The sequence below is a fragment of the Rhamphochromis sp. 'chilingali' genome (genome assembly GCF_963969265.1).
Source record: "Rhamphochromis sp. 'chilingali' genome assembly, chromosome: 13".
Taxonomy (NCBI): Eukaryota; Metazoa; Chordata; class Actinopteri; order Cichliformes; family Cichlidae; genus Rhamphochromis; species Rhamphochromis sp. 'chilingali'.
In genome coordinates, this window is record NC_137940.1 from 5,593,450 (window position 1) to 5,737,628 (window position 144,179).

The 144,179-nt window shown below is 38.5% G+C and overlaps 8 protein-coding genes across 11 annotated transcripts in view; 3 read left to right on the plus strand and 5 right to left on the minus strand.

Annotated features, from left to right (window-relative positions):
• Positions 1 to 3,061: 3,061 nt before the first annotated feature.
• On the plus strand, positions 3,062 to 19,923 carry pitx2 (paired-like homeodomain 2). Of its 2 annotated transcripts, XM_080901739.1 has the most exons (5): positions 3,062 to 3,507; positions 5,908 to 5,977; positions 10,226 to 10,425; positions 11,271 to 14,343; positions 19,078 to 19,923. In XM_080901739.1, exons 2-4 carry the CDS (start codon positions 5,932 to 5,934, stop codon positions 11,826 to 11,828), a joined length of 804 nt encoding a protein of 267 aa, XP_080757865.1. In that variant the 5' UTR covers positions 3,062 to 3,507; positions 5,908 to 5,931; the 3' UTR covers positions 11,829 to 14,343; positions 19,078 to 19,923. The 2 variants fall into 2 exon arrangements, with proteins under 2 accessions (XP_080757865.1, XP_080757864.1); XM_080901738.1 differs by lacking the exons at positions 3,062 to 3,507; positions 5,908 to 5,977 and adding an exon at positions 8,973 to 9,765.
• Positions 19,924 to 36,711: 16,788 nt separating this feature from the next.
• On the plus strand, positions 36,712 to 58,240 carry elovl6 (ELOVL fatty acid elongase 6). The gene is made up of 4 exons (XM_080901251.1): positions 36,712 to 36,959; positions 54,025 to 54,156; positions 54,389 to 54,540; positions 56,550 to 58,240. The coding sequence occupies exons 1-4, from the start codon at positions 36,877 to 36,879 to the stop codon at positions 56,990 to 56,992; spliced, it is 810 nt and encodes a 269-aa protein (XP_080757377.1). The 5' UTR covers positions 36,712 to 36,876; the 3' UTR covers positions 56,993 to 58,240.
• A 4,778-nt stretch (positions 58,241 to 63,018) lies between these two features.
• egf (epidermal growth factor) lies at positions 63,019 to 84,252 on the minus strand. Of its 2 annotated transcripts, none has more exons than XM_080900429.1 (23): positions 83,706 to 84,252; positions 81,175 to 81,374; positions 80,185 to 80,366; positions 79,429 to 79,656; positions 79,091 to 79,293; positions 78,881 to 78,994; positions 78,004 to 78,126; positions 76,105 to 76,227; positions 75,287 to 75,412; positions 74,982 to 75,118; positions 74,569 to 74,717; positions 74,235 to 74,339; positions 72,280 to 72,503; positions 71,749 to 71,886; positions 71,436 to 71,585; positions 71,230 to 71,355; positions 71,026 to 71,142; positions 70,346 to 70,468; positions 70,000 to 70,162; positions 68,047 to 68,211; positions 66,580 to 66,682; positions 65,424 to 65,520; positions 63,019 to 65,296 (listed from the first exon to the last, which is right to left on the minus strand). In XM_080900429.1, the coding sequence occupies exons 1-23, from the start codon at positions 83,830 to 83,832 to the stop codon at positions 65,070 to 65,072; spliced, it is 3,450 nt and encodes a 1,149-aa protein (XP_080756555.1). In that variant the 5' UTR covers positions 83,833 to 84,252; the 3' UTR covers positions 63,019 to 65,069. The 2 variants fall into 2 exon arrangements, with proteins under 2 accessions (XP_080756555.1, XP_080756554.1); XM_080900428.1 differs by having other exon boundaries at positions 71,749 to 71,916.
• A 5,635-nt stretch (positions 84,253 to 89,887) lies between these two features.
• Positions 89,888 to 95,105, minus strand: lrit3a (info leucine-rich repeat, immunoglobulin-like and transmembrane domains 3a; the record flags this gene model as incomplete). Its single annotated transcript, XM_080901220.1, has 4 exons — positions 89,888 to 90,909; positions 91,046 to 91,351; positions 93,225 to 93,691; positions 94,990 to 95,105. 4 exons carry the CDS (start codon positions 95,103 to 95,105, stop codon positions 89,888 to 89,890), a joined length of 1,911 nt encoding a protein of 636 aa, XP_080757346.1.
• Positions 95,106 to 97,357: 2,252 nt separating this feature from the next.
• gpm6aa (glycoprotein M6Aa) lies at positions 97,358 to 118,287 on the minus strand. The gene is made up of 7 exons (XM_080901248.1): positions 117,910 to 118,287; positions 106,757 to 106,949; positions 106,283 to 106,439; positions 104,943 to 105,096; positions 101,096 to 101,172; positions 100,366 to 100,431; positions 97,358 to 99,352 (listed from the first exon to the last, which is right to left on the minus strand). Exons 1-7 carry the CDS (start codon positions 117,944 to 117,946, stop codon positions 99,200 to 99,202), a joined length of 837 nt encoding a protein of 278 aa, XP_080757374.1. The 5' UTR covers positions 117,947 to 118,287; the 3' UTR covers positions 97,358 to 99,199.
• An 8,819-nt stretch (positions 118,288 to 127,106) lies between these two features.
• spata4 (spermatogenesis associated 4) lies at positions 127,107 to 132,571 on the minus strand. The gene is given in 7 exon segments (XM_080901409.1): positions 127,107 to 128,640; positions 129,036 to 129,113; positions 129,116 to 129,145; positions 129,430 to 129,650; positions 129,871 to 129,989; positions 130,836 to 130,965; positions 132,347 to 132,571. Coding segments are annotated over 7 exon segments (789 nt in total). The 5' UTR covers positions 132,463 to 132,571; the 3' UTR covers positions 127,107 to 128,545.
• Positions 132,572 to 133,127: 556 nt separating this feature from the next.
• asb5a (ankyrin repeat and SOCS box containing 5a) lies at positions 133,128 to 140,261 on the minus strand. Of its 2 annotated transcripts, none has more exons than XM_080900992.1 (7): positions 139,883 to 140,261; positions 138,441 to 138,520; positions 135,616 to 135,723; positions 135,223 to 135,373; positions 134,591 to 134,725; positions 133,810 to 134,001; positions 133,128 to 133,675 (listed from the first exon to the last, which is right to left on the minus strand). In XM_080900992.1, the coding sequence occupies exons 1-7, from the start codon at positions 140,085 to 140,087 to the stop codon at positions 133,548 to 133,550; spliced, it is 999 nt and encodes a 332-aa protein (XP_080757118.1). In that variant the 5' UTR covers positions 140,088 to 140,261; the 3' UTR covers positions 133,128 to 133,547. The 2 variants fall into 2 exon arrangements, with proteins under 2 accessions (XP_080757118.1, XP_080757119.1); XM_080900993.1 differs by lacking the exon at positions 139,883 to 140,261 and adding an exon at positions 138,912 to 139,162.
• A 464-nt stretch (positions 140,262 to 140,725) lies between these two features.
• ctso (cathepsin O) overlaps positions 140,726 to 144,179 on the plus strand; it is a gene marked incomplete at its 5' end in the record, with an annotated part of 10,850 nt that continues 7,396 nt past the window's right edge. Inside the window, 4 exon segments of the mRNA XM_080900971.1 lie at positions 140,726 to 140,791; positions 140,793 to 141,020; positions 143,091 to 143,196; positions 143,367 to 143,491. Coding sequence (XP_080757097.1) covers positions 140,726 to 140,791; positions 140,793 to 141,020; positions 143,091 to 143,196; positions 143,367 to 143,491 — 525 coding nt within the window.

A 144,179-nucleotide genomic window follows, 5' to 3' on the forward strand; every position in this document is an offset into this window, starting at 1 on the left:
TCCCTTTGGTACTGTGACAGCGCTGGAATAGTAAGGATCAGGCATAAAGCCGCTCAACAAGCTCAAGAGCTATCAAAAAGCCACCCTTTTAATTTGGTTAATTTACAGGCAGCTTTTTCACTAATAACGTTCTTGGAGTGATACTTGACAAATGGAAATACATACAGGATATTTCTGTCTCAGTGGAGAATGCCTCATCTAATGTTTTGCCTTTCATTTTGTTTCTTTCTCCTCTCTTTCTTCTATTTTCATCTTTGACTCGTGCGTTTTTCTTCATATTTATCTCCCCTGCAATTGTATAGAAGTCACAACCTTCAATAAAACAAAGTTCCTGGCCAGTACTTTATTTCTAGCATATTAGCAGCACATAAACTGATTTGTTTAAAGATTTGTGGCTTTGGAAACACCAATTTGACTTAAAATTTTATTATGTGGCCACAGAGTGTTGGCCAGACAGAACTCAAGGCGACAATCACATGTGGTTTGAGGCAAAATTTGAAAAAATAGAGCGAAAATGAGCCTGGTTTCTCAGGCAAAGAAACCCTTGCATAATGAAACCACCTCACATTTGCATTACTCAAGCTTCCCAATGCCATGATGACAGTCATATACATCACTGAATGTTATGGGAAAGAGGATTATTTTAGCTTTTTAACAACGGTATAAAAGCAGCAGAAGTCAGAGACATGTTTTTTATCATTTGACACTAATTTTGTTTATTCCTCGTGCAATGGACAGGATACAAAAGGCTCGTTTGTGGAAAAAGGTATCTTTTGTACCAAGATAATTAGTGTTTGCATCTTGTGGAAATTAAGGTGTACCTAATTTCACAGCACAACTATTGTGTCACAGTGCAGTTTGGTAAAGCAGAGGGTTCACGTGAATGTGAAAAAGATTTTATTTGTGCAGAAATGTGGGGCTGTGGCATATTTGGTTATAAGGCTTGCGCATATTTACAAAATCTGCATATAGCGACTTTAAATGGTGTTGTTGCTGTCAGGCCTTAGACATCTAAATATTGGTTCAAATGTGAAATATATTGCGTTTCCTGTCTGGTGTCACGCACACAGTGAAGTCAGCAATAGCAAACACTCTGGGGCTGCACTAAGTCCTTGTGAAAGTTTGAGTAAAAGAAGAAAAACACAACTCCTTCAAAATAAAACTTAAACTGAGTCAAACTAGTACGGCTCTGGTTTCAGACTGTGTGTGGTTGTTGTGGCTGACAGGCCGGGAAGTCTATCAACTCTCGTCTTTAAAGTGGAGGCTGGGATGCGTGCTGATATACATAAAAGCCGGAAAGAGTGTTTTAAAATCCTCTCCAGTATGCAGGAGGAGGAAAAGTTGAAATGTCCAACTACACTGACACTGGCGCGCTGATGTGCTCGTTAAGAATCAGGAGAGAGCATCAGCGGAGCAGGTCACCCTGTTTCTCACATCACAGCCCCATCAGAAATTCTTTCAAGTGTCCTTCTGCGTCGCCAAAGATGACAACGGCGAATCGATAAGCGCTTGAAATGAAAAGAAGCCGTCGGTTTGCCCCCGAGGCGAAAGATTTCATACCCGCCAGCCTTCTCTGAACTTCAGGCATTCCTCTGCACCTTTCTGCGTGAGAAAGAGGAGGCTCTTGACTGATTTTTTTTCTCTTTGTATAAGAAGGTAAGAGGAGAATATAACCGAACCATCATGCCTCTCCAGACGCTACTCACCCTCTTTATCTCTCCGTGCAGGCGGGGCGTGATTTGAAGATGTGCACATGCAGGGCTGATGTTTTCTCTTCTGGCTTCTGGGTCCTTTTACTCACATTTTATGCGATGGTGCATGTGTGTTGGAGTGTTTGTGCATGACTGTCCCATAATACAACAACTAATATTAAAGCACAGAGGTCAAAATTTGAAAGAGCGAGCTGTTTTGGCAAATATGCTTATTTTATTTATTTTTTCCCCATATTGGTTCGCATTTGACCCATTGTGCTCAGTGTGCATGTGTGTTTGGCGAGAGGAAAATTAATAAAATATGGTTTTCTCGGGCCTTTGTGGAAGACTAAGAGGGATTTCTCTTGACTAAAGCCCAGCTTAATTTGATGTCTTTACTCTTACATAAGAAGACCAAATAAGCTATAAAAAATTACATTATGGTGGCTCTTATTATTTTTCCATTACATCTATCTATATAAGGTATTTATCAGAAATGTGCTTGGATCCCAGAAATCAAGCCATCCTTTACTCAACAAATTTTGATCGAGGATGGCGTGTAGATGATGCGCACTTGCTTCAGTGTCCCCATTTGCCTAGAAATTCCCATGTGGATGGGTGCATTAATTACTTGTTTAATGGGAGTATGACTAAAAATGTAAAACAAGGATTAGGCGCGGGGAATGCAGGCCTACGTCCGGTCGGCTTGCCTCACTTAAGATGCGAATGGAAAATCAGCCTGTATCTAACGAAACGGATCTATAAAGAACATTTGCATCCGAGCCAGCTGTTCACTTCATCTGCACATAAATCCGCAACACGATAGCGCTATCTGGCCCCGAAGGAGCCTAATGCATCAATTTAAATACTTTGCAGTTCCAAATATTCAAAATATTGCGTTGTGTAAATTAGTTAAATTATAAATCCACAATGACACAACAACCAGCTTGTGTAAAATGGACTCATTTTGCTGATTGGATTATAAAAAGAAATTTTAAAAATCACTAAATGCCTTAAAAAGCATTTTATTTAAAATAAAGGCCAGTGAGCTGGTTAAATAAGGAATCTGCAGCCATGCTCGCTGTTTATTTTTGCACGGGCAGAGTTTATATAATAAGCGGTTAAGTGGCTGGTTGTAAATAGGTTGGGTTTAAGCAAATTGAACTGCTCTGTGTTTTGCATGCCTGTCGGGATGGCCTATCAGGAATCTCCGTGTTTTATTTTTTTAACACGCTCTTTTTAAAGATGACACTGAATTTTTGTGTGTGTGTTTGATTATTGTTGAAAGCTGAGACGCTCCGAGTTGCCCTCTGCTAGACTACACAGGCACATGAGCGTACACAAACACACCCCTTTAAAAGCGCGCGCGTAAACACACACACGCATACGCACACGGGGTCCCTCTCTAAGCTCAAAAGCAGGAAAAATTGCGCCACTCTTGGAGCGTCTTTCAAGGGGGAAAAAGTTGAGGAAGACAGAAGAGGACGAACCAAGAGGAGACTCGAATGAAAGCGCCTCCTTCGCAGTTTCTCCTCACTGTAAATAGATGGTTATTTATGCGCATAAATGAAACAATCCTAAAGGTAGTGGTGCGTCTCTTTTTGGATACATAGTGGGAGAGCACATGCTACGCTCTGGTTTTCCCCGGACAGAAACGTAAACTTCAGTGCTACTGGATCTTGAAGTTGCTCGGTTTGTCGCTGTAGACAGAACTACTGGTGTCTCAGTGCGTTTGGACGGTGGAATTTATCTCATCTCTGTAGAATAAAACGCCGACGGCCGGGAAAAGCAACCTCCCCACCGGTGTCTACAACTGGTAAGTACAGTAGAAGAGTGGAGGCGCTTAAAAAAGTGAGATGTGAGTTAATGCGAGTGAAGGAATTTGTTCCACCTCGCGCTTTGTGCGCTCTGTGCCTTTCCGATGTAAATTTAAAAGCCATGGTTGCAATATAAAGGAGCATGAAGTGATGTGAGGGCAGAGTTTGCCTTACAGGTCAGTGGATGATAATGATGTATCGTTAGAAGTGATGGAGTGTGGGGAAATAAAAAAAAAGGAGAAGAGCGAGATAAATCAATGTTCAGCCGGCGAGGGTTGTAATAAAATATATCACATAAGCCATTAAAGCTGATTTCAGAATTATACGTTTTATTTTGATTTTTAGCTTCAGACCAGAGCTGAAAATGCATTTTCAAAGATAATGAGTAAACTGTGAGTAAAAAAGCTGACAAACAGTGTGGAAACTAAGAAATAATCAAGCTGCAAATAACAATTTTAACAGAAAGTGTCCAAAAAGAGTTTAGATGTCATTCACCCTCCTCCGAGTCTGTTTTCGAAACTGAGAGAAAGAAGTAACGGGGGTAAAAGAGGCGACGTTCACGGTCTCACGCCTTTAATTAATACAGGACCATATGGTGGAGGTTAGTCGATTCATCTCCCGGTAAAGGCTGCAGTCTCATGCTCTAGCCTACTGTGTTAATTTCAGAAGTAAAGCCAGTGAGAGGCAATGCCAGTTTGCTGTCTGCACTGGGCCTGATGCCATGTGAGTCACTGATTCATATCAACTGTTGATGATGAAAGAAGAGAGAGTCCATGAAGTGAGAATGAATGGATGAACGAGATTAATATAAGTTATCATAATACTCATACTATTTTAAAACCGCTCCTATGGGGTAACTGCTGCAAAATCTAAATAAATACGTGTTGTCAGGTTCAATTGCCGTTAGAAATATTTTGCATTATTATTATTATTATTATTATTATTATTATTATTATTATTATTATTATTATTATTATTATTATTACAGTTGCCCACATATGTCTTTTCAAATTTGACTTAATGAATGAGGCAGTTTAAAGATCATACTAAGGTGATGTTCGTCTTAAATGAGCAACTTCCGATTTAAAACAAAAATGCTTTTCCTCTCTAACTTTAAAGGAAAAGGCACTCTTCGAAATCTGAAGCGTCCTGAACAAAATACAGACAACAAAAGAAAAAAAAATGCTCAAGTCGTTAATTCAAAGCTGAAATTGCAGTTAAATTTTCACACAATAAAACAAAATTAATAACAATAAATTAAAAAAAAAATGTGTGTAACTTCAGAGACTGTGGAGCAGCACGACAGACTGAAATATTGGACGAACCTCTCATTAAATTTCACTGATTAGGTAACACCGAGCCGCATGCAATAACCTTACACCTTACAGCGTGACCCCCACTATTTCATTTTGCAGCGGGGATATAGAGGAGGGATGCGAAGAACGGTTGTGCAGGTACACAGCATGTAAAACTTAACCTCCAATATCTGCATCTTTTGAATTAAAGGGTGAAAAAAAGAGAAAGAAAAAAACTCGCAGATGATGTAGAGCAGGTGAAGAGAAGAACTGAGGAAAATGGTTAACAGCATGACTGGATGCAAATTTCCCCCGACTTGAATTATCATAAGCAAACATTGTGAGCCTGGACTAATAAAATCCCATCTGTGTAACTTCATATCGAGGTAGTATGAGGGCTGCGATAATGAATTTTGTAATATCCCACCGACAGACATCTCAATCAGACTCTAATCCCATGATTTTACTACGGAATCACTCCACTCCCAACTGCACCAGGCAGCACCAAAACACAGAATCCGGCTCGAGCAAAACACATGAAGGGTTTTCCACACCGTGCAAAAATAAGAAAAAAACACATAACGTAAAATCACGATGAGTTTTGAACTGTAATTCATCAGAATTAAGTAAAAAAATACCTTCAAAACTAAGAGATTATTCACTTGATTATTGCGATATATTCCTTGTTTCGTGCACACCGGAAGTTAAACTCAAAATTCTTTCAAAAATGGCACATTCAAACTAAAAAAAAAAAATTTAAAAAATAAAAATTTAAAAATCTCATCAAGATCCACATTTTGCAATAGTGTCATCATCATGCACCGCCGCTGAAATCCCACCATGCTCTTATATATTTTTGCTTTTATGTTTGTCCCATTATCATCATTTGCCATTCACTCAAAAATAAGAGTTTTCAAAAGGAATTCTTTTTCTTTTTCTTTCTTGTTACAATCAAAGGATTGCCCCTTGACCACATCAAAGTCCTCACGTAGGCTCCCGAATTATTGACTGCACAGTTAGAGTTTGATGATAATAAACGACTCAGAGGACTTTTTCGCAGTCTCAAATTGTGGCCAATTGTGGCTTTTTTGTTTCTTTTTACAGAAGCTGTTTCTTTGAATTATCAGAATGGACTCCCATTGCCGTAAACTGGTCACCACCTGCGCACAAATAGGTGAGTAACAATTTCAAATGTTCTCATTCTAATAGAAATAAAAAGCTTTTGCAAAAATGTGTATTAGTTTACACAGGTTGATACAATTTTTCACTTCACCTAAATTAAAAGAAAATCATTTAGTGACATAACGAAAAAGAGTGTGTTACTTTCCAAATCTTAAGAAAATGCTTTACAAACCTAGTAACAATATGAAAAAGGTGAATATTTTTTATATTTGTCAACGTTTAGATATCTTAAATGTCCCCAAAATCTTAAAACGTAAAACACAATAATATACAATTATTAATGCACTTTTTTGGAAGTACCACAGATTATATTGATACTTACATGTCAATATTAACAAACAGATATTTACATGTTAGGCAACAGGTTTACCAGCGAGCCCAACTTCTTCGTTTGTGCCGTTTCTGATCAGAAGACCAGATTAATTTTTCAGAGAAATATCATTGATTTCCTACATTTTATCTTCACGGCTTCGCCCATATCTGTTTATTCGTGTTTTAAAAGTTGCTTTGTGCGCATATGTGGTATTTTGATGTTTTCTTTTATTTCATTATATTGGTGTAGCCTTTTTTATATGCCTGTATTTCGGCCCTTTTACTCCTCAATATGGAGAAGTTGTGAGACAGCCGAGTTGGTTCGCTATGTTAGAGGGACACCTGGTGGTCGAATGCGGATCAGCACGGCACCAGAGCAGAAAAAGGAGAGCACAGACAACTCTGATCATCCGGGATTTGAAAAGGATGGCCGCTTCGCATAGCAAAGTTAATTAGTTGATTTAAAAATATGCTAATGTATGACAAATTACACCGTATTGTTAATTTTACTTTTAATGACATTTAACACAGGAAGGCAGTTTTCACAGATTTTTTTAATCGTCAGTTCTCCTGTAATATGCTGAGAGCCTTTCATATAAATGGTAGTCTCGTCTCCAAAATCCCTTAAAACCGATATCAGACTAATTTAAAGCTGCAATCCTGAACGACAAAAGGATGGGATTATTAATTATTCTCTCATGTGACACGGAAATTACATCAGGTCTTGTTAGTGTCTTTGACGAATAACCAATAAGTCGTATTGTGTTTCATTTAGTCGACATTGCTGGGTATGTGTGACGGTCGCGTATTGTAGCTTCTTAGCTGCTCGTCGTGAACCACCACTGATTAAGAGTAATAAGATAAGTAAAATCAAAATGGGTGATCGAGAGAGATGCCGGCAAATATAGACACACCAGCGTCAACTGTTTTGCTATAATATATGCAGTGCTTGTTGGATTGACTCCGGGGAAAACTACATGTATAATGAAAGCCAATTCGTGAGGAGGAATATCCTAATGGAGGAATCTGATGTCTGCTTAATCCTATGTAAAAAGCCTTGTCGTCTCCCCTTATATTGACTGAATTGCTAATTAATGGCCCTCTATGGTGGAGGCCTATTGCACGCAGTAATCCGCAGAAGAGAGATAAAGCATTCAGAAGGTAGAAATGAAGAGGAAACCGATAATCCACTTCAAGTTTAGTATTACAATGCGCCTGGAAGAAAAAAGGAGCAACAGACCGTCCGTTATTTAACGGAAAATAAGGCACTAAATAATATTTTATTTGCTATTTTTTAACAATATAAAGGTAATACATATTATTATAAATATTAATATTATTATTGTTGTTGTTGTTGTTGTTGTTGTTGATCTACATGAAATTTGGCTTACTGGTTTTTACCCTTTATAAAGTTTTGTTATTGCAATGATAAATAAAACCATCATTACAGTTTAATGTTAATGGATTGTAATTGAATTATGATCAAGGTTTTATTGCTCTACATTAGAGGCTGTTCGTGTGAGTGTGTGTCTGAGTGTATGCGAGTGTGTGTTGCATGCAGTCTACGGTCTGCTGGTATTTATATATGAGGGGCTTTCACGGGATTAGCCCAATAACTTCTTAACAGCGCCAAGTCCCAAATGTGCTGGCTGAATGGGCTTTAGTCTGGCCACGTGGAGGGTGGAAGTGTGATTTTGATGATGATGATCTTGATGATGATTATGATGAAATGTGACTAGAGTGTCTCTATATTTAGATGTATGTTTTCACTTGCACTCCTGATCGCACTAACTGGCGCGGATGTTGCCTATCTCTTTATGGTCGCTCCATCACTTCAGCCACCTGTTTGTTACCCAGCTGACGTTTCTCCACCCGCCTATGAAAATCAAAGTCGCATTTGTTTGATTAGACATGTTTGCTTTGCCTTAATGCGGCACAATCTTTTAGGAATTAGATCTTTAAAAAATGTCTCGCATATCAGCTCAAACTCTTTAAAAGTGCTCCATTAGAAATAATTAGTCAAATTAAGAGTCTTATTAGGTTTTCTGCCAAAAAGAACACTTCGGGGGGGGGGGGGGGGGGGGTTCTAGTATGACTGAAAATGCTTTTCCAGGATGGATGTGGGATGGATACGGGATTCAGGGAATAGCAAACCAGTTAAAGTCAGCTTGGTCACGTTTTTGGACCGTGATGTAAATGCACAATAAAACTGAAGGCGCAAAATGCATACATTCAGTGTGTTGCCGGTTACCTTTATGTAATTTGAGCACTAGCACTGAGTTAAAACATGCTACTTAAAATTAAGCATTTTCGTGTCCATATGAAAGCACAATGTGCACATGTGCTCTTTTTTAAGGTAATGCGCGCGCCTGGCAATTAGCATCCGTTGACAAGTGCTCACAGACAATTTGGGGTCAAGTTGGCACAGTCCTTAGTTACATTTGTTGTTTGTTCTTTCACGGGTTCTTTGTGGTCCAGGAGGTGCTTGTGTTTGATATTCACTGCGCTTTTTTTTTTTTTTTTTTTTTTTTTTTTTTTGTGGTTTCAAAACAATCCGCGCAGTGGCTGGCTTTATTCACACGGAGTCCCAGAGTAAACTGCACTGACAGAGCCTACCAGCCTGAAGCTCAACTTGGTTATCAATAGAACTACATCGTTTTACTGGGCCACTGGACCCATCTCATAAAATGAGACCAAACTGTGTTATTTTCATTTTTATTTGGCCTCGGGCTGCTGCGCAACGGCGTTTTGGAGCGCCGCGGGTACACCGTGCGTCCCATCTCTCTTTACATGCTTTTATGTGGAAGAGAGAAATAAGCGCCAGCGCCGGCATAAACACACTGGCAGACATATCTTGTTTCTGCAAGCTCTGGTTGGTTGGGCACGCCGTCATATTCACATGGATGTGCCTGTCAGAGAAAATATGGGCGGGCGCAACATGGTGACGTGGAGGTCTGGAGAGAGGCGCAGTTGGATAGACAGTGCTCAGGCAACAGCTGAAATGAACAGTGAGTGGTGTAGTGTGTGTATGCCTCTGGATCTAATATCACCTACCTGTCCTTGTCACTCTGATAGTCAGGCGAGGTAGCCGCTGTTTTTCACCGATGCTATGGCAAAACTCAATGGCCTATTTTAAAGCGTTTTCCAATTTAAACACAAAGAAGGCTTTATCTCAACCGCAAGAGGATCCGCGAGGTTGTGCGTTTTTTGGAGAGCTGAGCACATTCCGCAGTCGGACTTTCCGCCTACCCTTCCAGTACTAAAGGTTGTGCGATCTTTTACCGATGAACTCTATGAGGGATCCATTAAACATAGACCATCATCACCTAACAGGGAATAAACTTGCCTCCACACACCACACGGCTCTGGCGATGGCCTCTACTTTGCAGCCACTGCAGCGGTCTGTGGACTCTAAACACCGGTTAGAAGTGCACACTGTGTCGGACACATCAAGTCCGGAGTCTGTCGGTAAGAACCGCCCGGAGTGCAGATGTTCTCTGCAAGACGCCGCAGATGTCATCTTGATTTCAAACAATAGATGGCTCTCATCAGTCAAAGTAAAGGGAGCTTTACATGCATGCAAATAGGCGATTACAGCTGTCATTTACTAAAAGATCATCTGTCTGTGTGCGGCGCTGAGTGAAAAAGTTTCAGTTATGTAAATGAAAACAGCTTGTGTTGCCAATTAAAATTGGCCCGACTTTTTCTGATATTCTCAGTAATTGCGTTAAATAAAAAAGGTTAACTAAAACCCTAGAAGTCAACGGAAATTCAGAACCCAAAACATGAAGTAAACAAAAGATTTATTTTTATAAATCCTTTAAGTGATAGTGTTCCCACGGGAGCCTCGGATCGTTTTTTTTTTCTCCTCGCATTGTTCAGGCCATAATCTGGGTGATGACTTAAGTACTTCATTCCCTCTTCACAGAAAAGGAGAAGATACAAAATAAAAATGAAGACTCTTCAGATGACCCTTCCAAAAAGAAGCGACAGCGGCGGCAGAGGACTCACTTCACCAGCCAGCAGCTGCAGGAGCTGGAGGCCACTTTCCAGCGGAATCGCTATCCGGACATGAGCACAAGGGAGGAGATAGCCGTGTGGACCAACCTTACGGAGGCCCGAGTCAGGGTGAGTATTCCCTTGGGTGTAAACAAAAGCAACTAGTGTGTATAAATTCAAGTAATTTGCGCCAATTTTCCGGTTGTCCCATAAATATCCGATACTTTAACATAATTACGCACGCACTGAAAATTTTACGCACGATTGGAATTTGATTTAAATAATGTACAACATAATTTTAAAATGAAAAACAAATAACCGGAGTCTTGTTTAAATATACTTCTGGTGAAAACTCAATTTAATTAGAGCGTTAGGCTATATGTTTATATTAAGCCAAATGGAATTTGAACCCCTTGTACACAATGAAAAAATAATCAGTTTTAGCACAAGTCACAGTTCTCGGCATATTTTAATCTGGCGCATAATTTTATTTAAAAGAGCCCAAAAATGACTCATCCCCGTTTCCAAATGAAGTGTAATTAAACACTTACAATGTTGTTAGCAGTTGAGGGGCTCGACATTAGTCGGTGACAGATACCAGTCGTGTTCTGCTGTTCGTGTGAAAGAGGTGCAAAGCTTGTATTTTGCGATTGTCGCCCTGTGCTTGTGTGATTAAGGTCAGCGTGTTTATGGAAGCATGCAGAGGAATACACGTCCTCTGCGCATTAAGATAATGCAGAGAGACCGCAGTGTGTATTCTGCTCAGATAAACACGGAGTTTTTACAGTTTTAATGAAGTGTTAAAACAGTAGGAGACGGGAGTCATTTTATTTGAACAATTACAAATTAAATTAATTTTATTAACTTGTAAAGCTCACATATTATCACGGAGCCATATAAATATATCATACTGATAACGATACTGTTGCCTAACAATATACTATGTCTAAACCTCTGCATTTCATTTGCTGTAGGTGTGGTTCAAGAATCGGCGAGCCAAGTGGAGGAAGAGGGAAAGAAACCAGCAAGCAGAGCTTTGCAAAAACGGCTTCGGGCCGCAGTTCAATGGACTCATGCAGCCCTACGATGACATGTACCCTAGCTACACATACAACAACTGGGCTGCCAAGGGCCTCACATCTGCCTCTTTATCCACAAAAAGCTTCCCCTTCTTCAACTCCATGAATGTCAACCCCTTATCCTCGCAAACCATGTTCTCACCGCCCAACTCCATATCCTCTATGACTTCCAGCATGGTGCCATCGGCGGTCACCGGCGTACCGGGCTCCAGTCTCAACAGCCTCAATAACTTGAATAACCTCAGTAACCCGTCTCTCAACTCGGGGGTGCCCACGCCGGCGTGTCCCTACGCCCCTCCGACCCCTCCTTATGTGTACAGGGACACTTGTAACTCCAGCCTGGCCAGCCTGAGACTGAAAGCCAAGCAGCACTCGAGTTTTGGATACGCCAGTGTGCAGAATCCGGCCACTAATCTGAGTGCTTGCCAATATGCCGTGGACAGGCCAGTCTAATACCTACCTGCACTGCAAAAAATAATCATCTTAGCAAGATATAAGAGGCTAGTAGGGACGCTTACAGTTACATTTTTCTCTAAAGACAGTGGGCATCTCTGGTGGTGCGATTGTTATAGACTTTTTTGCGTGTATCAAGATTTTGTTTTTTAATTTTTTGGCGATCTTTGCCAGTTGGAATGTTACTTGCAGTATTCCGACCCTTTTCCTTAATACACTGCCACTTGCTCCGGTAAAAATCTAAAATCTTATAGGAAACATGTGGGATTATCCCATCGCATCACATTCATTTTCTTTCTTTTGAAGGGGCAAATGTGATTTGAGGGTGATTACAATCCCAGATAGCTTGCTATGGTGGTCATTTTTTGCAGTGTGAGGGTAATCACAAACAGCCGGCCACAGGAACAAGAGACTACTACAAGTACTTTTTCATTTTTCAAAAAGGGCACTAGAAGACTGAACCACTGAAACAAGCTCAACTACAGGTCGGAGTCAAACTGAAATGGGACTTCTTAGGTTTGTTCCCCTTTTGATGAGTTCAGGCCTGCTTCACACTGCGCCTCAGCGGAAAAGAAAAAAAGAAATAAACGGAGAAAAAAAGAAAAGAAAAAAAGGCCTGTTTTATTTTTCACAACTCCTCATAAGGGTTTTCTGGTGGATTTTTGGACGGTACCTATTGACTGAAAAGGTTGTATATATATTTGAATTATCATCTCCTGTTTGTCGAGGCGAATGCGCTATAACCCCACGTCCTCTCCAGGTTCAATTTATCAACGCATGTGGAAAAAAATCTCTAAAAAGGAATCATGTTTTGCTTGCAAACAAAAGGGAATGTACATACTAAAACGCACCAGTTGTGTGTTTCTAACATATTATAAATTTATTATTAATGTCTGTGTGAATATCGATTTAGAATAGCAATTCTGGATTAAAAAAAAAAAGTTCAAATCAAAATGTTCCTGCGACAAATTATTTGGTTTTTTGCTCTGTGTATACTATTTGGTACGGAACTATGTTTTTTTTCCAGCATTCAAAAACTATTGTGTTTTATTTAATGGAAGTAAATATATTGTTCAAAAACATCATGCTGGGGGACTTTTATTGAATCTTTGTGCTAGTTGTCTGATAGTGGAGTGTAAAGCAATGACAGTCTGTCTATAGCCTTTCGATTATGTGAGGTACTTGTGCGGCTAATCTATAGAGGAAAACAATGGGCCGCTCCAATACACATAACTCCGAGATGCTCCGTCAGATTAACTGCTGAATACATGTCTGCCTGCCCAGCCAAGAGCTTCGGCTGGTCACTGGTGCTTGAAATAACACGGGAATCCACAAAAAGGCATTGGACCACACAACAATGATAACAGTCCATTAGAGGTTGTTTTTTGCTCCCCGTCTTTGATCTCAGAAGAGACGGTAGTTTTCTGAAGTGGCTTATTAGAAAACTTGAAGTACAGCCCGCGATCTGATTCACATCATTCTTTAATATGGATTTTACGATATGTTTGAATTTATCACCTAGTAACTTATCAATCAGCAATGTTTAACAAAATCATGTTTAGAGTTACATATTCTAAATCCAGCCTCACATCTTTTTTTCTGCCCCCATAACTAATCCTTTCTAATTGTGCATCCCACCTGATTTATACGTGTATATATTTGCCTTTCTAGTATTTGCTTTTGTAACATTGCGCTTTTTTGAGGTATGCTTTCCGTTGTGCAAACGCGACGAAGCAAAACAAACCGTGATTCGCAAGCTTAAGCAAACAAGAGCACACAGAGATACAGAGGTATGTGGGCCGGTGCTGCCTGGAGGAGGCGGGGGATGTGTGCAACTTCATGGCTGCAACCAGAGCGGAGACACCGGGGAGGAAACACCGCGACACTTCCACACACAACAAGCCAAATAAATTATCCGAGTCCGGGCAGCCTGTATTTATTCCTAGTGTCGCCCATAAAAATTGATAGCAGTATTTAAAAAATCATTATATAAATGGGCCGATATGACACTGTTTCACAATAAAAATTAAACAGTGTGTTAAAAGAACAAAAGAAATGTAGGTTGAAAAAGCGTAATGTCAAGTTGGATGATGACTCAAGTCATCTTTTATGAGAGGGTGTTAACTATTATGAGGAAAAATCAATCACGGTCCAAATTTGGGGTGTTTTTGCAAAAGCGCCAAATAACAAACACGAGATAAGTGTTCTTCTATTTTTACATTTTGAGTTGAAGTGGCCGTCCAGCGGCTTGAACTCCACACCCTCCGCAATTAAATTTTCCTCTCAAAAGCTGCAAGTGTCACCTTTTGATGGAGTTGGTAACGCGGAGCAATAATCAGCTGACAGGGGATAAGCCTAGGCGAATACACAAGTCTGCAGCCTCAATACACAACCACACAATCAACATGTGAACAGAGGGTGACCTGAAGAGAAGAGGCTTGAGTGGGAAATTGTTCATTTGGCTGACACGGCGCTCAGGAGTGCTTCCCTCTTCTCTTCTGTGAGCCTCTGCAAGGTAAGAGCTTATTAAAGTTTAATGAATGCAACATATGTGACTTTAAGCTGCTGTGTCTGCGCTTTTTCTGACGTGTTATTTTATACATTTTCTGCAAGATTACATTAAAAAACCCTTTGTTTGCATCGTGACTGAATCTGCTCATATTTAAGTGAAATAAAGATTCTAAATTCAGGGAGTGCATCATTTATGCATCAAAATAAGGCTGTGTAAAGCGGAAAACAATGTTCTGGACATAACTACGCTTAATGACGCCAGGGAAACACAGAAACATACATATATGACCTCTATTAACGTGTAGTTCATATTTAATCTAGTAAGCAATTCCTTTTCTCTGTAAAAAAATAAAATAAAAAAAATAAAAAATAGCAAGTTCTTGCTTCTCTTGCCTCGTTTTTAGGACTCCTAAAACACACCGGTACATCTGATTAAAAAAAATCCAACGTGATGAGACACTGCTAGTCGACAGCTTTCACCTCGTCTCCACTGGGAATTCAAATAAAAAGCGAAGAAGTGCAAATATCCAAACATGTATCGTTACAGCGCCAATCTAAATAATTAACAGGCTCTCAATATTCATACAGCGACGGGTTTGCAGGAGACATGACACGGTTTGGTAACAGCCTAATGCTGCATGCTATGTCGAAATGTGCAGCATGTTTTTTTTTTTTAATTACACCCTAACGAGGCTTGCTTTTCAACTTTTATAATTTTTTTGGAACTACGGGGCGTTTATGGCATAATATTTCAACTGAAAATGTGTCTGGATTAATGTTCATATCAAGACACTAATTCCTGCTATTTGCAGTAAAAATAATCTGAGATTCCATCCATATTTTTTTAATGTATATAATTATTAAAACGGAACATTTAGCTCGTTCTGCTCTCCTTACCAATGAATCTATTTTTTTAGTTGCACATTTTAATATATGTTAAGATGAAGCAGGAGATATGTCAGATGGGGGATATGGGTTAAGATAAACATAGAAAATGCTGTCCAATATTTCATTTTTAGGGTTGCAATGGTGCAAGACTTCCAAAGTAAATCACGGCAGTGGTTTAAATGGACAGCAATATTCTTGTTGCTAAAGCCAAATTTGCCCATAAGTTAGGCCGTACAGAGAGTTTTCCTTAGGGAGAAAACTGGCCTTTCGCAATCTGCGCATGTTTATGTCTCAGGAAAAAAATGCAAAATTACACATGCACACCTTTTTTTGTATCCATGCATAGATTCAAACTTGTCCTCACACGTGCACATGTGATGTTGCTGCAACACATCGACATATACAAAAGTCATTCTGTATTCTTCTGGAGCAGGAGGCTACAAAAAAACTGCTCCAGAAGACTTGTAGCATAAAGGCCACGCAGATAATAGGTGGTGCCAACACACAACTAGCTTCAGCACTTTGCAGGAGAGAGGGGCTGCTGTGTATCTGGGGGGAGGAGGGTTATGGCTCTCGACCAATGACGGCCAAGCGGCTTCAGCTAAAGGTCACATGGAGTGACCTCACACATTCTCACCCTCACCTAAGGCTTGAGAAGAAGTTCCCCATAACAAGAAGCATTGCTGCTCAGCTCGACTGCAAAAAAACAAAAAAAACAAAACTCATGACAACTTCAAAGTGGAGTTGTGTTTTTTTTGTTTGTCTGTTTGGTTTTTTTTAGCAAGCTTATCCAAAATCAATTGTAGATTTTTGCTTTACATTCACTGCAACATCAATGCATGTTTACATATTGCAAATTGAAAAAAACACATGCATGCTGCCAAAGGCTTTATGTAACAGTGCATATATTTTATTTAAGCCAGTATTCTTAGGAGTAGGTGCACACAGAGCTGAATACTCACAGCGTAATCTGCATGTCTGTTTGGAATATATAAGCATCTTCTGTGTGAATCTACACGTATGTGTACGAGTGCGTAGATAAGTTGTGCATCAGCCTCTCACGGTGGGAGCTTGGTGCAGTTTGAGGGCAGGCGGCTGGCCAGAGCGTGTGAAAGCAGATAACCAGGGCAAATTTCCTGACGCACACACTTCCTGCTCTCTGAAGTTGTGTTAAAGAAGGATGAAAACAAAACACACATCTGAGATGTTTTCTCTCCAAATCAATTTCTACACATTAAACATGCTGGAAAAAGATCAGCAGCAATGGCTCCCATAAAACTCAGAGTAGTGGAGGAAAATGTGATCCATCATCAGAGACTTGTGAATTTATCTGACAGAGTGAGTGCCCGATTTTGGTTTTAAAAAAATCTTTAAGAATGAAGACATGGGTAGTTTGTCTGCAGGTTTTATCATATGAAGAGCTGAGTTTTATGAATAACGTGAAAGTCAGAAGAGCGACTGGAAAGAGTATCTGAAACTTTTAACTTTTTATCCATTTAGTAATGTTGCTGCTGGAGTTCTGTGATGTGTTTGTGCATGTCCGCAGCAGACAAGAAGCATGCCTGCTTAAACGCTTCTGCATACAAATGTAATCGTAATAAGGTTAACTACAGATACACTGTGAAGCTGCTTGAAACAACAGCAGGGCCGTAAATACTGGGCTCATGAAATACTTCTAGAATTATATCATATTATTTGCAAAATTCTCTTTTTCAATAAAAATAATAATAGTGACAAAAGAGAAACATCTATCAGATGTGCGAGAAAAAGAGACTAATTTATAAATACACATCCTCCAGGCACACCAGCTACCTGAAGTCTTCCTCATGCCTTTTCATGTTAACCTGACAAGTCTAAAGCTGCTAACATTTTAGCCTGATCTGAAGCGTCATGTTCAGACACCTTCAGTTTACACAGTCTGCCCCAGATGGCATATCTCAGCACTGTTTTCTTTAGGCCTGTCATCTACTGTAACGTCTTAATTGACGTTTACCTCAGTTTGCTGCTGTCAGCCACCCAGAGTCTCTGTCTGAAGAGCAACCTGGCAGAACAGTTTCCCAGGCTCCAACTTCAGATAGAAAATTACACCTGAGAACATTTGTTTGTTTTAGTCTTTCTTTCATTTTGTACAGTACAATCCTCACATGCAGCGTGACTTAAGAAATAGTGTGGAAATTGTGAGGAGAGGTTTTCTACTCTTATTCTCTCTTATCCAGTACTTTGTGTTTTATGTCCCAAATCTTTATTGTATAGAAATCAAAAGACTGGTTAATAACAGTTCATTCTGGTATTCAAATGCGTCTGATGAAAACTTTTCCACAAGATATCAAATGCATGCATTAAGACTTGGGGGTGGAAAAATCCCAACCACTCCACCTGGGTAAGGTTAAATATTCCAGTTAGGACATAAAGACCAATATACAGAATTATATGGAAATTTATATGCACAACAATACAAGAGCGCTCTGGTGGAAATAAAAGCCAGAATTCCTGCAGTTTTAATGTCACACTCCACAGGCTGATTTGACTTTCCAGCTGTACAAACATGGCATCTTTGGGCATAAAACGCAAAATATTATTGAGAGACTCACTCAGGGAGATGCTTTATATCATCTTTTATTCATCTAATGCCTTGTTAAGTCCAAAGCTGGTGGTTAGCGTGTTTCCTAAATAAAACCTCTGGGCTTTCATATGGTGCTGTTTGGAAGAATAAGGAAGAAATATGGATACCCACATGACTTCAATTAACTATTGTGAGCTCCATCTCTTACATAAATACCAAAAATATTCACCCTCTTAGAGGTATGTCCCAGTGCTTTTCATAAATACTTGCTTGTGTGATGATGATTAACCAAAGATGAATTTTTAGAAAAATGTTAAACATTAATGCCGTGATACCGTGGATAACTTTCTGCCACAGCCGTAGCTCAGTCTTATTTGCATTTACCTGATGATCATTTTAACCCACAGCACTTTCTTCAGCTATGAGACTTTTGTTTGTTACTGGTGGCTATAAATAAGCAAATTGAAGAAAACCAAGCACACCTACAGATTTTGTGTTTAAAACAGAATAAAACCTTATAAATTCAAATTCAGATTTATTTTCCATAATATCCTATGGCATTATAGCAGCACACATCCAAATAAAAAGAACTGAATGCACATATATTTTTAGATACTAGCATGAGTCACCAAAATGAAAACGGGGACCGTCGTCTTTTTGGTGTTATAACATTTTCAAAGCACTGAAGAACAAAAACAAACAGTGACCAAATTGACATCTTAACCCTTAACCATCCTATTTTTACACCTGTTATTTGGGGCTTGCTTTCTTTTAAACAAACTGAAACGTCAGAAGCAATAATTAAACTACAAATTTAGCTTCTTTTTTTCTTTTTGGGCAACCAAATATTTATGACTTCTATCATCCTTCTGCTTTGTTGCATGCTGGAGACACAGTTACTAATAACTACAAACTTTTAGCCAAACAATAAGATAGATTATAACATCGCACATTTGATCTTAACTCTAGAAACCTTCATTACAGTGACTCATGCATTACTTCTCTTTGAAAGCAGTATAAATCTTCTGTATTCTACACTTGGTGGCTTTTTTTTCTCTGCACACAATGACAGTGTGATACAATATATCAACATGCTTGTTTCCAGGCTGATGGCTTTAGTAGTGAGCTGTCTTTACAGGGTTGCATGTAAGGACAAAATTTGAACCACACCCACAGACAAATAAATGACCGAATTTGTTTTCATCACCCAGAAACAGTCGATTAATAACTTTTATTAATTGTGTATTTCACTGCCCAGATAAATATGATTTTCTCCACTCCTTCCAGCGTCTGTTGCTGTGTGTTACCGTCGTACAGCGGGCCATCCCTCATAATGGTGAGCACATCAGCTGCAAAACATGAAGCTCACTCACACATGCAAGTCTCTGTAAGTCTCTGTAGTGTTGGCTGTGTAAAATGTTTACTCCTTGTAAAAACATTTATTTGGCTTCCTCTTTTATTAAAACCAGATGTTTCAAGCTCCAATTTTCCCTGGTGTGAACATGCTTTTTTCAATATGTATTTATGTCTGGCATTGATTTTTCCCATCTCTACACAGCAGTGGTCAACAGTCCAGCATATGCAGGTTTCTAAATGCAATAACTTTGCGGAAAGATGTAAATCATAAAAAACAAAAAATATTTTTAAGATAATGACATAAATGTTGATTGATTTCTTGATTTCTCTATGTGATACTGCTGATTTTTTGTTTTCATTGCACATTTAGGATGCATCTTTTATTTGGGGGGGGTTTCTATTTATTGTTTTATTGCAATATATGTATATGTATCTATGTAGTGTGTCATTTTTAAAGATTTTTGATATAGTGCAGAAATGGGGTAAACATTACTTTGCTATATATATTAAAATGTTAATCAATATTATTGTGTATATCGGGAATGACATTTTATTTTTAAACTAATTTTCTAGAAGAAATAACTCAAGTTAAAGGGACAGTTCACCCTGTTTCTCCTCTGTCTTGTAGTGCAGTGCACAGAGATTGTTTTGGTTATGAGTTGTCCAGTTCTGGAGATACCAGCTGTACAGATGTTTCGCTTCTCCTAAGTGTAATGGTACCAGATGGCACTCACCTTTGGTGGCTAAAGGACCTGAATAAATACATTTGAAAAGAAACCATTTGTCTTTCCATAAACTTTTCATGACCCATTTACTTTTTTTCAATAACATAAGTAAAATAATAAATAAGTAAAATTTAAAAAACCTTATAAACGAAAGTAAGTAGTTAACTAATACTGCACCTCAGCCAGGGGGACACAATTAATCTTGTCATGCACTACTAAAATTAATCTTGTCGTTCGCTTCTGTCTGTGCAGTAAAACACGTTAAATGCATGTGAAATGGTTAAATAAAAGACTGTAATATCTTCCTGGAGCCAGGAGCCATTGCCTTCCTGGAAATGTCACAGCAATGACAATGATATAAGTCACAAATAATAATTATAAGTTAGTGAGCAGTCGATGGACAGATTCAATCTAGCTGTTTGTTGTTTTTAAATATTACTTTTAGCTAAATTTCCATTTTACAAGCACAAAATAGCCAGCCTTTACTTTCGCTACCAGATAGATAGGTAGGTAGATAGATAGATAGATAGATAGATAGATAGATAGATAGATAGATAGATAGATAGATAGATAGATAGATAGATAGATAGATAGATAGATAGATAGATAGATAGATAGATAGATAGATAGATAGATAGATAGATAGATAGATAGATAGATAGATAGATAGATAGTTAGTTAGTTAGTTCGGGTCATGTTAAATGTGTGTGCTTCATTATCAGTATATTTGCCAAGTAAGGATACCAGTAACCACCATCTAAAGAAACTGAAAAGTAAAACAAACACTGAACTGATGAAAAAGAGTAACCACTCCACCTGGTGAAGTTACCTCCACTCTTCCACCTCTGCCAGCTTCCAGCATTTCCAGCCCTACAAGAACAGACGGTGTGAAGAACGACTTATGGGATTGGATTCCACCCAGCAGTGACTTATACTCTCAACCTATATGTCACAGATGGTAGGATTTCAGTGTGGTTGATATAGGAAATCCACTAAGGAGTATTGATCTTTCTAAGATCTGCTCTCTCTGCCTGATCTCCACAGGATCTCACTCTCTGCAGAGACCTGAGAGGGGAGCAGAGTTGCTGAAATCTCACTTTACCTTTAACAGTTAAAGGTGAGGTAATGCTGTGCAACATAAATAATGTTCCAGATACAAATCTCACCATCCTATGAGGACAATGCATGTTGCATTTCACAGTGATTTGAAATAACTTGAGGCAGAACCGAGAGCAGCACAAGAAAAAATGTCTGCAGAGAGCGAAAGAAAAGAATGATGTCTAGAACAACTCAAACTGTGGCAACAGAAAATCCAAACTCACTGTTGACTCACTGTTTGCTTGCCAACTCATCTCTGGGTAGATTAACTTCAAAACCACAGCAGTAATAATCGGTTTGCGTCAAAGATGTCTCCAACAAGAAAAACAATAACCTTGCAGATTACTCCTTGATGATAAAGTTACACATGACCTAACTGGGATTTCTTTGTAAAATGCAAGGCATTCTGCAACCAGACAAAACATTACCTGTTACATGTCAAAGCAACAATGCCTACAGCGCTCCACCTACATCCCACACACCTTTATTCATCTCTGTGATCAGTGCTTATATTGCATGGTAATGAGTGTCAGTACTTGTCATATGTTGTGAAGTAAGCTTAGGGACCAAATTAAAGTTTCAGTTTGGATCCCACAAAAACTGAAAAGCTGTGTTTCTCAACAAGTATCCTCCAACATTTTGTGCTCCCATTTAAATGATGAAGACTTGAATTTTAAGGTATGTATCTGCTTGTCAAACCAATTTCATTGTTTAGCTTTTGGTCCAAGCTTGCATTCATCAAGGGCTGTGGCACTTAAAAAACAGACATTTTTGACATAGTTTTCCTTTGATTTCCTGGACTGTTAGCCAGTGATCTGCTGTTAAATTGTACAAACAGGTTGAAGGGGGAAAAAGTGCATAAAGCCACACATCTCCCTCCCCTCGTTTCTCTCTCCATATATATATATATATGTCTCTCTCAGACAGTTTTAATCTCTGGTAATACAGTCACGTCCAGAATTATCGTCTGCCGTGTAAAGCGACCTGCCGCCAGTGCCTCCAGTCTCCGCAGCGCTCCTTCATTACCGTGCACAGTGGGTGAGCCAGAGCACACAGTGTGGTAATCCCTGCTGGAAGGCGTCACCATACCGCCATTACTGAAACTAAACCCATCCATGCACATAGACCTGTATACATCTCCAGCCATGACTGGTGTGTTGTAACAGCATATTGTAGACTATGGATATAGGTTTATAGTTCTCTGCAGGGGATGTTAGATTTATCCTCTGAAACACGTTATAGGGATGGGTTGTTCTTATTTGTTTTTAAAATATTAAATACTAAATACTAAAAATATTTTTATTGGAAACTTATTCATAGGATAGGTTAAAAACTGGTTTGGTAGTGACATATGCTGTTGCTGCCTACCTAAATCTACCTGATCAATTCTAAATCCCATATCAGGTTCAGCTTCATGCATCTTACGTTAATCACTGCATTTGTTGTGTCACTCATACTAGTATTTCAGCATTTTTATGTGTTGTGTATGCAAGAACACAACTTGTACTCTCTTGTAAACTCCACCGACAAAGGCCAGGCTTGAACCAAGAACCGTCTTGATGTCAGGGAACAGTGACAACAAATGCATCACCGCACACTCTCACTCGTTCCCTTCAGTATAACGACAATGAACCTTTGATTTTCCAAGGTGGTAATTTTGTAACTGCATCACCAACAAACTTTAGCCTTGTACTTTAATCAATATTGGCCAGCAGAGGTCGCCAAATATAATTTAATTTATTAAAAGTGCGGAGGTCTTATTTTTAAATCTAACTCAGAATCATTGTGATTTTGAAAATATTCCACTTGTATTTAATTACAGTGGACAGTTTCAGTTGAGTGTTCCCCAAATTGCACTGCATCTTTGCAACACTTATTAAAAGGGTTCATATTTGTGGATTATACCAATCAACAAGTCTATTGCGGTTATAATATCATCAATTATGTTTTACTCTTCTGTAGTAAAGTGATCGTACATTTTACACCAGCAGTGGTTATATCACTGAACATCATTAAACTGTTTATTTTTATTCCTCTTTATTTGATCACGACTTGTCTTTTCAGACATTTTGGTAATTTAACATGTATCACTGACCTTCAGGTTCAGAAATGACAAAAATAACTGACTGTCCGACTTTCAGATCATAGAAGGAAAAAATACTACCTGCTTTCTTCTGGTGTGACAGCAGCGCTGTATTCTTCTCAATTTATTAGGTATCATGGCAAGTAATGAAGCGGAAAGGTCAGGGGGAATGTGTTGTTATCTGCTCTAAACCAATAGGTCAGATTTCCACTTTCCACGCCACAACTCTGTGAATGCAGCTGGTGCCCTTTTGGTTAAAACAATACATTCACCTTGGCCACTCATACATCACATCACAAATTCTCCATCTTATTGGCAATGTCACACAGAGGACTGGGAGATATTACTGAATAGATTTACTGCCAGGGCTCGTCTACAGCCTCAGATATGATATAAACAGCGTGTAATGTAAGCCATACATTATGAATCCAATTTGTTTGGGTGAGATCGGGTATTTGGAGTGGAAGATAGCTTTGCTGGGCTGAAATTCACAAAGAGACCACTAGATGGCAACATGTCGGTGACTATGAAGTCAAGGTAACACTTAGGCAAGCAAATCAGGACATAAGTGAAACACCAGAATCTGTTTATACCTTATTATATTAAATGTTCTTGCTATTTTGACTCTACCCTGTATGTCAATTACATGGAAGAGAAAAAATAAACTGAAAGATAAAAAATATATAAGAATAATATTTTTAAAAAACTCACTAAACTACAAAATACAGCCTCAAAATGATCTTATTGACCTCAGTAGTACTGCCACAAAAGGAAACATACATTTTTATTTGATTTTACTGTATTTGGAATTTTATTTTATTTGGATTACAATATGTGGTCTAGCCATGTGGATTTATAGGTGGCTTTGGAGGTTATTACCAAAATTATGGAGTCGTACATAACATTTACAGTTTATCAAAGAAAAAAAAAGTTATGGCTGAAATGTTGTTTATCCAGTCATTTCTTTAAGAAATACAGACTATAAAAGAAGTGAGTTAGCTCAAAATATTCCATTTACAATTCAAAAGCATAACAGACAAATGTAGCAATGTGTCACATTTAAGAAGCTGGAGTTTCTGTGAGGTCGTAAATCACAGTGTGATTGCTGCAGGGGATCCAGATGGCCTGTGAAATGTATTAATAAACTTTTGTTTCAGGACAGATTTTTTATTCCTCAAGGACATTTTGTATTCAAAGCACACAACGCAAAAGAGCAGGACAAGGCGTTATGTATAGGTAGGAAATGCTGAATCTACAAAGCCACAGGGTGAGGGTATTAGAAGAGACTGTGTGTCATAATGATGTATGGTGCAATGTGTGTGGGGGTCATGGGAAAATAGATGTCTGTTTTAGAGGAAAAACATTACATAACACATTAAGGAAGGGGAAAAAGCATGCTCCTAACCACAATTGTGCACAGATAAACATCACAAAATTACAACACAATGCACAAAACAATCAAAGGTCATTTCATGGTCATACGCTATCTAGTGAGATTACTGTAACTGGTATTTCATCTTATCTGTGACGTTGTGCTCCTGATCTAAAGTAACAGTTAACGACAGAAGCTCATGTTTGGTGATTCTGTACTAAAATGAAATATGGATGGATAACAGTCAAGCATAATATGGTCACTGTTTGAACAAACCTGGATACAGATCATATTCCAATCATTGGCAACAAACTACACTAAATTATTATATCACAAAAGATACATTATTGCATGAAGAAGGGACACCATACCACTATTACCTAGCACATTAATAAAAGTGCTGCATGCGTCGGAGTTTGTTATTTGCCTAACTCATGTTACTTATTGAAGTCTCTGGAGATGCCATGTTTATATTATTACCAAAAAAGTGAGGATTATTTTGTTAAATTATGGCTTTTATGGTCTTTTTGAAGATTAACATTTAAAAAAATGTGAATGTTAAATAAATTAATAAAATGCAAAAAAAATGCCACATTAGCCCCTAAATCAAAATGTTAGCATTTAATTATGTAAATAGATGAACTGAAAAAACTGGAGTAGAGTTAGATGATTTCATCTCTACATCAAAACATTATTATTATTATTATTATTATTATTATTATTATTATTATTATTATTATTATTATTATTATTATTATTATTATTATCATTGCAATGAAAAAACTCATTAACTTTTTGTTGAACTCCAGGTCAACTAAGCTTTTTTCCAGGAACATGGAATCCCTGTAAAACCTTCCCCCCTGAGGGGACACCAACTACACAGGTGTACTCAGGAACTTACAAAACATAACCAGCACACGAGTAAGCAAGTACTCTAATGCACCTGCCAACATCTCTGTTACTATGAATATCAAAGTGGTTAGATGAGCCGATCTCCCAAACTCATAAAGTTAAAATGAAACACAGATCAGGGGAATATTTTTTTCCCACAGTTTAGGAGTAGAAAAAATAGAAAACAGCACCATGTGGGTGCCAGTATGGCTCAGCAGGCTGAGCTGACAAGTCTGAAATCCTATTCCTGTAGCCCATGTTCCATCCTGCCCTGGGCCAGTTCCTTTCTTGTTTTTTACCCTGCTCCCTCTCTGTTCTTCCATGTCCAAAATAAATGCTCAATGTTCAAAAAAAAAAGGACATTTGGCAAACATTGCACCATGTGGCACCAATATAGCTCGCTTGTTTGAGCAGGCTGTCATGATCCCTTGGGTCGTTGACCCAGAGTTTTGAGTTTGGGGAATATTTAGGGGTTTTGTTTATTGTCATATTATAGTTCTGTATATTGTATTGTTGTAATTCAGGCTTTATGTTATGGTGCTGATTATTCCCTTTTGTATTCCCATCCTGTTCCCTCAGTCTTGTCTCCATGTTTTTGGCTTCTGCCTGTGTCAAGTTTGCGTCTCTTAGTCTGAGTCTGTGTGTTCATTACTTCCTTTTTTATTTTCATAGCCTCTCATCTGGTGTGTATTGTGTTCTGTTAAACTTCCTTTGTCTCATTACCCCTGATTTGTTCCAGCTGTGTTCCAAGCTTTTACCTGCAGATAAAAGCTGTGTTTTTTAGTTAAACTTCCATTTGATAAGTCCTGCATCTGGGTCCACCTTTTGCCTGCCACATGCCTCTTCCATGACAACTGCAGGGTCCAGGGTATTGAAACAACCTATCAAACCCTACCTGAAGGCCTATGGCCATCACAGTGGCCTGTCAGCTTTGAAAATCCATGAATGGACATCAGAAGTGCAGAGTATACACAACGATACAAAACTTGCAGAATCTATTCCAGGAATTATTTGCATGAATAATGGGTGAAAGTCTCCCGAGCAAGAATGATCAGACTCTTACCTGGTTGCAAGAATTCTTCACAAGTTTTAACACTCGATAAAAGAGGGTGTGACTACTCATGACCATCTCTGGATTCCAAATTTTCCCTTAGATCCTTTTTTTTTCTTTTGTTATTGTGAAACTGTAAAATATTGAAACGTTGTCATCCATGAGCTGAAATCTTTACACCCCGCACGTTTCTGCAGCAACACTTTACAGCTGTTTGATAAGGAGAGAATGAACTGTGAACAGAAATGAACTGATGTTGTATCACACCTGTCCTCAGATGCTCTGCCGGGAGACTTGATGATGACACACTTAGACAGGTGAGAAGTCACACTTTCCATGTTTATAGCTTGACTAAAAACAAAAGAGATCAGTGAGAAACTAATGACGAAAACCAAAAGCTGGATATTTTAGGAAGTGTAAATAAGTAACAAGGGAGAAGAACAGTGCCGGTGAAAAGGTGAGGAAACATAAGTGCAGTTCAGTCAGCTGGCTCAGGGGGATAGATTTATTTATACGAATACAGAGATATTTGGCTTCTAGCCTTCTATCCACTCCACACAAGCTTAGATATTCCCAATTTAGACAGAAAAAAACTAGGTTATAGAGTATGGTGCCAACCAAGAGGAAACATATCATTTGTGAGTTGATGCTACCTATTTCTATTGGCCCTTTCCCAGCAAACCTGAAGAGAAGCAGAAAGCATAACAGAAATTATTACATTTAAGCCTAACAGTCTATATAATATGTGCCCAAATATGGCAGCAATGCAGCTAATAACTGTTCACTTCACATTCAGATGAGAAGAGCAGAAAATCTACAAATGCTGTGTGCTCCAACTATCATCAGACAGCTAGAATAGATATAAGATAAGGCTGGCTGAGTTTAATAGGAACATAAACTACAACACTGAGATTAAAATGATAATGACAAACAAAGTGGAACAAAATCAATACAATATACTTCAGTTAAGAATAGTATACATGGCTTTGTATCACACCCTGCACATTAATGATGATACTTCATCAAAACTGCTGCGGCATGGTTGTGACATTAAGGACACCTCACCTGCATTTGCTGTTGTAAAGCCCTCTTGTTAAGCAGTTTTGGTCAGTATTCTTATTATAGATATCAAATTTTGTCCAGGTTTGAAAATGCCCAGGCTGCAAAAAAGAACTGCATTTGATGGTAGTGGAGTTTCAGTCAGTTAAGAGAATGATTCTAATCAACTGGAAATCAAGTAAAACAAATTGTTTCATTACAAATTACTTAATTTGCATTAAGGACTTCATGGAATGAACACAGTGCTGCAATCCTGTAAGACAAGGAGATGCTAGATGAACATGTTGGACTGTCTGTCTGATTTGTGCAGCTGTGGCCCATCTGCTTTAAGGTTAAATGTGTTCTGTCCCTGCACCTCCTGAAGCTCCATTGTTCCACTGAAGGAAAAAGCACCCAAGACCATTATGGCGCCCTCTTCCGCTGTGGCACATGGAAAACATCTCAGGTGGGATCTGCTTGTCATGCCAGTAACGTTGGAAACCATCAGAACCATCAAGGTTAAATTCTTTTCTCATCAGAGAATAAACTTTTCTTCCACCTTTCAATGTCTTATGTTTGGTGCTCTATTGCAAAGTCCAAATGGTCAGTTCTATGGCATTACAGGAGACGAGGCCTTTAAAGACATTTCTTGTTTTTGAAGCCCTTCAGTCCCAGATGCCGTCTGATGGTTATGGGGCTGCAGTCGGCACCAGTAACGGCCTTAATTTGGGTCGTTGGGTGTCTCGATGGACAGCCAAGTGGATTCCCCAGCTCAGTGCTGATTAAATCTTTTTGGGTCTTCCAATTGACTTTTTCGTTCCATAACCCTCAGGATCATTTAAGAAATTCCAAGTGACTGTCTTACTATGTCCCACCTCAACAGTGATGGTGTGAGAGACCCTGCTTATGCTGTTCAACAACCTGACCATGTTAAAAAACTGAAAGTTTGTTGCCTTTGCCATCAGAATGTCATGGCAGTGTGACTACCTGACAGAAAATGACAATGTGGTCCTAAACTTTTGAGCAGCTGTAAAACATCCTGTTTCAGTTGAAACGTTTTTCTCAATAAATTGCATGCTCAAAAAATATTTTGTCTCACTCCCATTTCTTCTTGTTGGATGTTGAAGCTCTAACCTTGTTAAGATCCAACCACACAAAATATGATTGTTTGCCATTTTTCAAGTGGTCTTAAACTTTTGATTGGGACTTTATTTGCATTGACAAGCAACTGAACAGCTGTACCTAAAAAAGTCTCTGATGAGTGTAAGTCCATGTGGACCAGGGAAGTCAAATTCATTTTACATGGTGGGCCACATATTCTTTTTCAGCAGCTGCAAAAACGTATTAAAATACAATGAATAATCCAAAAATGTATGCCCTCGTTCACATTTTCCAAACTAATTACTTTACGGGAAGCTCGGCAATGTTGCTATGACAGGTGTGGGCAACTCCAGGCCTCGAGGGCCAGTGTCCTGCAGGTTTTAGATCTCACCCTGGGTCAGCACACCTGAATCAAATGATTAGGTCATTACCAGGCCTCTGGAGAACTTCAAGACATGTTGAGGAGGTAATTTAGCCATTATATCAGCTGTGTTGGATCAAGGACACATCTAAAACCTGCAGGATACCAGCCCTCGAGTCCTGGAGTTACCCACTCCTGTGCTATGACAATAACCATGCACATTACTGGATTATAATGGAAAGTCAGTCAATCCAAGTCACGTTGTAGCGAATGTACCTCTGCAACTTAAAAAAGAAAAAGAAAAAACATCGAAAGGATTTTTTTTCTATGCGTTTCATCTTTTGGTGTTTCTATAAAGACCTTCAGAAAAACCGTTATCTTTAACATCGGCGTAACTTTGTGCTGAACATTGGGGGGGGGGGGGTCAAGATCTCTGTCTAAATAAATAAATAAATCTGGGTAAATTCCCAGATGATTAAACATGCAACTATTTTGCTGGTAATACCTGAAACGAGGAAAGAAAATCAGCAACCTATTTATGCAAGATAAAGGGGTTATGTGTGTGGTTGTTGTCAAGTTTAAAGATTCAAGAAGTTTATTGTCATGTACGCGGCAAAACACAAATGGTTAGGCAGAGCAATGAAGTTTTTACTTTGCGGGTTGCCAAAGGTGTCAGAGCGTCCGTGACATAATTAATATGCGACACAAGCGCTACAACAAAGGTGTATGTCAAGGCAAGAATATACCTGCTGCTTCGTCAGACTCTGGGACCACAGTGTTGTTTTTCGTAGCCATTTCCCCCATTGCTGGGTTTCATGAATGGTGGCCTTGATTTTCGAGATGTTCTCATGAATCATCGAGTGACGCTACTGACCAGCCAATCAGTGGCATGCAGTCTGACGATGTCACATTTTAGTACCTGCTCAGATTGCTTGGAACCCTGGCTGAGCAGGAACAAAAAACGTACTTGGTACCGGGTACTATGACTTAATGGAAAACCCTGAAAACCACGGAGAATTGTGCCGAGTGCCCACACTCAAGCATGGTCATTGTTTTGCATTTTAGTTTTCTTTTTCTATTCCTTTACTGATTGTACTTGGTTTATTGTGCATCATTTTGGTCAACAGCTGTTGTGTTTAAATATGCTATATAAATAAGCTTAACAGTACTCAGACCAATGCTTTTCACAGCTAAGGATTCACACATTCTCTCCAACTCTCTATACACTTTTGTAGTATATTTAATTTGACAGAAAAAGACAAAAAATACACAATAAAAAAGAAAAAGACTAACTTAAGTCATTTTTTATATTTCTACCAATATTGCTATAATATTAGTGTGAATTCATATGGTATAATAATCTGGTAAAATTTTAACATCATTTCCAAATTCACTTACACAATTAGCTGTTTCTGATATGGGTTAACCTTTGTCAACATGCTTGTGTAAAGGTTTGAAAAAGATCCAGCTGCCTCCTATTTCAGTGAGGTTTTTTGGGTTTAATAGGACAGCTTGTCTGCAAAAGTAGGACACTTACCTGAACTCTAAATGAGTGCAACTGTATACACATTTCTGGAAAATTTCATTTTAAGATATATTTGAAAAGTACAAGTCAGACTTTAATATTAAGATTTTAATCAATCACATTAAAATAACATTTTCATGATTATCTCTTTCAAACATTAATAAAAATAATGAAATAGTCATGTTCCTGTTTACTTCATGTGAAACTGTTAAATGACAGATTACATGTTTTATTAACATTCTCAGCTGTTATTCGCCATACTAACATCAACATTGCTATGTAAATTTCCAACTCACCCCTTATCCTTCAAGCTCAAGCCCACTACCAGAGGCCTGTTAACTTGAAGGTCCTGGGCAATATCTTTGCTTTTCCTGGGACTACACTCTGCTGGATGGACATCTCGAAATGTTGTTGGGATCTGCTGGAGCCACTAACCCAGTTTGGGGGTTACTGCCCTGAGTGCTCCAATTACCACGGGGACTGCTGATATCCTCACCTTCCACAAGCTCCTCTGTCAGCCTTTGCTATTTCTCTGGCTTCTCGTGTTTCTTTTTCTTGATGTTGCTATCACTCAGGATAGCTACATCTGCCACTACGACTGCCTTCCTCTGCTTATCCACCACTACTATGTTCATCACCTGTTTGTCTTTCTGTATCTGGAAGTCCCACAGAATCTTAGCTCGCTATGTGCTGGATTGTCTTATGGGCCTCTTTGCACAGCCTGCACCTGTGCAAAGATGCACAAGTGCATCAGGTCTACCACCTGGTGTGGATCTTGTACTTCGGGTGTATTCGTGTGCTGCCATGCTTAGTGCCTCTGTGCTGTCTTTTAGGCAAGCTTGGTCAAGCCACTGGTAGGATTTTTCAATATAAGCCACTTCATCTATCTGCCAGTGGTACATCCCATGCAGCAGCCTTTCCTTCCATGATGGTTCCTCTTCTTATTCCTCTTCCAGCTATGTTTCTGTTGCTTGAGGTATTCATGAAACACACTATCAGTTGAGGCTATCTTCCTGATGTACCCATGGATCTTTGTTTCATCCTGGACAGTGGTTCTGGCACTCACTAATCCTTGGCTACCTTCCTTCCACTTAGCATACAGTCTCACAGTACTGGACTTGGGTTGAAACCTTCCACGCATGGCAAGGAGTTTCCTTGTCTTGATGTCAGTGGCTTCTCTTTCTTTGGCCAACTGATTATCCTAGCAGGCTATCTGACAATGAGAAGGGCCCAGGTGTTTTTGCCTGGATCTTGTTCTTCAAATTCAGCAGATTCTTCAGGACTTGCCTTACTATCTGCATGTATTTGGTGGTTGCGGTTTTCCTAGGCTCCTCTTAACAGTTCCTGTTTCCCTGTGGGATCCCCAGGTACTTGTAGCTATTCTCGATGTCTGCATTGCTGCCTTCTGGTAGTGCAGTTTCCTCAGTTCTAACTACTTTCCCTTTCTTTCCATCTGACTACACTTGGATCCTAGAGGTGTGGACTACTGAGTTGATGTCTTGCTAACTCTTGGCATACAGCTTGATGTCATCCATGTAGAGGAGGTGGCTGACCATTTCTCCATTCCATAGTCAGTATCCGTACCAAGCCTTGTCAATGATATGGCTTGATATGGTGAGGGGATTGAGGTCTACGTACAACGGCAGTGGGGACAGAGCATCTCCTTGGTGAATCCTGCACTTGATGTTGACTTTTGCAACTGGCTTGAAGTGACTGCCCTACCTACCAGGAGCTGGAGTTTTTTCCATGTTGTGTTCATGACAATTTATTTCTGAGCCCCACTCATGTATTGAGCCATGTGCCAGTATTCTTAAAACTTTTTGATAAAGCATATAGTTAGGGCTGGATCAGGTTGACCCTGAATCCTCCCTTAGTTATGCTGCAATAGGTCTAGGCTGCTGTGGGATTTCCATGATGCACTGTTTTTCACCCTTTTCTCTCATTAAGTGTTTATAAACATCTCTGCATTTAATTATTAGTTATTATTAATCTCTGGCTCTCTTCCACAGCGTGTCTTTGTCCTGTCTTCCTTCCCTAACCCCAACCAGTTGTGGCAGATTGCTGCCCCTCCCTGAGCCTGGTTCTGCTAGGGGTTTCTTCCTGTTAAAAAGAAGTTTTTCCTTCCCACGGTCACCAAAGCACTTACTCGTATGGGGTCAATTATGTTTTTCTCTGTTTTGTTTTTATTATCATACAATCTTTAAATCTTGTCTGCTATGACTGACAGAAGCTTCTGTGTGGTACTGAGGCACTTTATTGGCCAGTAGTTAGATGGGACTCGCTCCTTCTGGGGATTCTTGGGGACAGGATTGTCCGGCCTTCAGTTAGCCATTCTGGTTGTATTTCATCCATGAGCAGCTGGTTCATTTGTGGTGCCAGAGTGCAGTTACTTTCTCTAACCAGTAGGCGGAATCATGTCAGGGCCTGATGCCGTCCAACTCTTCATACTTAAGACTGTGTCTTAAATGTCTACCACTATGATAGTTACAGGATCCTGTTTAGGTACTTGTTCTCATGTTGTTCACCTACCGCTGAGAGTACACCTTAGATGATTTATTGGAGAACATCTGGTTTATTTTCCTAGCTTCAATTTCTCAGGTTCAATTGGCAGGTTTAGGCTGAAAGTCTTTGCTTGGCAGTTTCCAAGCCCTTAGGTATGTGAGTTACTATCATAAGGGGTAGTGGATAGTGGATAGTTTTTAATCCACATAATTTCCTTAGGGATTAATAAAGTATTCTGATTCTGATTTTCATGCATTCAGCAGCTTTATGGTCATCAATTCTGCCACATTACTTGTAACAAGTTGTTTTCCGTTTTTCAGGAAAACAACTTGTTACAAGTACAAGTAACTCTTACACCTGCATTGTGGGTGTTGTGATGTCTAAGTCTGGTGAAACAACGTTTGATGTAAATGTAAAATTATATGTTTGATGTGATGCACTGCTTTTAGAAAACAAGGAATCACATTCAACTTGCTGAATTTGTCTGTACAAAACCTTTAGTACAATTTTTCTTCCACACAATTCAAAAATTCTTACAGAATTGTTTGTATTCGTGAAAGAACAAATGGTAAACTTTTTTAAAATAAACTTTCAACCAAATCATTTTCTTGAACAAGATGATTATAAATTGGCCAATCTCACCAGAAAGAAGCAGTTCAATTGCAAATTCCCCAGTAACTTAAAAATGTTTCATAAGTAGTGGGGAATTTGCCATCTTCTCTATGGGACCATGGATGAATGTGCTAAAAGTCCAAGTAAAACTGCAATATCATCAGCACACTATCTAAAGCCTGTGAAAGAGCACAGTTTGCATATCAGTGATGAAATTCTATAACTTCCATGAGAAAGTATCAGCTTTGTTGTTTATAGGTGAGAGTTCTACTACTAAGATAGTTCACCCCATCACCCCACCTATTTACCTTACCAGATACAGAAATTGCTTGTACCTGGATAAGCAGATAAGGCAGCTATTACAAAAGCCTTTCTAAATGTTGGGAAACAGCTACTGGCCTAGTGATTGCAGAATAAAGTGACACGTCATTCATGCTAAAGTAATAAAAATTTCATTGAATATAAAATAATGTTTAATTTTAAACAAAATGAAAATGTTTGCTATGACAAAAATTTGACGAAAAGAAGTACGAGACTGTAGGTAAAGTAAAGTAAAGTTTATTTATATAGCACCTTTCACAGACATATGTCACAAAGTGCTTTACAAGGTAAAAACATAATACAGTCATAAAATACACCATGAAAACCCTGGTCTAATTAAAAGCTTTTTGAAATAAAAATGTCTTTAGCTGCTTTTTGAAGGTCTCCAAACCCCGTAGAAATAGGGGAAGTGCATTCCACAATTTGGGTGCAACGGCTTGGAAAGATCGGTCCCCTCGGATTTTAAAACGACTGTGGGGGACCACTAAAAGGTTTTGGTTTGCTGACCTCAGGTTACGAGTGGAGGTATGTGTATGAATCAGATCAGCAATGTAGGGGGGGGGGAGGCGTCTCTGTAATGCTCTAAAAGTTAAAACTAGAATTTTAAAATGGAACCTGAATCTGATTGGTAGCCAGTGCAGCGACTTTAAAACAGGGGTCATATGAGCACCCTTGTTTGAGCGGGTCAGTAGCCTCGCTGCAGAGTTTTGAACAACCTGTAGGCGGCCTAGCCCTTTCATGTTTAGACAAGTAAACAGGCTGTTACAGTGGTCAAGTCTTGCAGAGATAAAAGCATGCATTATCATCTCGAGTTCACTTGTTGACACGATGGATCTAAGTTTAGAAATGTTCCTCAAGTGAAAAAAACAGGTTCTTACTGTCTGATTTAAATGTCCCTCCAAAGAAAAAGCTTCATCAAAAATGACACCCAAGTTTCTAAGGTTATGTTTCTGTGAGGAACCTAAGTCACCCAGTTTCTGTTTTGGCAGGTTTAGCTGTAAGCAGTTATTGTTCTTTTTTTTTTTTTTTTTTTTTTTTTTAAAATGACATCAGAAACAGCAGTATGCGACATTACGTGATGGCAGAGCTTCAGTTCATCCATTGTCTTTTTTTTTTTTTTTTTTTTTTTTTTCGTTGCCCACCTCTCAATTTTAAATACACTTAGTCATTGAGGGCTAGCAGGAGGGACTATGCGCTTACCTGCTGCTCCTTGGCAGGTAGCTCCATGCCCTCCTGGGTTTTAATTGCACCTTAGAACACATATGCATCAACACTACAATGAGCGGGTGGAGGGAGGTTTGGAGTCTTCTCCCACCCCCATTCTCTGCGGCCTGCTGGAGCGGGAGGGCTAGTAGGAGGAGTTGGCCGTCCGACTGCGGTCTGGGGTGTGGGGCCTCCCTGCTGCTGCGGAGTCGGGGTGGTCTGCCTCTCCCCACCGCAGGGAAAAGGGTAACACCACCTGGGTCTGGGTGCAATTCCCCCCTCCAGGGGCAAGGGTACCTAGACCCGGTTTGTAGAGTACGCTTGGGGAGTGTGATTGTGTGTACAGCGTCTCTTTATGTCTGTCTCCACGTTGGTTGAGTGTGGAGTGAGTGCATATGAGAGCATGAGGGTGGGAATGGATGTTTGTGTCTGTGTGTGCCCGTATGTCTGTGTCTATATGTCAGGTTGGGTATCAGACGCCACCTCTCTGGGGACACCTCAGGCCCTCCAAGGTTTGGAGGCCTATCTCCACCCACCACCACTTCCCCTGCCGGTGGCGGACTCCCTCAGGTGTCGGTGTGTTGGTGGTTCTTTGTATCTGGGGGTGGGCGTCCGGGTACACACCGGCTCACTCCTTGGCGGCCGCTTGTCGGGGCCTGGGGCCTGGGGCTCGCTCGGGCCCCTTTGGAGGTGGGGTGCCCCCGGCCTCTCGGCCTGGGGCTCGGTCACTCAGGCACAGCTGGGGGCCGGCGGAGCTCACGGGCGCGTCACTGCAACTCCCCCTGACTTCTGCTCCGCGGCTGCTGGGCGAGCCCTCATCTGGGACTCTCCTCAGCTCTTACTGGAACAGTGGCGCGGCTGCCCCTCTGTTGGTCTTCCATGGTCTCTTGTATTCTGGGGGCCTCTGGATGTCTGGAGTTTTGATCTCCTCCATACCCACTTCACACCCTGGAGGACGGGGCTGTGGCCCCCCCACACTCCCTAGCAGATCATTACATGGAGAAACCTTTGGAATGCAAGCATGCTGATCCACACAGGTATGCACACATGGGTATTCACAGACGCGGACTAAAGCTTTCTTGGCTGCTGCCTCAAAGCACACTGTGCGCTGTCTATCTTGCGTGCTGCACAATATCGTTTATTATTTAGTAAATATTGATATCTATGACTAGCTAGTTTATTGTGATGGTGCTTTGTTTTCTCTATTATTATGTTGCTCTTTGTTGTTTGCTGTCTCCTCTGTTTGTTTGTTTTTTTTTTTGTTTTTTTTTCTCCATACAGGTGACCCAGGAGTTCTTTTTTTTTCTCTCTCTCTCTTCCCCCCCCCTTCTCACCGTCTCTTCTCCCCTTTGGTTTTCTTTCTTTCTCTCCCCCTCTTTCTCTCATTCATTCCCCCTGTCCTATTTATTAAAAAAAAAAGAAAAAAAAAAGCAGTTATTGTTCAACCATTGTTTAATGTTGGTTAAACAGACTGCTTACACAAGACACAATATAATCCTATAAACTGGGCTTCAATATTACCCACATGTTCTGTGTTCTTATTTATTGACAATGACCATAGAATAAAATATGAAGGCATCAAATTGAACTTTCAAGGGAGTAATATGACGGCTTTAGGACCCTAACGTCACCCTTCTTCAGGAAGAGGGCGTCGGCTCGGTAGCCGGTGGAGGAGGAAGGTGCTGTGACTGGCGAGCTGCTCGCGCAGTGACGCGTACAACCGCGAGGTCAGGACATTGGCGCGAGCGATGCGAGTCAGGGGCTGCGAGGAAACAGACTAGAGAGAAACACCTCAGCCGGGTATCGTCTTGTTTCAGCGGTGTGAAAAGAAACACAGTGCAGTGAGCATGTCGGTGCTAGCTTTGCAAGAGTATGAATTCGAGAGACAGTTCAACGAGGACGAAGCTATCCGATGGATGCAGGAGAACTGGTAAGGCTACACTGTAATCTTAGCGCCCCGTTTATAATCCCATATATAGCAATGAACGGTTTTTCTACAGCACATTCAACGCGCCGTGCTCGTGCTAAATGTGTGTTGGAGCCTGTCGCGTGGAACATACATCCACCTCGTTTACCGGGATTAAACCTAGCCGTATCCTCTTACATCAGCCTCTTTGTCATCATCCGCGAATTTCTGACTGCTTCATAAAATGAACAAATTCATGCAGGCCTTCAGCCGCGTGCGAAAACGCCGCTCTGCCACATTTCAGTCTGTCTGCTCTCATTGGATGCTACATGCTCTTCCACTGTTGCATTGTGCATCTTTCATGAGAAGGATTTGTCCTTGAATTCCTGTGATTTATTCTCCCGGCATCACTGCCGCGATAGTATTATAAAGGTCATCCATTCCTCCAGCTGTCGCACCGCCATCCACTCACTGGATCCACGCACCACTCATCCAGTATGTTTTTATCCACTGATTGACTGATTTTCCATGGTCAAGAGTGGGCACCAGTCATGGTTTATTTTTGTCCTTTAAAATAAAGATATTTGTTATTAATTTAGGAATTATTTGTTCTGTGTTTTAAAACAGTTTATTTTTCATTATTAGTCATATATTGATTGTTTTCAATCAATGGAGTATAAAATGATTAAAAACTGTCATCACAAACCCCAGACTCTAAGGGGTCTAATAGCGTGCTTGGTCCAATACATTTCCTATGTAAATGAAAAGAGAAAGTGTTTGGAGCTCTACTTTAAACAAAATGGCTGGAACTATTATTAACCTATCAAAATTGTTGATATTTTATTGATTGAGTAATAACCCAGTTCTGTTAGCTCTAAATAAGACGCCTTTCCAAATGAAAGAATATGAAATCCCAATTAACCTAAAGATTAATTGCTACACAAAATATAAGAGACTAACTTGCAGCAAAAGCCTTTTTTAACCGTACTAATTGGAGTCACTGATGAATCACAGCTTCCCACAAATCAAATGTGTTTTCTTCCTCTAGCCGTAAACATGCATTTTTTTTAAACAGCTTTTTTTTTACAATAGAGTGTATAAGTTGACCTTTTACAGACATTTCATTTTTAAGTATCTTGTTAGGGGGAGGAAAAACAAAGCAAAACAAAAATCTGAGTGATGTTAAGAAACTGGATTAGCAGTTCTCCACATGCTGCAGATTCTGTTAGAGTGGCCTTTCAAGTTGCAGCTGATCTACAGAACAGAAGGACTATTCTCCCAACAGCTGTCCAAGGTGGTGTGGATGGAGTATATATGAGAAAGCAGGATGAGATCCTTTCGTGGAAGGCAGCTGAATATTCTTGTTTTCTTCTTCAAAATAAGAGTGAGGTGGCTTGTCCTCAAAATACCCTGTCCTCAAAATACCCAAGATGCTGCAAATTAAAGCTGAAGTCACCTTCTGGCATCGTTGTTCATTGATAAGAAGCGTCAATATTTAAAATGTCTCATTGTTTACTTAGGGTGGTGTCTGCTATGCTTTGCACAATCTGTAACATTACTCCAGGCTGAAATTTCCCTGTTGCTACTAACGGATGAGTAAATATTCTTCATGATTGTGTGCAGTCATGCATTGCAATCGTGGGTCATGTACTGGTCTGTCCACCCATCTTTTGCATGAATTAATAGAGGGTTATTTTTGTCCAGGTCCACGCCAGGTTGAGCAAGAAATGGTTCCAAGCAAAACAAAATGATTCATGGGTAAAGTTAGTATGAGCTTCATTCACTGGTAGTGGGTTTTTAGAAGGCAGCACACAGAAAGTAAGAGGTATTTGTCTAGCTTCATCTGTTTCAACTGCCTGATAAAAGGCAGATTATTTTTAAAGCATATTTTCCTTGAGTGCTTGGAATGAGTTATAGAACAGTTTCAGTCTTATTCAGTAAAATTAAACCTGTGTGTGAGTGTGAGAGAGAGAGAGAGAAAGAGACCGAGCGAGAGAGAGAGTGAGTGAGAGACCACATGGGAGTAATGTGTAGGAGCTGTCCATACCCTAGTACTGACAACCAACCAATAACGTTCATCTTCTGATGTCTGCTGACAGAGAATTAGCCAATCAGGTTGCAGCTGATCTGTGATGACCTCTCTCTGCTATTCCTGTAGTGGAAGATGTCAGACAGGGCCAGTGCACATGGCTAATAGAGACAACAACTATGGAAAGAGGGACTGTATAAGTTTATGAGTTGACATTAGGAATGTAATAAAGGGTGACATGTTTTTATGGCTTAAGGGTGAGACATAAGGAGCTCTTATGAAAGCATGTGCCTTAGAAAAAAAATACCTCTGTTTAATGGTTAGCTCAGTGCAGTACTTAAACCACCACACAATAACTTTGATCTAATTTGCACAGTTTGCGTTTATGTATTTATTTTGTGTATTTATCCTGCAAACCATTAACAAGGCCAAGTGCAAATATGAACTGATTTCAGTTCATATTTGCAAAAGCAAATGTCAAGAATTGCATACAGATCTCTGGCTTGGCTGTTTTCAGTCTTGTTTGACTAGAAGAACAGGAGGATCCCTTTTGATGGATGTGCCAGGGAATAATTCAGACTCTGAAGGTAAGGCAGATCATATATTTATCATATAACATATGTATCTGATATTTATCTTTGGAAATCACAATAAATGTTTATTTTGCATTGCATTTAACTGGCTATTGAGTAGACGCGTGAGTTATATAAAAGCTTGTGTGCATGACAGAGGAGTCATTGATAAAGCATGAAATTGGCCCTGAAGTTAACACCATTAGACTGTGACTGTTGAACCTAGTTATGTAATAGTGTTGATGATGATAAGCTGGAAAAACAAACAGCTCTAAAACTATTCTATTAGTCAAAAGCAAAGATATCTTTAATCAGAATATTTGTTACACTGTTGTTACATTTTTCTCCTAATATTTCCATGTACTGTATTCTCATTGTTGAATATAGGAAAGCATCAGCTTTAGTCATGACGGTCATTTACATTTCAAGCAAAATGTATGTTAACTGAACCATGAATCCTGTTCTTTGGCTGTCAGATATTATGTATTATTTCTAGTGTGGTCAGTGTTGCCTGTTTCAGTTTGTATTATTTGATGTTAAATATGCACAAGTTTATTTTTCTTGTTTCATGTTCAGCCAAGTCCCAGCTAAAGTAACCCCTCTGTTTAAAACAGGACAAGACATAAGTGTACATTGTTATATACTGTGTGTATGTCATTGTTCTGCAGGGATGAATGGAGACTGGTGCCCTGATCTAATGTCTTTGTTGGACACTGACAGGAGACAGCTCAGTATTGTATAAGAAAGGTCAAAGAGTCGGTTGAAGAACTAAGAAGAGGAGGAAGAACTAAATACTGTGTGATAACATCAGCATCTTGCCTTTTTGACAACAAAATGTATTCAGTACAATATAAACCTAAATATTATAGGGGCAGGGTGTTTTCATTTTTTCTCCACTTCAATCTTGTGGCAAAAGATTGTCTGATTTGACTTTGGTAAGGAAATTGTGGTGCACAACCCAAATTTAATTGTGATTAAGTCACACTAGGAAATTGGAAAACCAGTTTAAAATTTAAAAAACCCCAAGATAACGACTTCCATTTACCTCGGAAGTCTCAGCAGCATGTTTCTCCTGGGACCTGAGTCAGTTGAAGTCAGATGCACTCGTCAGCTAGATCATATTAATATAAGATCATTTTTTTCTTCATCTCAGTTCCTTGGCCCTTCACAACCCATTTCAACACTTAATCACTTAACACACAGTAAACCTTATGCAATGCCTGACTGTAATTGCACATATAGTGCATTTATTAACATAACTTTGCAAACTTGTCTTTGATATAAAATTGTTTAGCATAACATGTGCATCATGTTACTGTTTTGAATAAAGTCTGTTTAAAAACACATGCATGGGTTTCTGTATTTGTTGTTGCAGCTCAAATTTGGGGAAGAAATGAATAAACAAGCACTTATCTCATTTTGATAGGCGATAGCATGTCCAGTCTAATGTGGTAATATCTGGACTGCAGTCTTTGGTTATTACATCTGGTGTGACTGTGTGACTGAACTGGTTTGTCATCACTTCAAATGAAAACACTTATCTTCCTAAATATATTAAAACCTCAGATGTGATCCAGTGCAATGGATAAAACCTGCTCCATTTCAATATTGCCTGATGTATGTTAAGATTGCAGTGTTCCTTACTATCCATAAAAGACACTTTGTTATTATTCAGTGTTATACACTCACCTTCAACCTGCTGACTCAGTCTGCACTTCCACAAACGTCATCATTTCTCATTAGCATGCAGATTGTTTAGAACCTTATGTTCTGTTTTTTGAAAATCCCCTTGTGTGGATAGCATCCCCATGGGTCTCTGCTCTTTTGATGGATCTCTGGTGATTTTGCTTTGGATTGATAACACGGGCTGCACAGTCGTAGAATACTGCAGGGAATGAATAATGAAAATTTTGAGTGTGGTCTGACTGTTAATGTTTCTTCTAAAATTTGCTTCATTTGCTGTTGCTTTATAAACGTATTTTTAGAGTAAAATAATAATGTTTAGACTCTGCCTTCATGAAATGTTTATGAATATTACTTTTAACAGTAGCATTGCTTCTTTTTAGCTAACCATTTGCCTTTCAATTCAGAAGTATCCTGGCTCACTGACTAATCTTGAAGATCATGTTTCTGGAACTCGATAAGTTGGGGAGATAGCTGTCTTCCATCACAGTTTCATATTACTTATTCAGTCCAAGTGCAGCCTTCTCCATTGTTTCGGAGTTCTCATGCCCTATTATTGTACAGATGAGACCAGTAGATGGACTGGATTAAAAAATTATGTTGCATCAGTGGTTAGTGCATAGTGGCATTTCCCATAGATTTAAACTTTTACTTGTATTGAGTAGAGTATGCACATATGCTTGAGCAACTACAGTCCAAGAAGGTGCAGTTGGACAATGTTTGATAGGATGAGATGCTCTTTTGAAAAAATATTACTATGACTCGCAAGTTGTTTGGTCCGACCAAAATGAGGAGAAAGATCTGGGATTAGTAGTGAGTCAACCTTTAAAATATGAGCAAGGGACTACACTAAAAAGTTCATTTATTATTCTGGAAATCTGTGAAAATAATAATAAAAATTCAAAAATGATTTAGCAATTGTACTTGGGCAACCACCTCAAAAACTAAAGTTAAAGTGCTTGAAATGTTAACTAGCTTGTTTTCATTTTTCTCTTGAAAAATAATATATGCATTTGTGTGCATTCTCTTATGCAACTTTTAAAAAAAATTCATGATTCAAAGCAGCGCAGACGACGTTAGAGAGATCCTTTTTGAATATTGAGTATTTTTATCCAAGAAATTATTTTTAGGTATTAGAGACACTTTGTTGTGTTTTTTAGATGATTTCCTGAATTGGATCCGTAGCTATAAGTAAATGGATGCTGCTGCCTTTGTAACAAGAGCAGCACATGGTGATGCTAATCTTTCTTGACCATGTTAACCAAGAATATGCTTCAGGCTTGATGTTTGTTCGGCCTGTTTTCTTCTCACCACTGGTGAGGCGAGGTAGAGACATGCGCTGACTCCTCGGGAACTGATGTCTGCCTGCGGTGTTGCTGCAGTTTTGTTACACTTTCAGTTTTTATTGGGCTGCCAGTAAAAATCTTTAATGCAAGCAAAAGCAGTTCATATTACAGCTATTTTGTGTTAGTGTGTATGTGTGACTTTGCAAGCCTGTGTTTATTACCTTATTTTGTTCAAGCTAGAAATGCAAAGACTGAACATTGGTATGGGTGAGATCAACCCAACTGACTGCCTTGTCATTTCTTCAACAGACCCTCTGTTAGTGTGGCCATGTAAATCACCAGCTTCTGTAGGTGTAATATGTAGGTGGCCCAGTGCTTTTTGTCCTTATAATGGATACCTTTGGTTAAAATGTACATTTAGGAAATAACACATTAAGCCCAAATTATAAACCACTAACACAAAAATATATTTCTACAGAATTTTCAGTTTTTTACTTTTTACAATCGTTTGGAAAATCTTTTCAAAACGGCACTTACATTTGTTTTTAGTTGGTGGACTTTTTGTTTCCCCATTTCCTCTGGTGAATTGCAGTTTTTCTTGAGTAGTTACATACATGAGTCAATATGGAATGAATGCAGTTGGACTACATTTCTTCTCACTGTAGTTACAAGAGTGTGTGTCTTTTTCACGTTGTACTTGATGATGTGCGTTCCAATGAAAACAAAGTTTGGGCACATAGATAACATACTGGTGATGCAATTCTCAGACTAAAGGTTTTAAAGCCATCCTTTCTTTAAAAAAAACAAATCAGTGCTACTTAATAATTAATTAATTAATTTATAAATCCTACAACTTTTGTCAATTATGTAATGACAATCACAGCTTCAGCGTGATTGTTGTGTGATAATGTCAATTATTGCACAACAAATGTTAATACTTCATGCACAAACTTCTTAAAGTAACTTTGACTTTTGTACATGCTGCTAAGTGACCTGTAAGTGCATCTCAGTGATTCTTGGATGATGACTGGTTATTATGTAACATAGTTAGATTATATTCACTGCAACTTGCGGTATTTTTTCTTTTTTTTCTCTTTTTCTGCTTGTCTGCTCTTTGACAAAGTTACTCCTTTTACTCTCTATAGGATACAGAAAGTACTGCCAAGGAGTTAACTGTCCTGAACTAAACTAAAATATTGGAAGTGTGCGCACAAATACACAGTTCTGCTGTGTGTATATAGTTGTATATGTCTTTGTGACATAGCATACACACACACACACAGTTAGACACCAGCTCAGTGTCACAGGCATGCAGACTCATCCTCAGACTGCAAGCACAGGATTACATAAGACATGAAATCTCCTGGACAAGCTAATACAGATCCAAGTTTCACAGCAGGTTATCCAGCAGCTTTATACGACACTGTCAGTGGGGGAGGGGATGGCCAATGGGATCAACATTCTTATTATAATGTGCAATGTACTAAAGAAGTTAGTACATAAGTCAACAAAACCAAAACCATAAGGTGGTAGGATATGCTGGCATACTTCAACTTGATGTCTAGAACGAATTGTTTGCTATAAAACTGTAATTTGGGCTGGATGGCTTGGCTCTCCGTTTGTCATGTTTGAAGTTAGACTACTCAACTTTTACAGGCTAAAAGACCATTTTCATTTGAACCTTTATGGTGGTGATAATATTGTGAGACTGTAGTGTCAGAGGACATCTCTGGAGCTGTGCTTTGTTGGCTCCATCATCAGTATTCTCTCAAAATTAAATTCCCTTTTTAAACTTTTGTTCATCATTTGGCAGCAGTGAAAAATGAGCCAACGCCCAGCGTCTGAAGCTGTAATAATGGTTACGCACCAGAGGGAGAGGGAGTGTGATGCTTTCCTGATTTGACTGAGCAGCTCTTGTAGACTACACTCAGTGTGCACAGTTTTACATAGAGAGCCGGCTCTGCAGTCATAGATTTCACCTTATTTTAATGGTTTTTACCTCTAAGCTAGTGCTTCTTGTGCTCATTTAGATGAATGCAGCTGCCAGCCTTGCTGCAAGAAAGAAATCTCTGCTGATTCTGTTACTGCTTCATGCTGATCCTTCCCAAAAGAGCTCTGACTTTGTAGTTTTTTATTTGTGCTGCCTCGGCCCACTTTGGCAAACAGCAGAGTCAGGCCATTTGCCACAACCCTTTAATATATTGCACAAGTAGTTTTTACCTTGTGCAGTTTACTATCTTAATTTATTTATTAAATTATATTTTGGGAGGCATTATGACGTACTTCGAGGACTGAGGAAACTTAAGAGAGAACTGAACAGAAAACTGTAATAAGGAGTCTTAAAATATATACGGTGATCTTTACAAGCACATGCACAACGTGAGTCAGGTCTTAAAAACATGAGCGAAAGCAGCAACAAATCACTCATGACAGGTTCTAATGTGAGGGTGAGTAGCTGTGCTACATGGCTAACATTAGGCTATTTATTTTGGTTTTTTTTCCCTGCAGCCAACCAAGTAATTACATTTTGGCAAAATAAGAATTTTCTTATTCAGCTAACATTTGGCCATCTTTTTTTATTTATTTTATTTAGGACAGTGCATGTTAATGAACATAAATGTAAAAAAAAAAAAAATTACATGAATGTAAACATACCAGATTATAGCCAAGGGCTAATTTCCATCTGTTGTCCTTAACCATAAAAAATAGACATAATAATTCATAAAAATTCATCATTCATTCATAATAAAAACTCCATCACCAAAATTACACATACACACCATTCTGTTCCCAAATAAAACATTAAAACTATACAACTCATACATGATCACACACTTGATTTGTCCATAACCAGTTTTTAACCTTTGCCTTAAGCAAATTGAGTGTAGAGCATTCTCTAATGGGTTGAGGAAACAGTCTTCCTCAAGGGTAGTGCTGGGCTTGTTTTATGGTACTGCCGTTGTGATCATTTGCATAGGAATTTGCTTATGGAGAGCCTATGAACAGGGGTTTTCAGCCTATGCAAATGTGGATGACACTGTGTAGGTCGAATGCTGATTGTTGGACAAGAGAGAAGGGACAGCAAAGATAATAACTCCAAAGATTAAGAAATGAAAATCACAAATGGTGACTGCAGTGGACACTTGATTGTTAGTAATACTGGGTCTTTGTATGTAGGACTTTGCAGCTGGCTGAAGGACTAAAAACGATGAAAGAGTTGCCCACAAACAGGTTGAACCACATGCTTTGAATACTGCCTCCAACAGATGCGATCTACTTGTAAATGGATTCTCAGTGGGTGCCTACGGTTTGCCAGTGTACTGGACGTGGACAATCATCATGAGGCTACTGTAGTTTCTATGAAAGTTTCATCATCACATGATCAGTGCGAGGCTCTGAGTGAACATCACCTGACTGTCTCTGATCGCTATTTGTGACAGTGTGGACGTGTTAGTGGAGACTCCAGAGCACCAACTGTGCATGCACCCTTAAGGTGGACTTCAGTCAGATTTCGAAGATCTAACACTATGGCTACTACTTTCTTGTGTTGTCTCCAGCAGCCCATGTCTGTCCCACAGAGTATAATTGTTCTTTAGTGTTTACAAACTAAATTATTATGCAGTAGACTTCTTGGTCATCATACTGGTGTTTGAGCCAAAACAAATATAAGCTAAATATTAATTTAATTAATTATTAAAAATAAATAGATAAAATGTAAAATTCTTTGCTGATGATGAAGTAATCTGTTGCAATAGTTGGTCCTTAGGCTCTAAATTTATTTTCAAAATGTAACTTGTTTGTTGGCTTGACGTTATTAAAACAAAGTACACATTGGTTTAAGTAAGTGATTATCCTGTTTTAAATTTGTGTTGTGTGGATTTCAATACTTTATATTTAGGTGGTATGTAGATGGCATTGTGAGCATTGCCAAGCATCCCTTATGTCTTCATTCAAGCATGCACTAGCAAGCAACTTACTGAAAAAGTTGCATGCTAGTGCTATATTTGTCACCTGCTGGTTGAAAGAGAGCGCTAAGAACAGAGAAAGAGTGCAGTGAGTTTTGGTTAGGTGGAAGAATCATTACTAAATCTTTGTTCTCACTCTTTTCAAAACTTTAATTTTGCATTTCACATTTAACATTAATGAACCAAGAAAATCTGCATTTTGCTTTGGAAACATGTTTGCAACCATCAATGGAGTGACAGGATGCGTGACTGCAGCTTTTTCCAACCTTATAAATAATATTTTTTAATAATAACCAAAACTACCACCAATGACTACCAATGGGCCTTGCAATTAGTCATGATCATTATTGTGCTAATTCTCATTACCATTCATCAATGGAAATGTCTGTGCATTACCATTACAGTTGGGGGAATGGCTGTAATCACAGTACTGTAAGATGGTGAAACATATATCCTTAGAGATGGTTGTAAATGGCCTCCTTGACTCCCCACTCAAACCAGTGTTGCTTTTTGTCAGGATGTGCATACCATCGTCATTGAAAGAGTGATGATGAGGTAGCTCTGCGGTGTTGTGCTATCTGCTTATCCAGAGGTGGTTTGGTTTCCCCGATGTGTAATTCACAGCAATCTTCCTGGCATTTCACCACGTACACTATATTATTCTGTTTGTGCAAGAGGATCCGATCCGTCAGGTGGACCAATTGTTGGCATAGTGTGTCGTGGGGTTTGAAAGCTACAGACACCGTGTTTTGACAAAATGCGTCTCAGCTGTTCTGTTAAAGGTTTTCATTTAGGCAGCAGTTGTCTTTCTTCTCTCCTGGATCGCCTGGAGCATTCTGTAGGTGCTTTCCCAGCTTTGACAAATGTCCAGCTGGGATAACCACACTTACTCATGGCCTTTTTGTAATGATGTCATTCTGATTCCCTGGCCGCTGTGTCTGTGGGGATGATAAGAGTCAAACATTTCTTCCCCTGAAAACGATATGTCCAGTAGGGCTGGGCGATATGGCCTAAAATCCATATCGCGATATAATTTGAAGCATGTGCGGTAACGATATATATCGCGATATATTCTTTTCTTCTGTATAACGTATTTTCCACACTATAAGGCAAACTTAAAATCTTTTAATTTTCTCAAAAATCGAGTGTGCCTTATGTATGAATTCTGGTTGTGCTTACTGACCTCGAACCGATTTGGGTGTGCAGAAATCTGTTAAAAAATGTTTTGATGCACAGTAAAGCTGGAGGATGAACGCCAACTTTTCTTCCACTCGATAAAAATTAGGGCTGGGCGATATGACCCAAAATTCATATCTCGATATTTTTTAGCTGGATGGCGATATAAGATATATATCTCGATATTTTTTTAAAGCCATAAAGTAAGAACAAAAAGAGAGTTCTTAGTCAAAGCTGTGTCCCAGATGTCACACAGGCACTTTTATTAACATAAAGCATAGATGTACATGAAAAAAACTACTCAAAAATAAATTATGAGCATTTATTAAAAATAATGCTCTATAAATAAAAGAAAAGTATGTTGTTTTTGTCCATAACAAAAAGCTCACAATTGTGCAGTCAAAATGTAAACTAAAAGACGTTGAGCATAATAACATAGGCAGATTTCACAGCTGCTCTGTTCCCAACTTCTACTGCGTGACTGACAGCCTGGAGTTTGAAATCCGCTTCAGGTGCCATTTATGGTCCTTATACACACACACAATACGGTAATATTACGTTGAAGCACAGTGCGTATTACTACGCGAGCCTCCTCGGTAGCCGCTCCGACAGTCCATCAAGCGGTGCAGCCCCGTAGCTTACCAAAGTCGTACTAAAACATTTTTTGACAGATTGCTGAGCGCCGTGTTCCACATAAAATCGGTTCGTGGTCATCAAGCACAACCAGAATTCATACATAAGGCGCGCTGTCAACTTTTGAGAAAATGAAAGGATTTTAGGCTGTGCAGCCCAGTGGGCTGCATGGCGTTAGCGTGGTTAGCTCGTTAGCATGTTGACGCCGTCCAGCCCCACGCATGGAGCAATGCGCAGTAACTCGTTAACGGAATTTTGCCGTGTTCATCTTGTCGCTGCCTGCAGGTGAAGCTATGAGGGAGGAGGGGGAGTTGTGTTCAGTGAAGGAGAGGCGAGGCGGAGTAACGTTGCGTAAAGACAAAAGTGGACGAAAGAGAGGCAAACTTGTGGCTCCACAACTATAATTATAACGTATATATCGATATAAAGGATATGGTCACATATTATATCTCGTATAAAAATATATCGATATTTTTAAAAAACTCGATATATCGCCCAGCCCTAATAAAAATTCACGTGAGGGATTCTGGTGGTCAGGGACAAATGAAATCTCATAGCAGGATGCTATACACGGGGCAAACTTCAGTCAGGTGAACAACTGAGATTATTCATTCACAATACAAGGTTAGTTATTAATATACTGCAACAACATGGGAATAGAACAGCTGCGAGAGAATTCAACATTAATGACTCAATGTTACGGAAGTGGAGGAAGCGCAGTTTTTGGCTTTCCCCATATTTCAAAAGTGCTTCATCTCTTTGCTATGACTGTCGCCTGGCATAATTTGCAGATGATAATGGTTGTAGCCGCTGCGATGCTTTCGACCAAAACAGGCGCAGTTTGATGACATCATCAACATGCGCTATCGCGATAGAGCGGTACAGTCAAAATCTCTATCGTTGGCCAAATTTATATCGTTTCTATCGTATATCGTTTATATCGCCCACCCCTAATCTCCAGCAAGCAAACAGAATCGAGTCTCTGGAGTAATCAAAATTTATGAGAGAATAAACTGAAAATGAACCTGACTAAAAGCCGCAGGGTTCAAAGCTTGTGCAAAAAGTAGCGGCTTATAGCCCGACAATTACGGTAATTAAAATGTGACATAATGTCAAGTGCTTTGTGTTTTAATGCTTTTAAATGACTATTTTTAATGGACTTTTTACTTAATAGATGACAAAAGACTATTTAAAATAAAATCTGTGTAACCTTTGCCAAACTGTGACCATTGATGATAGACATGGTAATTACAAATAAATGTAAAAAATAATTTGTATCAGTAGCACAAGCAAACTGCAGTACTATGCCAGCCGTGAGCCACTCCTTGTTTCTTTGTATAATGCTAGGAAAATAGGCAGTGTGTTTGTTATCAGTGTGACACTGAAAAGTGATGAGATGCTTTCCAGATGATGATGCATGCCAGATTCTGACACCACTAGCTGAAATGCAGCCCCCAAATTATGACAGAATCTCCACCATCTTCTTCCATGTGGTTGTAGAAACTCACTTTTGTACCTCTCTCCTAAGCTTCTCTGTACATCATAACAATATTTTTGTTTGTTTTTTGAAAATTCAATAGTCTTGGAAACCAAAAATTTCAAATGTGCAGTAATCACTCCATACGCTGCTGATTTTTCACCTTTCCTCCCCATTTCCCTTCTGTAAGGCTCCTTGACAGCCACCCTTTCACCAAGACTATTTCCAATAAGCCTTCAACAAATAGTAGATGGAACAACTGAAAAGCCAGATGCATCTAATGTATCTTTATTTATTTGTTTACTTACTCATTTTTGTATTTCTAAAGGACATGACTTTTACATAGTGTTCATCCGTTATCAATGTTTTTTAAGAAAATGCTCAGGGATAAGGACTGAGAAGTTGTGAATAATAAGCCAGTGTTTACAGAAAAAGGGCTCCAGAGAACCTAGCGAATTAGTGCTCGAGTGCTTAAAAAAATACCAGAAAGCCTGGCTTCTAGGAAGTACAATATTAAAAAAAAAAATGAGGGGTAGCTCAAGGCACATTACTTTAACTCAATAAATTCCTTTATAACATGACATCTAATTTGATAACCTTCAAAAACTAATGGCCCTAATAGAATAAGCGAGGCTTGGACACTAAAGGGTAAATTTATTTTGCCCCATCTTTAGATGATTTCATTGTACTCATAAGGAGTTCTATATATGGCAAATGGACTGATTCTTATATAGCGCTTTTCTACTCTCCCGGAGTACTCAAAGCGCTCTATACAACATGCCTCATTCACCCATTCACACCCACTCATACAAGCACTTCTATACACAAGTGCAAACTAACCTGCATTCACACACATTAATTTGGGGTTAGTATCTTGCCCAAGGATACTTGACATGCAGACTGGGGAAGCCAAGGATCGAACCACCGACCTTCCGATCAGTAGCTGATCTGCTCTACGACCTGAGCCACGGCCACCCCTTTGAAATCACAGCTTAGACTATGTTCATCGTGCTACCCTTTGACCTTTAACCTTGAATGACAGTAAACCAAAGGGTAATGCTGAGATTGTTTCTCCTTTGCAATCCCTTCCAGCCACTACACATTATATAGGGCACTGTATTGTGTGTTGCTCCGTTCCCCCCTCCTTCCTGTGTAGTTGAAAAACAGTGATGTCATTCTGCAGTCCAACCCTGTTGACATTCTGTAAATGCAGCTGAATTTGACTTTGACAGGTTTGTCCTTTGTTCTTCAGAGGTGGTCTCAAGCATTTTATGGTCTCCTGCAAGAACAGTTAGGTGACATCCTATATCCTTTGTTGAAAGATGGAAAATAAAGAGTTGATACACTATGTGATGGTAAAAGTATTCATTTATTCAGTTTGAAAAGAGAAAGGGCATCAGCAGCACTACTTTTTTATCTTCTAGCATTGGTTGACCCATAACCATCTACTGACATACACCTTAACCTGACTGACCGTCTTACACAACCCTCCTGTATTGAAATTACAAAGTGGGATCCTAAAGTTAGCATCAAGTTCATTCTTGAAGTTCATTTTTGAGAAACTGATGTCATGGAATTAAAGATTTAACTGATTATTGTCACATAGCCTTTTACATTTTTTTTTTTTTTAAAAGAAAATAAATTACGCCTTTTTTGTGTGGCTACATTCTTGATCAGCAAATTTTAGCGCTGTTGTCGAGAGTGTCATCTGCTAAGGAAGCAGAACAGGTTTGTTCACTGTGTACAAGGTTGCACATGTGTGGGCTCTGTGAGAAATGTTCAGCAGTGTTAGCAATGTAAGTCTTAACCCTTTAAAGCCAACTATATCATGTTTAAAACACGCGTTTTTGGGACGTCTACATCAGTGTGAACCCCCATCCCATGGAAAACTGAAATAAATTGCATGATATGCTTTTAAAGAATAAGCTGCAAAAAATGCCTGATGTAGTACTCCTGTGCTTATATACCATATATCACAATTCAATTGGCAATTCTGTTTAGAGGCCTTATTTTAATTTTGTATAATAAAGCACTAAATACCTAGGGCTTAAAATCACGTTGTTGTCTTTGTATAACCTCTAAATAACAACACAAACCTCACTGAAGTGGAACATCACTCCTTGGGCTACTTTTACTCAGCTAATTAATCCCAGAGCTGTTGGTCAAGCTCCAAGAATGCCTCATTCCTAGTTGCTGTGCACTGTCCTCTTGACAGCAAACACAATGTTTTTTTGTTTTTTTTAATGTTTCCAAGGTTGCTGCTGCTGATATTTCTTTTTTCCAGTATCACCCTGCTGTTACATACATATATCTACTTCTGGCTACCCTGCTGTAGGTCTGATGCCTGACTAACCTGGAACCTACTAACTTACTCTCATAAGGTTTATTTTCCTGAAGGTTTCCTGGGGGGGTTATTTTCTTGGCTATGCTGCTCGAAGCAGTTACTCTGCTCTCTGTCCAATAGAGCAGATCGTTTTTCGACAATGCTGGTTTAGTGTTTTTCAGCCCTATTCAGCATCCAGTCTGTCAAGTCAGACTACCTGCACCTTGTAATTGTGCTGAGCACTGGCAAATACTTTTCTTTAGATTCAGTTGAGCCAGGTGGTGTTTCACTGACAAGTCAATTAACACAAATTTAGATCACAGGATGGGAGGAGCTGAAACTGAATCCCGGCAATAGCAATTAACTTGCAGCAAAGTATTAAATGGCAGTTGGAACTGGACTCTGATCATTAAATCATTGCTTCAGGCATTGCATGTGAAGTCACTTTATTATGTAAAACGTGTCTTGTGTACATTGTGAAGCAGTGCTGGAAGAAGAACTTCTGTGCATACAAAAATTACATTGTTAGAAATGATTACTTTATGGTGGGAATAAATTGCAAATAAATGCTGCTTTCATTTAAAATGTCAGTTTTTTCCCCTCATAGTATCTAAGGATGAAGCTTGAAAATGTTTGTTTCTTCTTTGATGGATTACAGTAGAGTGCAAGTCTTAAGCAGTGAATGGAGCAATTTATTGAAATCCAATCGTACATGAAAATATAGTGTATATATTAAAAAAAGAAGCTTGAAAGTCAATATGTTGTGTAAACCTTTATTGAGGAATAAAAGGTGGAATAAAGCCAGAGCTCTCGTAGGCAAGTTTTTTGGAATTTCTTCAAATAGTGTCCAAGCTTCTTGATGGACATTCCAAAGCTCTTCTTTGGATGTTGGCTGCCTTTTCTTCTGCTCTCTGTCAAGATGGTTCTACATCTGAAGAATGTTGAGGCCCAGACTCTGGGAAAGCCAATCCGTGATTGATAGAAAAACATACAGTGGAATACAGTCAAGATATGCTTTCACTGGATTGCTGTTGCCAATCATATATATGGTGCATCAGAATCTAGCGTTGACCTCAGCCTCTTCTTCCTGTTTCCTTTTCTTAAGAGTTGCTTTTTGACAGCCATCCTTCCATTTCTGATGGGTTTTCACCAAAGAGTAGATGGATCAACTGAAGGCTGTCACATCTTTGCTGTATTTCTTTCCTATTTCTCAAGGATATGACTTTGAGATACTGTCCATCTGCTGTATATAGCTTTTTAGGCCTGCCACTTCTTTCTCCACCTATCTAGCTTTTTAAAATCTTTAAGGGAGATACAGCTCTCTATGCCAAATGTGTGGCTAATAACTCTGGTTACGGTCAACAAGGAATTGCCTTGTGGGTGCAAAAACACTACTGTCAAACGGTGTTATCTTTGGCTTTTTTCCATGAGTTCAGCTAAAGAAATGGGAACAGATTAAGTTTTTTACAGCAGGCTGCTAGTAACAAAGTGCCTAAAGATACAATTTAAAAAAGGTTCTATGCTAAATTGTCTGTCTGTTTTGTGTAGACAAAACAGCGGCCAATCCTTAGTTAGGTGCCGTTTTATGCTTGAATGATTCATAAGTTAGTCTAAAGTGACTTTAAAAGCATTCATCTAAAAAAAGTGAGGTACAAGTAGTGGACTGAAAATGAGTGAAAAGGAACCAGTGTCCTAAGAAAAACTTTGAAAGATTGTCAGAAAGTTCTGAAACCTTTTGCTCAAGATCGCTTTACAAGAACGTCTGACGTCTTTGGGAGCAAAATATAAAGAACTGATGGGTGTTTCAAGACTTAACGTTTGGCTATTTTAGTCACTTTAGTGATACTTTATAACCTTCATTCCTAATTTGTTGCATTGAACATCAGTCTATCAGTATATTTTCCTGTGTATAGTAAGTCATGCTTTCTCTTTTTGTTGCTTGCAGGAAGAAGTCCTTTCTCTTCTCTGCACTCTATGCTGCCTGTATCCTCGGGGGCCGCCATGTCATGAAACAAAGGGAGAAGTTTGAGTTGAGGAAACCATTGGTGCTGTGGTCACTCACCCTCGCTGTATTCAGGTAAGAGGGTTAACATTTGTTTAATGATTATTTAATGTAAACTGACTTCAGTTGTCAAACGTCGCTGCGTTTCACAACAACTAGAAACAGTAGCAATGTGCACAGTAAGAAAACCTCAGCCTTGTAGAAAGTGCTAGAAATACAAACATTTTAGCTATAATGTGGGAAGCACTTTCACACTTTTAACACAAATTATTGTCTGTATATGTATGTCCTCCTCACCCCCATGTAGTATTTTTGGTGCCATCCGTACTGGGAGTTACATGATGTACATCCTGATGACGAAAGGGCTAAAACAGTCAGTTTGTGACCAGAGCTTCTACAACGGGCCTGTCAGCAAATTCTGGGCATATGCTTTTGTACTCAGTAAAGCACCAGAGCTGGGTAAGTCCATTTCATTTATTTATTTATTTTAAGTATCTTTTGCATATTTTTTTCTACAATACTGCAAATACTGTAAAAGGCTGATGATGTCATCACCCCGTCAGGCAGGTGGTCAACATGGTCACCCAAGTTTGTGAATTTGATAACTTAAGAACCAAGCGGCATACGGCCTTCAAACTAATACTAAAAGTGTATTTACTAATAATCTTGGACGAGTTTAAATCCCAGAAACCTCAGTCTTAAGGTCAGGGGTCAGAGTTTCTGAAAATCGTCTGAATGTGATGACTGAAGAAGAAAGTCACCTACAATTTTGAAATTGATACAATAGGTGTATCTGCTAGGAGGCTGATGGATACAATTGGCCACCACCAGTACACTTCTTTTTAAAGATTTTGTGTGAATACAATTTTATTTTTGCTCATCTTTATCTTCCTAGTGTCAGATCTGCAAGCCTAAACCTAGAGCAGTTGTTCCTCTCAGCAGGAATAAAGAGTGGCAGATGCCATGTTCTCTCTGTCTGGCTAATGTCCAAACTATCATGTTGTGAAGTCTGGAAACTGGAGACTTGGTTGTTTCTGTATCTACTAGGTACAGAAAGGTGCAGGCGGCTTAGGGAAACATAAGAAGGTGGACAGAGACCTTTTTGTCATGGGTGGATGTCTCTCTAGATATGTCACTAAAAATTCGAGACACTGCAATCCCATTGCACATTCTAAAAACGAACACAAGGCACATATAAGTAGTTATGTTCAATGAAGTACTGCTCTGTTTCATCAAAATACCACTATTATCAGGACCAAAAATATGTATGGCTTGGCTTTAAGGATTTGAGTTGAGTACTCATTTAAGAGCTACAGGTCAGAAGCCAAATTTTTGGCACCGTGCTCACATCTTTTAGCCATCCACTTTTGCCAATACACACTCATATGGACAACATCTTCATCTGTGATTCCAGGTGAATTAACACTACAACTATTGCAATAAAATCAGGTGGAAAATAACATAAAATTTATAACAGTAAACTCAGGTTTATTTGTAGTAAACTGGCTGCTGCAAGCCTTAATAAATCAATATAAATAATAATCATGTTTGAATGATTAAGTAATTCATAATTTTGCATTGTAAAAGAGAAATTCCCACAAATGCCCTATTATGTGCATAATAGGGCAAATTCTAGCAGTATAAATATAATACCAAAACAGTACTTTGTGCTGTCACTGACTGGTTTCCTGGCTTAGAATGGAACTTGGGGTCTGAAGGTTACATGACAGTAAGCATGGCGGTGTCAGTGTGACCTTGGTAAATATGTGACTAGTGGAACCTTACTTGGTTATTAAAAGTCTCTATTATGCTTGAGTTAATCATGCTTTGTGTTAAAATCCCAACTGTTTAACATACTGCAATTACTGCAGGATTAGTTTTCCATGCATTTAAAGTCATTCAGCCACTACATTCACTAATATATATATTGCAATATTTTTGACTGATGTAAAAAAATAAAAATGTAGGTAAGTGTACATTTACATTTATACATAAATTTGAAAACAAAAGCCCCAAATTTTCATAAGGAAAAATACATTTTGTAACCTGGAAACCACTGATATGAAGCATTGATATTATGGTGTTTTGTATTTGTAGCAGTACTTTACTATGTACTTTGTTGTAATAGGGCATGTTTTCTGTTTTTTCAGCTTTTGCAGTTACCGCAACTGTTTATTGTAGAGTACTTATCGGCCTTAGCCTTGTTATGGGTGATAAATGGTATAATAAAAACTGCTTTTGCTGCCACTTGTATTTGTGTTTATCAGTTTATTGGGTCCTAAGTTGTCAAACATTTCAGTGCTTCTCTGTGTGTGCCTAAAGCTTTGTGTTTTTACACAGCTTTGCATATTTGAGAGTGATTTGTATCACAGCCAGTTACTTTTTGTTGGACAAATAATAACCATGTTCCTTTTTCTGCTGCTCCGTCCTGTCTTATCCACTCCTAACTTCCACTCTCCTATTCGCAGGTGACACTCTGTTCATTGTCTTGAGGAAACAGAAGCTCATCTTTCTCCACTGGTACCACCACATTACTGTGCTGCTCTACTCCTGGTACTCCTACAAGGACATGGTGGCTGGCGGCGGGTGGTTCATGACCATGAACTACTTGGTCCATGCTGTCATGTACTCTTACTACGCACTGCGTGCAGCTGGTTTCAAGCTGTCACGCAAGTTTGCCATGTTCATCACACTGACCCAAATCACACAGATGTTGATGGGCTGCGTAGTCAACTACTTGGTGTACTCGTGGATGCAGCAGGGCCAGGAGTGTCCATCCCACATGCAGAACATTGTTTGGTCCTCCCTCATGTACCTCAGCTACTTTGTGCTCTTTGTCCAGTTCTTCTTTGAAGCCTACATCGGCAAGTCCAAATCATCGGCTATGGCTGCCACAAAGAAAAGCGAGTAAAAAATAAATGCCATAAGTATGAAAAGAAGGAAGATAATGTAAAAAGGGAGTTTGAAATTGAGAGCAGGGACCAGTGTCTTGAGAAATGAATGGGTTTAGGTGTGAGAGAGGTGGCATATAGCCCACGAAGTCTAGTGGGAGTGGGAGGGTCATGAAATGGTTGGTGTTTGTGCTTGAGCATTATTACTAATGTGCAGGTCTTTAAAAAAAACAAAATAAAAAAACAAAAAAAAAACCATTGAAGGTTCTGTCTCCCTTGAGGGATGCTATAGAAACAGCACCACCATGATCAGAAGCCATCACAATCTGTCCACCTGAAGTTTAAAAGCCCCCATTTTAAATTCACATTTAAAAGTTTTTCCAAATGTAAAGGATAACAAAAGGATCAAAATCACCAGATTAAAAACAAATTACATCTACCACAAGTATAAGTTTACTTATATAGTATATATATATATTTTTAAATATATATGTATATTGAAAAAAAGAAGGTACATATGAAGATGGAGTTAACATTAACACAGGCCATCTGAGTATGTTTTTGTTTGTGTGTCTGTCTGTCGTCAGTGGGTTTTTTTTGGTTAGATCTGTCAAAGCAAAAGTTTGGATCGCTGGTGAGTACATGGAGCTGAAGTGTTGGTGGTTGAGGTGAGCTGATGGGGTGAACGGCACTGTGTCGTCTGTCTTACATTGCAAAATGCGATATTTTTCTCAGGTCTTAGGTTATTTCTTTCTTAATATAATATGCATATCAAGACAAAGTAGACATGTTTAACATCTGCACCACTTTACAGTATGGCTGAATTTCATCTAGAATGTCTGCATAATTGAGAAAAAAAGTATGAATGGAGCTGATTGGACTGACTGTTGACCACACCGCTCCCGGCCGTGATGGGAAACAGATGCTGACAGTGCCCTGCTTCACCACTTGTCATGACCTTGCAGAAGTTGCCGACCACACTTGGAAAATTACTTGCCATTGACTTCCAAGCACTTCGCTGTGTTAAAGTGTCCCTACCAGTGACGAAACCAGTCTGTTGGACAATGAATGCTTAAATGGAGGAAGAGCATATTTCTGTCTAGCAAAAGAAAAAAAATTCAAACATGCAAATTGTCAAAATCTGCTGTATTGAAAAAATAGTATGTATCCTTAATGGTGTCTGTTGTGCTATTGTGCATTTGCACTGTATCAATGTAAAAAATATGTTGCTGACAAACTTAACATATGAACAAAGTGCAAAAATGTGACATGCCTGTGTTTGTTTTGTTTTTTTCCTCTTGGTATTGCACACCATTGAAACTATTTTAGTGCTAAACCTGAAAAGCCATCTAAAGTACTACTAAGCATTTGAAATTAAGAATTACCAGAGTTTAATTATCACTCCCAGACATCCAGTCTTTCTTTACAAGAACTGAAAGACAAAGTGTAGCAGCAATCAAACATGTTTTATGCCTGACCTCTCAACATCAGGTGTTACACTTCTGCTTTTAGCTGAGTCACTAAAGTTGATCTGTATCATTGCTGGATGCACTTCGGTAGTTGTGGGCATAAATGGCACGAGTAGTTAAGCTAAGCAGCTTTTCATCTAAATAATGATAGTAATCCACTATTACTGTTGGTTCAGTATTGAAAAAGCGTGCTGACCGCCCCCTAGAGGTCACATTACAGGTTGTTTGAGGCTCCATTTAGTTGAGGTTGGAGTGAGACAAACATGGCATGAATCAAAATGTTTTCATCTGAGAAAAGTTAATCACATAATAAACATGGATTCTTAATCATTTAGTTGGAAAGACCTAGTAAAGCAAATCAAGAAAGACCAAAAAGCAAATCCTGTGAAGTGATGGTTGCGTTTTATTCTTGTTGTACAGACACAATTCCATAAGCCATAAAAAGAATAACAAATGGTAAATTTATGCAATATACATGTTCTATAGGGAAAAGAACACGTTGCCCCATCATATTATAATTTTTAAATAAGTTAAACAAAACAGCAGGATGTGGCCGCCTATCGTTCCTGTCACTTCCGGCTACCATCTTTGGTAACTAATGAGTTAGCCAACGAAATAAAATGCTACGCTATCAAGACAAAAGAGGGGAGTAAAATTTGTTCAACAAGTTTGATATTTTGTTCAGGCTGAAGAAACTGAAGGGGCTTTGAAACTGTGGTAAGTGTTAACAAACTCAAAAACAAATTCCCACAAGCACAAATCTTGAATACTTTTATGGTTTAATTATTCAGTTTTGAATGTGTAATATATCACAATTATATATTATATTATATATTATGTATTATATATACAATTTATATTATAAAAGCGTCAAAGCAGCCTAATGGACCATTTCCAGAACACACATCATGGAAACGTGCAAAGGTCTTTTTCCAGTTAAATGTCTCCTACAGGCTTAGCGGGTGATGGAGCATGTTAGTATAGAAGTCATGGGAGTGGCAAAACTTACCGGTGACAAAACTACTGATGATATCCTGAATTAACAGCAGAAGCTATACTTTGTATAAATGTTCAGTAATATGCACTAGTAGTGAGAGACAACTAGACCATACCAATTTGGTTCCTATTAATATTCTGAGTTTTCTGAAGGTATTTAAAAAAAATGGCTACTTTATTCTTATATTATCTTACAAGAAAATAATGATTGCGATTTTGACAGCTTTTCCTGAATTATTGCAGAATTGATTACAGTCTAGAAGTTGTATCTAATTTCAGTTTATTCATAACCATAAAATGATTTGCTCTGTGCTACAAAAGGCTTGAATCTCAGGTGCCCCTCTCAAACAGGAATGCTCTTTATCTGAACTGAATGCAGATTATGATAATGAGTGCAGGTTCGAACTGCTATTGCGATCTTGATGTAAAGAGAGGTCACTGAAGCATTTTTTTGTTTTTGTTTTTGTGTTTATATTTAGCATTTGCTACATATGAAAAATGAATAAGAACAGAGTTACTTAATAACCGATTATTCTGTATTGGTTGCAGTTGTATCCTTATATATCCCTATTACTATTAGTTTCTCATCGGTGAGCTATTTTATTTCTTTGTAACATTGCTGCCATCTAGTGAAAAAAAGCCAACCTGGCTATTTTTTTTTCTTGACGATTGATTTCTAGGTCATTAATGATAGTACTGTGGAGCATTTCTCTTTAATTGTTAAATAGTTGTGATGAAGAACTATCCTATTCAGTTTATGTAATGGGAAAAATGGCTAATTGAAATTAAGTTGGGATTGTGTGCCACTTAAGTGAAGGTGTATCTGTGATTAGTTGTGCTCATTGTTGTTATGTTATTCATTTCTCCCCTGAGACAAAACTACCAAGACAGCTTGCCAGATTTGGGACTTTCCCTCCTGTCAATGGTGCAATCATACATTCTGGCTCACGTGTCTATGTCCAATACATGCATTAGACCTTCCCTCCCCTTCTGATTTTAACTCTGGACAAATCCTCGAAAACCAGTGTTGCTCTATCCTGCTCAAGAGCTAAAGGGACCAAATACTGACCTGAAGGATCAGGGCAAAGCCTTTGAGTGGGTGGCTAATTCCCGCTTTAGCCCTCATCAGCTGTCCTCTGGGCAGGAATGGGACCGTGAGCGATAAGACAAAGCTAGACCCATCTGGCAGAAACTATAACCCCAGTTACAAAAAGTTATGATGGTCTGCAAAACCTAAAATCTGAGACAAAAAATACAATAATATCATTTAAACCCCATATTTTATTTAAGAAAATATTTTCACATTTTTATATTTTAATGCTTTGGTTTGCTTTTTGTATTTTGAATGTGCACATTTCATACATCTGCACAAGTCTTTCCAAATGTTACAGGTTTTGGAGAAACACATGCTACCATTCAGACAGTATCTTTTTCAGCAAAACAAAGAGATAGCATACTCTGCAGCACAGCACCACCGCAGTGTATTAGAGAATGTAAGAAACCATTCCCAAAGTCCTGACCGGTTGCCAGTTAAAAACATTTGACATTTTATCAAATAAAAAATATGGCCAGGAGGCCATAAACCAAAGAGCTGGAATCCTATATTGAGCAAGGACAGGATAACATTTTGGCTTTTAAAACTTGATCTCCTGAGTTACAAAATGCTTTTAGGGAGTTGCTTAAAGAAGACATGAGGTAACACAGTGCTTCTGGACTCTCTTCTGTACAAAGATAACAAATGCTATGTTCTATTTGTACAGTTTTAATTAGATATGGGGTTTTGGATAACAGGTTTTAAATTCAAAAAAGTAAAGTAAGCATCAGATGTTTTGGGTTTTTTTTGGCTTCTTGTCATTGGCTATCAGTGGATACAATCGATGACATTTCATTACTTAACAAGTGTGGACAAAACATAAACTTGAAACTTAAAAGTGTTCACAGCTAATGACTTGAGAATAACACAGTGCAGTGTATCTAGTTAAGTAAGTAAAATTAGTGTAACTTTTTCTCTTCTTTAAGACCTCTCTTTTGAGAAATGTAGCTTTCTGATGGATTAAACAACATAATTGTGTCTTCAGGTTTCCAGTTTGAAATCTCTGTGTTGTGTGAGTGTTGAGTTCTGAATTTTGCCATTGATGAGTTAAGCTAGAAGTGTGCAAGTAGCTTTGGCTAGGCTGCTGAATAAGACTGCTACAGCATGTGCATCAGCTTGGTGGGCTTTGTCACTTTTAGCAATCTAAGGAGTTAATCCTACTTCCACGAGGAACAGGTATTGATTTTGAAATTTGGGGAGTTTCACCTGTTTGCTCATTTTTGGGTCTTGGACCTATTTTTGCATAGGTGTCTCCAGCATCATTGTCTTTTTAGGGTTATTATTGTGTGGTGGATACCTCTCTGTGACCCAGTATTAATGTTCTAACCTGCAGTGACCTTCCTAGAAATGTAACTACAACTTGGTGTCAATAAAGCCAGCTTGATTATAAATGCTGGCAACAGTGTTGGACACTTGCATAGGCAATGTAGTAGGTGAAATACAAATTTGCCACAGAATTAATAAATTATCCATTACTACAACATCCCTGTTGATGACATGACAGTCTCAAGATGCTATTTTATTTATAAGGTGGTGTAAATCAGCTGTGGTGTAGCCTGACACCTTGGAGCCTATGCAAGTAGTTAGCATTGGTATAGCATTTCCCTTATTATGCTCACATTGGTGCCTGCTTTTTCTCTGTTACAGTAAGCTAAACTGTGTTGCTGTTGCCTTTGCTATACACCACTGCATTAACTTGATGTACAAACCTGTGGAACATACTCCAATTAATTCACAATCATTTTATTTTGGATAGGAAAAAATACAAATCTATGAAGAAATATCATTAAAAATGTATTTATATGTATTGTGAAGCATTGTTTATTCCTAAAGCGATACAAAAACGAGTCCCTTGCATCTTCTGTTACTTACAGTGTCAGTGACTCGATTGCCCCCTGTTGCCCCAATTCAGAAGTAATACAAGATAAATTGACACTCGGCCCAATTTCATCTTTACTTGAACACTGATCTGCTGCTGTTTAGAGTGGTGGCCTAACCTATCTGTCAGCCCTAATGGAGCCCAATATATAGATAAGTGTGTCTTGCCACGAAAATCAATATCGATGTGGCCCCTGATGGTTTTTGAGTTGAAGTGCTTTGTTTTCTGCCATTGCCTTGAAACAAAGAGGCTGTGGGTCCGTCTATTAACAATTCCCAGTCAACCTTGAGACAGACTTGCAGACTGAGATAGAGGTAGAAATAGAAATAGACAGATGGAGTGATGGTGAAGGGTGGCAGCATTCGCGCCGACATCACTAGAGCATTAGATTTGGTGGAGGATAGAAAAGCACCATCAATGGACCACAGAAGGCCTTCAAAGAAGAATGATGACAGTGATGGGGTGTAACAGAAAGACAGAATTGCCAAAATAGTCTTTCAGTGGAGAGGAAATTATGTCATGTGTGTTTTGCTATAAAAACAAATACAAATAAATGTCAGTGCTAAAGGAAGTTATTGACACAGTGTACATTTATTTAAATATGCCTTTATTGATAAAAAAAAAAAAAAAAGCAAGTTTCATCTTGCAAATTTCTAATTCCAGTTATAGCCCATAGCTGCTGAAAATAATATGCAATCCGAGTTAGGTACAGTTTTAATGAAAATGTTGAATGTTGGTCTGTTAACATAATGACTGCATTTTATTCTTTTTCTTTTTTATACTAATTAGAATCTAAAAAAATGAACATAAATCCTAAAATACCTTCCCTTTCCAAACCACAGTATATATCAGTCAGTCGTTCAGCAGTGTTTTTCTCTGTTTTTAATTATAAACTCTGCAAAGAAGAGAGTTGCCTCTAACTGTAAAGAAGATAAGATATCATCCCTTTCCAAACCACATTCAACTTTAATTTATTGACCATTCAGCCCATTTGAGTTTATTGCCCTCTTATTTCTTAGAATATAAATCATGGAATCATAAAATTTAGACAAAAATAACCACAGTTTAATGTAAAAATAATCAAAATAAAATATTTAAAATGATCACAATTAAGGGTTGTTTAGTGGTGCAGTGTCATGGCAGTTACATGGCAGTTCTTTGTACTGTGACACATTAGTTATTTATATCAAAAGGAGCTCAATGTCCGTTTTTTTGCTTAAATCTTGAAATTATGTGATCATGAAGCCTGCTGCACTGAAACTGAGATAGCTGGATGTCAAAATACAACACACTGATGGGAAAACCTCAAATACACTAATACTCTATAAGAAAAAATGGAAGATGATTTTTAAACAGCACTGTCCTTTTACTGTAAAAAATAGCTAACAGTTACTGTTCATTTCTCCTATAACTACCTCAAGTCAATGAAATTTACAATGTTCACATATATAACTGCAATAGTAACCTTAACCCTCTCCTATATGAAACATTTAATAATTTGATGAAAAGGCTACAAAAAGGCATCTACACCAGTTGATACATGGGAGGAACAAAAGAAAAAACAACTTTTCTACATAGCAGCGAGCCTGAGCAAAGCAAATTATAGTGACTTAAACATTTCAAACACAAAAATATGTAAAGAGCTAAAATATATAAAACTCGCTGAACTTACTAAAATTAACATGATAATATAGAAATAGTCTCAAAAGTTTTGCAAGTGCAAGGAGAATATGAGTGATCTTTTGGTTAGCTGACACTGATGAGTTTATTCTGATCTATCACATAGCCTGTATACTATGTGATGAACAACAATTAGATGTATTTATTTTTTGAAGTTTCAACATTTAACTTAATGCACAAAACAATATTTGGGGTAATTCAGAAATGCTGTAATCATAGTATCTGCAGCAAAGGGTCATAAAGACTCCAGAACTTACTACTGTGTGAACCGACCAAAGTAATTACTGCATTTAGATCAGTGGGAAAGCCATCTGTAAATAGGGTGTGGCTCACAGTTCAGATTTGATGACCTTTATGCTTGTGTACTGGTGTAATATCTAAAGAAAAACAAAAGAGTAGCTCTTTATCTAAGATTTATCTCAGTGCATGATGCCTGAACTCTTTACACTTGCAGTGAGAGGATCCAGTGGCTCTTGTTTTGTTGTGGAAAAAAAAATAATAGCATGGTTTAGATCCACGTTTCCCCTTAGAGGAAAGTGTCACAGATCGGTATGGGTTATTCTTTTTTCAGAATTATAACGCCCAGATCACTGAATGGCTTGATGAATCAGTCAAGTGTAAAAATTATATGCCTTGGCCTGTATAGACACTAGGTCTTAACCTAATTTGATGCCAAGGGGACTATTTAGACCGACATGTCACTGATAACAATATTACAGTTGGAACAACATGCCATCCCTCCAGCAGAGTCTCAGAGACTCAGTGCCGAAATACTGAAGCTGGTTCTGGACCACCTTGCTAAGAAACATGGTCAGTATTTTTTTATTGTTAAACTGCCTCGGCCATACTCATCTGAGGAGGCATACTCTTCTCATAAACTATAATGATGATATTTTTATGTTTTTAAACTTTGCGCTTGATATTTTTTGACTTCTCAAACAAACGTATACATTTCTAAAAGCTTTTATTTTTTTAATGTTTCATTGCTGAACAGCTGATTGTACGCTGTTTCCATTGAGCCATGACTCTGGGCCCGAAGTCTGGGGTAACGTTGTTGGTTTAAAAGATGTACAGCTTGACAGTGATGGACTTGAGAGGTGCACAGTGGGTTGCATTGTTCCAGTGGCAGCAGCAGACACCATGGAACACTCGTAACCTTTGTTGTGCTGGGACAGTTTTCCTGACTCATCACTTTCAGAATTGGCACCTGGAAAAAATGCGGAATTAAGCAGTTGGTAAAAAAAAAACTTGTATAAGAATGAATTTAGACTATAGTTAGAAAAATCACTGGAGTTGTTTACATATATAATATGAATAATGTAAGTTTCAGGTACCTGTTTCTGAAGAGCAGGATGTACACACAGCTCTCCTTGGACAGCCCATGGCAGGAATTACCTTCCCTTCAACACCATTTTCTGCCACAATGTAGAACTGCAGATTTATACATTAAGACGTTTGAGTTTTTATAAACATTAAAAGTTTTATGCATTTTTCTTTGGGGGGGGGGGCAGCCTACCTACTCCCAGAGTGAGTGATGGACATGAATTGCTCTTGCAAAGAGAAACATTTCATATAATTCTGATAAGACATTGGGATTTAAACTGCAGTCTTTAATGTTACTTTCAAAGCGAACAAAAATGTTATGACTGCTGGGAACTGCCATTACATATTTACTCTGCGTAAAAAGTAATTTGTTACACCACTCATTCCATTACTTTTACATTGACCTGAGATGCTTTGTAAAATAATTACAATTAAACCCTAGGCTACAGTCCCATACACTGACATAAGTATGTATTAGGCTGTGTGATATGACCAAAATCTCATATCTCGATATAGGACATTTCTCACCCCGATAACAGTATATATCACAAAATAGTGCTCGACTTGTGTTAAGTGTTTTCAGCTGGGCATCATGTACCTGGAGTCAAGTGTTTCGACCGATGCATGAAACTATATTTTTAGATATAAGTTGCAACGGCCGGCATTTTCTGTCCCCACCAGTCTGTGGTGGGGACTGGTTTGCGGCATAATTTGCAGAGTGCAGTTTTCTGGTAGGTGTCAGACTTTTCATAATCAAACCATGTCCATGCTACAGAGGTAGCCCATCGTTTAGGAATAAGGTCCTCGATTTGTTTTGACTCGTCCTTCTGTTTGACCAATCTACACAAATGATAGCGTATAATATGAAACGATAGATGTTTTAATTTCGTCATCCGCTATATTTTATCATATCGCACAGCCCTAGTATGTATCCTAATGAGGACACACTCGCAAGCTCTTCTTTTCAGTCCAACATCAAGGAGAATGCAAGGCATGTTTGACTGTTTTTTCTTTCTTTCTCCCCATCTGGCAAATAATTGAAAAGCCCACATAATGGAATTAACAACATAATTTTAACTGTCCTTTTTGTTACATTGATGTATTATATTACTGCATGACATAAAAACTGTATGTATTAATGACCGAGCTTTGTAATAATGGCCTTACCCGAGGAACAGTGGTAGTGGTTGTCTCTGACATGCTCTCATCCGTCATGCTGGTCTCACTCACATTATCCACTGATGGCTGTTTGTGGAAGCGTTTTCTCGTTCTGAAAAGTAAATATAAAATCTGCACAAGTTATGTATAGAATAATATACACATGGAGAGTTTATCTCACAGAAATATAAAAGGTCAGGTACCTAAAGAAGATTTATATAGGTTATAACAGAAGTTGTGTACTCAAATTCATCGTGATGAGAAATGAGTGTCTGTGCTGTGTACTGCCCTTCACAGCATCATTTATCACTGCATTATAAAATAATAATTTCACCACATTTGATTTATTTAATGTTTGTTTCTTAGCTTTCTGCATATCTCACCCCCTGAATGTTGACCAAAGATAATACATCTGAATGTTGTGATAGACCAAGCCGGAGGCCGTGTGTGCATTTACTCTACGTGCTCATAAGTTTCAGTTGTTTCTTTAGACTCTATCTTTGTGTACAGTGTGATTCTGTACTCTCTGTGTGTTTATTACAGGGGAAACCAAACTACCAAACTCAAAAAACGCACAAGTGCACCTGCAGTCAAGTGCAGAAGGCAATTTAAGGCAGAGCTATTGGCGGCCATGTAGCGTTTCCTTTGGGGTCATACCTCACCGGCTCCATTTTGTAGCTGAGAAATGACCTATTTTTATGTGTAATTGCTGTAGAACAAGCTAAACGAACCATGTAATTGAAAGCGTGCCACTTCCACAGGGGAACCAAGAGTGTAAACGTTAGGATGTAGTAGGTAGTGTGCTTTGTAAGTCAAAAGAGTGTAGAATGCCAAACAGCCTTGTCCATAAGCCAGCGAAACAACCATAAAACAAATCAGCTACTTAGAAACATCTCAGGTGGAAATAAAAAGGAGGAGGGGCCACAGTGTGTAGTTTATGCGTGCTCTTCACTCAGCTAACCACTGTTGCATGCTGTCATTTGTTCCACGTGTGATGTGCTCCCTGACCCCCTGCTGTCGTACTGAGAAACCGGCATTAAACGCCTCATGCATCTTGGGTTTGATAGACATCTCTAAATGCTGTCAGCTCATTCATTACAGCAGCAGGTCCTCCCTGGTCTATTTTTTGACCATCAGTTAGAAAAAGCATGATAGTCCCTTAAGATGAAGACATGATTCTCATTTTTACCAGTCTAATAAAACCCATACAAATTGAATAGTATATTTAGTATGTTTAGTGAGGAAATAGTTAAATATTCATAGATGTTTTTTCTTTTTCTTTTTAGGAAGTCACTTTTGATCCTTTCACAGCGAATAGCATATCTTGATCATTTTGATTTCCCTACTTTCTTCCTTTTTTATTTTTTTCCATTGTCCTTATTCTTTTTTTACCCATTGTCTATTCTTTTCCCTTCCTTTTTCTCCCCTTTTACTTTTTGCTGCCTCCTTTTTCTCCTTTTCCCTTTTTTCTCTTACCCATAGCAATAGGTGACACAGGCTGTGATAGAGAGCAAGGAAACGAGGACCACCATGCACGCTGTAATGACCACGTTCCTCTTCTTCTCCTTTTCAGCCCGCTGAAGCTCCAACCATTCCAGGTCACTGAACTGACATCGTTCCCCCATGTAGCCTGATACACAACTGCATGACAAAAAATCATATCCAGGAATCATTTTTGGTTAACTGCAAACAATTTATATTTTAAGACAAACTTGTTTAAAACACATCCAGTTACTTTATAATTCAAAAACGGTTACTGCTTAAGCAACTGCTTAGTTTTGTGTTTAAATGTTTGGGCTCCCTTGGCAAATTAAATGTCGTTTTTGAAAGACTGGATTGGATTTCATAGAACAGATACACAGGGAAGATTACAGTCACAGGTTTTGGAGTTATATGACATAAGGTTAGTGAAAAAATGGAATTGACTGGCTTCAGTAATAATTCAGTTATTTTGTTTTTCAAATGATCCTCATAATCCTGAGAATCATTGGAAAACACTGGAGGGGAAAAAAAAACAGCTACCCCCTCAGTGTGCCAAGGGTACCCCCCGAGAACTCGACAGATCACTGAAAAGGTCAGACAAGCTGGTCCAAAAGTGTGCAGAACTGTCAGCATCCTGGGGCCAATCTTATCCATACCTAGTGCCAGGTTGACATTTCTGCCCACTATCTCAGAAACCAGATACCACTTGGGGGTTCTTCAACTCTTCAACCTGTTTGGGCACTCATAGGCAGTTGTTCTTTTTTGTTGCTAAATATACGTTTTCATTATAATTTGTATTAAATGTGTATACATTATCTGCAGCTTTCCACTGAAATTATGAAATATTTTTAAGTCTGTGCATTAGAACTCATAATTTACATTTTTGTTGATCTGATTTGAAGTGCATACTTCATGGACAGAAGTAGACTGTCTCTGCTGTAAACACTTTCGTGAGGCGTGGGCTTTAATCATGGAACAACAGTGACACCTGCTGCTTGTCAGCTGTCATAAAATACTTTTCACCTAAGTGTTCTTGTCTTAATTAACAGTGGGACTGCATGAATATATCTGAATATTTGAGAAAATATTTGATTATATAATTATTATATTTATATTACAATATTTAATAAAATTTGCCATAATCATATTTCTGTTTAAAAAAAGAGAGACCCTATTGAAGCAAGGCGCCAACAGCAGTATAATAGTAAAATAGCAGCGACAGTACAGAAGTAGCCAAGTATGGAGGTGCTTGGAAATTTTAAGTTAAACTATAAAATCACTGCTTAACACTTTAGTTTAACAATAATTAAAGTAATTTAACCTTGTAACTATTCAGCACCCTGCACAATGTCGCATAAAACCAAAGAATATTTGTTGTATTTTGTGTCTTGGGTCGATCTTTTTAACCAGTTGCTTAAAGCCGTGCATGTCCACCATGTAACTGCATTATTTCCATCCATCATCAGCTCTTCCTGTCATATGGAGTGCACTTAGTTAGTGCACCAGCAAAGATTGGTTGAGTCATTTGTTTACATTTAGGTTGCTAATATCAACTCCTTTGTAGTAAGGTTATACTTGATGGTATGTTTTTGCCTCTTTTAAGATACCTTTTTTGGTTTTCACCTTAAACTGTAACAGTTTTATTTCATATTTTTCAAATTGCTAGGTATTGTTGGATGTTGTTTAAGTCTTGCTCTCCGTGGGAAACAAGACATGGCTTGTTTCCCTGTTGTGCACACTAGGGGATTTTAAAGAGTTTTGCTCCAATACAATGGTATTATGATTTGACACTTATATCATGTAATAATTTATAATTGCAGTATTGTACATGATGTGGTATCGCACAGCCCTAATATGAATATCGTGAGCCCTTCTTTGAAAAACAAACAGTTATGAGGGGTGGGATGGGGTCATGGGTCAAGTAGAAGGACAAGCGGGTTTATTTACTTGCAGGCATAAGAGTCCAATTCAGGAAAGTAAAAGCAAACACCATGGTACAGACAGTAGGTCTCATAGGTTGCAGGACAACTCTCTGCATTTCCGTTGTGGCGTTTGGTGGTAACATCAGCAGAGGTACCAGGTGTCACCCATGGTGATGTGGACTCCAACTCTAGAGAGAATTGAAGATATAAGTTCATTAACTTAGATTCATTTTCTACTGCTTAAAAGAGATGGTTCATATAAACACTGTATTCAATCTAAATTAACTATCTGATTTCACAGATAAGATAATGATAGACGATGAGAATGTGCCAATACGGCCCAGGATATGTTAACAAAAGGAAACGATCACCTTGACATGTCTGCCCATCGCTGTAGTATCCAGCCAGGCACTTGCAGTAGTATTTCCCTGCAGTGTTTTGACATTCTTCATTTTTGTCACAGTTGTAGATTCCCAGGTTACACTCATCAATATCTAGGACAAAAATAGGAGCAGTAAGTTGTAACCTAAAATTTTACCAAATAAGAAGAATCATAAGCTTCGAAAAAATGTTGTGACATTATTTACTAGCTAAATAAAATGTAATTACTGTTTGTTTTTTTAAATCCTCCATAACCTGGCCTGGTACAGTGAAAAAAGTTAAGTTTTTATTAATTTAACAAAGTTGCCACACTATGTCTTTTCGATGCTTCCTACTTTGCAAACAAACTCAGCTGATAATCTCAAAACACTTCAACTGGTCTGCAAGGAAACGATAGGAGGAATTACTGGATGGTTTTAGGACTTTTTGAACATTTTGACTTTTTCCATTAAGGCTTATCTTGAATAATACCATTACCTTTACTTTCAGAGCAACCCTACCTCTGAATTTTATTTCAAAATCCAAAACTCAGTTCTGCTAGATCCCTGCTACTGTAGGTGAGATTAAAAAAAAGCTCACTTGTATCAAATGTAATCCCGTAAGCTTATTTCAGGGTCTGTTACCTCATCTCTCTAATGCATATTCCCAGTATAATTGAAGGTATACTCACCCACACATAACTGTCCATCACCTGTGAAACCTTCTTGACATAAACAGTTTGGGTGACCAGAATTCAGCAGGCATTGTGCATTCACATCGCAGCCGAGTGAGTAGCACTCATTCTGGTCTGACAGAGAGGGGGCATATGCAAACGTAACATTTAGGCTGGGCAAGATATTGAGTGGATAGAACGCCTTTCAAGGTGCACTGTTACCTGAAATCATTTTGTCGGTGAAGAAAGTTGGCTGGCTGCTTACATCAGTTGTCAGTGGCAAGCTCGCAGTATTAAATGTTTTGTTTTTCAGAGGTGTTAAATCAACTGATCCACTGTTTCCATATTCTATAAAATTAATACATAAAGAAAACATTCAAATTTATCATCACATTACACTGTGTAGAAAAGAACACAGGATACATCACCTGCTGTTCCATTTGAAGCGTCAACAGTCAAGCAAGTTTTTCCATCAGCTGATAGGATATAGTGTGAGAAACAAGAGCAGTGGGCAAAACCCATCTTGCTTTCACACACCTGGGAACAACCTCCCTTCAGGTGAAGGCACATATCTGCCCCTAAAAAACAGGACAGAAGTATAAGCCCAGGAATTCTTTAGAACTGATGGATGCTGTGTGCCACTTGTTTTTGTTATTGGCACATGTGTCCAATCTGCATGTATCTAAATATGCATGGAACTTGTTTTTTTAGATCATTGTAATCATGGTTGTTCCTCTGTACCTGGCTTAGCAAGGGGATGAACTACAACAATAGATGCTGGTTGCACCATGCTCCCTTGGATCCATTGCAATGTTTTCCCAGTCCGCTTATGCACACTGGTCAGCTGGTGGCGTTCCTGATCAGAGATCCAGAGCCTGTCTTCAAATAGTGCAAGATCAAAAGGTTGGCCTGGAACAAATTAGGGCAGACGGCAAGAAAATCTGAGTTGACTCAGTGATTCCAGGTGAGAGGCGCTTGTGTTCAGCTGTAAATGCAGTGATACTGGTTAAACTGGATTTTCTCACATTTGAATTGTGGATGATGCTATGAATGAGAAAGTTAACTTAAGAAGCGGTATACTTTTGCCATTTGAGTCAAGATTAGTAGGACAGCTGTACTATATCAGTTATACTTAGTATTAATTATCTGTCATATATCCTAGAGTAACTTATCATATATTAACTTACATATTCATTTTACAACAATGAAATTCTTATTCCCCATGCATTTATATCTGCTTTTTTAGATATATACATTTCACATAAACCTCACCTACTTGGTTCTTTGACAGGACTCGTCGATCTGAACCATCCAGGGCGGCAGTCTCTATTGTGCCTTTCCTCTGATCACACCAGAATACTCGGTCCTCTGTGAAGTCAATTGTCAGGCCAGTGGGCGACACAAGGTTGGTCCTAGCAATGACAGCACGGTCTCTCCCTTCCAGGGAGGAACATTCCACCACAGGATGGGTCCCTATGTCAGTCCAGAATAACTTCCTCAAAAAGTTAAAAGAAAGAAATAGAGAGCAAGTGGTACACAAAGTTATTAAACCACCTGTTTACAGTGCTTAACAAATTCTATTAGACCATCTGTGATAAAAAGAAAACAAAAATACAAATATTTTAGAAATCTGAAAAAACTGAACCGAATTCATGTCTTTAAACCCAAACTGGACTACTCTGAGAAGTCTTCAGTTGTTCAAGCATAACAGTCAACCTCTAAAACTAATTTTCAGGCATGCAAATAAATAACTGTAATTTGGCATCTTATTCAAAAAATAATGATGTGCTTTACTGCATTGTATGCTTTTTTTGTAAAACAGTAAATTTGAAGATGTAATTTAATAATTTTAGTTTGGTGGTGGTCTAATAAATTTGTTAAGCACTGTATATACAAATCATCTATATCTTTTTGTGATATTCATTGTTACAAAATATTTTGTTTAAAATGTCATTAAAACATGACCTTTATTGGCCAGATCACTGTGAGATTATATACTCACTATCCATTTTGTTAGGTATATCTCTTTAACCAATTTTTAATGTAAATATTTAATATTTATTGTTTCAGAAACTCTTCATTTTCTGGGATTTCCCCACACAAACATCTCTAGGGGTGAAAAATGAAATTAAAGATGCAATTTACTCCACAAAATGGGCAACTGAAGACTGGAAAACAGTACCTGGTGTCTTGGTTTATGCAGCTACAGCCAGATGAATGATCAGAATTTAGTGTAAGCAGCATGAAAGCATGAATCCATCCTGCCTTGTAGCAACAATTCAAGCTGCTTGTCGTGTAATGGTGTGGGGTAGTATTTTCTTGGTGCACTTTGGGACCAACTCAGCATTGTTGTCAACATCTTTTGCTGTTAGCCATGTGGCTCCTTATATGACCACAGCATACTCATCTTCTAATGCTAGTTTTCATGTGTCAGGGGCTTCGTGTGTGGATGAGAGGAAGGGAACCAAACGCAGGACTCACGGTGAGGGTTGATGGAGTTTATTATAACGAACGGATGAGCAGAGCATAAGATGACTGGCAGACTGAAATGACTGAACTGGCTGGCTGGACTGGACACACGTGCGAAGTAGACAACATCAATGACAAGACGGTGAACAGAAGGAAACTGAGGACTTAAATACCCTGACTGATGATGATGACGATTGGAGACCGGTGAGTACACAGCTGAACATAATCCGACTAATGACACAGGAAGCGGAACTAGAACATAATGCGCAGAGACTGACAAAGGGCTGACATCATAAAACAGGACATGTGTACATATGGAAACTAAACAGAGAACATGACTAAACTGAAAACACTGGGTCAACGACCCAGGAACCCTGACACACTGAGTTCATTGTACTCAATGACTTCTATGGTCCATCCAGTACAGCATCTTAGGGATGTGGTGAAATTGGAGATTCAAATCTGTAGCAAGTGTATGATGCTAACATACTGTAACAATATGAACCAAAATCTGTGGTTAGTGCTTCCAGCTTGGTAAAACTGTGCCATGAGGAGGCAAGGCAGTTCTAAAGACAAATGGGGGTAAAAAATCGGGTTCAAACTGGCAATAGCAAGGTGTACCTAATGAACTGACTCTGGTGAGTGTTAGTCAAAGTTAATCAAACTGCTTGGTAATTATTAATGTGGTATTTGTTGTTTATTGATTAGTCTTTAGTCAATTGTATTGGTGAAAGAGTGATGCATATGGCTATACTCACTTTGCAAGAGGATGAACTGCGATTCCTCTTGGCTTTTCCAGACCTTTTCTCACAATAGTTTCCCTGTGAAGTCCATCCAAAGTACTGCAATCAACAGTTGACCGCCTGAGGGGCAAAATATGTGCATGCAGAAGTTTAATTTCCCCAGTGTCAGTTATTTCCTGATGAAGTTCATTCAGATTAAAAGAGATTAAGAAAGCTGGGTGTGACCTAAACGATAAACTTTAGATAGACAATTGAATAGAACTAGAAAGCAAACATCTACTAACAGCAAATGACCAGCACTGTATGAAGAAACTGTTTTCATTGTGTAATTCTTACACACACTGCACACCTTTTATCCGTCCAGTACATCTTGCGATGAACCCAGTCAACTGCAAGCCCCTCTGGTGAATCCAAACCATCAGAGATGAGAATGTTTCTTGGGCCACCTTTTATGTCAACTCGCTCAATTGTTTTCTGGCTTGTACTTGCAAAGTACACCTTTAAATGCAAAATATATCATTTATGAATACTTGCATTTATAATATAAATATGAATAATTATATAATATAAACTGGAAGGAAAACATGTGGATCATTGTCCAAACAAGCATAATGAGGTAATAGTAAGGGGCATGCATTACAGTGCTTGTCCACTGGGTGACACTGCAGATCCATAGCAAAATCATTTCCTGATTTAACTCAATTCTATTACAATGAGTCATTCGACCTTATACTCATACTCTTGGAACGCTTTCCATCTTACATTGTTCTGGACAGGGTCATAGTCTAAAGCTACGATTATTCCTCTGGGCTCCTCTGCCAAGATTTGATCCACAGTGCCATCAGGGTTAATTCTCCGGACATCTACTAGATTAGCAACTAGTAGATAAGATGGAGGTCCTGAAGAAAAATATAAGAAAATACAGTGTTTCGTGGTCAAATGCACTGCAGCTTTCACCTTGTGTTTTTTGACTTTTGCATTGGAAACAGATGTAAAAAGGTAGACGGTGTGTGTGTCTTTGTGGGCACATGTAGCTCAGCTATCTGCTATGCCATTGTTTGACTCACCAGTTGCAATGCAGTGCTTGCCATCTTGGTGGAGCTGGTAGCCAGGCAGACAGCCACACTCCCAGCTTACAGGGGTGACAGGGTTGCAGAGCTGACTGCATCCTCCTCTATCTGCAGATGAACAGCCTGGAACCATGAAAAACAATGTGGGCACAGCTAAGCTTATGAATTTGTTAAAATTCAACAGACCTTTGCTTAGTTGCAGTATTTACTCTTAACACAAAATTATGTTGTGTCAACACTGGTTCTGGCATCAGATTTCACTGTAATCCAGTTTATCCATTGCAAAATAAATCATATGCATAAAAAAGTTAATCATTTTAATTATTATATTCTAAACTGATGCAAGATATTGGCCCACAATAAACTGAAAGTATTACAACAGTTACTACACTGTTGCACATTCATCTCTTTGATCCATCTATCCTCAGTTTGACCACATCAACTCAACTCTTATTCATGAAATATTTATACAGTCTTGGCTCCAAATCACAAAGTAGGCACTGTATCTGCTGCTTAGTTTTTTGGAAATGAGCAACCAATATGTTCCATTAAACTGTCATTCAGTCAGTTGATAGATTCATGCTATTGTTCCTTTTCTTTTACTACGATGCTATAGTTAAAATGTAAACGTAATGGGAAACTGAATCCAGTATGTGTATACTCTGTATGTTAGCCATATACTATAAGGTTAGTGTTGTAAATGAGAATATTATTAACGCTACATTTTTTTTACTAAGTGTATTTATATAATTTTTTAATAAAAGGTAGATTTTAGTATTGGAACATGGGGCAAAGTGGTGTAATACTGGCCATACCAGTACATGTTTGTCCATCCTCCTGTAGTATAGATCCCTCAGGGCAAACACAGACAGCACCATTTCCTGTTGACAGGCACCCATTGCCGCACTTTGTCATATTCCTTTCACATGGTATGATTTCTGTAATAGAAAAAAGACAGTTCTATCAAAAATAAAAACAAGAAATCTTTGATTTTTAACGATAAAATAACAATTAAAAAATCAAAGAAAAAAAATCAAATGGATTTGATTCATGTAGATTAACATAAAGATTACATGAACTTCAACCCAAACTGATGTGAGTTAATTACATTTTTTTTTACAGTCATTCATAGTGCCAATAAAGGCAACGTGATGCTCCATGTAAATAAAATAGACTTGAGTCTATTTTTGGGCCAGTAGACTGTGGATCAGCCGGATGGACAGCAAGCTTCTTAGCCCCTGTTCTGGTAAAATCCTTTGATGAAGTCAGCTCTAATCCTATCAAAATAGTGGAAAGTGTGATAAGAAAGTCAAACCCAAACACTGAGGGTGATGTAATGCTAGTTAAAAGGCACATGGGGTCTCCTGTACCAGAGATCCTGAGGTGAGTATGTACCAGTACTAAAAAGCAGTAGATAAATGTGACATTTAAGTTTTCTATGTATTATATTATAAGACACATGATTTACTCATTTACTCAAGTGTCTATCGTTTTATTTATGCTGCAGAATTATAAGAATAAAGTATGAATCGTGTAAAGATGTATCAGAGGACACAAGTGGCCATCATCATAAGTGAATCATAACACAAGTCATTTAAGTTTTATCTTACTGAGAACATTATCATTTATTGTATAATGTGATATTTTATTGCTGTTTTTTCTGCATTTATTTCATATATAGGTTTTGTACAGTAAACAATAGGATAGTTTATTCTTCTTATCATGCCTACATTTATTTCAGATCTTTTTATAGTCTTCCATTAAACCTTTCAGTTAGGCCAGAAACGCTCCATGTCAACAGTGCATGTGGTAAAACTACTGCTTTTTCATTTTTTTGTCTTTATATAAAACAATTAAAAATGGCACTTCAAGTAGGTAAATAACTACAGTTCTTCTGTCGTCTGTGCAACCAAGTAAACTCTGTTGTAATCTCCATTGTCTAACCTGCTGCTTGGCTCTATGTTTGTTTCATACTGGACCTTGGCAAAGGTTGTCAGCTAAGCAGCTTAGAAAGACAAAGCTGCTGACCAGATATGTTCCCTACTGCAAATGTCACCTCATCATCTAATCTCATTGTCTGTGAACTTTTCCTGTTGTCTTGAGCATATTGCTGTGAGAGTAGAAAAGAGATTATGATCTGACTATAAAAATATACTTTTTTTAAAAAAGTTTTACTATATCTTGAAATTAAAAAAACAGAAACTATAAATGTTTGAAAAAATGTCAAAAAATCATCAAATTTAAGTCAAAATTACATACAAGTAAAAATAAAATTTAATAAAATAAAATCCAAGTTTATTTAACTAAATAATTATTTCTTATACATGACCTTGACAAATGAACTTTTAGCTGAAAGCCAAAAATAATCGCGTTATCGTGATGTCCTTTGTTCTACCTGATCGTCTCAGTGCTCTTAAATGTTTAGAAGTTGGACAAAGTTTCAGTGTTTTGTTTTGACCCAAGTGACCTAACACACAATTGTCAGCTCACATATATCTAGTCTGTCTTGAGGCCTGTGACCCTCAAGCCTTCTAGGGTCAAAGTAGTATCTGGTAGATAAATGCCACCTTTGACAGCAGCACAAAGAAGATCTGCAACCCAAGCTTTAGTCATGTTCAGATCTTGAATATACATTTTACTTGTTTTTTTTTCTATTTTCACTGTAAAACACATGACAAAGCTATATTGATATTATAAACATGGTTATGCTTTACCTTGGCATGTTTTCCTGTCTGGTAAGAGGGCATATCCTTTAGGACAGGTACAGAAATAAGATCCAGGAATGTTCTCACAACCAAGCGAGCAGCCATGATTCCAGTGGGCACATTCATTTACATCTATGGTACACACAGACAAAGATGGTAATATTTTTTGCAAGTAGATGCTAATATTTATGTTTTCTGTGCTTTATATATAAGTCCTTTTAATTGTGGCTGTCCCCTGTAACAGTGATCCCTGCTAGTACTAGGTTTGACCCCTTTGGGCTTCAGAAGTGCCTTAAGTATTCGTGGCACAGATTCAACAACATGCTTTCTCAGAGAATTTGGGCCATGCTATCATGATACCATCATTCAGTTGTTGCAGATCTGTTGGCTGCACATCCACGATGCCAGTCTCCCAATCCACCACATCCTAAAGGTGCTCTTCTAAATTGAGACTGGTGACTGTAGTGGGCTTTCAGCTGAACTGATTTGAGCTTTGTGACATGTTACATTATCTTGCTAGAAGCAGCCATCAGAAGTTGGGTACATTGTGGTCATACAGGAATAGAGATGGTCAATGGTGTTTGAACAATGAAGTTGGTACTAAGGACCAAAGAACACCAAGAAAATATCCCCAATGCTGTTACACCATCCACAGCCTTGAACACTGATAGAAGACAGGATGACTCTATGTTGGCTTTCATGTTATTTATCGCAAATTCTGACCCTACTAATGTCATCAGATCAGGAAGTCTTCTACTGTTCAGTGTCTAGTATCCTTCTTTTCCTATTCTTAGCTGATTAAAGTAGCTTCCAGTGTTATTCTGACTAAAGTAAAAATGTGTTTTTGCTGGTGTATTTGTAACTGCCTTCTTATTTTAATACCAACCTTTACAGTAAGTGCCTTCCATACTGAGAACAAAACCTTCACTGCACTGACAAACGCCTTGGTCTGCCAAACTGGAACAGACGTTAACACAGTTGCCACCTTGGTCATCACAACCTGTTGGAAGTGATTGCTTGATACATTATCTAGAATATAAACACAATTCATTTAACTAAGAAGAACTTTAAATGTATGATAATGTTGAGCTGTAACCTGGAAATGGTGATAGCGGGTCTGCTGTTGGCTGATTAAGTGGATGCACGATCTTGATATCAACTGGAGGTTTACCCATTTGTTTTATGTTAACAACATGTGGCTCTCCACCAGTGTACTTGTTTACTTGTTTTATAACCCGAGACTCAGAATCGGTGTAGTATATGTGCTCCAGAAAAACAGATATTCCAACTGAATGAGACCTGATAAAAAAGAAGACATAATGAGTGGCTTTCGACTGGCTTATTTGATCATTTACATCAACTCTCTGATCTACATTTTCTTTATTAACAAAGTTAAAGGATGAGTAACAAATTGTATTTTTACTAAATACTCACTGAAGTGGAAGATTCATGGTGTGTAGGGCGTTCCCATTGTAATCACAAGAGGCAATGGCACTTTCTCCTTGTGGCCCAAACTGAACCCAGAACAGTCTTTTGTCTACTCGGTCAATCGACAGTGCTCTCAGTTGTTCAGTTATCTTAATTAGTGTAATTTTCATCTGTCCTGTGACATCAGACCTTTGGATACTTGGAGACATCCCCCCAGATAACCAAAACAGAAACCTGCAATATGCATGTTTTGGGGGAAAAAAAAGGTTTTGCAATGAGCCTTTCCAAAATATTTTTTTTCTGAAGTTAGCTTTGCATCTGTTATGAACTATGGAAACTTAGTTGCTTCCAGTAAGGGCACTGCTTAGACATTTCCTCATATGTTAAGCCTGCCAAATCAGGAGACTCATAATTCTTTTGCCTCAAACTCATTTTTGGTAATGCTTAATAAACTGTAGCCCAATTGAATTAAAGCCTGAGAGAAGTGTACGATAATAAGTTATGTAAAAAGCAATTTAAATATGCTCTTGGCACTTTTTAATCATGAAAAATGTTTTTAAATGAAATTATTCAGTGTTGCTTATCCATCAGGCCAAACTGAAGGGAAGTAAATTCCTACTGCTGTCCTTGATCAGAGGTATATGAGAGTCAGTCAGTCAATTTTTATATCATTTGATCCTTCCATATAGTATCGGAAGGATCAAATGAAAAACAGCAAACAAAACAAAAAACTGCTGTCATTATGACATCTGCATAGATTACCTATTAGAGGGGTCAACGCTTATAGAATTGGGCTGGGTCAAGTGTCTTAAAAGAGTCCTCTGTTTCTTCCCATTTATATCGATTCTCTTTACTTCCCCCTTTTCTCCACTTGTCCAGTATACGCTGTTCCAAATCCAGTCCACTGCGAGGCCAGAGATGTGTTTGTCATATGAATACAGTTTCTGCAAAAGAAGCATTCATAATTAATCATTTTAAATCTGCGGCTCTGAAAGTTTCCAGAACAATGCAGGATAACATTAACATTAAACAATTTAATTATGGTAATTACAGTTTCTGAAAGATCTTTTAAAAGCCTCCAAATTAGATGCTGTACTAATTAGGTTATTAAAAATTCCTAAATCATTAAAAGTGATCCTAAGCTGCTGGTTAGCTTTGGGGGTATTAAGTCTTATTAGCGCTGTATTCCATACTTTGACATTTCACACTATTGGGGACCTTGGAAGTTTCTTTGTTAGAAGATCAAAAATGATTCAGAAAAGCACATATAAAGCAGATCACGTTACTTCCATTATACTTGCAAAAATTAAGGAAAATAGGTCTGCTGTTGTTTATTTTACTGGTTTAAAAAATGTGTTTGTTGGGATTTTTAGAGTGACTTTTCTAAAGTGTGTGAAACGTTGGTCAGACTGTGAGCACATTATAAGTAGTTTTATGCAAATATTTGGTAGTTTTGTATCTTAACATTGTTATGGAATCTACTTGTAAATTAAGACAAAACACAAAAATACTTTAAATATCAAATTTTCTTGTGTTGTCATCCAAAGGATATACTAAGTAGTAGTACGTAAAATGTTTTAAAACTTGCAAAATAACCTGTCATTTTATAATTCAGCAATTTGTAATAAAATGGTGCACACCCTTTTAGTCTAGCATGGAAATAAAAAGGCTTTCACTAATAAGTTACACACACAGGAAAACAATCAAACAGAGAAAAAGTCCACTTACACTTGGGCGCAGTTACATAATCACCTGTTTGTGTGCTCCTTTCACAGATGCTTTGTAGATGACCCCAGTGTGCCTGTCAACCCAGTAAACTCTCTGTTCTTTGAAATGAAAGTCAAGCAGGATAGAGCTTCCGACGCCAGGCACAAGCCTTCTGTGATTCTTGCCATTAAGGCCCATCCGATGAATAGCTTTACCATGGCCAAATATCAGGAAAGGCTGTGAAGCTTAGCAAATCATTACACACGTTATTAAAGTTAAAAATTTACAGTGAAGATCATTTGAACGCCTTACTTCTGTAAAAATAATATCTTAAGTAAACACAGTTGTATAATGACTCAACAATATTTAGATTTAGTGACTAATGATTCTGTGAGGTTTACAATAACAGACTAAAATGCCATTATATAAAATATAAAAATTATATAATTGCAAACATTTAGCATTTTTAATTAATAGGAAATTCACAAAAAAGTCACAAATCACGCCACATTTTAAATTTTTTATAATTTTCACAGTGAATGAGCATATTTACTTTCTTATCTTAACCAAATAAATCCACAGTATATATAGGTAACTATGGCAGCATTTGACATTTCAATAGCTCCTGCCCCCCTCTTTGTGTCGCTGCTGTTGTCGTTCAATTTGGCACATTATTTGATTTAAAAAACCTATTCATCCCTGCAATGGAAAGTTCAAGGCAACCACAGCTGCCTCTGTGTAAAACCTCATCCCTTAGCAACAAATAGCTTTTGCTTTTTCCTTTGACTCTGACAATACTCTGCAATGAATGAAGGGGAAGGCAGTTAGTGTCCTCTAAAAGGTTTTTGATTCAGGTCACAACATCACTCTGGGATTCTGCTGGGAAGTTATGATCAACAATGATATTTCTACATATTCTGATTTTGTATATTGGATGATTGCTGTGCATTTGTTGTCAGATAAATGTAGCTGTCCTAGAACTAAACTTTCTTTTTTTACTCTTGGAGTGAGCAATGACATTGGCAAGGTAATGACACTGTCATATGCAACCATAGACGCCGCTCTTAACTCTGTGGAATGAAGAAAACAATGAGCAAAACCAGACAAACAACATAATGAAATGTCTGCCATTGCTAATGAGTTGCTAGGATGCATCCTGCTGAATCACTGATTGACAAGTTCACTGGAAGGTCAGTATGATTCTTGACTCAGCTTTGTCACTTGGACTTATTTGTGAACTCTAACACAAAATATACTACAATTCATCAATTCTTCATTGATTTACTATTTTGCATTGATGTAACATGTATTTAATGGCATTTCAGATGATAATTCAGTTCACATAGTTACAGACTAGTTACCTATAAAAACAAAGAAATGCAAGAATATGAAAAAAAGAATTGTTAACTCTGCAATAAACATCACTATACAGTAACTAAAATGATTGGGCTAAATAACAATATACACTATAACATGAAATTGTTGAAAGATCTTGTCACATATTTGATTTTAGCTGAGGTGCTAGTATTATATGGTAGCACTGGATTTGCAGTCCTGTTGAATCAATAATGACTAGGTATTTAATTATTAATTAATTAATTATATTAACTAAAAAAATGCTATAATAATAATACTATTATATTATTGCTTGAAGGTCATGCCATACATTTTGTTTTACCACACAAAATAAATTAAAGTTACCATTTAAACGATTGCAGCCATATCACATACCTCTATTAGCATCCCCAAATACACGCTGAAAACAGTGATGATATTTAAGGAATATGTAGTGTAGTAGAACATAGTTTCTAGTTTCATGCACAGTGTTTGGGCAACAGATTTATGTAGCTCAGGTGAAAAGGTCCTGTTATGACTCTGCTTTGTACCTGTATTCCTAAAAATCTGTGCTGCCAGATCAGCGCATGATGTTCTGTAGCTGACTTCTGTTTGGTAGACAGGAGTGTTATTATTTTTTGGATGAAAATCACGGTACTGCACTTAATATTTTATGTCCTGCTGAGATGTGGTTTTTTTGGTCATCACCATTTGTATTTTTGAAGTAACGTCTCTGTGGTACTCCACAAAAACTCAACCTGAGATACACCCACACAAACACAGTCTGGCTTAGTACAGTGCCAAGTCTGCCAAGTTCACTTTGCTGTACCGCTTACTGTAGCATGTTTAATGCAAGCAACATGTTTGGTTCTACTTGATTACATTTTTTTTTAAACTAAGCATCATTCCAGTACTGAATAGCAGCTGTTGCATGAATGCTTTATATCCATGTGGAGTACAGAAGAACTTGTGTAACTGAAATTACAACCCAAGACACTAATTTCACTAATTTTTAGGACACAAAGTGTTATACAGTGAACAATCACACTTTTTAATATTAAATAAATATGTATTTGTAATATCTGTCTTTAAATCTAAGCTAGTTCATTTTCTATCATGATATGTATTTTAGAAATCTTTGTTTTGAAGTGAAAAGACCACACAGACAGCAGTACACTTCAACATTACTTCTTCCAGTACGGTCAGTTGGGACTGTTGGTTAGGAGAGGTTTCATACTCACCCGTACAGCTGCTGTTGCTCCCTGCTTGCAATAGGTGCTCATCCCAACATGTCGTACCGAGCAGCAAGGCTCCAGCGGTTTGCATCATAAAATAGATCAATATTACTGTTATCATTGCCTCGGGCATAATCCTGCACTTTGTCCTTGCTGGTCTTCTTCACTCTTTCTCAAGCATTCCCACTATCAGCACTGGCCCACAAAAATTCTCCAGGATTACGTACTGTAGGTTTGTGGACTCTTAGCATCCTTTGTCTAATGCTTTAAAGCTAGTAAGAGAGTGGAGCTTTACATACCCGTGGATGTCACACTAAAGGGAATGCAAAACCCTACTGAGATAGAGAATAAGGGGGTAATGCTGTCAGTGCAGTGTTGAACCCAGAAAAAAAATGTTTGGATCCTGCTCAGTCCCTACTTTGGGCCCCTGGGCTGCCAGTCTGTTTTGGAAGCAAAGATTGAAATTCCTAACACCCCCATGGTAAATTTTGCACATGCAAGTCCAGCAATGGTGCAAGATCTTCTAGAATTTGCAGTTCAGTGCTCCAACAGAATGTGGGATATTCAAGAAATGAGGCAGGGACGAAAAAAGGTCCCACATGATAACAACTTATTAGCTTTCTCCCCACCCCCTTACATGTGTGCTTTGTGAATGTAGATAGATATCTGTTTAAGATGGAGGTAGGCAGAGACAAGGAGACAGATGTTGCATGCCCATACGGAAAAGAAATAGTAAAAACTTATATGTGATTACTCATGAAAGTGGCCACTTTCATGAGTAAATCATATAAGGCTTACATGATTTACTCATGAAAGTGGCCACTTTCGCATTACTTTCATACATTGTTTTAGTAAGTATCCAAAACATACAAGTTTCATTATATAATTTTTCAAGGGATCTTATATCTGTTTTCACTCTTATATGCTTTTCATACAAGTTTCACACAAGACAGATACAAACTTTATAAGATTTATATATATCTTTTCCATATGGGATGGAAAGTTGTCAGACAGAATCTTACAATACTGAATTTGTCATTTATTAAGGAACTAAATCAACCTTTGGTATTTTTGAGTCATTCTTAAATGGCATACATACAGTACGAGTGCAATTTACACATGCCGCATACACAGTAGGTCCTCTGTTTTGTGTCCTGTGTGTGTGAATGAAGAGTCAGTGTGTTATACTGTCATCTCTCGAAGTTCTTCTGGCTCCCAGAAGGAATGAGCAGAATGAGTAATTTATAGAGAACGGTGGAAGAGAGCAGATTATCCTTAAATTGTTTGTCCTCCTCTTGCCCAGCATGACAATTAACAGAGGCCAGGAACTACAACCTCTATTCATACCCAGCATGACTAGGACATTGTCAGGAACAACGTCCTCACTAAAGAGCAGCAGTATGATTTATAATGCTGAGAAAGTTGCCTTGTCCCCAGACAAACACACTGAAGGGCACTGACCTTTTCCCACAATTTCACCCTGGGAGGTAAGAATAAAAGTCTAATGTTCATAATTACTCTTCAGGTGACAGTGTGTTGGATGACAGTGACACATAGCTATGAATCATCAAGTAGAAACAGTATCTGGGACACGGTGAGAGTGTGGCTATTATAGCTGTATTAAAAACTAACTCCTGCTTCTGTAAGATAAATGTTGCCAGTTCTGAAGACGAGAATAAAATGATTTTTTTATTCCCACAGGGAGATTCTTTTGTAAATTGTAAAACTAAAAACATTAAAAAACATACCATTTTAGTTTCAGTCATAATGCAATGAAAAAAGAATTGATTAAGTGTGATTAAGTAACTCCATGGACACAGTGAGGAAGCATCTCTTGTGACATTCAATAAAAGATTTATTCATTCTTAGTCTATGGCTAATTGGGTGGCCAGAACACTGTGTAGATGTTGGGAGATATTGGAAGATTTGCAACAGCCTCTTCTGAGTCACAGCATGTAGATGGCCTAACACCACCCTCAGTGAGCTGCCCTGAATAAGTTTATTACTGTCACATACTTTAAAGGAGTGGTGCTTCCACAGGAAATACAGTTGCCTCCGGAAGAGGGCTGCAGGTAGTTTGGCCTAGTCCTTTCCTATTTGTACTCCTGCACCATATTTAGCATTTTCCTCCTGATGGAAAGGGGAGTAGCAGATGTCCTGGATCTTATAAATATTCCTTCACCATAACACGGCCCTTTTTGGCACCCTTATTATTGGCTTATTTGTTTCCACGGTCTGATTTATTCCTGTTCACCTGAGCCATCAGGAAACCTTGTCAACAATTTTCAGTATTTTTGTGCATGTCACATTCAGTTGGTCTGTCTCAATGTTGTTGTTTTTTCAAGCACCTCAGGTAAATAGCACCTATAACGAAACTAAAGACGTCCCCGATGTCACGTCTTTATTGATCTCTTGATTCATCTTTTTGTTTTGTCTGTTTTTTCAGCTGTGTGCTCTCAGCCTTTTTGCCTTACTCTGACAGCTGTCATTAAAACCTTTGCCTGTTCTAGTCAACCATGTATTCATTTTGCTTGTGAAAAAAACAAACAAGCTATGTCAATGACAGAAGCACAGCTGACATCACAGATTATGCTGGTTACATCCACACCATAGTAGTGTTCCAGAAAATTCCAATTCCCTTGGTGCAATACATATTTATGTTGCCAGAAAAAGAGAACTATAGTGTGTTACTACACGTTAACATCGCTGCTGCATCTGCTCGTGTTTTGTTTTTTGGTAATTCTGTGTCAGTTACACAGGATCAATCTGGTGGTGAAGTAGTTTGTGTATTGCATGCAAAAGCATGGCCTTCATAAGGGCAGCTCTATTACATACATAAAGAAAGAAATAAAAAGTAAAAATAAATATAAAATATAAAATATAAAAAAAAAACTAAAAAAAAAACAAATGGGAGTGACTGGAAGTTTTACATCTGACAAAAAGTTATAAAAATACTGCAGTGAAACCTCTAGAAGTACATGATGTAGGGAGCTAAACAAAAGCTCAGATGCTTGTGTTTGCTTCCATACTAGCATAATCATGTTAATAATAACATAACTGCAAAATAGGAACCAAAATCTTCTCCCCCCCCCCCCCCCCCCCCAAAAAAAAATGAACAACAATATGGCAATCCTCTTTCTTCTGGCCTTACTGTACAGTTAGATGTAATGTGTCCATTGTTCTTGGCGAGAAAATTCTTCCTTGCATTAGCCTAATGTAGCCTAATGAACACTTATTGCAACTGCTAATTTGGATTTCAACCTCCAAAGTTACTAAAAACTTTACAAAAGCAAGCATCTTCACTAAGAGCTGAAAACAAAACCCTCAAGGAGTAATTATCATAATGACAGTCTTTTGTAACACACTAAGTTTAGAAGATATATTGGGACTCAAGAACTGGGAGATATTACTTCTTTTTTTTTGGTTTAAACCTGACAGAAAATGTAAATCTAGAGTTGGTTATTGGCTACAGTTACAATATTAGCCACATTTTATCAGCATATATTGCCCCTTTATCAAACCCTAGTCTAATACATTGTGAGACACTGTACTAGGAGAAGACACACTATCAAACATTGTGTCTATAAAGCAAATTACTGGCAGAACACTGGAGCCATGCTCCAAGACTCTTTAAATGATTCTAGAATTGAATCCTCTTTAAACAAATGGGAGTTTTGTGGTGTTTTCCCACTTGGGGCAGTAACTTCAACCCAAATGGGTATGTCAGCCTTTTCCTCGAGGTACTAATTCTCTTCCCTGCTCCTTCATGCTAGACTGCAAGCAACCCCAGTATGAGCTACAGTTCACTGTTTGATAAATCCATCAGGATCACATCCTCTCCAAAAAGCAAAGAGTTGATCCTGAGGCCACACACTAGATATCTTCCACTACTTGGCTGTGCCTAAAAATTCTGTCCATAAGATTTATGAACCAAAGAACCAAACCTTCCGCAAAAAGCAAATAGGTTATCCCGAGGCCGCCAAAGAGAAATGCATCCATAATTTGGCTACTCCTAGATATTCTGTAAAAGTTCATAAATGTTATGAAAAGAATCTGTGACAAAGTGTAGCCCTGGCAGATTCCAACTCCCACCAGGAACAGATTTGACTTGTACTGGAAAAGAAAAACCATACTCTCACTAAAATGGTACAGAAACTGTTGTAGTAGTCCATAACAATGCAACAAATAGCTCATACACCAAAAATACCCACCCCAGGACACCCCACCCACTCTGCACATAGTCATATCCCTTCTTTAAGTTCATAAAGCACATGTAGAGTGGTTGGGCAAACACCCATGCACCTTCACACATCTCTGAGAGGGTAAAGAGCTGATTCAGTTATCTATGGGCCAAAATAATTTTATTTCTCCCTTATCAGAAGTTACTAACAGGTGGACTCTCTTCTTCAGTGTGGCTGTGGAGTGTGAATGCCCTGAAGTTAGTGCTTATGCTATACATCAGTTTTAACAGTCCAGTGGTAAAACCTGCTTTTCCAGTGGTGAAGGCAAATCAATTGCCAGCTTACCTGATGTTGCCTTATCACCTGTGCCAGGTAAGGATGGAGTTGCAAAGGATTTAATCTCTGAATCATTGATTCAAGAAGACATCCTGATTTTCTGAAGACATTCATGCAGCCGGTGCAGGATATTGTGTGTTCAGGTGCCACTCGTTGTATGCCTCTACGTTTACCAGACCCCACAACACATATAATAATTTTTACACACCTACACAAAAAGCCTATTCATGAGTATAATATGCCTGGACATAGTGCTGACATTTGCAGTACATCTGCAGTCAACAGGCTATAATTCTGCAACCTCCTATTTCTGGTAACGTAGAAGTATCGTAGAAAAACAGGATTTAATCCAGTGACTGTTCAGATCAGAGTAAATGGCAGCTGTGACCTGTTGATTTTGTCAAAGAAATCTACCTCGGCCTGTTGATAATTGAATTATCACATTTAAAATGTCTTTCTAAACTTTTTAAAAATGTGCACTAAGCATACCATACAGACATATATTGTTACATATAGTAATTTAAAGCAAATGTATTAAAATCCATCAACAACTTTTCTTTTCTTTAACCAGTTTGTTAGGTTTTGGAAAATTGCTTTGAGATGCGTTCTTCATGTGAAAATTTTACACCTATCTACGCAGATCATATAGTGTAGTAATATGTCCAACTTATAATTCCACAGTTGTTCTGTTTATTAAAAACAAATGCACAGTGCATTTATAGACAATTAGATACATACATCATGTCATATAAAGTGGCAATATTAATGAGTCCGTTATGTACAAACACACTGACAGTACTTTTCTATAAAGGCAACGTTTGGCTTAATGTTTAAAGCCAACATGATCATGGAAATGTTATGGAAAAATCTGGGCTTTTCTCTGACACTATCACAATATTCATACCTGACACTTTGCAACTTTGGCATCAAAAAAGACATCAAAGATCATATACAGCTAATTACTTGTATGATATCATTTATAACCATGTGTTGTGCTGTAGTGACATTTAATTTATTTTGTTATATAAGGCTTTAAAAATAAGGAAATCATAAATATATTGTCTGGGGAAGGTTCTTTAACTATGCTAAAGCCTTTCAAAATAAATTCATAACCAGAGCTGTTACAAAGGAGTGACAGACCACTTAAAAAATCCTGAATTTAAATAGTAATGGCAAAAAAATGTTTGTTTGGCACATATCCTGCCCCCAAATAATCTACTTTACAAGAGCCGAACCACTTAAAATCAAGTCAGTCCATGCAACTGTACAATTGAGATTCGGGAAAGTTCACTTGAAGGTTTATCTTTGAGAAAAACAATGTAGTTTTAGGGCAGTTACCAAACTTTTAAATTGTTAAAATATACATGCAATGATTCATGCAATTTTTTTTCTTTCCCATTAGTTTAACTAGTTTAACTAGTTTAACTTGGGAGCTGGTCTTGTTAGCACAAAATAACTGCAATGGAAAGTTACCTGACTACCAAGTAGTAAGACTTTTCTTATGGTGGTGGTTTAATTCTCTGATCCAGAGCAGATGTAATTAAATGAATATATATTTATGAACAATTATATAGCTGATAATTTTTATCAATGTCACAAAAGGCGTGTAAAGAGTATCTCATATAATGTGGTACTACCATGGTGCGTGAACATTTACCATGGCTTCCTGCTTTAGCAGAGATATTCAGACCGAGAACTGTCACTTTTATAGGTCATTTGGGAGTCTATGCTTGATCTGGAACACAGCAGCATTCGCTCTGATTCATTAGTTGGTCTCCTTGCCCAAAGCTCAGTTGGGTGAGAGTTCAGATTTCTTTGTTTCATTGATATTGTCTCAAACTTGACATAGCTTTCTTTTTCAAGGTCCTCTTCATTCAATCCGGTGTTGCGTCCCTTGCAATAAAGAGCGAGAATCTTGTAGAGCAGCAGGATAATAAGAGGTAAAACCAAAGCACAGGCAATGCCACTTACGATGATGAAAAGTTGGTTTTGCCCACCATCCTCGACATTGTCCAGTGTGTAAAAATCAATACAGGGATCTTTTCCAGCAGCAGCACCTTTTGCTACAAGGCAAACTGAATACCTCATCCCAGACGACAGTCCATCTAGGAGTACTTTTCCACTGCCAGCATTAGTCTCCACTGTCCTTTTAGTGTCATCCTCACCATAGGGTGAATATACCACTGTAAGTGGAGCATCATTTGGTAACCCATCTGCAGTCCAGAGCAACACTGCACTGTCAGCTGTTTCCTCAACAATCTTTAGGTCCCTAATAGACTTTGATGTATCGCTTTTCTTGCTTTTTTCATCGGCTGCAAGCTTTGTCACGTTGCTTCCTTGCTCATTTTTTGATTGCTTAACTTTAGATTTTTGTAAACCATTGCTAGGGGTAGGCTTTAACTTTCTATAAAAAGCAACTGTTGATGCTCTTGGGAGAACTGTCGACCTAAATGAGTCAGGAATGAATGTTGGTGGAACTATTGTTGTGCCCACACTGCTTGGCCCAGTGTCAATGCCAGGTCTTTGTGGGGGGACAGTAGTGCCAATGGTACCAGCAACAGTGAGAGAAATGGTGGCTTCCACACTGCCGGCGACATTCTTAGCTTTGCAGCTGTAGTTACCAGCATCCTTGTACAGTATCCCATGCAAGCTCATGATGGACCATCTGATGCCATCTCCAGGTGACTCCTGGACTGTAGAGTGGAACAAAAGCAGAAATAGCTATATGTCATATATCACTGTGAAGCTTTGAATGAGGCTCAAGGCAGCTAAAATGCCCAAACCGTAAAAACAGGATAAATTATGATTTCCTAGAGCTTTAATATTTACCTGTGTTACTGACTGGTGAGCCATCAGATTTAGCCCAGTAAAGTGTTGGTGTTGGAAAGCCTGAAGCATCACATCGTAGGAGAACATTGCTGCCCAAAGGAGATGTGATCTTGGTTGCAGATGTCATCACTGATGGTTTTACGCAGTTTTCAAGTTCAGCATGCTGAAAAAGAACACCTGAAAGATTTTCTGGTCCAGCACAGGTCAAAAATAGATCCATCAAAATTACTGGTGTCTCAGCCATTTTGGAAATCTCAATCATCTTGGAGATTTTACAGTCACAGAACCATGGATTATCCTGGAGGCCTTAAGAAGAAAAGAAAAAAGGATACATATGATTCAACATTAAGAAAAGTGGAGATGGTATTCTAGCAGTGAAAGGGCAAAAGATAATAAAGTCACATTTATGAGAAGTTTTTAGAAGTCCACATTGAGCTCTAGCAATACTTTTCAAAGAGCTGCAGCGAGTATGGTGTTATAAAGAAAACTACAAATTACACTGATGCTATTCATCAGCGTACAATGCGTTTGTATTTTTAGTTCTCTTTTTGGCTTTAAAGTCTTAATTTAGGCATAATAATTGAACTGTGGAAGGAAGCCTTTCATAAGCGAGTAATGAAGTTTACTTTACAGCTCACTGTAAACACCTGGTGCACACAATAGGTGAGCACATGTACCAATGGATACTAAAGCCCATTAAGCAGATTAGTTTGTCTTAACAGTGGCAAAGTACCTAAGCTGTGCTTGCCCTTCCTCCAGTTTGTGGTAGCGTACTTTTTCCATTAGCTTGGTGTGTTAGCACAAATATCGAGCAATCACTAAAAACATAGTTGTAATCCAGCTTAAGAGAACTACAGACTTTTGTGTAAATTGCACATTTATTGCATGTTGAAAATAAAGTTGTTGATAACAATTCATCATTAATGACATTCTGAAAGTCTGTGTGTAGTTGGCATTTAATTCAAAATAATAAAGTTTAGCATAGCTCCTATTTAATATTAACAGAAAGTACTTTTATGATACACTAAAGAAGTTCTCCTCCTGTGCATGGCCCATTTTTTCCTGTCACTTAATCCTGTATTTCCTTCAGGTATACAGGGGCTCTTCTGGCATGGATAAACTTTCTGGCCCTAACCTCAGACTGTCAGTGCTCCGAAGGTACAAGAGACATTCATTCACTTGCATACAAAAGAAGAAAAGACTAAATAAAAAATAAACAGCGTGTGATTTTGCACAATTATTAGCACTGCCACATATCTGATGGCTCAGTTGAATTTGTGTTTACGTACTTTCATAGTGTTACATTGTTAGTTTCATGTCTTTTGATATTTGGCATTTGTGTGCAGTCATACCAGGTTGGACTGTCTGTTTTCCAATTTCATGTGGGGTTATTTTTTTCTGTCAGTAGCCAGTTTTTCTAGTGTAAGTAAGTAAATTGATCCAACATTTATTTCAAATAACATACATTAAAACGGTCTGAAATTATTTATGTTATTCCAATATTTCTAAACTTTTTGTTGAATATAAACCTGAAACCTGAAGTTTAAAACTTCAGTTAAGCCTTGTGTGCACTGTGTCTGAACTTGTGAATGTGAATCTTCAGGTTAAAGCTCTGACACGGGTGGTTTCTAGAAGACAAACGGTTCAGACTTAACCACAGTTAAAACAAGGCCACTGGATTATTAATCTGAACTCTGGGCTTTGACCCAGACAACACAGGTCTAAACTTGTTCCTGACAAGTAAACTACAGCACCGCTAAAGGCAGGGAAACAGCCCATAAACACATTAAGGGGTTTGGCTTTAGTCTATCTGTAACAACTTGATATGCATCACAGATTATACTACAAGTAGCTTTTTTTCCATAGAGTGATCAAATTAATTCAACTTTCTTACTTTGTTTTTCTTTCTTTCTTTTCTTTTCTCTCTTTGATTCTTTCTACACACATGCACTTGTATTGTGTTAATTATTTTGCAGTTAATCAGGCAATAATGTACATTTAATGTAAGCTCTGCCACTGCTTAGATTAAGCTCATTTGACTTTTTCCTGGCAGACACTACTGCTCAGTGAGAACAAATCTGGCTAGATTAACAGGTGATAGAAAGAAGTTCCTGGAGTAATTACAAATAACCCGAAAAGTGTCCTACAAACCAAGTCAGACAGAGCATTTTATTCTTACCTAATACTACTTTCTGGGAGGCATTAGAAGATACAGGTAGACCATTAAATGGTGGCCATATGTCCATGAGCTCAGAGGGCAGGGTGGTTAATTTGTTGCTGGATAGATCCAAGTAGGTAATATTGCGGAGGTAAGGAATTGCCTCGGTGGGAACATTATTAATTCTGTTGTTGTGAAGATCCAGTGTCTTCAGCATTGGCATCTCTTTGAGAGATTCCCATGGAAACATTGAGATCATATTTCCATCCAGTCTCAGCTCGTGGAGCACTTTTAGGTTGTAGAAACTTCCAGTATCCACTGAGGTTATGGAATTATAGGTAATCCAGAGGTATCGTAGATCCACCAAGTAGTAAAAAGCTTCTGTTGGGACTCGCCGTACTGCAGTTTTTTCAATACGAAGTTTGACTGTGTCCACGGGGACATTGACGGGGATGTCAGACATGTCTGGGTCATTGCACAGTACAGATCTGAAAATCAAAGACAGAAATTTATCTCATGTGAGATTTATCTCATCTCTATGATCTCCTCCTATTAACAGCTAATGCCTGTTTTAAGAAGAGTAATACAGATACAGATGTTTTAAGGAAACACTGATCTTTCAAATAGGTGTAACACTGGTATACATCCCTTGATTCGTTCATACATACACCAGTTCTAACAATCTACACTATATCACAATGTATGATGCTTTAATTGACATAATTGTAGTTACCAAGGAGACTTGGTAAACTTGGTGGAAATCTTGCAATCAATTGTAGTCATGGATATAAGGACAGGTGACATATTCAAGGAAAAACCATAACTCTTGGTCTGTACAGTGAGAGGATCTTTTGGCTGTGTTATCCTGTACTAGCCTCCCTTAGAAGGAGTTGTTATGACAAATGAATACATAGCTGTTTCTTATTATAGCCTTCTTTTAGCAGTCATTCTATGATTTGTCCTGTGAGCTTGACTTCCTCACATGCATCAGTCAATGAATTGATGGGAATTGTGCAGTGCATGGCCTTTCTAGTCATCAATTCTTGACCTAATTAAACAAAGCACCAAACTATATCTGAGGCAATATATTTTAGAGGAATGATGTTCCATAACTTCAGTGGAGTTTGAGAGACTTGTAAAATCAGTAGTAAGGTGCATTTCAATAGTTTGGGAAGCATGAGGTTGACTAATATCTGATTTTTGTCATCTATCCGTATATACAAAGTGATTCTTCCACAATTAACTTTTTTTTTATCTACTATTGGTATAGTACTAATAGGACTAATTATGCTGGGGGTCATTAGGTCTTTCTCAGGTAGCCCTATAAATAGTTCGGTGCTATGCCAGGTAACATACATTATGTTATTACGGATCAATACGGCCTGCACATTTTGCACTGCGAAGAGTTAATTAAATTAAATGCTTGAGAAACAGTTGCTTTTCTTAGCGCATAGTAAATATAAGACTTTATCTTTTTTGGTTGCTGGTTATCCAGTTAGGATTTTTTGGGGGTGGTTTTTACATATACCATAAGTACGCATGTAAATGATCCCCATGAACATATAACTTTCTGCTATACATTTACTTATTTAGAATAAGAGCACTGAAGGTGGCATATAGTTAAGTTAAGTTCTTACAAGTAAAAAGTACTATCCTTTCACAAGATGACCTAATTAGGGACACTCGCAGGCTACGTAAACTCTTCATAAATTGAAAAATTGTCCTTCATTTTTAGATTTTCAAAATGTGCCACGTACAGTTTATGTATCCACAAAGTATTATTTACCTGGTTCCTGTTCCATCGGTGCGTCCATGAAAAACACAGGTACACTGGGATGGACAGAACGGATGAGCCATAGTGAGGCAGCATAGGAATGCATGCAGGCACAGAAGTCGTTGCATGATGTCACTGAATGCACCCAAAATGCTCACATCGAGGGGATCTCAGGAAAAAAGACATTCGGATGCCTTGAGAGACTAAAGGATTATTCTTCCCACTCCAAAAAAAACAAATAGAAACAAATTAAAAGAGCTTTAAAAGTACATAAGAGGCAGCGGTAGGCTGAGGATCTAATACAGGTGACCTGTCAGATTGACCGGGGGGATGGGAAGGAGGGGTGGGATTAGTGAAGGATTTCTTAGGCTTGACAGGGTCACGGAAGCTAACCAATGTGGCACGCTAGCCAGTTCTGGAAAGATGTTCACCTTATAAGGCAGTTTGATTTGTCCCTCTGTTGTCAGCCTGTGTCTAAGATAACACTGTGGATATGTTCATGAAATCTGATGCAAACTCCTTTAACTGAAGAGATTCCTCAAATACTAATATGTCATTTAGCTGGAGGCCATATTTTAGACTGAGGGAATTCTGTCTGGCACCAGGGTGTAAAATGTAATCTTGGATATGATTTATTGCCTCACTGGGAGGATCAGTAGCTTTAGGTAGTGGCCAAATTCAACCTGTCTGCTGAAGATATGTTTGAAGTAATGCAAGCTTTCATATTTTCAGACAGTATTTGCTAGTGGTCTGTTAATCAAGGGTTGCTTTTAATGTTTTTGTATGTCATTCTAAGACATACATTTTCTGGTAGTCATTATGCTGATATAATACTATGCAAAGGGCTTGAGCGGTGGCTTGAGCCACCTCTCATCTCTTTACATTTTGCCAGGTAAACCTGAAATAGGTACAGTGATTTATTAAACATACATGGAAATATAGTTGAAAAAACTGTGTGTACAATTCTAACTAGCTTCAAAGTCAATACTTGGTATGACCACCTTTATTCTTAACACAGCCAGAACTCTTTTAGGCAAGCTTTCTTGTCATTTCTTTAAGTAGTGTCCAGGTGTCTTGAAGGACACCCAAAGCTCCACTTTGGATGTTGGCTGCCTTTTGTTCTATTCTTTGTCAAGATGATCCCACGCCGCTTCAGTAATGCTGAGGTGCACACTCTGGGGAGACCATGTAGTGACTGATGGTGTGCCATTGTGTATGCTTTTTCTGTCCAAGTACACTTTTACTCCATTGGCAGTGGGTTTGGAATCGCTATCATGGTGAAAACTGAAACCTTTGTCAGTCAGGTGTTTTCCAGGTGGTATTGCATGACGGATCAAAATCTCACAGTACTTTCTGTTTTTTCTGCTGTACCTCTCTCCTGACCTCCTCCATACATTTCGAGCGTGATTCCAACCAATTTCAGATTTGGGTTCATCACTCAAGGAGACCTTTTATCCACTGATATTCTGTACAATTCTTGTGTAATTTGGCATACATCAGCCTTTTCTCCCTGTTTTTTTCCCTTAAGAATGGCTTCTAGGTAGCCACCCTTCCACTGAAACCATTTCTCATTAGGCTTCAGTGAACAGTAGATGGATCAACTGAAGATGTGCCAGATAAATCTCTCAGGTCGTGTGTCAAGTCTTTGCTGGATTGTTTCCAATTTCTGAAGGACATGATTTTCGCATTCTGTTCATTATGCTGTAGGTGTGCCACTTTTTCTTTTGTCCTACATTTTTCTGGTTTTATCACATTCCTTTAAGGACTCTCTGCCCCCCATGCCAAGGTATGATACGTTTTTGATTAAAAGATTTGGGGTAATAGCTCTTTAGGAATCACCTTGTCAGTGCAAAAATACAATTTTACACTTGTCAAACTTTGTTGTCTGTGGTATTTTTGTAGATTAACCTAAAGAAATGAAACAAATTATGTTTCTGCTAGTAACCAAGTGTTTAAAGATTCAATTTAAAATTAGTTCTTTCCTACATTGTCTGTTATGTGTAAACAAAACACCAGTACATCCTCTGAGTTAGGTGTCTTTTTTATGCTAGTATGATTCCATGGTCAGTGTTTAGTAGCTTAACAATCCGTTTAGGTTGTTATTCATTTTTTATTTGAAGTGATTAAGAATAAAGCATGACATCTAGTGGTATAATGTAATTGCTGAGTTGATTTTCTTCTTACCTTTATTAGTGTTCTTTACTCTTTGATCATTTTAGTTAATCTGTCTATAAATGAATCCTCTTGGCTGTACTTACAGATTCACTGTAAAGCTAAGAGTTTATATTTTTGTCTCATATTGTAACTCTTTAAAATCCTGTGCTACTACCTGTATAGTTGGTTCATATCAAAACAAACTGGACACAAGAAACCAATGGTATTTATTAACAAGTACACAAGTGAATTTTATTTATGCAAGCAAATTTGATCATACAGGTCAAATAAGCCACTTCAAGCTGTTGGCACATGAATATACAAAACAGATTAGATTTAAAGCCTGCTACTAAGCATCTGTAGTGAAAGTACAAAAGACTAATACGAGGAGAAAGCTGAAAGCGTTTTTTCAGATCATTACAGAGTATGCAATGTTGGTACAAGTATTAGCTTTAAGACATGGTTTAAACCTCATCACAAACTAAATAGACACAACTCAAAGACTACAGTCGCTAATATTAGGAGCATAACGCAGTAAGCGTGGGAGGTTTAGTACTGCACATATAAACAAAAGGTTTATCCAGCAAGACAGTCAATAGTGTAAAAATAAAGAGGTGAAATAAAGTAACTTATGAGTCAAAAAGACTATATTGATGCATGTCCATGCCACGAGAAACATCTAAATTCACAGTCTTTACTAACAGTACAGTTATCCAACTTTGAGTTGAACATCAATGCGCTTACATCTAGAGAGAGCACAGAAATGGTCAAAGAAGTGCATGAAACTAGCTTTGAGAAATACTGACAGAAAGAAAAAAATCGCCAGGCAATGAACTGACAGGCCACCTCTGTATGTGGATTTATAGGCAAGTTACAGTTACTGTAATGAACAAAATTACGGTGACGCACACTTTTCTCACATCTGAAAATTCCACCAAGGAGTGCCATTACACAGACAACTTCTTTTCAGGTTGGGGCTGATAGATGCAGGTAGGACTGATTTCTTCTTACTGTCACAAGAGATGTCTTTAAATGTCAGTGCTTAACATATAGGTATACTTATCAGTATATGTATCAGTATATACAGTGCAGAGTACTGCAAAGCAGGAGATTAGTATTTATAAAGTTCAACTTTAGAAATTAAAAAAGAGAATATGAAAGCATGTTTGCATGTGCATTTGTGCGAGTCCGAAAATATATCTAAATGGCAAATATATCATAAAATAACCCACAATTTATCTTCAATTCACTAATCCTATCTATCAAAGTCAGTATTTCCTGTTTAACAGGCTTGGCACATCTAGCAAATATTATTTTACTCTGATTTGGTATTTTTGCGTTGTCTTGCTATTTTTTTTTAAAATTATGTTTCACATAGAAAAACAGATTAAATTGCTTTCATGTGAAAGTGGTTTTAATCCCTGGGAATACTGGTATGGCAAAGGCTTACAATGCTTCATAGTTGTATTGTGAAATTTAAAATATTTTTAAAACTAACCATCCACTCACATACAGTACACAGTTCTTGAACATGAAATCTTCAGACACACGACATGAGAAATGTGCTTGAAAACCCTTTGAAGCCCCTGTTGACCCCCTCAGGAAATCATTATAAAATAAATTATCCATGAAAGCAAAATGACACTTGGTGTAAAATAAAGTTTAAGAAAAGTAAAACAATTGTACACTATTAAAAAAAAACATAAATACTACTGCTACTTCTGACTCTAAAAACTACACAAAAACTACTGTCAGCACTAAATAACTCTTATTCAACTTGTTCAATAACACAACTGCCAAAATGATAACACCATCCATGAGAGAGGTAAAGGGGCTTTTTTTTTTTTCATCTGAAATGCTGTTTGTGACTGGGGAGGTTTATGTGACGTTCCCCCACCCCGAGACCACATTTGTCATATGACGCACCAGTGACATCAGCAGTGGCGAGGGCCCTAGGCGCCATCCGCCCCCCCCTCGGGAGGGGATGGTAGAGAGAGACAGATAGAAAGCAAGAAGAGAGAGAGAGTGAGAGAGGCCGGAGTGGCAGGGCCAGGCCTCACGCTGGTTTTTATGTGTAGGCGTTGAGACGCTCCTTGGAGCGAGTGGAATGGATGTCGTGAAGCTCCTGCTCCTCCTTTGACTTGATGTCTTCATACTTCTGCATCCGGCAGGCGTCCTTCACGTAGGCCCAGTTGGCAGATAGCACCATCAAGTAGTGGATCTGTAAGAAAATTATCATTCCCATTTAGCAAATCACACACGATGGGCTGTATTTCATAATCTAGGCATTATCATTATTGATTTCTTAAATGTATTCATTTTTAATACTGAATAGACTTTAAAAGCTGATCTGAACCCTTGGATTAAGGACAACAATCGTCCAGCAGGTGGCAGCATAATTCTAACTGTAGTGTTGGACTTGTGTTACCATGGCAGCAGTGGTTATAATGAATGTATTGTGGTTTAATGACTGAGACTGTTACACAGCTTTTCTTTTCACAGGGACTGACAGTTTTATATTTGCTTTGCAAATATGCAGTAGGACCATTTGACTGAGATTAAAATACAGAAGCTATACTACTACTACTAATAATAATAATTGTTATTATTATTGTTCATGTTGTTATTGCACGTGTTGTTTTTCTATTTCTTATGAACATTATTCATTAATTTATGTGATTTTTTTACTTCAGTATTGAGGTGCACCAGTGCTTCTGTTGTTTTCCAGCTAAGTTTGGAGGGATTAATCACAGCAAAAAAACTGCGATGTGAGTAAACTAGTTCAGCCCACAATTTGCATCATCATCTCGAGTAGCAAACACTTTCTGTTTCTCAGAAAATGGCTCCTTGCAAATTGCTGATTACTGAGTGATGTTTGCAACAATCTCAGAGCCTTTCTTCTCCCTGTTTCCATGACAACGGCATGACATGCCTGGCTCCTCCGAAAGAGGGAGGGAGACAAACTGTCTTTTTCACTGCGCCAAAATGCCTTCTCTCCTATCTACAGCTATTCTCTCACAGGTAAATATAACAGAAGCTACTGATCCCGCTACAGCATTTCTTCTCACCTGCCTTCATTTTCAAAAATTGTCTTACCACTGCACAGTGTTTGCTGCAACAGCAGCAAAGCTTAATCTGATCTTCATGAAAAAAATACTGCATTACTTAAAATAAATGAATAAATAAAACTTAAACCGGTTTCAGTTTGTTTTCATTTTCTTATCGGTGGCTTACCATAGCAATAACAGCAGCTCCTGCTCCAGCAAGGGCGCAGATGAACAGGTGGAATGTCATGTCCAGCTGGATCAAAAACAAACCGCAGGACATATTAATCCTCAGGGGTTAGCAGATATATTTGGCAATCAAAATCCATTGACTCTATTCTTAGAATAAAATCCATAAATTCACATTTGATATCTGTGACACATTTACCATCAGTATGTAAATGCTCAAGTTTCTCATCAGAAAAATTGCAATTTCAGTGTTAAAAAATACTTTTGTCAACTGTCTAACATGTGAGTTTGGGGTCATAGTCTGAGTTTTCTGTCAAACTTTGACTATTAAGTCAAATAATTTGAATGGCGTTCATACCTTGCAATGCTGTCAGTTCAGGCATGCTGTCATACTGTCAGTTTTTGATTTTCCTGCTCCGTAGTATAGGTGCACTGTATTCTTTTGCCTTTGTGGTGTAGAATGTGTGAATCTGACAAATCTGACAATATTATTGCTGTAATGAGGACTAACTGGTGTTTTTTTGCAGTTGATGCAGGTTCTGTTAATTATTTTTCATTTAAAAGTAACATTTAGAAGAATACCTGCAAGGAATGCCACTGTTGGAAAAGCTATTCACAGTGATGTCTTCACTATATTAAGTAATGATTTGTCTTATGTTTGAAACCCATGTGTAATTCATTTTACAGCATGACAACATTAGACATTATTCAGTACTCAAAAGTTACCTTACCTCATTGGATTCACACATCCTGTAGAACTTCTCAGATCCAGTGCACATAGTTCTGGCCTCCGCAATTGGCACAATACCTGAAATTACATACATGTATCAGAGTATTATATTACATTTTTTTCTGTTCACATAGTCCCACAGGTGACATATACACTCACCTGTCACTTCATTAGTCGCACCTTGCTACTGTCGAATGGAGCCCATTTTAAGGCTGTTCATATAACGATATATATCGGATGACGATATAAAAACGTCTATCGTTTCATTTTACGTTATCGTTTGTTTTGTGGTGTCGCAAAATAAACTGTTTACAGCAATACTTTTTCATCGTTTTGATGGTCACTGTAGTGGCTATATTCATTTCTTAAAGTTCTCTCTTTCTCTTATATTGTATATAACCACACTACAGATGGACAAGCTACTGTTTTATGCGTTGTCGTTAGGCAACAATGACAGTAGCGTGTCCGCTTGTTTATTTTCCACATAAACCTTTCACAATAAAGCTCAAGATCCTGTTGAGACTTTTCAAAATAAACTGAATTACGTGAAAGAGTATGCATATTGTTTATGGATGAGAAGCAAAAAAAAGCTGCCAGGTGCTAAAAAATAAACCTTAGACTCAAACGTTAGAACAGGCTTTTCCCTGCAGCACGCCGTGTAATAAATACTCACAAAGAAAACAGCGGCCGTTACAACTTATGTCTAAAAATGTATAGTTTCATGCATCGGTTAAAACACTTGACTCCAGGTACACGACGCCCAGCTGGAAACACATCACACAAGTCGAGCTGCCCGAGATTCACAGAATTTACAGAAAATGTTACATTTTTGTGATTTATATCGTTATCGGACGATATAATTATTATATCGGGATATGAGATTTTGGTCATATCGCACAGCCCTAGCCCATTTTGCCTTCAGAACTGCTGTAATTTTTTCTAGTGCAGATTCAGCAAGGTACTGTAAATGTCCCTCAGTAATTTTGATCCATAGTTACATTAAAATAAATTATATTCCTAAAATGAAATTCCATTCTTAATTCATATGGGTTATTATAATGCTGGCCTACCCTCCGCATCTATAACAGCTTAAAATCTTCTGGGGAGGCTTTCTACAAGGCTTAGGAGTGTATTTATAGGAATTTTTGACCATCCTTCCAGAAGCGCATTTGTAAGGTCAACCACTGGACTTCTTAACTGATAGATCACAGTGTGTGAGAATAAACGGCTGTTTTTCCAAACAGCTGAACTCTTCCACTGGCTCACCACAAGGTTGTTGTCTCTCTCCTCTTTTGTATATTTTGTACACTAATGACTGTCGCAGCACACAGGCCAATAGGCATTTCATCAAATACGCAGATGACACAGTCATTGTAAGCCTCCTTCATGGTGAAGAGGATTCCCATGGGCCTGTTGTGGATGAGTTTGTTTCATGGTGTGATCAGTCCTTCTTAATGATTAACACCTTGAAAACCAAGGACATGGTTATTGATTTCAGGAAGTCATCCCCTCATCCTGCGCTTACAGTGGTAAATGGTGCAGCCATTGAAATGGTGGATAGTTACAAGTACTTGGGGGTTGTTCTTGATAAGACCCTGTCCTTTGAGTCACATCTTGCTGCTACAGTGAAAAAGGCCCAACAAAGACTGTACTTTTTAAGGAGGTTGAGAGGTTTTAATGTTTCATCTGAAATGATGTCTCTCTTTTATAAAAGTTTTATTGAATCTGTTTTAACTTTCTGTATCATTGCTTGGTACGGTAGTATGTCCATGGATAATAAGACCAGACTTAACAATCTGGTTAAAGTGGCGGGCAAGATTTCAGGGAGGTCTCAGGTCCAGCTTGTGGACTTTTATAACAGGCAGGTGCTGAGGAAGGCAACTTCTGTCCTGTTGTGTTCAGATCATCCTCTCTTTAACAATTTTCAACTGCTTCCATCAGGTCGTCGTTATAAAATGACTGCAGTGAAGACAAAGCGACACAAATTGTCGTTTGTACCTAGTGCTATTATCTTAATTAACAACACTAAATTGTAAGTGTTGTTGCCATTGCACATTGCATTTTTTTCGATGGAAAATCTAGGTTGTTTTATCAGGCTTATATTATATTATAGTATTTTTTAATGAGTGTACGTAATGTGTTGGTTGTATGTTTGTTGTTTGTTTTGACATACTGCGAATCAATTTCCCATCAGGGACAATAAAGTTACCATTGACCATTGACTGATGCTGGATGAGAAAGCCTGGCTCATAATCTCCGCTCTTATTCATCCCAAAGGTGTTCTGTCTGTAAGGTCAGGACTAGGGGACAGTCAACTTCTTCCACACCAAACTTGCCTATCCATGTCTTTATTGGCGTTCCTCAAAATGATGCACAGTCATAAAGTAATGTTCTGCACATGCCATCCCAAAACGGTTCCCACAAAGTTGGGAGCATGAAATTGTCAAAAATTATATGGTATGCTAAAGCCCTAAGAGTTCTTTTCACTGGAACTAAGGAGCTGGGTCCAACTCCTGAAAAACAACCCTACACCATAACCCCCCCTCCAACAACTTTATACAGCACAATGCCATCATATAAGTACTGTTCTCTTGGCTACCACCCAGACTCGTCCAGCAGATTGCAAGATGGAAATTTGATTTATCACTCCAGAGAACATGGCTCCACTCAGTGGAGTACAGTGGCAGTGTGCTTTACACCACTGCATACTGTGCTTTACATTGGGTTTGGTGATTTAAGGCTTGGATCCAGCTGCTCGCCCATAGAAATATATTCCAGAAGGCTATCTGCCCACTGTTTTTGCATTAATCTGAAGTCCACATGAAGTTTGGAGGTCTGTAACGATTGGTTCTGCAGAAAATTGGTGAGCACTGTGCACTATGTGCGTCACAAGCCACTGCTCTGTGATTTTTCATGTGGCTGTGGCTAATTTGCTCTTGTTCCCAAACTCTTCCACTTTGTTGCACTACCACTAACAGTTGACTGTGGAATATTTAGTAGTGAGGAAATTTCCCGACTGGACTTGTTGCACAGGTGGCATCCTATCATGATACCAAACTGGAATTGACTGAGCTCCTGAGAGCACCCCATTCTTTCACAAATGTGAGGATGCAGAAATGCAAACATCAAGACTCATCAGACCACGCAATATTTTCCAAGCTTTTGTTGGCTATTTTTCTGAACTTATTGCACCCTCAGCTTCCTGTTTTTCACTGACAGGAGGAGCAGTCAGTGTGGTCTTCTGCTTCTGCAGCCTATCTGGTTCAAGGTTTGATGTGATGTGTGTTCAGAGTTGCTCTTCTGCATACCTTGGTTGTTACAAATGGTTATTTGAGTTACTGTTGCCTTCGTAGTAGCTTTAATCAGTCTGGCTATTTTCATCTCACCTCTGGCATCACCAAGGCATTTTCACTCAGAGAACTGCCTCTCACTGTATATTTCCACTTTTTTAAACCATTCTCTGTAAACCCTAGAAACAGCTGTGTGGAGAAATCCAAGTAGATAATCAGCCACAGGCGGTGGTTTAATGTGACCCAAGGCAAGATGTATCCGTGTTTTTATGTTCTTTATGCCAAATTTTCACATCTAGTGTGAATTTTTATATGGTGTTTATCATTTCCATACAGTCTCATTGTGCTATACTTAAAAAAAATAATATAATTTTTATTATTTAGCCATATCCTAAAGTGATGATTAATCCATTTAAAAGAAAACTATATGGAGGCTACAGTACAGGTAGTTGTTCTAAAAAGTAAAAAAGAAGTAGCAATTTAAATACAGCATAAATTTCTGTCACCGAGTTATTTCAAAAGGGGTGGACGGACGGACTGGAGAATATTCATGCTTACCATACTGGCGTGGGTCAAGGCATAGGGTGGCTCCCTCCAGGACAGTAGTATTTTGGCAAATATTCCAGATGTTGAAATATATGAAAACTGGAATGGAGGTAAATGCAGTCACTCCAAGCCAAGCCAGCATGAAGATGTATGTCAGCATGATGAACTGAAAGGGGAAACAGTACAGATGGATTACTGAAGTGGAACCGTATTTATTTGTAATATTAACACCTTCCAAGGCACTGTGGCTGGTGTAAAACTGATCATTTAGACGTTGACTCGTCTATGTCTAGATGTTGACGGCAAGGTCTTCTGAGATTAGTTTTTGTTGTAGTTAATATTTTTATATCCTCCAAGTTATTTTATAGGATTGCTGCATGCTCTTTTGTATGTTCTGGATGTGTGCTAATAATTTGTTTTGTTCTTGTTTTTGATTTTATATACTGTTTTGTTTGTTTGTTTGTTTGTTTGTTAATTAGTTAGTTAGTTTATTTGCTTGTTTTAATCAATTTTAAATCATGCTTTTTATTTGTTCTTGTTTCTAATGTCTCTGTAAAGCACTTTGAATCACCTTGTTGTTGAATTGTGCTATACAAATAAACTTGCCTTGCCTTGTTTCAGCAGTATTACCATATTGAACACTGATCAGAAATAAACCTTATAATGTCCTTTGCTGGTTGAGTACTGTAAGTACTACATAGGATATTAGCTTGTCAAGAAAAGTTAGTTAAAAGAACAAATCATTATCATTTTCGATTCTTCCTGTTAAATAAAAACAGCTTCAAGAGAAGCTAAAGAAAAGGTGATAAGATCAACTTTCCTCTGTGTAGACAGATTTCTTTAGCAGAGGAACTTGGGAAATCTAAGATTTTGATATATTGATTATGAGAAAGTACTATATATCAAACAGAAGAGATGAGCAGACATGTGAATGACCCCAGATTACATTAGGTTTGTATATCTCCCTTCAATGTCTTCTTTCCTTGGGGAAAAATGCAGTGCTATTTATACTTTCTTTTATAGGGGAAAATAAAGATAGTTGAGTTATAGTACTCGTAAAGGCTCTATTGTGGCTGACCCTTTTCAGCCTTTTCAAAATAGTGAAACCTCACCAAATACAGGGGTCAACTCTAAAAAAGAATCTATTACATATAGAGCTTGGGAGAGCACGAGTAGTGTCACATTGGCCACAAAAAAAAAAATGTCAGCTATTGAAATCTACTCAGCCTTCAAGGGAAAGTTCCTGGGAAATGACCTGACATTTACTAGGTGATTCCCGACAAGAGCAAAAGCTTATATAGAATAATAGACATACATTTTATAGTTAGTATGAAGTAAAATAGTAGCCCTACCCAGGCACTGACACAACGTCCACATGTTGTGATCTTGAAGTCCCCGTACAGATCTTTAATGGCACCACTTGTGAAGAATCCCTCCACCATTAGCAGGATGCCATAGACGAAGAAAGCCGATGCAATGCCGTAAATCACATACTTAATAATGTCAATCCTGGAGAAGGAATACAGAACAACAGAAATGCAGTTTATAAAAATAAGAAGTTACCCTTTCTTTTTAAGATGTTAGCAAGAATTTTCATACAAAAATACTCACAGGAAAATTATATAGATAATTGCAGGTCATTACATTTGCCTGTTAAACAGAAGTAATCAACATATCTGTCTTAAATTGGCTACGCTTGTTGTGATTGTGCGGTGGATCTCTGGGATGTGTCAAAGCACATATAATTGTGTATTTTATACTGTGGAAGTATGCAAACTATGTTTTCTTGCTGATCAGCAGGGCTGTTTAGAATCTTTGTTACTTACATTGTAAAGACATCCAGTGAATCCACAGGGCTCCTCACAACCTCAAAGTAGTCCTGGAGGATGGTGACAGTGCCAGTCAGGGCTTCATGTCCACAGCCACAGAAGAGGGCCACACCAGCATACAGCAAGATGGTGGCTATGAGGGATGGGTATGGAATCCCACCCAGGCATTTGATGCAGCATTCAAGGCATCCTAAAGCGGAGAACGAGATTAGCCAACAAAGACTGTTAAAATTCTGAGAGAAAAAACACCAGACGTGGCACAAAGTAACAGAGACGTTTTTGCTGCATTTGCTGCATTTTAAATTATTTATCAATACATTAGCATTGAGCAAATGCATCTGCATGCACTGTATTTCCATTTCCATTTAATATTTTCCAGCAATTAAACCAGCTGGGAGGCAGCTATGCATGTAACACTGCAAGCTAGTTTGACTGCAGTACTCCTTTCCCTTATGTTAAAAAAACAACAACAAAACCCTTTCAAACAACTGTGTTATTCGTTCTGTCAGCTCTATAGCCCTACGGATAATGCTGACATTTTATTCAGCAATATAAACTCAGCCTTAGTTTCACATAGTAACTATGACCTTTAACCCCATTCTACTTTCCTCAGCTTCCTGTGCCAGGGGGTTCTTAAGGTGACAAATCACTGCTCAGGTTCATCTTCAATCTCCTGTGACACAGACTGCTCACAAAGAAGCCACGTCTGTAAATATTGTACCCAGGTTTGCCTTTATGAATTGCTTTGATTTATGAGTCTCCATCTCGTGTGTGTGTTTTGTGCTACTGAGTCAGTCATTTCCCAGTAACTACAACAGAGGTACAGAGGTATTTCCTGTGTAAGTGCGAAACAAATCCAGTATTGCAGTGTTTTGCTGTATATTATCCAGACAGATACATTTTTCACAAAGCCAGACTAGTCTGAAACAGCTAGACCTGTATTAAAATCGGAGAGCTGCTTCATAAGTATCCTAAATGATTAAAGTTGAAGTCAGTATACAAATGTGGTATATGTGCTTTTATGACCAGCACGGCGTTACTCTTGATCAGATGTAAGATGATCATGGCCCATGATTAAATTCATCTGCATTGGTTTTGCTGTGCTCATTCAGAAGAGATGCAGTGACTCTGTTGTCAGTTGCAAAGATGATAAGATTTCAGGATGTTTTCAGCTCCATTCTTTTAAAGGTTGTCTAGTCATCTTCACTTTTGTTTCAAAGCAGCAGTCAGCCCAATATTCCTCCTCCTCAACTCTCTTCGTGTGACTCTGATCCAGACATGAGTGGAATACCAAGTAGCTGGTCCGCCCGCTGGGCTGTGCTGAGCACTCAAACGCTTGGTGCAGTTACAACCTTCACCCAGGGTTTCCTAGATTATCTACCTCCTTACTGATGTTATCCACTGCTAGACTGTGGAATGTCTATTCAGCTTATGTGCTATATTTTAAACATGTTTCTGTCCATATCCGTGTTTGCTGAATGTTGTATCCTAAAACAATCCATGCAGCTTTTCACACGTCACACTACACAGTCCAAACAACTCTGCTGTGCCTGTTAATAAGCTTCTGATTTTAGTCTCTGTTTAAGTATTCTCAGCTCATACAGTGTATGCTTAGATCTAAGCTTTAAAGATGAGGTACACATATATATTGTCTTCCAAGCCTTTTGTTGTTTAGAGGAAAGATTATAGTATGTATTATATCTCAAACTGGTGATTCCCCCATTGAATAGAGGGACTGCAGTGCCATTTGTCTGCCTTTATCATCACTGCCTTAGTAATTCTCCAACATTCCCAGTGATTCACCTAGGAAGAGACATCAAATTCAGGGAATACTTCACCTTTAGTGCCTCTTGGTAACTATCAGGTACTTACAATGCCACGTGACATGCACTCCTAGGTGTTTTCACGCTAATTCACACCTTCTGTCATGTGACTCTGAGAACCTGCAGTAGATTTAAATGGCCTGGACTCCCTCTGGATCCAAGCCTTAAACAGATGCTGCTTAAATTCTGCCGTTTTAGTTCATTTCAGGAATACTTTGAGGGAAGCTCCCATAGTGGAGGTGTTGGTTTAGTCATTGTAATCAAAAATGAATTTATATAAATCACTTTGTATAGTCTCACTTTGAGTAGAGCTGTTTTTATTTGGAAACCTGCATCCTAATACAATAATGAAAAAAGCACAGTTTTAAAGAACTCAATTCAGTCCTGTGGAAAACTAAGTACACCCTATGAGTCAACAGTTTGTAGAATCAGTTTGTAATTCTTTTCTGCAGGGCTTTATCAGTTTGTGACATTGTTGTGGAGGAACATTGGAACAAAGTCCAAAGTTCATGTTGCAAAATTGCCTTAGTTCATTGAGGTTTGTGGGCATTTGTATATTCTCAGCACTCTTCCCACCACAGAATTTCAATCAGTTGACTTTGACTCAGCTGATGCGACACTTTGATTCTTTTCACAAGTCCACGAGTTCAAGGTCACGATCAACTTAGTAACTGCAAGATCCACAGGAACTGTGTTTGACAGTTGCTTGTGCTGATGGTGCGATTGATTTTTGCCAAATGTGACGATAGTCAAACATCTCCACTTTGGTTTTGACTGTGCAAAGTACTTTCCAGAAGTCCTGAGGTTTGTTCAAATGCAACCCTTCCAATCACGCCACATTTAATTCCTATGGAAGCAGTAAGAGTGTGGTTAGTTTTGCATAAAACTATGCAAAGTTATGTGTAAGCATGTGTTTTTAACACGATTCCATTCTGCAGCTACAATATTTTGGATAGCAAATTTTTCTGTTATCATTATTTAAAGGTGTCAGCTTGTCTTTTTCTGGCAACTTATGCATGAAAAGGTCTCCAGATGCACCAGTGCCAAGGTTCTGAGACCAACCAAATACATGTTAACACACAATCCTGATAACTTTGCAGTATAATGTCTGGAATGCCTTAGAAATCAAGGATCTGTTACATAAACTGGACTTTATCAGATTCACTCATTCATTTCCCAAGGTCTCGTGAATGTAGCTATTTTTGTTCTTTGCTTGAGTACCCTCTGTCTGTCTGTCACTACCTCTTACCCCAGATTCATTATGTTGAGTTGCCTTATCACTTCAGGAAACAGGCACTGACAGAATTTATTGATGTAGCTGTGATTACTGACAAGATGAGAGTGAGGCAGAGAGTTCAGAAACACTTATCCTCTTGGCCACAGTGCCCATTTATGAGCCAGAGTAAGAGTCAACTGTTGGGTCAAGTACTACAAACACATGGATTTGTATGTAGTACTGATGGGATACAAATTACTGCAATGTTCCCAGTTAATTTTTTATTTATTTCCAAACTATGTCGCTTGTATGGAAAAATAAGTTTTTTCAGCCATCAGAAATAGATAGAATAGATATAAAACATTTTCTCTTGCATTTTGAATCTTAAACACAGGAACGCAGCAGCCTTTGAGATATGCTGGTGCTGATTTTGTGCAGTAATTGAGCGGAGCCTGTATTTAACATGAAGAGAGACAAGCGGTAATATCAATGATTTAAGTGATGGCTTCAATCAAGGCTTATTTCCTTGCTTTTCTGCACACAGCATAAAGCAGCTGCGAATTTACACGGACTACTTTTCCACCAAGCAGTAAACAGAATTGGCTACTAGTATGTTTGTACATTGTATTGTAAATGTAACTACAGAGTACAACACAGATAATATTTGTCTATATGTGACTTGACTTAAAGAGTTTCCATGGAAACAGTTGAAGATGAAGTTAGAAGGCAGGATAAAAGCATTACTGAGTGGACGTAACAGACTAATGTTTTATTGATCGTCTGCTCTTAATTCTGTGGAAGGGAAACTCATCACACCCAGTAAAGAGAGGTGTGTTAGAAAAGGACCAGATTCAGTGATAAAGTTGTAAATGTAGGTTAAAACGTAAAAACTAACAAGGCTTCCATCTTTGGCTGAGAGAAAAAATGTACTCACGTGAGTAGAAACAGCTGAATTTACAACGTAATGTCTTCTTAGCCTAGCTGCCCTTCTTCACATTTACTATGTTCCTTCCTGTTTTTGAAACTGCAGTGATAAAAGATCACCAGCAATGTGTTTATGATCTCATATGTTATCTGTCTTCCTCACCCCATTAAAAAATACCAGTGCATGCTATCATTTGCTCTCTGTAAACCTTCATTGATCCTAAATGAATTTGAGACTCTGAGTGGGTGAAAAATGGCAAACGGACGATTCTAAGAGTTAGAGGATGCTTGATCAATAATTTAGAAGTGGCACAGTGCGGAGGCACACAAGTCTCCCACATTCATTTTTCATGCTTTCTGCTTAGCCCCACATCACCTGTGATAAAAATAAAAGATGGCCTGCTTTAGGGGTCATGGGTATTTGAATGGCTGTGTCGTATAGGAAACAATGACTGTCAAGTTTGGTGCAACCAAGCAGATTTAAAATGGACTAGAATTGCAGTGACAAGGACCATCTGTGTACTTGAATGAATATATGTGATGTTTTTGTTTTGCCTTATTTTGAACTGGAGTACACCCCCAAATGTTTGAGGTAAGCTTAGTCTACAAAACATCTTTTACTCAGAATAACCTATTTTCCAATCAGTAAAAAGCATTTAAGGATTTTCTTGCCTCAGCGTGTTGATTAAATACAAATTTCATCGGTGCAAATCTTAACTCTAGCAAAACCAGGATTAATGCTATTCAGTTTTGAACAAAGAGACAGATTTAGAAGATGGCACTGTTTTAAATATTTTATTTTCCTAGAACAAAGCCACATGTTTTTTTCAAGGGAGGAAAGGGAGGGGGTGAAATTGAGGCCTGTGAGAGCCCAAACACCGCGACCCAATCAACAGAAGGCGTCTCCCTAATACAAAGAGAAAGGATGACCCCCTCCCAGGGCCTCTCCCACCTCCCACTTCTCCTCCATCTGTCAGTGCCATAGCTGACAGGCAAAAGGGATACACACATACACACATTCTCTCTGACCTAGTCAACTTTTGCATGAGGGATGAGATAATGTTGTCCATATCAGATCAGTGCAGGGTTAATTTATGGAGTAACGGGGTGGATGATGAATTGGATGAATTCTGCGAATTACAGTGTTGTGATGTTTCTCAGACATTTCCACATTATGAAATTTGCTTAGTTCATCCATAGGTCAGTATTTGACGTGTAGTGGTCCTGTTAAACTGGAAAAATAATTTCTATTTAAGGCTAGATTACCTTTAAGAAATTTTTTCGCTATTGACACAAATATTTCTTAACCAAAATAGTTCCATACCTAGTGAAATATCAGACATAAAAGTAATATTGGGCAGATTCCAAATACTTGCTTTCAAAGATGATTTTTACTCAAATGTGTGTTTATGCAACCCTGAATTGGATGAGTGGAAGAAAATTAATGGATAGATGGATGGTTGCTTATGTTGGTTCATTCCTAATTAAAAAGGATTTCTTCCTTTTGAAGTCATATAGAGATATGAGGCTTTGCTTTTGATGCAGTTTTAGCATCTGAGAAAATAAATGGCATGCTGCATTAGAGTATTAAATGAACAAAATTCATTAAAGACGATGACAGAAAAAGGAAAGACAATCTAATTCTGTGTCTGTGCATTCATTTCTAACACGAGAGATCCAATAAGAGAGATCAATTTTCCCACATACAGCTAGCATTTATTAGGGGTTTTGTGTGGGGACGGGGTGGTGGTGAGCCTGGTCAGACAGAGAGAGAAGAGAGAGCGAGATCTCAGTGGGGGGATGGTGTGCCTGTGTCAGCCTGAGTGTAATGGGCGTGCATGCGTCTCGTTGCTTTCCTTGTTCCTTTAATGCACCCCACCCCCCTTCCCCTGCAGTGAGCAGGTTTTTTTTCAGCTCCTGTGTGCCCCCATCTCCTCTGCGCATGTTTAATCAACCAGCATGGTTGCCATAACAACCACAGCGCAAAATCTGAGAATAGACCGGGTACTTGAGAGCCGTGACCCACTTACTGTATGTCAACAAATTCAGTGGGACAATAGTGAACGAGACACATTACACATAAAACCCCTTCAGGGCTAAAAGGTTGTTCCACACCAGGCCTGAAAGCTCAGCTACTGATTTCCTCTCTTCCTTTTTCACAGAGAGATGGAAGAGTCTAAACAGGACTGCGTGACTGTAGACGTGTCTTTTGTCTAAGCCAAGTTCACTCCAGGAACTAGGGGGCAAAAGTCAAAAACACAGCAAAAGAAACAAGGTTTTTGACTTTAGGTTTATGCATTTTAACCATGCAGGTATTTCCATTTCACAGGGTGGAATGAGTTTAATTTTCCTGATTGCCAACCTTATAAGCAGCCAAAACCAAAGAATGCAGGGATTTGAAGCACAGCTCCAAAACAATAGACCATAATGAGAGCATGTCTGCAGAGTCCAACAACAGTGGAGTACTTCATACTGCATATTAGTACTTCAATTTTTACTCAATAACAGTTTCCCGACACACTTTACCCTGAATGACCGAAATTTTAAGTAACATTTAAATTACATAAGCTAACACAACTCACAAGACACAATCATGTTGAGTGACAACAATATCATATTATCATTTTAAGATATTATCATTACAGTGAGCTAGTGTTTATCATCAATCTCAATGCAAGTAATTTTCAACACCTCTTTCCCTATGCCTATATCTATACCATTGTGTCATTGCTCAAAACAATAAGAGACCCCACATAAGGTTTTTAGCTGCTCCAGAAATAATTACTAGAACAATTGGTGGAACTCTCTTGACCTGGGCTGGGGCAGGCTTCAAAACAATAAGGGGCAGTAGAGGAGGACATAGGAGCTCTTAGATAGGCTGCTACTTATACATGAAGTAATATATTCATGAATGTGCTGCAAGTGAATAATATCTTCTAAATAATTTATTTCTTATCATATTTGGTAAAAATAAACAAGAAAACCCAAACAAATGTGGTTTTTATGTAGTGGAAAACCATTTGTCTGACCACAGCAACTATGTTCAAAGCAGCATCTCCTTGCCTTTAGCTTAATGCCGATTTGGCATTTATCAAGTCAACTGGAAACTCAAAGTGCATGAAACTCGGTGAACCTTTAAAACTACAACACAATTTTTCCATTGTGTATTACGGTCACACGATGTTACTGACATGATTGTAGACGGACAAAAATGAGATGCTCAACATGCAACCACATGCTAATCAAACAGAAGGACAAACGCTACCTTGCAGAGTAGATTCTTGGCTCAGGAAATGCTAACAGGTGTGCCTTTCTCAGTTTTTCCATTCAGCAACAGTTAGTACATCAAGTGTAAATGACCTGCAGAATCATGTTTGGTTTATTTATCCACAGTATTGCCCACCATATGGTCATTTCCAGAACTTTTAGCATATTTAGCCGTGTGTTCCTACTGGTCTAAACCTGCTTTTTCAACAGAAGGGAGCTGGACTGCTCCCTGCTGCTAATGGCCACTTTGGTACATAGAGTGCGCTCATACATTTGGCTAGCAGCTGAAGTGAACAGTGCCCACCTGGTGCATCTGACTCATAATCTGAGATTTGCAACCTCAGAAGAGGAAGACAGAAGGGCATTAGGATGCTGTGAGTGCACTCAGTGACACCTGCACCCCTTTGAGCTGGAAGTACCAATTTATCTACAGTCCGTTTGCTAGCTTGGATGATGTCTTCATCAGCAAAATGATAAAGAATTGTGCTTTAATATACATATGTAAACGATGATAAAATGCACATCACCAACTGTGGGGGCTCTGCTTCTACATCAGCGTTACGCAAAATGAGAAGCTTTTAAAATGTTGGTGTTTCTAGATGTCCAGTCTTACCAATTTCTGCACATTTATTGGGTAGAAGCTTGCTGTAGACAGAGGCCTGTCAAGTTATTATGTTTTCCTTAACAGTGTAAACTGTATGTATTTAATCTTTTCTATGATTTATCCCACTTTTTGCAATTAAGGTTAGATTGTGAGTTTTTGGTCAAAACTGATCAATGATTATTACAAACTATTACATATTTCTCCAGAAAAATCAAAGTGACATGGGCAAAAACATGACCATCATCAGAGGAGTCATTGCAATTATCTTTTGTCTTCACAAACTATAGAGGGGCTGTCAAATCAATAATTTAATAAACGATACAATAATTTAGGTAACCAACATATGTAAATTGCGTTGCATAATACTTGGTCTCCAGAACCACCATCTTGGCGCATGGTGATAAACGTGACTTGAAATACCGTAATTGTCGGGCTATAAGCCGCTACTTTTTGCACAAGCTTTGAACCCTGCGGCTTTTAGTCAGGTGCGGCTTTTCTATGGATTTTCCATGATTTTTGTGATATCGTAAGACGATTTGTTTTGTTTGTTCCGCTGTTGTACGGCACTACGTTGCCTGGCGGAAGGATCGGGGTTCAAGAGTGGTATGTTAGTCACATGTCCGTCCGCCAGGCAACGTAGTGCCGTACGAAGTAGCGCGAAAAACAAACTTCAAAGTAGCGCTACGCATTCAGCAGGAGGCGTGGATGACGAGCGGCGATAAACTTGCGAAAAGCAAGTTATGCCCAACTCCACCGGTGGATTCTGACAGCGTGGAAAAGTGCGAAAACATCCACGATCACCAACGGATTTTGAAGGGCTGGACTGCTGCATGATGGAGAGGAGGACACCGCCACGGCCCTTCTGAGGGTGTTCGACTCTGACACTGACAACGAGGATTTCTTTGGTTTTGAAAGTGACAACGAAGGAGAGAAGCGGAGAGTGGATGACGAAGCCATCCTGAGCCTGTTCGTTTCCGACATTGGAGAAGAGGACTTTGGTGGTTTTAGTGCGCAGGAAGAAGAGAAAGATGGTGAATGACTGACTTTTCTTCTTGTTAAAGCCGTGTCACTGCACCTGAGCCTAAAAGGTAGTCCGAATCTATTTTTCTGGTGTGCTGTAGGTTACTGTTATGTACTACATGTGCAAATATGTACCCATAACTTGTTTTTCAAAATATTAATAAAAGGGGTGTGTCTCCAAACAGCCATCTCTTTCCTGACAATTCCCTTTGTGCATATTCTCTTACATATGATAAGTCAACATTGAAACACCTGCGGCTTTTAGTCAGGTGCGGCTAATGTATGTACAAAACAGGATTTTCCCCTGATTTTAGCTTGTGCGGCTAATATTCAGGTGCGCTTTGTAGTCCGGGAAATACGGTACTTAAAATAGTGACACTATTGATTTTTCATTCAAAAGGAAAGTCTAAGCTATAACCTTTCAAACACAATACTAACTAACAGGACCAGGGTGTATTTTCTTGTGTTATTTGTTTTTTAATGGTTAAATAATAATAGCCTATGATTTACGAAAAAGGCTGTATGTTTAGACATCGAGCCACTCAGGATCCCAGGCAGTGTCTTTTTATGCACAAATTTCTATGATTTCTGCTACACATGGTCTACAGAATAATTGTTCAGTTTTGTCATTGGAAGGTACAACATGGAAATTATTCTAACAACCAAACTGCCTGATGATATGCTGGAGAAGCTGCGCAATCTTAACTACTGTGGAAACCAGTTCAGTAGTTCTCAGTGTTGTCTAGAGCGGACTTATGATAGAAGGCGTCGGGCTAAAAACAAACATTAGCTGGTTAGCTGGTTGGTGTGTATTGGTCACTTTCCAAGAGCTTCAGCCTTTAGTTTACTGTATAAAACAACACACGGCTTATTTCCTCATATTCACGTGATGATTTTAGTTTTTTTTCAAGTTCAAGGGGAGAAATCAAATGCTTGCTTGTGTTGACACATGGGCAGTGATTCATAAAAGCACCCTAGTGTGAGAAGCAGGTTGCATATGTCAAAGCAGAGCCTCTGCTGTAACAGGTTATTAACAGTCAATTTGGTTTTAATAAGCTTTTGTTCAAGAAAAATGAGCTTGCAGAGCTTGCTTTATATGAGTACGTGCTAAATAATTACATTAATATTCTGCCCAAATTAATGGATCTGACAGATGGCTTTATTATCGAACTGTCATCCAAAAATTGCCCATAGGGACGCCACTAAAGGTTGTTTGATCAAAATCTATAGGTTTTCTAGAACTTCTCCTACTACGCTGCTTAGTCAAGCAGTTTGATTAAGCTCACTATATTCTCCCAAGCTTCTCATTTTCTTTTTCACTCTGTGCTGCAATCATTTCTGACTCTACATATGCGCCTCTTCTTGTCTCTCTTCCTCCCACATTCTTAGACACAGCAAACTATTCCTGTGCTTCTGAAATGTCATCAACAGGAGTGGGTGAAGAGGGAGTAGATAATGACTTTGCCAGCGCCATGGCAACTGTTTCAGTTCGTGTGTGTGCCTGTAAGTAGTGCTAAGTTGCAGGGAAGAGCGACAGGAGGCAACACAAACATATGCCTGACACAATAAATCTGAGAGAGAAGGAGGCAAGGGAGGTGAAATAAAAACGTGTTTTCTACATGAGAACAGCATCCTCTTTACCTTTGGTATTGTGTCATTCTTTAACAAAAAATATCTTTTTCCAATCCACTGATGAGAAAATACACTTGCTTTATACTGTTGCAACCATATACTGAATCATTCATGCAGAGAAACAAGATGCGGAGGTGTGAAGTATAAATAGCAATTCAGCTCTGCACAAAGCATACACTGCCCCTCCTAAGTGAATGAAAAAAGAACCCCTAAAAACTCCTCCTGCAACAAATGCACAGTGAATATTGCAAAGCACTGCTGCATCATACAGCACCTCGGTTTTTCCGACACAAAGGACAGAACCTGAAAGCTGCTGGTTTAAAGACTAGTAATAATGGTAGTTCAGTTTGGTTCCATGCTCTTCGTGTTTCTCTCTGTCATCACGACAAGCATGAAAGACACATCAAGCAAACAAAGGCAGTCCAGCCCTTGCTGTAGCAGTTCACACCCCTGTGACTACCCAGACAGCACATACAGACGTGCACTTTTCAGTGGAGTGCTGATACTCAGTGGACAAAAGAATTCCCACAAACAGATGCTCTTTTATTCAAAGAGGGTATGGCTTACATTTGTGCAGTTGTCTCTGCAAAGACACTACTGACACTGACAAAAGCAAACATACATAAATGAATTCATCAGAACATGCAAAGATTTACTTTCTTACCTTTCTGGGTCTGCCCCTCATCCATGTCTTCTTCCATTTTGTTTTTTCTTCTTTTTTAAGTAGCTATCGATTAGTAAATAAATGTCCTGTGTAGGTTTAAGATCGTATTTATTTAAGGAGTAATCCACACATCAGTTCCCCTTTCTTTCTCTATACTCACTTTCTCTCTCTCTCTTTCTCTCTCTCTCTCTCTGAACACTTAGATTGGCTGTCAGGTGTGGTTTCTGTCAAGTGACTGGGCGATGCAAAGGATCACTTAGCCTTTGTGGTACTGTCCATTGCAAACCGCTGTGGCAAGTGCAGAACGCCTCCTTGGTCCCTGGTGGAGGAGGAGGAGGAGGAGAGGAGTAGCAGGGCTGGCTTGAGCTGAGGGTGGTCTCTGTGGTTTGAAGGAAAGCGCATGTGTGACAAAGAGCCATGCATTTGAAAAAGGGAGGTGTGTGGAAAATGTTGGATTAAAACACTAAAAGCAGCAACGGTGGTAAAACCTAAGCCAGAATCAAGATCTTTTCACTGTGTTGTCTAGACAGTTGTGTTCATGAGTGTTGGTGACTATTCCTTGTCTCACCCTCCCTAAACAACACCCCCTCTCAGACAGAATGGTTAAGCCCATCACCCACCAACCCCCCTTCCCATGCGAGGCTGCGGCTGCTCTATATTAGCACAACCTCTCATTAAATAAGTGAGGGGGTACATCTGATTTCGAAATGGGATTCTCCTAATCTTATTAGTCTTACAGATTAAGTTATACAATCACCAAGGCGTTGTCATTGGATTCTTGAATTCTAAATGGCACTATATGTCTAGAGCTGCAGACAAACAGCTCACACACTGATGAAAACTGCTAAATAATTATGCAAATACATACCTAGATCATGGACAGGACACAAGGTAATTGGAATTGGAAATTGGTATTTTAAACTGCTGTTGAGTGAAATATGCTGTATAAATAAAACCTGACTTGACAAAGTATGGACAGATGGGTGAATGGATGGATGATCAGACAGGTGGATTAGATGAAACTTTAATGATCCCTATGGGGAAAGGAAGCTTCTGCTGCAGCCAAGACCTGAGAGGCAATAGCGAAGGAGGTAAGTGAGGGTTGTAAGAGTGATTCAAGTAAGCACGCTAGCTTAAATAGACTGCAAAATATTAATCGGATGGAAGTTCAGCAAATTAACTTGCTAGAAATCACTTTTAGTCATCCGTTATCTTATTTGTGCCTGCTGTAATACCAGGAATGCCAAAAGCTTCACTCATAGGCCTTTCAGAAGAAAAGCAAGATAAAGTTTTTATGGTAATTATGGTAATGTGATATGTATGTGATCATTTATTAATGATTCTATATAATGCTTTATTAATGTTTCATTGCTTAATGTAACATTCATTGAATTATTCAATTAGCCTACTTTAGTTTGTTGTCTAACCAACTGGTGTGTCAAAAATTACCATACCACTGAGTACCGCTTTGTAATTCAAATTAGCATTAAATGTTTATTAGCTTTTCTGGCAGCATGGATCAACGGATGGTGATGTCTGTAGTAAGAATCCAACCTTTCAGTCCAGACTTTTAATACCTCAATAAGTGTCAGATGCATTATTTTGAAATATTGTGCAGAAATTCCAGAATGTCCAGATAGCAGATATGGATATATGGCCCAAGAATTCCTGTTATGTCTACACAGGGCTCGTAAAATTGCTTGCTTGCCTGCTTATATTATCAGGTGAATGCTCAGTAGCATATTGTTTAAAGCTCTGCTGTGCATATGTAGATTCTAAACATCTTGCTTTATCATGAGATCAAGAGACAATTTCAACCACTTTCTCCCTTTTCCATCTCCTTAGGGGCTGCTCCCTTTTTTTTATTTTGTGCACACGATATAGTCTTAAATAGTCATTTGTATCTGGTGAATATCCATTCATCCATTTTCTTCTGCTTATCCAATTCAGGGCCATAGGGAGGGGTTGGAGCCCATCCCAGATGTCACAGGGAAAGAGGCAGGGTGCACCGTGGATAGGTTGCCAGACTATTGGGGCTAACACAAAGGGAAAGAGAACCATTAACACCTACAGCTTATTTAGAATCACCAGTTAACCTTCATGCATTTCTTTGGGAGGAAGCTGGATTACTTGGAGAAAACCCACAGAGGCACAGGGAGAACATAGAAGTCCACATAGAGAGGCCCCGGTGGATTTGAACATTGGACATTGTCCTTATTAAGGAGTTTAGAATCTCTAATTAAGTAAATAGCTTTTACAGAGGTTTAAGCACTAGATATAATATGTACATTCTCAGTATGTGTCCAACACAGTCAAAGACCAACATGTCATTGTGCATTCTCACTAGTTTCTTCCCACACTTACTAATCCTAAATGTAAGCACCACTATTATCTGCTTAGCTCAACAAGGGGAAGTTGCTGAAATGTGTTTGCTTTTCTGAATCAGGTCATTGCGTATATACTCTGAGCACGGTTTTTCAACCACTCAACATTTTTTTAATCCAGCTCTTAACTTTGTATAATGCCTGCTTATAAATATTGGTTGTTCATGTTATTTGAAGAGCTTTAAAGTGATTTGCATTCCAGTTTAATGAAAAATATTTGAACATTTAAGAGATATTGTTTGCACTTTGCATAGAAAGTATGTCTATGTTGAACTTGAGTTTTGTCTCCTGGTTTTGTGAAGTCAGGAACTTCAGTGACTAATACATGGTTAAACTGAAAGTCCATAAAAACATTTGAATAGCATTTGAGCCATACAAATACAATTAATACTGTAAGAACAAAAATATACTAAATTTTTTTAAATTAATTTTTTAACACATTGGTGTCCATTCCAGCATACAGACACACAAAATGCCCCACCCTTGGCCTGGATAACATAGCCACACACTAACCTACTGTGGCTAAGGGTGGGAGATTTGCTGTGGGGGAGGGCTTTTTTCTGGGGAAATCCGTAGCTTATAAATCTCCACTGGTTAGTGGAGCCCCCCTGAGGCGCTGACCTCCCTCCTCCCGCTGCATCCCGTCGGCACAAGAGATTCCTTCACACTGGGTGCCATAACGCTGATAGGAAAAATCAGCAGATGGTGAAACACTTTCTTAGGGCATTTTAAGGAGAAATGCTTTGTAAGATTATTTATCTGACATCTTTGATTCCAGTCACAGATGCAATGCATTTTGTATTTGAATTCAAAAGTATGTTATCCTAATTTTGTTTTCTTACATATTTTACACATGCAGAAAAGTCTTTAAATCCCCTGCATGCACTTATGACCAACAGAAGGAGGAAAAGAATCTCACTCTAAGCTTATTAATGCATCCTGGTTGTTCTCCAGAATGGGCTTGCTTGTTGCCATAGCAACCAGGCCTTAGATATTGTTGAGTAGGAGAAGCTGGATGTAGAAGTCGATGTAGAATTCACATATTACCCTGTAACCCTGGCTGGTGTTTTTTTCTTTTAAATGTAAAGTAGCCTATCTAACTTTAAAAAGGAAAATACCTGTAGTTAAAGTACGATTATTATTTGGCATTTATATTATATCACCAGTCGTATCTAGTACTTTAGATCTTTTAATATAAACAAATGCCTCTGAATGTGAGGCTCTGACTGAAAATCTAAATTTCAGTGGTTGTCTGCCAGTGTCTGCAGAAATCAACAGGCGACAGTGCTCTCCATCTTAAGTGCTGATGTGTGTTCACGCCTAGTCAAGCTGAGGAAAATCAAAAGACACTGAAAAATTAAGGAGGTCATTCTTTCAGCTCTACTGAGTGAGGAAGGGATGGAGGCTTTACCAACCATTAACAGTTACAGAAAGAGGTTGAACAATTGCAGACAATGATACGTACTATCATAGATGTGGAGTTCGCTTAAATGTCATATTTTCACTCATCCATCCAAGCATTTATTTTCTTCCAAGCAGTGGGAACAGGAGTAGAGTTGTGCAGACCTTCCACTCCCTGGCTCTGCAAGCTCTTCCAAAGCGTCCCTGAGGTATTCCAAGCAAACAAAGACAACATAATGTTGATCCCTAGACTACCTTAATTGGCTCCTGACAATTTCTGCCATTTGCATCTGCAGTCTCATTCGTATGTTCACTACCCACAGGTTAAATCCTCACCTTTGCCTTTTGGCTCAGCTCTCTGTTTTTGCCACAACACACTGGTATATTTATTTTATCACCGTAGACTGCGTTCTTCCCACACTTTTGAATACAACTCCAAGATGCTTGATCTCCTCCTAATGAGACAACAACTCATCTCCCAAACCCTGGCTGAACCTACAGATTGTGTCCATAAACGTTATGGACATAATCAGTGGTACAGTCCACATTAACTGGCAGAGTCAAACACTTACAGGGATCTGGTGGCCCATAGCAGCAATGCACCTCTCAAAGGGCATCCCAAGGGATACAGTATATGCCTTTTCTGTGTTTACAAAGTACGTTTGCTTAAGAACCAGTGAAAGGGCTGAATGGATGGTCTGGTGTTTTGCAACCATTAGATAAAAGCCTCCTTTATCTTTCTCAAATCTGAGCTTTGACTGATGCTTGTTTTATGCTTTGAGTGGGTGTAGCTCAAAGGTAGTCCGCAGACACTCATGGACTATGTCTATAGTTTTCATGCTGTAATTTTTTATCTTTAAAGTTTGTTTCAGGCTTCTCCCATTTCCAGTGAACTTCGCTCTTGCTAGATTTCATGTTCCAGTAGTATCTGCTCTGCAGTGATAACAAGCTCATCGAATTCTGTAAATATTAAGAAATGGCGCTCCAGTGCTTCCTTTAATACCTCCTTTAACATAGGACACTGGATCATCCTTTATGAAAGTAGAAAATGACATGATCCATAATCATACACCATCATCAAGCTGAAGTGGCATAGATGATTTAAATGTTAGCTTCAGTGCCCCCCGCCCATGCACATGTAGTAGTTCATTTTTGGGACATTGTAGTCTAAACACAGCAAACATTCATTATCACATCTTTTGTGGAGGCACAGTCAGATTTTCTGAGCTCAAAGGTTCTCTGTTCCTTATGAAGTCCCCATTTAGATCAGCTCAGCAGCAGAAAGTTACAGAACTCATCCACCAGAACGCTCCTAAACAGTTTAATAGATTATTTTGTTTCTTTGTTTTGAACTGTTACTGCACTTGACCCATGCTGCTCAGCAGTCTGATTAAAATCACATGTATTGTTACAGCAAAAAGAAATCTAATGGTCATCTGCAGCTAATGGTCTGTTGAGGCTATGGAGATCCTATCAGTACACCATTGTCCTATCTCTATTAAAAGCCTAGGCTCTTGGACAACATGAGAAGCTAGGCAGTCAGCCAGAAACACTTATCATCCTGTCATCTATTTTTCACTAGCTTTACAGCTCAGCTGTACTTCACAGTGAGCATCTCTGAGAGCTTGGCGATTTGGGACCATCAAAGCGATCTTAATCTGTGTGAATCTGAATAGATTTGGCACCAGAAAAAATAACATTTGTGATAAAAAATAAACACAAAAAACAGTGTTTTGCTAAGGTTCATATATTTTCTGAGCAGTGAAAAGGTATAAAATAGCTTTATTGAGGAACTCCTTTAGATCAGACATCAAAAGTCACCTATGAGGGACATATTCAGACAATAAGTCCTTCTGTCTAAAAGGATTCAGTAAATTAATCCATGCCAAAATCATAAAGAATTCTTATTTCTTTTTTTGAAATGACGACATATTGCTGGCACTGGAGATTTAAGTATGTGGAGCGGGAGGCTCCACTCTCAGCAAAAGCAATGAACATGAGGGGACTGACTGGACTGACAATGGGGACAAAAGTTTGACTGACTTGCCACTGACACCCAAGATTGCACCTACTCGCGATCGTGGCTCAAGAGTTGGCAGTTTGTTTTGTAATCGGAAGGTTGCTGGTTCGAGCCCCGGCTCAGACAGTCTCAGTCGTTGTGTCCTTGGGCAAGACACTTCACCCGTTGCCTACTGTTGGTGGTCAGAGGGCCCGGTGGTGTCAGTGTCCGGGAGCCTCGCCTCTGTCAGTGCGCCCCAGGGCAGCTGTGGCTACAATGTAGCTTGCCATCACCAGTGTGTGAATGGGTGGATGACTGGATGTAGTGTAAAGCGTTTTGGGGTCCTTAGGGACTAAGTAAAGTGCAATGCAAATACAGGCTATTTACTCCACCCAGCCAGGGTGGAAAGGAGGGATCTATGTTTTTACAGGAGGAGGAGAGGATGAAGGCGACATCCTAGTTTCGCATGAGCTTCTGACCCATGCAGATCTTTTAGTTGCCACTTTTCTGTGTGTATGTACTAGCAGTGTGTTATTATGACATCGTGTTGTTGACAATGCAAAGATCACAGTGAGAAACTGGTGTAATGTGTTATTACACCAGTTTCTCACCTTAACTAGGATAGACTGGTTAAGGTGGGGACCACTAATGCTGGTACGCTGACGCAGAGGCGTAGACACCATGTGCTAGCATGTAGGTCATTGGGGAATTTAGACCCAACTTTAGGGTCAGCCACTTATATAGACGCTTTAGGAGGGCCCAGAGGGGTCCCTAATAAATACCAGGTAGCATCAGGTTTTGAAAACATACCAGTCCTTTCAGCTTTCTTTACAGCCACACCAACTAAAAATGTGGATAAGATTAACTATGTCCATTACGATGTTAATGTTAAGGCTTGCCAATTTGACTACGGATGCAATTGAGGGATTAGCTGAGCAGGTGGCTCCTAGCTCTCTGATGGCTGTACAAAATAGGATGGCCCTTGATATGCTGTTGGCTGAAAAAGGGGGTGTCTGTGGGATGTTTGGAGACATGTGCTGCACATTCATTCCAGACAACACGGCCCCTGTGACCAGAGAGGGACTGAGAACATTATCCAAGGAAATGCATGAACATTCAGGGGTGAACAATCCTCTGGAGGAGTGGATGATGTTTGGGCAGTGGAAAGGGTTTATTTTGTCAATCATGGTGCAAGATAGATGTTGTTGCTCAAAAGTTAAAAACTGCTAGACATTGGGGATGTGAAACTATGTGTAGGCCAGTGGAAACAGAAGAGCACGAAACAAGTGTTAAAATTAAAGATAAAAACCATAAAGCAAATGAGACGTGTTGAAAAATAAAGGTTAAGAACTAGGGTGCAGGGCACAACTGAATTTCCACTGCCATGTGGGTGGGATGACAGTGATAAACATGTTGTGATTGGCTGACTGGGGGACTGCTCCCTGTTGGCAAGGAGGGGTGTAATGAAAAGGTATAAAATAGCTTTATTGAAGAAATGCCTTAGATCATACATCAAATCATTCTCTAAATCATACTTTAGAACATACTCTGTGCAGCTTAGAGTTTGATGTGTGTGATCTCCATATGCATATGCTTTGCTGAATAAAGAGTTGAAGTTGGACTTCACGTCTCCGACTGACTTCTTGCCATCTAAAGAATCGGGTGAAGCCGGCGTGCTTCGACAGCAGCAACCATGTCATGGATGTATTACTTATAACTAAAAACTTAGACTGGTTATAATATACTAAGAGGAAAAACAAAGTATTTAGGACCAGTGTTGGTCAAGTTACTTGAAAAAAGTAATCAGTAAATAATTACTGATTACTTCCCCCAAAAAGTAATCCCGTTACTTTACTGATTACTTATTTTCAAAAGTAATTAATTACTTAGTTACTTTTTAAAAACACGATTTACAACCTGAAGAGGTGATAAAGCGATAGATCTTTCAGCCCAATTCTACTTTTTCTACATAATCCATCATACAAAATGTAATCAAATGGAAAAGTATCTTTTTTTAAACTTGTTTTATCAGTTTTAATCTTTTAACTTTATGCATCAAGCAAAAATTTAATGATATGCAACATTCTCTGACTTGAATAAATTAGTTTAACATTTAAACCTATTTTCTACACATTCCAGCACATAAAATAAAATATTTTTTGTGTTTACACTCAGTCTTTCAAATAGATGCAAGTAAAACACAGCAGAAAATAAATAAAGTCAAAGACTCAGCGGTCCTGTTGCTCTATTTTCACCTGTAAAGCAGGACTACGGTAGGCGGAGGTTTACCCTGGTGCAGGTGTGCCGCGATCAGTTGAAGAATCCACGACTTTCTCTGTGAGTTTCCCATTACGTCATTGCGCACTCGGTGCTTGCTTGGAAGTTTAGGGGTTTTTTTCGCTGTAAAAAGAAGTTTTCTTCCCACGCACGATGGACGCTAATGTTTTTATCACTTTTTATGGAATCAAACTTAAAGTAAGGTCAGTACTTCCATGCTTTAAACGCTGCACGCTCATGCTCTCTCCCACAATCGATATGTGATCCATTGATGATCTGCACACAGCTGTTGTCACGAACGGCGCACTCGCTTACATCACGGTCGTGAGACATTCTCGCAAAAAATCACGGTTTTAGTAACGCAGTAACGCAGCGTTCCTACGGGAAAGTAACGGTAATCTAATTACCGTTTTTGCAATAGTAATCCCTTACTTTACTCGTTACTTGAAAAAAGTAATCAGATTACAGTAACGCGTTACTCTCTGTTTAGGACTAGTATGGCTAGATGTTGAAGTTAATGCCAATGATCTCTCTTGTAAGTACTGTACATTGGGTATTTTACATATCAAATACTCAGATTTATAAAACCACCACCCAATCTAACGTTTATGCCACAAGTGCCCTAAAACAGCATTATTGGTAATTACCCAAATCTTTGTTTATTTTTATGTAATAGTTAATCCACCAACATGTGCAAAATCTTTAATCAAAATTAGATTTTGCTACAATATAATTATTGCTGTTATCTGTGAATTTTCAAATTAACTCTTTTATTTTAAAAAAGGGAAGCAGATTAATACATTATCATTAAAATGCCAAATTACAGTTATTTAATTGTATTCATGAACCGAAAAATTTGTTTTGGTGACTGAATATTATGCTTCATTAATTTCTGACTTCTCAGTGCAGTCCGGGTCAAATTTGGGTAAAAACAAAAATAACGAATTCAGTTTGCTATTTGCCTAACAACATTATTTTTTCTCTTTCTATGACAAAGTCTAATATATTTGTTAAGCACTGTACAACGTGTAGGAAATGACAGTGTTTAATTTTACATTGTCTGGCAGGAAAGCCACTTAAATAAAAAATTAAAAAGCAGTCATTCGGTAGTGAGCACAAATGAGTGAGCACAAGTTTAGCTTTATTCATCCCAAGGGTTGGAAAATTCTTGAATTATAGCAGATAAAAACACTCAAGGAAACCAATAACAAAACAGCTTAAATAAAACAGAATAGTTCAATAAAAATGTAATATGACAAACCAAAACCGCTCAATAACGTGCACAAAATGAAGGAACTTATTTAAAAGGGAAAAAGTATAGAATGAAACACCAGCTATTGATATAATAGGACATTTAATATTGGGTGGGTGGAGAAAACATTTCACATTATATTATTCTATCTCCAGTTTAAGCTTGACTATTAAAATCATTATCCATGGAATTAAGTTAATGAATTTTGCATAGACTGTATGATGCTGTTGGGAGATCCCTGAGCAAAATGATACTTTATGACTGAAAATATAGGAATGTGCATGTAATGGTAGAAATATTAAGTCATTAACATAGCAGTATAGTAGAGTGTTCTTTTAGACAAGTTTTTGCATACAGGGAGTACTGGTACATAGAGTCATTACACTGAACATATGGTGTTTCTAGGCACAATCATGACTGTTCAGCTTGTTTTGTTGCAGCTCTAAATGAAGATGTGTCAGCACATGTGTCAGCACATTCAACTTATGTTGCTATGGGCAGAGGTTTTTTTTGACATTGAGGGGAAAAAAAAGACCAAAGCATCTTTGGTCTTTAGTTAACAGCAGTTTTTTATAAAAAAAAAAAAAAAAGAAAGAAAAAACAGTGATTCAGCTCGTTGTATTTCTAAAATTGAAATCTCCAGTCAATAAAAATGCTGAAACACGCTTTGTAACCAAGAGCATTTATTTTTATTTAAAAAAATGAAAGGGAAAAGCTTTCATGTCTTCCTGCCACAGTGACTGGGTGTTTAGCAAACCAATTAAGGAATCTGCTAATTTCTTCATAGAGTAGATTTTATCAGCATTTTTCAGGTTTCTCCCAAAATGAGAGACTGATTGAGAGACAGTGAGGCTGTGATGTCTGAAAATTTTGTAATATGCGAATATTCAGTAATATCTAACATTCATTATCAACTGTTATTTTTAAAATAACATTTCGTTATGCTGGTGAAACACAATGGTGAACAGTAAGGCAGCTCACTATAAGCTCAGTATAACCACTGCATAAATTTATAAAATGCAAATGGTACACCTTCAGCTCCTCTGCACAGGCCATTAAGAAATAATGGTATGATGTAATGCTGCCGCCTACTGGCAGAAACAGACACAGCATATATCATGGTAGAGACCTTTTACCATTATATAAGCGATAACAAGAAATTACGTCATGCATCATCCAAATCAAATCACATCAAATTACAGTCAGGTAAATACTGGTGAGGTATAATAGTTTGAGAAGGACTTTGTTTTGAATAACTGAAAATAAATGAGTTCATCATTTCACACATAAAACAGTGACAGCGCAGTTATTCAGTCGGTATCTTTAATAATTAACCAATGAATGTTTGGCTGGCTGACGGACCTTTATTTCCTTAAAGGAAACAGAAGCTCTGCTCCATGCTGGTGAAGACCACAGCTCTAGAACAGCAGAAACACATCCGTCAAAAGTGCAGCTACAATTACACTGGTGTATTAGTTCTGTTTTGTGCATTAGGTTATTCAGCATCACAGAAAGAAATACTTAAATTAAAAAAAAACCATTAACTTTAATAGCTACTTGTATATAAGCAGTGTTTTTAAAGCAGCTGCTGTGCAGGCAACAGCTGGATGTAACAGTTTCCTGGTATACATTTCCACTGCAAGCAACCAAGACCCAGCTATTCCACCACTGAAGGACATGTGTCAATATTTACCTCCCAAATTTACTGCAGCCAACTGGTGCATTCAACATTCTTACAAAATCAATTTTCTCTTCAGCTCACTTTTGCAAAAATAAACAAACAAATAAACAAAAGTAGAGAGTTTGTGCATACTTAAGGCATTGCCTTCAGGTGAACAGGTGTCAGAGCACTTATCCATCTGGCTTTGTGGAACAAGATTGTGGGGAGCTAAGGACTTCGCTTAGGCTTCACTTTAAAACGTCCTGTACTCAAAACAGGGCATTGTCAAAAAAAGCAAATTTCTACACAAATAAATTTGATTTATTCCCCTTTGCATGTGTTTTGACCCTGCTCTCTTATTTTGTCTCCAACACAAAAAAAGTAATGATTGTAAACTCTTAACTGGCCGTACTGAAAATCATGCAGTTATTAGCATTTCCCTACTGCAATATGCGAGAAATATGTCACCTCCTGATAATCTATTTAGCTCTTTGTATTTATGAATCTTAATATGAGATACAATGCCACTTAATCATGGATGACCTACCAGGGTTGAGAATTCTCTCTGCAGCTTTGTGCTCGTGGTGCCTGCGGAGGATGTTTTGTGCCTTCCTCTGGTTTGTGCTTATATCAGGCGCAGCCTTGATTTCTGTTGCTGTCAGGTTGTTCTTGATGGCTTTTGAAGCTGTGGAGCGAGCCAGGCTGGGAAGTAGGTTCTGGTATTCTTCATCGGTGAAGTCTGGCTCTGGGCCCTCTACATCACTGACTCTTAAAAGGGAAACACAATATATGTTATGATTCTTTCACATCGCTTTGACTGCTAAACAAATATTTGTGAGAGTTGCAATAGTATTGTTCTGGATCTTTTCATCATCATTAGCATTAATAGTTACACGTGTCGTCACATATTTGTAGTTCCATATACAAAAAAGGCAAACATTTATTTTTAAAGATGAATATTACATCAGATATAAAGCTGCCAACATACCTCCCTTTAGTTAAAATAGTGTAAACTTCCAGCACCAACAGCTCAGCTGCTCCTGGTTTACAATGGATTGTTCCATCAATGGCCTCCTTCTTCAAGTACAGATTCCGCTTCTCTAAAGACTGAATCAATAAACTTTGTAGATTATATTTAAACACTTGAATGGAGAAGGAAACCACTTTACGATTCAGTTAACACAGGCACTGTGGGTAGTGAAAATGTCACATCCCAGCGGGACCTCAACACAGGGTTGGACTGGTAAATCTGGCATACTGGGCATTTTGTGCACCAGCTGTACAAGCACTGACAACAGCCCATTCATTTATTTTCAATACTGACACTGGATTGCCCAATCAATCTCTTAATGTGACCAGCCCATCCCCTTTGCTGTGTGGAAGAAGTGGTGAAAAGGTGAAGCTAAAAAGCTGAAAGAAAACAATAAAAAGAAATTAAGAACAACCAACATGTTAGCTGTCGGGGCTGCTGCTCCACCATGAACCGGGAACAACTAGTAACCAATCTTCAGTTACAGCACGCTGTTGCTGCAAGTGCCTGCTGTGGAGAAGTGAGGGGGAGATGGAGGTAGATGAAATTGACGTGGTGAGAAAATAGATGAAGGGACATAATAAAGAAGGAACTTTGACCACGAGCCATTGCTAATAGCTGAAGTTTAGCTTTTAACTGTACCAACTATTTAAGTCCACGTCCAGCCCTGCTTCAACATATGCATTTAAAGCTCCATGCTGTCTGTGTGTCTGTGCCCCTGGTGTATTGCAGATTAACCAAAACATTTATTTATGACACTTGCAGTAGCAGTAGCCTGCAACAAGTAAGAGAAACTTGAACTTGTATTATTTAAACACCAAACTGTAGCTGGAAGATGCATTTCAGTGACATGCCAACTGCAGTGAATAAAAAAAGCATTTCTTCGTGGCTCATTATATTTTTGAATATTTTGCTCTGCTCACCCGCTCTATCTGGCTCCAGTTCCACTGTTTGGCAGAAAGCGATGTTCCTCTGTCGTATGAGTGCAATGAAAAGTCTCGGGGGTAATAATGAGAAAATATCTGTGCCACAAGGTAGCCGCTGGAAAAATCTCTGGAAATGAAATACAGAAATAACAATATGCACTTACTGGCTCTACCAGTGGAATTTGCCTTAGCACTTGGTTATTCCTTGTCATAGCAGATTTATTGTTATCCTTGCGTTTTCCTTCTTTTTTAATCAACCTCACATAATCCTGCTCCTTTTAAGTTGGTTATTCGCTTCATATTTTATGCATTGTAAGTTTGTGTTTAAATGAGGAAACGGAAGAAAATGGGCCACATGGTAGTTCAGAATTTGGATATGCTGTATATAAATTAGGAAATTGATACAAACACAGTTTACAGTGTGCTGGAAATTGGGTGGGTGGGTGTGAGGGGGAGGTAGATTGAGGTAGATTTTGTGTGGTGATATTGTATTGATACAGGGACACCAAATATCACTTTAATTTAATTTTAAACAAATGAAAATATTCTGGAATTACTATGAGGACTCACCTCACGCACCACAATCCTGAGATAATGATAGCCAGACAAACTTCAATTAAATTGGCTCAACTCTAAGCCCATCCAACACTGGACACACTTAGCTTGACAAAGCCAGCTCTTTTACACAATTTTCAAACAGCCTCATGCTTTAAAACTTACAAGCTGATGAATGACCTCCTTTTAATTTCAAAGAGACATTTTTCTTCATAAGGTCTGGCCTGCACAGTCCCATCCACTCAGTTTCCTTCTCATTCATGCTGGTTACCATGATTGCTGCAGAAGCACTAAACCACTGTTAGCCAACTAATGAAATTAAGATTGCACTGCAACAACCTATCTTTACCAAACTGTATGAATTTAACTTCCAGTTCATGTGTATCAGTAGAATTCAGCTAAGGGGGTACATCAATGCCGTAATGGGTACTGTATGTGTGTGTGTGGATTTATATATATCATGAATGTATGTATTGTGCATTCATTTATTCCTCTATTCCTCTTTTCTGCTGAACTAACAGTTCAGCTGCTGTTCTGATCTTCGGGATTCAGAGGTTATCCACAGATCTCCTTTTTTCAGTCACAAGAGTCCAGGAGCTAATAAAAAGTGCGACATCGTGTGCATATATAAAATGTGCAGGCTTAGATACAGCGTGACACTTGGTCACCCTAGTTTTATGTGATTTTTTTTTCTTTTTTTTTATTCTGCAGTTACATGTTTTTTTTAAGTTAGAAAAAAGATTAAATGGTATCTAAAAATGGTATCTACGTTCAATTTAGCTAGCTAACAGTAGGTTAGTAAAAACACAACATAATACTTTTCTAACAATATGCAGGAAAATAGACGTGTAAAAATAGATATATTTTTTTTTTAAAATTACACATATCCTCTTTTAAATATTCTTCTTCTTTTCTTTTATTCGTATTTGTGATTCACAAAATAGGTTCTGTACCTGCGCACATTTTTGGGATAAAATGCCAAGTCCAGAGTTTGCAGCCACTTGACTACTTCTCTTGGTAGTCCTGTTTTCTTGGGACATTCTGCGAAACATATGCTGCTCCGAGCCATGAAATCTACACACCAGTGACTTTTCTATCGCTGTTACCAGTCACCTCCATAAATCAAGCCGAGATCTGCTTTTTTTTAAGGGAGGGCTAATTGACGAGCTCCTGGCCTGTTTTGTTGAGATTTCTATGACAACGGCACTCTGCGGTGCTAAACCGTGTCGGTAGCGGCGTGCTGCCCTCTAGAGGATGAGCGGTCTGTTTCTTCAGTTATTTATTTATTTGGCTAACATTTGTATAAAGCTTTTAAATAATAGTGCTACCCAATAAATAATACTAGAGCATACACAACTGCATGTAATATAACAATGAAACTGAAATAATTCATTAGAAATACTGAAGCTAAACTCAGATATATGAAATAAAAAATCAAAATACGGCCAAAATATTATCAAATGGCACATGAATATCTTGTTAATAATATGTTAGAGCATGAAAGTTCCATTCAGCTACACACATTTCCATCTGAGCAGTTGTCAGCGGTCAGTAATCCAAGCTTAAACTTGTCAACTTTTTGAATAACTGGTTCCACCACTGAGACAAACATCAGTAACAAATCCACCATGTGGCTGCTGGGAAAGACATATTTGAATGCAACAGGTTTCAAAACAGATTTTTAATAATCTAATGTTAAATGCGAAACAATGAACATTCATTAACATACAGCATATAGTGTGCATTTACACGATATTCGAATCTTTTATGGGGGGGTTTAAATATAAAGTGCAGCACTCACTGGCAACTAGTAAGGCATTTTCTAAACACTGCAGAACAGAAAACAAAATATTTATTATTAATGTTATTCAAACAAAATTAACCTAGGGAAAACTAATCCTGGAAGTTTGTTTTAGTGGCATCCTGCTTTACATTTATCCAGGTCCACACATCCTCACATGGGAATCAGGCCAGCTCAACACAGCTGCTACAGTCAGCTACTCGGCCGTGTAGCTAATTCAAATTAATTGCTTTTACTGGATTGACTGGAAGCTAAAATTAAAGTTAAGAGGAGTGTGGAGTCGATATAATTTTTTGGTGTCCAAGGCTTCTTCCTGCAAGTCCCATTTAGGCAGACAGTTTCATAGTCTGTTGTCATTGGTACTGCAGGTAGCTCTTGATCCTGTTAGGCAGAGGAAGATGGGAAAGAAGGTGGAGTCTGTCGCGTCCAACGCAGTTTCTGATGCACTGACGACACAACTGGCTAAGCAACCGTGGTGTAGCTATGAAAAGGAGACAGGAAAACATTATTTATCACTGTTAATTGGTGGTTAAAAAAAAGACAGAAACAGATCAAAGCAAGGTCAGGAAGGGATCAATGACTGCGAACGAAACCAAGCAAAAAGTAAACTCATACCTTCATAAAGCAGTAGAAAGCCTTCTGTAAGACTGCTGGGTGGAGCCACATCCACTGGCCTCTGAAACTCTGTGTTCCTGGCATTAATGTCTGCGCCAAAGTCCAGCAGCAACTTCACTACAGCTGTGCAGTCTTTTTCTGCAGCTGCATGTAAAGGTGAATCCAGGGATTTACCTTTCTGTACATTTGCACCTACATGGAGGAGACTATAATTATCCATAGTCCAATCAGAAAACTCCAATATCAGATACCTGTATTGTTAAGTACAAGTAGCTTTGGTTAATTTGTGATTATATTTTTAATTTACCTTTTCTTTACTTGCCTAAATTAGTACCTTATTTCAAAGACTGCAGTGAGACACAAATGGGCACACTAATCACTTGTATATGTAATCAGTCACTTGTTGGGTATAAATGTGGTCCCACTTCTTATTGAAATTGCAATGTGTGCTGTGCTTGTATTAAGTTCTTGTTTACTAAGGCTGCTGCTAATAAAACAATTAGTTTGTCTGTTTCTTATGTGATAGAGCTCTCATTAGCTCTTTGTTACACCTTTTGCACTTGACAATTTGCAGTCTCATTGTTTGTCATATTCCTAGCACAGAATTTATCATATTGTTGTTTAAATGTTTTTATCCCCCCCCCCCCCAGAGGCCTCTAAAATCCTCTGAGCATGCATATATTTATTATATATCAGTTTGTTTTTGTGTTTCTAATGCGCTTAAGTCCATATGTTCACATAGGACTTTTCTGTAAACATCGACACAGTTCTACGAACTGACCTTCCCTCAGGAGTTTCCTGGCACATTCGAGCTCTTGGCAGACGCAGGCTGTATATAGTGCTGTGCCCAGGTGAGGAATGTCCATGTCCACATCTGCCCCCCAAGTCACCAGAGCCTCTACACAACCGTAATGACCTGGAAGTAATGAAGCGTGAAGTCAGTAATCAGTAAGTGACAATGCAAAATAATTCTCCAAGCTGTCTGCTCAGGCCCTGTTGGATTTATAGCTAAAGCTGTTTATCATAGTGCATGTAAGAACGTGCTTATAGCACAGTAAAGGACACAAAATCAGGTCGAAAGTCAAGCGTAATCTGCAGTGAGGGGAACTGCGATAATGTTGGGTTATTTTCTGATTATAGTGCTCTGATTATACCGTTAGTCAAAAATAATGACTCTCATCAGCAAAAGCTGGCTCTCACAAGCTTAAGTCTCTAGTCCTCTAACACTGGCTCACTTTGAAGTAAATGGTCCATGTAGAATAGTCTCTTTTTGCAAGGGAATATCTTTCCATTGTGTTTCACATACACCCACACAGTATGACATGCATAATCATGTAACACTAACTTGAATCACAAAAAATACTGAAAATAATCAGTTTGTGAATTTTTGTAAAATCGTTGGCCATGACATACCTTTGCTGGTTGCTTCGTGTATCGGAGAAGGTTGATATACAAGACTCTGGGGTTTTGCTCCATTTTCCAGAAGGATTTCCGTGCATGCCACACTGCCCACTGTACAGGCATTGAACAGAGCGGTGACTCCATCAATTGTAGAAGCATTGACCTGTGAACACATTTTCCTTTTATTCTTATATTTAGGCCTTATTTAATCATGCAAGTTGACTAATAGTAACAGCCTGGGGGTACAGTTGAAAGGGAACAACAACAACTTAATAGCTCTGCAGTGACTGAAACAGGACATTGCTCATTTGTTACCCTTACCCAGATTTTCCCAGCCATGGAAATTTAATTTGACCTGTGCAACATGGCAACATTAAAGAGTCACCAGGCCACTATAGGACTTACATTTGCTCCTGCATCAATGAGTGCTCTGGCACAGGCAACATGGTCTCCAAGACAGGCCTCATGCAGGGGTGTTACATGGTCTATAGTCAGAACATTTACATTGTGACCCTGGAAACAGAATCAAATAGCCACAAATATTTAGTGGGCATGGATATTTATGGGACATTAACTCATAAATGAACAAGAACATTAATAAAGTTTATCTCCTCTTACAAAACACAGACATTCTCTTCAGTCAGGGTTCTTAGCGATTTTCAAACTGTGATGATTTCAACAGCAGAGATTAACAAGCCTGCTAATTAAACCAATTAAATCCAACTTAAAGCCAGTAAAGAGCTAATAAATTACCATCTGAAGTCCTGTAATAATTGTCCTACTTTGTTATGAATTTGTCTGACTAGAGCAAAGCATTGTTTCCTCTGTAGCTGAAGTCACAGGCTTTTTTGTAGCACACTCTGTGAGCAGCTGGAAATGCAAGTGGAGATTTCACTTTTAATGCATTTGTATTAGTATTGTACTTGTTTTTGTTTGTGATTATTCTTTCCTTAGCATATGCTCAAATAATAGTTCCATGGTCAAACTCCCCTCACACACTATACATAAGGGGCATGTATATGCCATAAAAACTACAAAAATCACATTAATTTTAAAACCATGTGGTTATTGTAACCCATAGTACAAGTTTGAGTATTTACATTTTGTGTTGTTGGCATTTAGCTAGCCTGTATATTGAAACTTATGAACTGTTGTTAAGTATGTACAGGTTTAAAGTGTTAAATAGGGCAGTGAATAGAAAGTACAATCTCTTACAATTCCATGAATTAAAAAGAAAATCTTTGGGTAAATAAGGCCTTTGAACTACTGTACAATACATGATATATCAAACCATGCCATTGTTTATTTTCCAAAAACTAGGCCAAAATCCTAGCACTATGCGAAAAATTAAGTACACTCCATGATTCAATAGCTTGTAGAACAAACTTTACTCTGACATTGTTCTTTAGAACAGGGTTTGTGGGGATTTATCCACAGCTTCCTCAAGGTCTCACCACAGCATTTTAGCTAAGAGGTTGATCTGGACTTTGACTGTCCCACTGCAACACCTTGGGTCTTTTCTTTTTCAGCCATTCTGTTGTAGGTTTGCTCTTGTGGTGATGTTCTAGTCTGTGACCAAATTTCAGCTAAGCTCTAACAGATAGCCTCATCTTTAACTGTAGAATGGTGTTGAACGGTGTTCATGGTTAGCTCAGTGACTGCTAGGGGCCCAGGATGTGTGATTGCAGAAGAAGCTCAAATCATCACCCCTCCACCACTGAGCTTGACAGTTACTATGAACAATTACTGTCACTATGAAGCGATTGTGCTGATATGTTGTGTTTCTGTTTTGCCAGATGTGGCACTGTGAATAATGGCCAAACATCTCCACTTAGGACATTGGTTCCAGGTGCTGCCATGTTCGTTTTAGAGAGAACAGGCTTTCTACTGGCAACCCTTCCAAACAAACCATATTAGTTCAGTCTTTTCCTAATTGTACTATAATGAGATGTAGCTTTTGGGTTTTTGGCAGTGTCTCTGGGCATTGCAGAGATGAATTTGGCAACTGTCTTGAATGTTTTCCACTTGTGAATAATCTTTCTCACTGTAGAATGATTTGGTCTTCCCAAACAGATCAGCAGCAACAATTGCTTCTTTAAGATAATCGCCTAGTTTTTCCTTATTCGTTGGCAATGTGCTAAACATTGACACACACCTGCACGCTCCAGACCAGCAAGTGCCAAAATGTCTGCTCTTATATCAGTGGTTACACTTGCTGATGATCAGTTACTCAGATGCTTTTACCCTAATGCATTTAGGGTGTACATAATTGTTTCTGCACTTTGGCTCAATTTTTTATCATGAAAATAATGACAGAGTGTGTGTTATGTCGTGTTTTTTTTAATTCGTTTTAGGTGGTATTTACAAGATTTGTGGAGCTGTTCAGAACCATGCATCCATTTTTATCGGCTTATTTAGTTCAGGGTCGTGATGGGGCTGGAGATAATCCCACTGGTCTTAAGCTTGAAGGGTAAAACTGGACAGGTGACCAGTCTGTATCAGGGCTCACCCAGTGAGCCAGACAAACACTCATGCTCACATCCACACTTATAGCCAATTTAGAATTACCACTTAACCTATCACGCATGTCTTTGGACTATGGGAGGAAGCCAGAGTGCCCATAGAGAACCACAGGCAAAAGAGATAACATACAAATTCCACTCAGAAAAGTCCCAGCTGGTCAGGGGATTTGGACCTTCTTGCTTTGAGGAAACAATGCCTACTATTGCACCACTGTGCTGCCGTGTAAGGAACAGCTTTATATCTTATATATATATTTTTTAATATGCACTGATACATCAACTCTTATAATTGACAGATAGCGTGAAACAGTATCTTCCCTGTTGGATCACTAACATTATTAGCATTTTTATGCCGCATGGAAAGCTAGAACTACGTAGTGAAATATGGAAATAGTTATCAATAATTTATCTGGTAGGTGTATACTGTGTTATTCTCATTAAAAAATATTGCTGCTACAAGCATACCAAGCATATGCTATATTGTAATCTTGACCCAGGTAATAATTTTATACAAGTCTTACAGATAACTTTATAGCAGTCTCCAGAGTTTTATCCATACCTTGATCTCTTTATCAAGGTGTGGATAAATCTACAAAGTTACTGAACCAAACTGGCTTGTGGAAGAGATGGTTACAACAGGATTCATGTTTGCAGATGAGAGGTTACACATTACCCGCCTGCCTCCAAGGGAATTGTGTTTTTCTTCACCTGTAAAATGAGGGTCCTCAAGGCCAGGAGGCGGCCCTGACTGGCAGCATCGTGGAGGGGTGAGCGGTCTGCCCAAGATCCTGTGACAGGAATATGAATTCAGTATTCAATTCAGTATTGAACACTTAAATGTATTATTATTTACTTAATTCTCTCATCCAGAGAAATAAAAATAAAATCAACAGTACAGAGAAAGCTTCAAATATGCATTCTCCTGCCACACATCTAAACATAGCAAGTAGGTGTTTTAACCTCTCAAGTCACGTTTTACCTTTCATCTTCCAAGAGTTAATGCACCCAGCAGCATATGGTTATGTGACTTAACAGCGCTTGAAAATTCCTGATGCATTAAACTCTGCACTATCACACTCCATTCACATGACAAATGAAAGTAAACCTGCCAAACTGGCTGTGCCCTTTTAATAAAAAAGAAGGAACTCCAGAAAAAAGAAGAAATGTCTTCAGGCACACCTGAGTCAATGTCCAGAATAACAGCTGATGCATTCCACACGTTCTCATCGTCATCATCTTCATCCATCCTTTCATCCATATTCTTTATAAATTATACAATAATCCACCCAATGTTTTCTATTAAATCATGCTTTTTTATTCATGCACCTTATTTTCCCTGACTGACATTAAAATCTGAAATACGGACAGGACCAGCTAGAGACATCAAACAGATTTCTCAGAACAAGAAAGACCATCTCTACGGGACCGTGACAAATACCCTGAGCTTGGTCAATTAGTATTCCATGGAGTGGGTACACTTTAGATTAAACAGCCCTTTGGATGATAGTACAGATTATGTTGTTGTCGTGTCTGTCTTCCCTCAGAATGTGCCTTCGAACCGCCTGTTCCTGAGAATGTGGAGTGTTGTTTTGGTGGCTGTGTGAAAGTGTGCACTGCATAGCTGGGAATGGAAACTAGGGCAGGATGCGGCTGGGGGAGGGGATATCATGACTGCGTTCTATTAATACATTAGAGAGAAAGAGCTGCCGGGCCAACAGTGTCTTCATTTAATATTGAATGTACAGTTCAGGATTTCTAAGTAGCTTTTAAGCTAATGAAAGAAAAGTGGGCTATCAATGATATTTCTAGTATGTATTAATGTGAACACAATTAATGGCTTTTATACTCATTGGATTAGCAATGCAGTATTTATAGCTCATTTGTAAACACTGAAATTGTGTGTGTGTGTCTGTGTGCATGGAAGGCTTCTGTAGGATTCTAAAGAAAACATTTACATTTGACCTCTGACCTTTTACAGTTGGGGTTAAATGCATTGCAGGGTGTTTGTAACCATAATTTATTTATATTGTGGTTACATTTAAGATGTGTTTGCCATCATCGTACAGATATATTTTATTAAACAAAGTAACCAAATTAATAACAAATCAAGTGTTAGTGCTTTTTAAAACGACCTGTCTCAGAGTACTCACTGTGTTGTTGACCATAATCATAGAACTCTGCTGATATCCTGGCAGCCTCTTTGCGATTCCCACGGACAATGTAGAAGTATGTCAGCAAGTTAAGAGAGATCTTAACAAAAAGCTTAAAGCAGAACAGTGCCAAGATGCTGAGGTAAACATTGGACAACTGGGCTGCGAAGGGCTTGTTGGTGAATTCCTCTGTATGGTCTGACATTTCCTCTGGCACGATACAGAAGAGCTTTGGTTATGATGAACGCAGGATCAGATGCCACTACAAAAAGCATAAGAGTAGCCTGCTTTTTCCTCCCAGTGCACTGACTAGTTGGCTGGTCCTGACAAAGCACGGGCTGGAAAAAATTCTCTGCAGCTGCTACTGTGCCTGATTGCAACAACTGAAATGTAAGTGTACACTATGTTTGGATGTGGGTGGGCTCAAGTTATATAAATTTCAAACTTACAAACTTGTTTTAATTGCAGAGGTGATGTAATTTCCCCAAAAAATGTAAGTCATGGCAGCATTTAATTCATATTTTTCATTAAAATGTCTTTTTGCATGAGTTGAACTAAATATAGGGGCTTAAATTCTGGTTTAGTTTGGCTGAACATGTGTTTAATTGTCTTGCAGTCAGTTGAATAAACGATCATTTGAATCTAGATAAAACTGATGTGAATAATTAAACTTCATTTCAGCACACACACACACACACACACACACACACACACACACACCTAAAATACTTTATGTGCGTTTTAAATAGTTTACATTTTTTGCATGCAAATTTTTTTATCAACCAGCGCTCGTCGTAGTAAACTTTCTTTCGTTTCCAAGGGAACGCCTCTTGATTACAACGCATGCGCGACAAATCTTCACCCTTTTCCGCGAACATCAAAACGCTTGTGCTTCCCCGTGTGGATGTTTTCTCAGCTGACATTTGTTCGTCAAATGAGGGCTTGTCAGGTGTTCATACCCGCTGTGGTCGCTCTCGGATTAATTGTTTCTCCTGTGTTTTGCCAAAATGTGAACTCAAGTGAAATTGGGACTCAGTTAAACGGCTCTGCCGCTGATTTCGGGGCATACAAAAAGCAGTTTCACCGCACGTATGAAGTAAGCAGCGAGGAATTTAGTCGCCGTCATCTCAGTTTTCAGGTATGTAAAGTGAGGGAGGCGTAGAAGAATTCTCAAGTGCCACACTTAGCAAGTGTGAAGTGCTCAGACAGAAAACTGAAAACAAACTGGGGGAGTACTTCTTGTTAGACCACGCCCACTCACGTAGAAGAAGGAAATACCGAAAGTAATTTTGGAAATTTTGGTGGATGTTACATTAAATATAGATATAAATATAAAAAGCATACAAATACTGGCATAAACTGAGATTAAGTGAAAATTGTACTACAACATTGGAACAATAGTTAACACTGGTGTTCCGAGTAACATGAGGGAGGTGAACATAAAGTTGCAGCTTAATAGCTGAAGTCGTATGAAATAAAAGCAGCTGTGCGATCAAGAACATTTAATTTAGTCTTTCACTCTTACCTGCTTCCTTATTTCCCAACTGGTCGCCACAGTTTTATACTGTGTATATTGATATAAGATAAGATAAGAGATAAGATAGAACTTTATTAATCCCTCGGGTGGGTTCCTCTGGGAAATTCGACTTCCAAAAAAAGCACAGCAACGACCGAAGTTACAGTTACAGAATTGTTATATATACACACACACACACACACACACACACACACACACACACACACATATATAAATACAGAGACAAATATAAATAAAATATACAAAGGGGATAAATAGAATAAATAGGAATAAAAAATAAAAATACAAGTGAATTGCACATTTCAAGTATTGAATCTATTGCACTGTTGACTATTTACAAAAAGTATTGCACAAGGTATTGTACAGTGAGGTGAAGAGGCACTACAGCTTAGTTGTTCCCCCCTCCTTTGTCCTCCTGTTTCCCCTCCCTCTCCCCTCCAGGGAGGAGTTAAACAGTCTGATGGCGTGTGGGACAAAGGAGTTTTTAAGTCTGTTAGTTCTTGTCTTGGGGAGAAGCAACCTGTCACTGAACAGACTCTTCTGATTGTTTATGGCCGTGTGCAGAGGATGCCCAGCATTGTCCATAATGTCCAGCAGTTTCTTTAATGTCCTTTTCTCTGCCACTGTCACCAGAGTGTCCAGCTTCATGCCGACCACAGAGCTAGCCCTCCTGATCAGTTTCTCCAGCCTGGATGAGTCCCTCTTTGCTGTGCTGCTCCCCCAGCACACCACAGCATAGAAAAGTACTCCAGCAACCACCGACTGGTAAAACATCCTCAGGAGCTTCCTGCAGATGTTAAAAGACCTCAGCCTCCTGAGGAAGTACAGTCGGCTTTGGGCTTTTTTATACAGGTGCTCTGTGTTGCATGACCAGTCCAGTTTATTGTCCACCCACAGCCCGAGGTACTTGTACTTGTTGACCACCTCCACCTCCTCCCCCTCTATCTGAACCGGCAGTGGACCTTCTCTGGACCTCCCGAAGTCCACAACCAGTTCCTTAGTCTTTGAGGTGTTGAGTTGCAGGTGGTTTGTGTGACTCCATGCGACAAAGTTCCTCACCAGACTTCTGTACTCCTCTTCCTGATCATCCCAGATACACCCCATGATGGCCGTGTCATCTGCAAACTTCTGAATATGGCATAATTCAGAGTTGTAGCAGAAGTCAGAGGTGTACAGGGTGAAGAGAAGAGGGGACAGCACAGTTCCCTGTGGTGCTCCTGTGCTGCTGACCACTGTGTCAGACGTGATGTCCTTCAGCCTGACGTACTGTGGTCTGTCGGTGAGGTAGTCGGAGATCCAAGCCACCAGGCAGGGGTCCACCTCCATCCTGTTCAGTTTTTCCTGAAGCATACAGGGCCGGATGGTATTAATGGATGGTATCTTTTATAAGCTGCTTAATATGTTTTAACATCTGTCAGCATAACATGCTTAGAGTTTTTTTTGGCTTTTATATTAACAATTGTGTGTTTTCTTAGTCAGAGTTGGATAAGAAAAGTTTTGAGAGGTTTCAAATACATAAATGTAGATTATTTTAATTTCCCTTTCTATCAAAAGTATTGAATATCTACATGAACAACTTATTTTAAAGACCAGAGTTTACTGTTATGTTTTTCTTTCCTTTCCCCCCCTCTCATTTAATATCATTGTACCGTTTCATTTGTGTAATTGCAGAGAGCTACAATACGGCACACCTATCTGAACTCATTTTCCACAGAAACACAGTCTGCCAAGTATGGTATCAACCAATTCTCTGACCTTTCACAGGAGGAATTCAGAGGTAGGTTGATATTTTGACATAGAGGTATGTTTAGTGAATCCTTTGGACATTTTATTAATTTATATTTCTGTCCTGCCTTTTGTTAAACTAGGCTGAGTCTGCAGAATCATAGTTTACACTTGTGTTTGTATAAAAAAAGAATGACTTTGAACTGTATCTTTTATCCACAGATCTGTACCTGGGAGCAGTCTATGAGAGAGCTCCTCTCTTCTCTGGACTGAGTGTAAAGGAGCTCCCAGACAAATTTGACTGGAGGGACAAGGCAGCCGTGGCACCAGTCCAGGACCAGCAAGCAGTAAGTTTTACACATGATACTGTAGGTATACTGTACATGTGGGAGGTTAGCTGGAGATGCTTTAGATGCAGAGACATAATTGGACATATAAAGTCATGCCTTTTCATTATTTATGAATAAAGCAATCAATCAACAAACAGGTACAGAATACCAAATACTACACAGGCTTTGATAATGAATGCAAGTCTTCACCAGTAACACAGTCAAAATTATGATGTAGACACTTGTCAGGTGATTCTTTGCTTTTCACTTTTAAGTAGGTGAAAATTTATGATGCCCTGTGCAAGAGACTTCAGTGCTTCAGTTTTAAGGGTGAATATACATTTAACACTTTTTAAACATTTTTTATTGTAATTTATTATTTTTCTCCCCACCAAAGTGAAAAAAGATGTGAAAATTGTAAAATAAAAGCAATTTTAAGTGGTTTTAGTTGATCATAAGCACCTTGAGGCAACTGTTGTTGTGATTTGATGCTATATAAATAAAATCGAATTGAATTGAATTTAAAAGCATCTAATTGAAAATAACACAGAGAAGACAAAACGCATCAAATGTTGACATGAGAATGTGTGGCTGGTATTGTAAGTGTAAGAATAACATTTCTTAACAGAAAAAGAATGTAGGGATTTCATCATATACATCTATGTGAGGGACAACTGAGATTTTGTACTGAAGATCATTGCATGGG

Bases quoted from the DNA above. Each gene is read 5' to 3' on its own strand.
- egf (XM_080900428.1), bottom strand. From the start codon at position 83,832: ATGCCCGAGGCAATGATAACAGTAATATTGATCTATTTTATGATGCAA. The intron at 76,228-78,003 runs GTAAAGCATAAC...TTTCTATTACAG, and splicing joins AGACAGGAAAACATGCCAAG to AAATCATACCATGTGAAAGG. The intron at 68,212-69,999 runs GTAAATAAACCC...TTTGTCATGCAG, and splicing joins TTGGACTCTTATGCCTGCAA to TTGTGTATCAGGCTACATGG.
- gpm6aa (XM_080901248.1), bottom strand. From the start codon at position 117,946: ATGGAAGAAGACATGGATGAGGGGCAGACCCAGAAAG. The intron at 106,440-106,756 runs GTAAGTAACAAA...TTCCTTCTCCAG, and splicing joins TCACTGGATGTCTTTACAAT to GATTGACATTATTAAGTATG. The intron at 101,173-104,942 runs GTAAGCATGAAT...ATGTAATTTCAG, and splicing joins CCTTGACCCACGCCAGTATG to GTATTGTGCCAATTGCGGAG.
- elovl6 (XM_080901251.1), top strand. From the start codon at position 36,877: ATGTCGGTGCTAGCTTTGCAAGAGTATGAATTCGAGAGACAGTTCAAC. The intron at 36,960-54,024 runs GTAAGGCTACAC...TGTTGCTTGCAG, and splicing joins CGATGGATGCAGGAGAACTG to GAAGAAGTCCTTTCTCTTCT. The intron at 54,157-54,388 runs GTAAGAGGGTTA...ACCCCCATGTAG, and splicing joins CTCACCCTCGCTGTATTCAG to TATTTTTGGTGCCATCCGTA.
- asb5a (XM_080900992.1), bottom strand. From the start codon at position 140,087: ATGTCAGACCATACAGAGGAATTCACCAACAAGCCCTTCGCAGCCCAG. The intron at 135,724-138,440 runs GTGAAGAAAAAC...TTCTGTTTCCAG, and splicing joins TGAGGACCCTCATTTTACAG to GGTCACAATGTAAATGTTCT. The intron at 134,726-135,222 runs GTATGTCATGGC...CATTACTTCCAG, and splicing joins ACACGAAGCAACCAGCAAAG to GTCATTACGGTTGTGTAGAG.
- pitx2 (XM_080901738.1), top strand. From the start codon at position 9,582: ATGAACTCTATGAGGGATCCATTAAACATAGACCATCATCACCTAACA. The intron at 9,766-10,225 runs GTAAGAACCGCC...CCCTCTTCACAG, and splicing joins ATCAAGTCCGGAGTCTGTCG to AAAAGGAGAAGATACAAAAT. The intron at 10,426-11,270 runs GTGAGTATTCCC...CATTTGCTGTAG, and splicing joins TTACGGAGGCCCGAGTCAGG to GTGTGGTTCAAGAATCGGCG.